Raw genomic sequence first — 123,584 nt, forward strand, 5'->3', positions numbered from 1 at the left:
TTATAAAATCGAGGCCGCTTAATTCTCGCCTTTTCTCCGTATACTTTGTGAAGAACTGAGTGCAGATCACCACTCCCTACTTCTTCATACAAAGATTCCCTGGCTTTCATGTGGTAAGGTACTATCAATAATTTTCGAATTGAGGAACGAGGTACGACAGTTTTTGATTTTAAAAATCGAAATGCAGTACGCCAGTTTGCTGCAAGAAAAATGTTGACTGGGAAAACTAGCGTACATGGCTGACATTTTTGAACACCTTAACAAATTGAATCGGAAAATGCAAGGACAAGGAGATAATTTGGGTTACATGTATGGACAAGCTAAACGGGTTCAAATCGAAAATTCAGCTCTGGGGAGAAGTAGACGGTGGCTCATTGGACATGTTCAAACGGACCGTCAACATGGTATGTGAAGGAAATGGCATGGAAGAAAAGCTGCTGAATGTGGTGGCAGAGCATTTAGCCATACTTCAGGAAAAGTTTAACCACTATTTCAAGAATACTGACATAGAACAATATGACTGGATTCGCGATCCATTCTCTTAATCTGCGGATGCATCAGTTAAATACCTTTCTTTGAAGGCGCGAGTAGAATTTACGGACCTCAAGAGCGACCGTACTCTTAAACTTGGGTTGAGCGAAGTGTCTCTGGACGAATTTTGGTTGCTGGTTAAGAATGAGTATCCTACCATCTTTTGTCTTGCTATTGATGAGCTGCTACCATTTTCAACTATATAGCTTTTCGAACTCAGCTTCTCAGCTCTCACACTTATAAAAAAACAGCAAGAGATCATCTCTAAAGAGCCTGGATCAGAACTTCGTGTAGCTTTTTCCAGCATAGAGCCGATCATCCGTCTTTGCTCCTCAAGTTAGGCTCAAGTGTCTCATTAGTGTCAAACGAAAGTTAGGTGCTTGGTTTAATTTCTTGCTTGCTTCTTTCTTGAAACATTATTTGATAAGTCGTTTAACTGCACTGTGAAATTTAATGACATGTGTGACAGAAATGCTTTGAAACATATGAAGCATAATTTTCTGTTAAGTCTGCTATAGGTACTTTTGTTGTTCATTATCAACCTCAATACATTCGAAATATTTCTACTTTCCAAATAAATTTAAATACACTACGTTAGTTATAATTGTTTTATCCATATAAAAAAAGGTCCCCCCCCCCTCCCGTCTTTTTACCTGTGAATGATAAAAACATTTCTTTATTACCATTGCGAAATTAAGTTCAGTGTGCCCCGTTGATTCGAAATTTTGTAAGTGTGCCGAAAAGTAAAAAAGATTGAGAAGCACTGCAATAAACCACCCTTACTTGAGCTGTTTCAAAGTTCGAGTTAATTGCAAATGAAGTAATTTCGAATATATTGGCTAGATATCACAATTGCAACAGAGCTAAAGATAATTGTCTTAGTTCGTTTATTCAATCATTCAAATTATGTTCTGTATTAGCACTTATATAACACAAAATTTATAATTAGGTAATATGTAGATTTATCGTCAAAGAAAAATATATGAGTTGTTGATATGGAATAAGAAAAAAATATTGAGAAGAAGCTGTTTTATGATTATGGTAGAATCTTACAAAAGATAGTGAATGTTGAATAATAAAATGCAAATAAAACTACTACAAATCTAGGATCCATGGCTATTTACTACTACGAGCTTTTTTTTTTTTTTCATAGTGTCTTCTTAATTTTCAGATGTCTCCAAAAATGGTTTTGAGTCCTTACTTTATGTATACATAGTTGCATGAATTTACAAGGGTGACAATATATTTCCTGGTTTGACGCCGAGGGCTGAAAGCATTTGGGAGAGTGATTGTGTGATGATTCAATATTAAACTTCGTAAAACATCAGGGTCCAATTAAAAAGCATTCTTTTGAAATTACGGGGACCAACTTGAAAAACTAGAAGTAGGCCCTGCAAACAACACCATTAATAAACGATGATTATAGTAATTCTCACCCATAGTTTCTCACCAATCGGAGGCATAGTTGCATTAATCAAGAACTGTCATACATTCTTTCATGTGGCACGTCTATCGACGGGTACCCATTACCACTCACCTGATAGAGGCAACAGGGCTATCTTCGATTGAAACTGCACAAGTAATTTAATTGTGCCAATGGTAATCATGTCCGAAAGATATTGAATATTTTTATGTCACATTCTCATAAGACATCGTCGCTAACTATTTTATGCACCTAAAAATACACCGGAGTTTAAAGCCGAAAATAAGCGGCCAAAATTTAACCACTACATCACTCTGCAGGAATACCTTAATATTTGTTCCTCCTTTTTTAGATGTAACAATATTGTGCCTCACAAACAATATCGCAAAATATGAGCTGAAAAAGAAATTACAGTTTTAAGCTCTTTCCTTTCATAGAGACCATAGGTTGGTGTACTTTTACCTGCAATACAAGCATGAGTTAAATTTTTAAATAGCATTTTTCAGCTCGTACCGATAATGTAATTTTCACTTTTTGTGCATGTACTATACTTAATAAAAAATAATAAAGTTCTTTCAAATGTACTAAAAAACATTTTAGTTTTGAACACGTTAGTTGTTGGGACAGGGAAGATAAAACTTAAAAACTCTAAAAAAGGTTCAGAAAAACAGTTAATTCATACGGCAGGGATGAAACTTTGCTTCAATATTGGTTTAATGAAAAAAATCTCTTGTTTTTAAGGTAATTGATTTCGTATTATTTCATCCTTGGTATGAATTAAAAAAAAAAAAAAGGTATCTTAGCGACACTGAAGTTCACCGTTAGCGGTTCTTAATCGAAATTTATACAGTAACTGCTACAATTTCAATAATCTTATCGAAAATTTTAAAAACTCACACAAGCAATTTACTAACTACAGAAAATTCGAGCACGTATCTTCTGAAAATACTCAATTCTTTAAATACTTAATCAGTCATTGGTCAAGTCATTTAACACTTCGTCAAAAATAGTTTGTTAACAGATAAAAATTACCTGTAATAACGAAACTATATTTTCAAAAATTCATTGACAATTGGATCATTTCAGAAAGGCATCAGAACTCATAATTAAATTTTTCGCTTGACTGAAAATCTAAATCACTTGGACACCAAATATTTAACGAGATTGGGATACATTAAAGAAAAAACAGCGTTACAATGAGTTTCCTTTTTCAATTAATGCCTCTGTAATGAAATTTTCTGCACCAGCGCTCCTTTCTGGTTAATATCTGAAGCAGTGATTTTACACGAGCGTTAACATTGCTGACTCAACAAATTTTCTATTTTACTCTAAGAAGAAGGAAAATTTTCTAATCAAAAAGCAATTTCATGCCTTGTACATCGCGTTATCTGCAAATTAATAACTAGACAGCATAAATTATGCCCTGAGTAAAATTGATTATTTCGGGTGTGTTTATACCTTCAGGATGAAAATTCCTGAGAGTGAAAGTTTCTAAAACAGTTTAAAGTTAAGGCAAAAAATTTTAATTCTCGAAACATTCCACAACAAGTCATTTATATGGCTAATTTTATATGTTAAAAATTGACTTTTTTTATTTGAAAATAGAAAAGGAAATTCCAATCTTTAAACGATTCAATGATTTTTTTTCTCTCTGTAGTGCAATATGGTCTGAAATGATAAGTATTTGCAGCTATCTCTAGTTTGTAAACTTTCAAAGAAACAAACATAGCTTATGAAATCAGGTATACACTTAGGAATGCAAAACTTGAGCAACTATTTTCTGCTTTAATCCCAAACGAGATAGAAAATATGCACTTTTGAACATACAGAGAGTTCATTTGTGTTAAAAACATATATAAAGTTAACTAGTTCAAAAAGCATCCAGTACAGAATCAAAGGCTTAATCAAAAGATTAGCGATATTACGAATGCAATTGTGATCTCGGGGATAAAGCAACAAACTAGAATTATTTAGAATGGATATGGCAATTTTTTACTGCATTCGTTCCATTGGTAGCTTGACATCCACCCAGCTTCTTACCAGATGTCGAGGAGGGGACGTTTGCTGCTCAATTGACATGTTTACAAACACTATGCGTTGACTCGGGTTATTGCTGGGAGAAGAGTTTATCGATAGCACTCTTTTACATAACAAATTGCAACTGATCAGCACCCCCTGAGAAATGTATCGTTTCACACTTGGTAACTAGAAAGTTCTATCTGCAACGGTCCGTTTGTTTTCCTCTTTACAGGGAATTTTCTTATTACAATTTTAGAACCTGTAACGAATCGTATTTTAAGTTTCTGAAAGCAGGCTCAATGAGTATTTGTTTTAGCTGGTACGTTATCACCAACGGACTTAAATCAGACGGGAAATAGCCTCCAATTTCTTTTCTTTCCAGCATTCACATTCATCGAACATGTCGCCTTTTGAATGTGTCTGGGATTTCGTCAGTCGGTAACTTGCTCGTGACCCTCGTTAAGCTTTCTGCTGAAATTCGAGTCAGAATAGAAGCAATATGGAATTCCGCAAATGCAGGTTCAAAATACTTTTGATTTCCATGCCAAGATCATATATCCATTTCGAAGTAATATGACGTATTTTAACGGCACAGTAAAAGTACATCTAACATATTTGTTGCCATAATTCTAAATGCTAGAAATAATTATTTTGCTCATTCTAAACACAGCATTACAACTTTAACGTCTTTATTACGGCTTAGTACGAAGCATCACAGTCTTGTATTTATTCCCCTAGAAGGCCTAGCAGCAAGTAAAAGAAACAGAATATGAGCTTTATAAATTTCATGTGTTGCATTGGATGTGGGATTAATTCTGTTCATCGCATAATCTCTGTAAACGAATGCCTACAAACCGACAATTTTAACTATACAGCTACTTGTATCTTCAAAAAATTTTACTTCGAGCACGCGAGGGGGAACAAGTATTTGTTTAGCAGATGAAATACAATGGAACTTTTTAAAGTTATTTTATTGCATTTGTCGATTTTAGACTCATCTTCACACACACGGGGAGAACAAGGATTTTTTTTAAAGAAAGATCTTTTTCCGTTTTTAGTATTATCTTTGCGACTTGACACAGCTTTTATTATACTTTTCTGAGAAAGTAAAAATATGACTCAATCTACCGTCACTTTGAAATTAAAAAAAATAATTTATTAAGTTATTAGAAAATATTAAGTTATTTCTGTGCTTTTCAACTTACTGATTTCACTCCTAAGATTGCTCATTTATAAAATACGAAGCCATAAACTGCTAAACAAATCAATTGCTATTTTACTTCCAAATGAATGAAAAATAGGTAACAATCAGTACAATAAAGGGTCAAATGATAGTTATTCTTTTAAAGAATAGAAAAACCCTACTTTCGCCTTCCATTAACGACCTAAACTTATAAGAAAATTATTATTTTATAGAGCTCAACATTAGTCAACTACTTAAAACTTCAGTCAATTGCTTGAATTTGATATAATTGTTAAACATAAACTATTAGATCTAAGTCAAAAAGATTCATGGTTTTGATCCTAATCGTTCAAACACCGATAAGCATTTTTACTTCTACAATTTTGTAGAAATTTTGCAAATGTCTACAAAAAATAGGTCAAATCTAAAATGTTTAGCAAAACTTCAAAATAATGTTCGAGATGCAAGTTTTAAACCTTTTTCTCTCTTAAAAACGGTTCCACTCCAGTTAAAACTTAAAACCCCTCCCACAAACTCTTTCACTCTGGCTTAAATTAATGTCGCCACAAACGGTTCTACTGTGGTTTATATTAATCTCCATCACAAACGGTTCCGCAGACCAAAAGAGCTTTTCTGGAGCAGTGGATCGAAATAGCCTAATCCCTCTTTGGTAACCTGATAAACTCCATGTATATTCAATGGACTAATTCAATATACTAAAATGCAATGTATGGAAGGTTTCTATATGTGAGGAAGAGCCATTATTAAAATGGATTTTCAGTCAAGAAATGACGGCCATTTAATTGTACACAATACACAAATTGTGTACTTTTCAAAGTTCACAAAATTACTCAAAATACTCCTTTTGCTTTTTTTTTCTTATTCTTGTATGGTTTTCTTTCAGCAAACGATGAGCGTATAGTACATCAAAAACCAAAATTCTTTATTTTTCCAAGAATATTTATACGCACTCCTTTACTTCATCGTCCGAATGAAATCGTTGTCCCCGAAATGCCTTCTTGAGTTCCCCAAAGATGTGGGATCACGTAGGAATAGATCTGGACTATAAGGGGGAGGGGGAGAAGTTAAGACCTCCCACTTAAATTTCCGCAAAAGTTCCTTTTTTACATTGGCTGAAAACTTTTCCGGTAAACTTTCACGTGCTGTCATCCTGTTGCACGACAACGCAAGATCACAAACAGGCAATACAACAGAGGAACTTTTGCGGAAATTTAAGCAGGAAGTCTTAAACTACTCCCCTAGTTTAGATTTATCCCCGTGTAACTTTTACATCTTTGGGGAACTCAAGAAGGCACTTCGGGGACAACGATTTCATTCAGACGATGAATTAAAGGAGTGCGTGTGTAATTGGTTCCTGCAGCAGCCAAAAGGCTTTTATGAGCACATAGATATGCGACTAATTTCCCAGTGATTAAATAATTTCGACCAGTGCTTTTGAAGAATGTCGAAAAAATTCTGGTTTACAGCCTCTGACTCGTTATTTATTGACTGACCCTCATAGTTATTATGCATTTCTCAAAAAATGCTTTTTTTTACATAAAATTGATTTATTAAAAAAAAGTGCAAACTACTTATTTTCATGCGTTCCATCTTCTGTATCAGATTTTGTTTTAAACAGAAAAATGCTTTTAAATTAAAAGATGTGATTGCAAAGATTCAGATTAAGTACGTTTCTTTAACCGTGCGGAGATAAACTAATTTTAAAAAACAAAGCATGCTTGAATAAACCCATACGTATAGAGAAGAGTATAATTACTTAGATTTCAAGAAATTAACATTCAAGTTTATGAAACTACCATAATGAATTCACCAGAATAAGCACAAATGAACTAATAAATGCAAAATTTGGGAGTTTTCGAAAAACATTGTTCTGAAATATTTGAACGCTTTTCATTTATCTCCACACATAGAATTCAAACTCATAATAATAATGAATATTGTCGGTGCATGATGTTTTAAGCTGCATAATTGGAATAATTTTTCTTACAGAATTTTAAACTCCTAGATTTATGTAATCGCTATTGTAAATTCAAAACGAATTGCGTTTCAAATAACATTACGGTTGGTTTAATTCCAATTAACTTTTAAAAATTTCAACGCTGTTTCAATGCTCATAGTTAAAATATTTTTCTCGAAAGGCATAATAAATTAATGTTGTTCGGTGAACTACTGCTTTTGCTGTGTGTTTCGTTAATTTATTTTCGTGTTTTAACTTTTTTACATTCATTTCATGGTAAAGTTATTTTATTACGATACACTTTGCGATAGAATGGGTTTTAAACAATTGGAAATTAAATTTATCATTGAAGCGTTTTCTATCAACAAGCAATGAATTTTCTATCGGGATTTCAGTTGCATGCTCCCATTTTAACGTAAAACTAAGGATTTTGTTATACAAACTACCAATAGTTTAGTTCCAAATCAGGGGTATTTTTGCCTTCAAACACACAAGTGTAGATTTTATAATCTGAAACATACATATTGCTAATATTTTTGCCATTCAAACCATAAGATGTTATTTCAATTTTTTGAATTTTTATTTTATTAGCGGACAAATCCATTTCGAACCAAAATTTGAAGTTAATATAATCATCATCATATATACGAATCTATTATTTCTCAAAGGTTTCATTTTTTTTTTTTAAGAGTCCCCAAACTTCCTTAACAATTAATTCACCAAATGTTTATTTTAGCATGGTAAAACGCCGTATCATAAATCATCTCTTAATGGTACTCGTGTGTGTGTCAATTAGTGTTCATAAAATTATAAAAGCAAAGCATTTTAGAGTTTTTTTTACCGCCATCCCCCCCCCCCCCCCGGCGAAAAATAAATAAACAATTCCCATTTTGACTGTTTTTTGAAAAAATAACCTGAAAAAAAATCGAACTTTGGTTACCGATGTCTGGCTAATGCTTCGCCCGGATCAGCTAGTATTTTCAATAAAATTCCGTTAAAACGAATTTCAAGGGACTCAAGTTTTATTCATTTTAACGGGAGCGAACTTTGTAACGCTGTAAATTGAGACGAAGAATTTATTCACTGAAGCAGATATTTTGTTGTATTGGTATCCGTTGTAACGGGAGTTTACCGGATTATTTTTGATAGGTGTTTTTTGTAGGAACGCCATAACTTCTTGAATACGTAATCAAGTTACCTAAGTGAAGCGATTATTTCAGAAAGGGCGTAAGTCCAACTAATGCAACTTTTCAGGAATCAATAAAAATTGATTATTTCATTCCGAAATGAGCTAAATTCTATGAAAAATTTTATGACTCATCTAGCCACAAGTAGGTTCATTACTTCACCTTAAATTACGTCTCATTTCGTCACTGAAATTAATTATTTTTTTTTTTCTATTTTGGACTTATGCCCTTTCTGCAATAAATATCCTGAAAGACTAGTTTAGAGTAATGAAAGTGTAAATCAAGTGAAACAGATTTATTTCAAACTGATTTATGATAAAAAAATAATATTACAAAGTGACAAAAATAATTAGTGAAGTCCGTATTCATAAATTCATTATCTTAAGAAAATACATCGTGTATTTTCCTCTTTCTCTCGTCTTGTTTTAGTGAAATAATAAAGTCTGGCTCAAAAAAAAAAAAAAAAAAAAACTAACAAAGATAAAAAGCAAAAGTTTTACATGTGTATATGAAACTACATTCATATTTATCAAATAGATCATCCATGGAAATCTTTTTTTCTATCCTTCTCTTGCCTAGTTTTGTGTACCAAGTTCGATGTAAGTATTAGTATGACTATGTTCAAAATTGCACTGAATAATAGGACTTAGCGATATCAGAATTTTAATACCGCGATATATCGCTCGCCAAATATCGATATTTTTGATATATCGATATATTCTTGGAGGAGGAAGGGGTGCAAAGGATCGAAAAACTGCAAAAAACATTTCCAAATTTTTATATTATTTCTCTAATTCAAAACTTTCCTGGAGAGGGGAGAGTGTGGTCGAGTCGTAAAAAAAAAACTCAATATTCATTCGGGGGTGAGTAAAATAGAAATTAAGGTCGATTTTTTTCGTGAAAATTTTTTCGCGAATACAATATTTCCTTTTCTGTAAAAGGAAGTAAAAAAAGGCGACAAAGAAAAATGCATGGAGGCAATGCTCCGTAAATATCATATATAAGTAATCTGATCAAATATGATTCTAGCAATACTTTTTCAAATTAGTATGAATCTAAATCATAGTCAAATTATAAGTTCTTACTTTAGGCTATTAATCAATAAGAATTATTTCGAAGCACTTGATTTGTTTGAAAAAGTTGTAAGGTTCTTACCATCTACGCAGCGTATTGGCAGTTACCTCCCAAGACTTGTTGCGTTCAATGCCGTCTTTGAAATTTCGTCTTCTCACATCATTCAGTCAAGGGCATATTTTCCTCCCCCAAACAAAGATTCGTTAAACATATTGCTTATGTCATTGTAAATAAAATTTAAACCACCAAGAAAAGGAAAACCCGGACACAAACACAAGTCACGCACAACAATCAAAATGACACTCGACTAAGCTCTGGTTAGCTGCTTTTAACTGGACGCAAGACAGATACCTAGCTTCTCGAATACTAGATAGGTTTCGTTCAAAGCGGTGAGCTGCCAAGGTAACAGCGACGGAAAACAGGCTTCGGGTGCACAAGTAACATACGGTAAGCTAAATTTAATTCAAGTAACTGAGAGTAACTAAATTTAATAATTACTGGTGATAATATGTAATGGATACGTAGCTAAACGCTATTTTGAGCAATATGTTCTTTCTGCTTAGTTATTCCACTGAACGGATGAAGTTTAGTCCTTTTCGACCCTCTTACACAGTTTTTAAGATAAAATATTATGATTTTTATTTTTAAAACTGTTTAGTAGATTGTTTTCTCACGTGTTGAATATTGCTTATTCAATCTGTCAATCAAGAATTAATTTTTCTGTCGGAATTTAAAATAAGGCTGGCTGACAACAATTTTCACAATAAAATCATATTTTGTTTGTGAAAATTACTTTTTGAAACGTGTAAGAAACTTCATTTTTTAAATACATACTTCAGTGTCGTCGTTAAACTTAAGCAGCGTTTAAAAATGCATGATACCAACCAAAATCAGTTTTCTCGCATTTTTCTGGTCGTGTTGGCGAGCTTTTTTGCACTGAAACGCACGGCTCTGTTGTGATTTTGCACGGCTTTATTGTAGCCTTGCAATAGCTATATGCTGTATTTCCTTCAGAATTTGTGCTTTATTTACGTTGGTTTTTCACGTTAATCATATTGTAGCACAAAGCTTTTTTGATAATTTTTCAAAATTAAAACCATTTGCTACACATTTTGTAAGCAAGAATGCGTAATTTCAGCCTCTTTCTCTGATGTTCAAATTTGTATTGAATATTCTGAGCCATTCATATTGTACCAAGAAGGTATGTAAAAATTTGTCAGTTTCAAAAGACTGTTTAAGAAATCTTGCTGGCGATAATAGATGTTTAAGCATTTATCTACATTTAAAATGTCGATTATGGTCGTTAATGGTTCACTTCAGTTATTTTTGTATGCTTTTGTCGGTCATATTTTGTGACACTTAACAAAAAAAAAAAGGTTTGAATCGTGCATGAAAACGCCACATGCTCATGTACCAAGAATTGTTCTTTTTTAATTTATACGACCATTAATTTGAAAGTACATTTTTTTGAAATTGTAGGCTAGCAATTCCTATTTCAATGTGAGTTTTACAAAAAGAATCAGCATCATTAAAGAGCTAAACTGGAAGGAAAAAAAAACTAAAACGTGCAACTTGAAAAGAAAACCTTTTTATTGTACAAAGAAATGCTGACTTAAGTTTTTCTGCCCTCATTTTTGGCACAAATTTAAGAAACAAAATTGTTATTTTAAACACAAATTTCTCACCTCCACGTACTTTTAACACTGTTAAATTTATTACCTTTCAACACAATAGCGACCTATTCCTGATGTACTCTTTTCTACAACTAGCGTGTAGAAAGAACGAAATGTAAAGAAGTTCTAAAATGTAACCAGATACTACTTTTTAGGTAGGAACCAACGTTAAACGAATATCTTCATTTAAAATTCAGTGTAAAGGAAATGTTTTATGCATTTTTCGAAAAATAGGTGGTTTTGCCTTATAAAGCAAATACTCTAAGCTTGCTCTAATATTTATTCTTTTCCAGCTTAAAGATTTTCACAACAGGCAGTTTGAGCTTTGAATCGCATTGCTATGACACCTTTACAATGGATTTTGAACAAACTTTACAGATATTGATCCAATAACCATTGCCAAAAACCTAACATATTTTGAAGTAATTAACTAGCATCGCGAAATACTATAGTATTAACAAAATTATTTCCTGTCTGTAATCATTGAAGATTTATTTTGACAAAAAATTAACAGAGGCATTAAGAAGAAAAGGGTTCTAAGTGACACTCGGAAACAACTAGTGAAGCATCAATGTGTTTGTATGCATGTAAAAGAGACATTTGGAGGTTTCACTGACAGCTGTTGATATCCATCGCGGTTTAAAAGACTAGAACTAAAAGAAGCGCTTGTACGACTCTAGCTTCTTACTCTTTTATTTTATTTATTTATTTTTATTTATTTATTTATTTATTTGTTCTTTCTTTTGTGGCTTATAACCCTTTCATCTTGATGCAATCAATAATTATGAACGAGTAGCATCATTTGCGTTCATTAACATAGTAGGGAAAATGGGGTAAGACGACGGTATTAAGCTTCAAAATATATTTATCGCTTTAGGATGTGAATTAAAATTTGGAAATCATACCCACGACTTCTTTCAGCTGTTAAGTTTTAAAAAAAAATAATAAAACCATGAATATTTTCTTTTGAAATATGAAAAAAAAGTCGTAAAAAAACAAGCGTTTTTCGTCATCTTACCCCTCTCCCCCCCATGAGGTGCGATGACGAAGGGAGGTGGATAGGATGACGAACAGCTAAAAGTAAACATTAAGAGAGAGAAAATGATGTCTGTTTAAAAAATATGTACAAACAGATTAAGTGGTGGGATCATGTTCTCCCCATCCCAAGCCCTGAACAGCATATTCGAAGCATGCTGTCCAACTATCTCCCTCGCAATCAGTTCATCAGTTTGAAACCGCTCGGATGGATGGTTTCGAAGGAATAATTCCTACTGCTTAATTTCGAATGATAGACTCCATGTGGCTAACAGATGGAATAACTTCCTAAATATTCTATGATGCTGTTCCCCGTCAGTGAAAATCACGGGATGCGGGAGCGTCCCGCCCCGCCAAGGAAACCAAACGTCAGCAGCCAACAGAAGCAAATCCACCGCCAAAGACGAAAGGAAATAAAAGCGACCAAGACCAAGATTACACGACAGAACAAGTTGGGGTTTTTTGGGTTTTTCACCCCTCTGTATCTCAGCCCCATGAAGACCCCCGGAGTTGATTTTCGGTACACTCAATCTCTAATGGCCCCTGACGCCGTAAATCAAAATACAATCCCCTGGACCATCAGGGGGAGGAGGTATTAAAGTTATAAAATCACTGCTCAAAAAAGTTTTCGCTTTCTTTGACAGGGCTACAGCCCAGACGAAAAAAGGAATCAAGCTGAAATTTCGCACACACATTCCTTGTACCCTACTGATGTGCCTTTTGTGCCATTTGACCCCCCCTCCCCTTCCCGGGGTTCTATCACAGCCCCCCGGGGGGCTACGGTAATGATTTTTTGTATACATATTCTTGGGGGGCCTTTGAGTACATATACGAAAATTCAACCCTCAGGGACATCATGGGCCGGAGTAATTGGTAGTTTGAAAATCACTAATTTTCCCTAAATTATTATGTACTTACTCTCAGCTCATAGGGTTTGTTTATCTCGGACTGCAATTGCAAGGTTAGAACAGATCTAACAGTTATTCCAAAGTTGTCTTAGAAAATGAAATTCAATCAAGACTAAAACATATCCCACAGTTGCAACTAGACGTTAAATCGCGGATATCACAAATTTGCCACAGCGACTGCGCATGCGCGCAGACTTCGCTCATTGGGCTTCCTGTTTTCAGATTTTATGTTTGTTTATACTTAAGCAGAGAAACAAAATAATGAATGAGATTAGAATGCTGTCCTCCTCCCCCCCCCCCCCAAAGTTTTGCCGATACGAAATTTCCTTCCCCCTTTTTTCAGTTTTTATATATTTATGGAGGGAGGAAATTTTAAATGTCGGCGCGAAACTGGGGTTAAACCATTACAATATTTTACGTGACAAATTATATGAAACTGTACGCATATGAATACGGCACATATAACAGTTTAATTGAAAGCGAAAATAGCACTTTTTTATTGGTTTGCTTATTTTCTAAATTAATGGATTTTTCACAAACAACACATAATGAATTGAAAATATATGAAATACGTGTGTGGATATCCGTGCTTTGCAGTAATTTGTTAGCTGAAAAAATTTTTGCAATTAATTTAAGCAAGACTTTTAATGAGCTTAGTCCGCGCGCAACATGCGCATTCGCTATGGCAAATTTGGGATATCCGCGATTTGACATCGAGTAAAGTTGTATAGATCTTCTGACACATTCAAATTTAAAATATTTAATGGCTTAGTTTTTTTTTTTTTTTTTTTTTTTTTTGCTTGGTGATAACATGCGTTATTTCGTTTTTGAAATGAACTTTTAAACAAAACTAGGTATTAAACAAGACAAAGACTTCTAGCAAGAAAAAGATAAATCACAAAACAATTAAAATTATCCCATAAAACGTAAAATAATCCACGATTTAAGAAAAAATGTAATTAAACAAGAAAGTGAAAAGCGAGATTAAAATAGCCCTCAAGCTGTAAAACATTTAAAGAAACCTTCATGAAAATGTTGAATAATCTGTCAAATAAAGAAACTGTAGTAGAATTTATTGCGAAGTTGTAAAATACTCGAAAACAATATAATTTAAAATATAGTATTTTATTATCCAAGAAGTTTTCTTTGCAACAGAGAGGATACAAGAATTGCAATAAAATTTAAACCGTCCAATTCTCGCAAAATGAACATAGAATCTTAATAGTCAGAAAATAACTTGACGTAAAATTAGGCTAGCCATTATTGTTCCTTAAAAACACAAAACAGCGTTGTTTCAATTGAAAATTTTCTGACTTGAAGTTCTCAATTCTAAAAATACAGACAAAGTAATAACATCAATGCAAAAAGATGTCATATCTCATCAAAAACAACCCTGTTGTAAAAATTTCCCCGCTAAGAAAACCTTTAACTTTTCCGCACAAAAAAGAAAACCTGCATCCTAAACCCAAAAACCCTCAGCCATAAAAAGTTATGATATCTAGTTTGCCCGCCAAGTATCTGCCAAACTTTCATCACAGCTACTTCCATTAGAACCTCCTCCCACCTTCAAATCCTCAGAAATATGGATAGATCTTTTAAATTGTTTATCTTGTTTGGCGGGAAGCTAATTGCTCACCAAGCAACCACTTGACTTTGAAAAGCTTCAATTTTGAGGATTTTGTGTTTTCCAGGGAGGAGGTTTTATTTCATTTGAAAAAGATTAAAGCAACTATAACTCCAGGACCAGACAATATAAATCCAAAAAATTTAGTTGAATGAGCAGAGGAATAAGTGTATGTTATTTTAAATATTTTCAATGCTACTTTTAACTCGAGGACAGTGCCAGAGGACTGGAAGTTGGCTAACATAACGCCGATCTTCAAGAAAGGGTCTAAAAGTAATGCAGGGAATTATAGACCTGTAAGTTTGACTTCAGTGATTTGTAAGATTTTCGAAACTTTGTTCAAAATTAAGATCATAAACTTTTTAGAGATTAATAGTCTGTTGACTAGTTTGCAGTATGGTTTCAGGAAAGGTAAATCGTATGCTACTAATTTATTGCATTTCTATGACAAGGTTACCTCAGCTTTAGATAACAAAAAGTGTGTGGATGTTGTTTATATTGATTTTCAAATAGTTTTTTACAAGGTACCGCATGTTGCTCTTCTCAGCAAACTAGCTGATATAGGAATAGGAGGAAAAACTTTACTTTGAGTTAGAAATTGGCTCACTGGAAGGAAGTAAAGAGTAGTTGTGAGGGAAAATCATTCTAAATAGAGTGATGTTTTAAGCTGGGTTCCTCAGGAATCAGTTTCAGGGCCTCTTTTGTTTATTATTTTTATGAATGACATAGATGAAAATATTTCTGGAAGCATGAATTATTTTGATGATGAGTAAAAGTTATGGGGATTGTCGAAAATGAAGTAAATCAGCTACAAAAGGATTTAGATCATATTACTAAGTGGGCAGATAAGTGGGGTATGGCAGTTAATGTAGGGAAATGTCAAGTACTACACTTAGATCATGGAAATAAGCGTACGAGATATCGTTTAGAGTTCAGTCATTAATCAGGCAGAAAATGTTATGGATCTGGGTATCTTAATAAATCAGGACTTCCAAGTTTAGTCAACAGTGCAGCATTGCAAGTAGCAAAGCCAACAGATTGCTTGGGTTTATCAAGAGATCTATTTCAAACAAATCTAAGAAGGTTCTTCTGCCTTTATATAGGAGTTCAGTAGAATGCTTGTGTTTATCAAGAGATCTATTTCAAACAAATCTAAGAAGGTTCTCCTGCCTTTATATAGGAGTTTAGTAAGACCTCATTTGTAGTATGCTGTTCAATTTTGGTCGCCTTATCTGAAGAAAGATATTTCTGTATTGGAAAGGGTTGAAAGAAGGGTAACTAGACTAGCAAGGTGACTTTCAGATTTAGATTATGACACCAGACTTAATAGGCTTAATATGTATAGCCTGGAGCAAAGGATAGTTAGAGGGGACATAATTCAGTTATTTAAATTTATCAAAATGAAAAATGTTAATGGATTAAATTTTTGCACCGAAAGCAGGACGAGGGGTCATTCTTTTAAGCTATTCAAATCTCAGGCTAACTTGAAAATCAGGAAAAACTAATACTTTAGTAGGGTGGTGGGCACTTGGAACAGCTTACGGGAAGATGCGGTAATGAGCAGGGGGGTGGATAGCTTTAAGAGGGCCATTGATCTTCATTGGGGACTGGTAATTTGATTAGGACCAGCCTAGCTGGGCCCAGAGTCTGTTGCTGGTCGTCACTTTTTGTATTTGTATAGTTGAAAATACTTCCACTCGGCCAAGATCGCCAGTAGTGTATGGATCAATTGCTTTGACCTTTGACTGATTTTTTGATAACTTTTTAAAATAATTTTTGACTTTCTTTCAGGGGAAATCAAACATTTTTCTTGACATCAAAAAAAAAAAAAAAAAGAATTTCAGTTTACTCCCACAGTGTCCCCTTTCCATTATTCTCAATTTTAAAAAGATTTCAATAAATTGCTCTCGTATTCATTTACAAGTCCAACTTTGTTTGTCCCAAATTTTCATTGAAAGTTACGTAGGGTAAATGACTAATTATGGGCATGATTAATTAAAACCCTTAACCATGCCTGGACTAGTCATTCTAGTTATGGCACGGCGAGCAAAGCTAGTCCATTTTTTAAATTGTTGTTGAATTATGGTATTGCAGTTCAAGTTAATGGAAAAAATAGATTATCTGGTTTGAATACACGGGCAGGACCAGTTATGGTCACACTATTCAGAACAGCAATATCAGGTCCTTAAGAAGGAAACCCTTCGAAAACTTAAATGCTAAGAAAATTCAATAATGGGGACTGAGAAGCATTAATATAATAAATCACACTGTAGATAAAAAATTATGTTTGGAAAAAATGTGGTGTGGTTTTCTTGAAAGATGCTATTTATTATTAAATATGGACACAGGGTGAACTAAAACTAGTAATAGTCATGCTATCTGAATTCAATTATTTTCAGGAAATGCACAAAAAGGGATTCAATAATATTAAAACCCTTATTTTTCTTACAATATGATCAAAAGGAAAATATCCTTACTTACCAATTTGAGAAACATTAAAGTTAAAAAATAGATAATTGACCAATCTCTTTTGAAATATTCCTCTGCACAACAATAAAAAAATAAAGAATAAATAAAGTGGTTTATATTCTACTACTGCATTTTTTATTTATCGATTGCCAAATTTAGCTTATGTTTTATCATCAATCCTAAATAATAATCTTGAGAAAGAATGGTCAAACAATTAACTACGGTCATATGTGCCCATAACTACAATAATTACTTTTAATTGACTAGTTATGGGCACACTAGCGTGAAAATACAGTTAAATATCTAAATTAATGTGAAAAATATACTTATATGATAGAAAAAAAACTAAGGAATGAGTACGTACCAATAAAACTGCGATCTGCTTAAAAAAAACAGCAATGTCAGGTCCTTAAGAATGAAACCCTTCGAAAACTTAAATGCTGAGAAAATTCAATATTGGTGACTGAGAAGCATTAATATAATAAATCACACTGTTGATAACACTGTACTGTATTCGCGAAAAAAAAAATCACTCAAATATTGTCCTAAATTTCCCTTTTGCTCACTCCAAAATGAATTTCAAGCTATTTTTTCGGTCCGACTGCACGTGCATTAGTACCTAAGAACATATGAACGCCCGAAATAGCCATTTTGACGATCCCCGAGTTAATTACCTTGTGTTTTCCCGCTACGTCTTTATATAGGTATAGGAAAAAACTAGTCTAGGAAAATATATATATACTATTATAACGAAATTTCATGTGCAACCTACTAGTTTATTTTTGTACTATCAATTTGAAAAGCATATAAAGAAACTATTACTTGATCATTTAATATATCTGGATAATTTAAACCATCTAATAGTTAACTTGAAGTATAAGTCTACTTACAATTAAAAATGAGTACCCGTTCATGAAAGTCAGATGAAAGCTTAATTTTTTCTTATGTGTAACCTTTCAAGCAATTTATCTCTAAGAATACAGAAAATTCTGGTGTAACCTTACGCAGAAATTAGTGAGATGTTACGCTATAGTTACATTACAATGGTGTAACCTTACACAAGCGATGTGTAATTTTACACCAGTAATATCAGTTAAGCTACTCCAGAGCAGTGGAGGCAGCGAAGCTGCCACCAATTTTATGGAGTAAAGTTAAACAAATTTGTTTACAGTGAACTTTTTGAATTTGTTACAGTGAAACACAAATTTGTTTACATCCACTGAACCAATCGAGCCAAAGTTTTGGATATGGTCATCTGAAAGTATGCGCTCAAGATCGTGATAATTTTAAACAACGCTTTGATCACGATTAAGGTTAAAGTGAACGAGCTTGGAGATTTTCGAATGGAAATACCCATTTTTTTTCTTGTTCATATTGATCTATGTGGCCGTACTTATGTTAATTTTTACGAAATGAAAACTGCTCTGGAACCTTCTGAAGCAGATTATCTTCAATCTGTATTAAGAACGCATGCTACAAATTTGAAGCCAAATTGTCGTCAGATTTTGATTTACAAAAACAGTTGACAACTGCCTATTAATAAGAGAAGCATTTAGCAATGATAACAACACATTTCCTGATTTTTGCAGTTTTCTCCTCGTTTCTGGGTTTCATGGTATCCAAAAAAAGGTAAATAAATTAAAAATGTCTGTGCTCCTGCCAGCGAGCTTCATCTTAATTAAGGGCGACCCTCGTGTAAAAAAGATTGGCATTACTGGATTAGAGTGTTGAAAAAAATAAACGAGGTTGGAACGATTGGTCTTGACAAAAACTGCGAGTTGGCCTATTCGTACACCTGACTGAAAAAACATTCTTTCCATACTACATTATGAAAGGGGGGGGGGTTCCACTAACAATGCTTTGTCCTTTGAGTTTTGTGATTGGTGCATTAACTACTGTCAAACGATGTGAGTTATTCAAAATGCGTCAAAAATCATCCTCTTTCATGCTGCCATTATTAGGTCTACATTTTCTCATCTTTGCTAATTCTTTAAGCCCACACTTTTCATCACACACTGTAAAAAATATCCGTACTAGTTTGAACCAATTTATGGTCCACTTGTACAAATATCGCGAAAAAGAGGTTCAACTAAAATTTTTCAGAAGCGATGATGGCTCGAAATCACGGTGCAACCTTCTCCTCACCTTCTTTTCACCGTATTTCAGTTCAACTAACGAAGTGAAGTGAAGTTAATAACGGCCGCCATGTTCACAGTTTCACTATGTGCTTGATGTTTTTGCTCGTTTACTTTTGATAAAGATTGAGGGTTTTTGGTTTGAAAATAGGTTTAAGTTATGTTTTTGATAATTAACGTACGTAAATGAAATACAACTTCTTCTGTATTCCTAACTTTGGATGAAGGTTGAGGGTTTTGGAAGAACTTTTTTTGGAGTTGAAAAACAAGCCGATTACAAGTAAGTGAAATTATTTGATACACATATTTTTAAATCTTGGTAAGAATTACTTAGCCAGACAGAAGCAAGTTGTTTAAAGAGACATTGAAAAATCTCCCGCTTCATTCAAAGCATTTAAATGAAAAAATGGTTTTAGTAAAATAATTTTGAAAGTATGAAATAAGTGATATCATAATTATAATTCAAATGTACAATTGTCGTATTGTTTAAGTAAACATCATTGACCATGTTAGTGAGACAAGTTATAAAAGTGAAACACACCTTCTATTTTTAACCAATGTCCATTTTAAGGTAAACTTATTACGTACCAGTAAGTGTAGGTACTAATAAAAATAGCAGGAATGTATATAAGAATAATCTGGGGATGGAGGCTCCAGCCAAATTTTATGATAATTTTCTGAATTTAAGTTTGGAAATATGGAAATCCTCTTTCGCAATGAATATAGTAGAACCAGTTAAACCGCATCCTACTTTTAAAAAAAGTTTTCTACTTGCATAAAAAAATTTAAACTAAGAATTCCTAATTTTTATGCCTAACATTCGCTTTATATTTTGATTAAATTGGCCACTTCTGCCTGGGCAAAATAATCTATCATGGCAGTCCAACAGTGTTTGGTCCACGATTTTTCCAAGCCTGCTAAAATCTTAAAAATGCTGTACTAACCCATCTTCCGCCAAGTGAGTTCCAGTGGGAAAAAACAGAAATGTGTTGATTTGCAGCCCCTCAGACGTTGCCGGTCAGAGCAAGAGCCCCAGCTTATTTCCCCTTAGATCCGGTAGTTGCCCGTTACCGCGATACCAATGACGCTGAACTCTCAATGATGAAAGAGTTTGTATGAAACATTTCTAAGAAATTACGTTACTAAGAGTTATTTTTTGCTCTAAAAAAAGGTATCTCTGCTTATATAAGAATTTGTTATGCTTATTATCTGGATTTTAGTTCAGATTAAGGAGGTTGTATACTTTTAATTTATTTTGGGGCAGACCGCTTTATCTCTGCCTTTAACTCTGCCCTTAAAAAAAAGTAAAAATTTACATGTAAATTATAGACGTACCGAGCACTCCGTAAATACTCGGTACTCAGCCACTTTGCCAAGTTACTAAGTAGTTGTTAAAAATTTAATAGAGATTTTTCAATTAATAAAAAGGTGCAAGTGTATATTAACGACAAGGCTCTCCTCTGATATGCCCCCCTCTTGGCGAGATTTTAATTTTTCGCTCGATACGAAAATCGCCAATAAGGCGATAACTTGGCAACCCTGGTTTTGCAACTTGAACGCTGGAAAGTAGTTTCTCGAAGTCTGTCTTTTTGCACGTGTCTGTGTGGTAGGAGGTAGGTGCTCATATGTTCCGCTCTTAGGGAGATTTTAAGTTGAATACTCTAAAATGAAGTTTCAATTCAAACTTTATTTTAGAGTATTCTTTTTCTTGTTGTTTTTTAATGTTAATTTAGTTGAATTTTCTATTTTAATTATGAGTTCGGTTTGTGATGTTGTCCAAATGTATCAATTGAAATTTTTGAATGAATCTTCTTTTTCTTTTTCGTCAGGTCGTCCAACGTTTGGACGTACCGGAGTCCTAAATAGATTTTTTATATTTAAACTAATTGAAAATAAAGAGGTTTTTTTAGAATTTTTAAGGGAAATTGGTTTACTTAAGAATGAAATGTTATGTTCTAGATGTAATTCTGTTATGAAAATTAAAAAAACTAAAAAATGTTCAGATGGGTTAATTTTTTTTTTGTAGAAAGGTTATTGGGGGTGTTGTTTGTGGAAAAGAAGCAACGATCAGGAGTGGGTCATGGTTTAGTTCTAGCAAGTTGAAAATAGCGGAGATTTTTTTGATAACATATGAGATTTTAATTGGGACCAAAACTGCTGATATTGAAAGTCAATATTTTTTTTCATCACAAACTTTAGCCGATTGGCGAAATTATATTAATGAAGAAATATTAAATTACATTGAATTAAAATCCGAACAAATAGGGGGGGTTGGGAAAGTTATTGAAGTTGATGAATCTAAATTTGGGAAAAGAAAATATAATCGGGGACATGCAGTTGAGGGACAATGGGTTTTTGGGGGGGTTGAACGGGGTTCGGGGAAAACTTTTTTGGTTGCTGTTGGGGATAGGGGTAGGGAAACTCTATTTTTGGCAATTAAGCAGTGGATACTACCAGGCACGACGGTGCACTCCGATTGTTGGAGGGCATATGATACATTGGGGGAGGAGGGGTATGAGCATTTAACAGTCAACCATAAACTTAATTTTGTAGATCCAGAAACTAAATGTCACACTAACACAATTGAATCCACATGGAGACACGTTAAAAGTACTCTACCAACATATAATAGATTAGGGGATTTTAAATTTTATTTAGCTTATTATTTATACAAAAAAAATTGTGAATACAAAAATGAGGATATGTTTGTAAAGTTTTTGGAAATAATTCGCGAAATTAATTGGGTGGAGTACAAAATACAAGTAAAATAAGGTTGTTTTTTTTTTGGAATTTTTTTTGTCAAAACAAACATAATTTAAATATTTTTGTAAAGTAATGATAATAAAAAATGGGATAATTTCCCTAAGAGCGGAACATATGTGCACTGCCTCACGTGAGGAAGTAAAAGAAAAGTAAAAAAGGTAAGTGAACATATTTTGAATTATTGTGTTTTTAGTGTGTTTCTGGTAGTTTGTATTTTGGTCTGGTTGGCATTTTTGTAGCACAAAAATGGTGTTAATTTCACATAAAATCTGTGACTTTATTGTATACTGAACGGAGGAGATCTGTGACTTATATCCGACTGTGATGTATATTAAAAGTCGGAGGGATAACGGACCGAGCGGCAGCGAGGTCCTGGCGAGCCCGAGGTCTCATAGTACTTTCGTAATGAGACCGAGGCAGGGCCGGCGAGCCGAGGTCTCATTACGAAAGTACTATGAGACCGAGGTCTCATTACGAAAGTACTATGAGACCGAGGGCTCGTATCCCGGAGAAACAACGGAAAAAAATTAATGCATTAATTTCATATAATAATTAATGACATAATTTGAATTTTTCCTGTTGGCGCTAAAAAAGCATCGCTAAGAACGATGTATGACATATGACGTCATACATAGTTTTCTTGGCGACGCTTTTTTGGCGCCAACAGGAAAAAGTCGCCAAGAGGGGGGTATATCAGATTTGTTCCAACGACAAAATAATCTGACTTTTGTCCGATGTCTTTACATAAGCGCACATTTTGCGCATCGGAAAAGACGTCCCTTGTAACGCCAAAACACCTGTCTGCAATGTTCTTGCACTTTTTCTGTAAATGTTGTTTTATTTACTTTTAAAAAATATTTATGTTTGGCATACTAGAACTATAATAGGTTGATGTAATTCATTGCAATTTCAACTTGATTAATTCTATCCTTTATTTATTTGTTTTTTTTTTTAATTTTAAAAATACCAGTTTTTTATTAAAATATTTTACATAAACAAAATTTTTAAAATAATATTCAATTGAATTTCAGCTGGAATTTCATTTTGAAAACTAATTATCTCTATATTAGTCTATACTGCTATTCCAATGAGGTTAAAATTCATCACGTGTATGTCTTCACTTTAAAACATAACTATTACTCAATAGTCGGTACTTGGTCAAAGTGCCACTCGGTACGTCTCTAATGTAGATAAAAGTTTTGGAAAAAATTTTTGGGCATAATGCTTTGTTTTCTAGAAATTATTTTTTAAAAGGAAAGATTTTGTGTATAACTAATTTATATCTCATGTTCAAATATTCAGACTAAACATACTTTTAATTCTAGGTTATTTTTGGAGTGTAAAGCAGAACACTACAATACCTAGGCATTATTGCCAAATCCATCGATGGCATGAGGCAAGGAACTTTTACGAGGAGTATGATGTAATAAAACATTTGAGCTATTTTATTATCTTTTAAAAACATAAAAATCTGTTCAATTACTTATTTGATCACTTCTTTTTTAACTATTAGAAGATCGATAATTGCAGGGTTGATCATTTTGTTAACAAAATGGTCTTTTGGTAGGGCACTGATAAAAACCAGCCTTCATGTAGAAGACTAGGAAACTTATCTTTATATAATTAAATTAAAAAATGATAATTTTGTAACTAATACATTTAGAATCTAAATCAAAACAATCACTAGATTTGATTAAAATATTTGAAAATAATTGTCGAACAAAATGAAACTGCTTCAGAATAATGTTTCAAAACTTGTTATTGCTTTTTTTAGTGTTGAAAAAAAAAACAGAAAATGTGTTCTGATGTTACAAAGTCAACTGAATTTGATGAGATTTAACTGTTTTCACTATTTGAGGAGTAGTTCAATACAGGGCACGCTAATATATATTAGGATTGTGTTTGGCTCCTCCCCCTGCTCGTTTCATTCGCCAACCCCTGTTCACCACTCACGAGGCCTCAATGCCGCCTGTGGTGGATGATAATTGATGATTTTATTGCTTTTAACCCTCAATGACCTCAGGACACCCTTTATGTCCAGCACCTTATCTCTAGCCAATTAAAGTTTAAAGGGGTGAGACAGCGCAGAATGGATGGTCTGGCAAAATGTGTTCAATCTAAAGACTTCAGGGTTGACCCCCCAAAACCTCCCTTTGCTGAGCCCCTGGTTATAAGTGTTGTTTAGTAGTTAAAAACTTTAATCCAAGTCAGTGAGTTATTTTATTGTTATTTAGACTCTCCTTTGTTCTGCATGTGTAGCATTAACTACAAAAGCATTTTACTAAAAGAGTACTAACTTAACATTAAGATTTCTGTTTCAATGATGCATTGAATATTCCAACTGAAAAAACAAAGGAATTAAAGTTATGTATTATTAAATTAGGGTGACTGTACACTGTTAAAAATGGGTATTCAAAAATAATGAAAATTTACTCATTTTTGAATACTTTCATTACTCAATATAGCTCCGAATCAATAAGGTTCAATTTTGAGAAACACATGTACTCATTTTTTTGAGTACATTCTGGTAATCAAATATGAGTACACATTTGTTTCAATTATAAACACATTCATTAATTAATAATGAGTTTTTAGCTCAGTTATATGTACTCATTTTTGAGTACATTTTTGAATCAAATATGAACACATTCATTAATTAATAATTAGTTTTTAGCTCAGTTGTATGTATTCATTTTTGAGTACATTTTAAAATCAAATATAAATACATTAATTAATTAATAATGAGTTTTTAGCTCAGTTATATGTACTCATTTTTGAGTACATATAGAAATCAAATATAAACTCATTCATTAATCAATAATGAGATTTTAGCTCAGTTATATGTACTCATTTTTGAATACATTTAGAAATCAAGTATAATGGCTTATTTCAAATATATGAATTGGGTCAGCTCACTTTTGAAAACATTTTGAATTCACATTCTAAGTATTGCCATGCACTTTAGTGCAATTATCATTTCAGTCATTTAAAAGTCCATAAAAATTTTTGAGTAAAGTAGTGTGAAAATAAGTGAATTTTGGGTTCCATTTTTTTAAATGCATAATGTAAAAAAAATTCCGTAAAAATTACGGTTTTTTACCGGCAGCTGGGTTGGTTGTGCAAAACTAAAATTTGCGGAGAATACCCCTCAATAGAATGGTGTTTTACTATACAAGGCCAAATTTTTCCCATAAAATTTACAGAGGGGCCGTGGTAGCCCGATCGGTAGAGTGTCGGATTCGGAGCCGGAGGGCCTCGGGTTCGAACAACGCCCCCTATATCTGGAAGGCCTGCTCACGGGCGAGTCACGTGGTCAAAATGAGGCCAGTTTCTCTCGCGCCGTGACTTGACGGAAATCGGTCGGGAAAGCGCCGTGCGTACAATGTAACACGAATTTAAATATTAAATAAAAAAAAAGTGACGCATATCTTTTTTCAATTAAATCACCAATCTAATAGAATAGACAGCTTATTTCTACTTCACCTCACAAAATCACTTATTTTACTAATTTTATAAGTGAAACTTGTGCGTTTTCCAGGGCAGAAAATTAATCTTCAAATTTTACTTTCACACGTTTTCAAAATTTCAAATAGACATCGGGGGGTTGGGGAAACTTGTACCGTAAATAATTATAAAATTATTTAGAGCGTACATTTTTTTCATGTAGGGTTATTAATAAATGAGAAATATTTTATTGAGTCTTGTTTAATTTGAAGTTTCCAAGTTTCTTTTTTCTTTTTTTTTTTTTGAAGAAATAATTATCTCTGATTTTTCAACTTAATCTGCTTTGGTAAAATGTTCTTTTGCTATAAATATCAAAATAGGCAATTAGTTGAAGACTTTTGGGTGGAACTATACAGCTTTGGCAAATTAGTATAACTACTTCAAAAGGAAAATAAATAAGTTGAGCCTACACATAAGTAAATAAATATTCCTAATATATTTTAAACAAAATATCTGTGAACAAATAAATGACTTAATTGTTTAAAGAGATTTTGCTTTTTTTCATATTGATGTAATTTTGTACTTTCACACAAGTAATCCTTTCTTGTAGAAAAAGTTCTGAAAAAAATTGAAAAAAAAAAAAAAAGGAATGCTTAGCATATGTTATGCGTTCAACTACCTTATGAATGTGATACTCAAATAAAGACAATATTTTAAGCACAGTAACTTTTATTTGCACATGATAACACATACATCACATAAAAACACCTATTACCATTTATGTTACACATGAGGTCAAACAAGAGCTAACACTCAAATTATTTAGCTATTAGGAACTCACAATCAAAAACATGAAAAATTAAGAATCAAGTACTAACAGTTCACACTACATATGCAGAGGTGGTGGTCTACTATTTTACACTTATAAATTCTCATAAAGCACGGTTTAATTTAATTGACTCTTTTCTTTTTTATATACAGCATCAATAATGATTAATAATAATTAAATTTTAATTGATAAAACTTAAAATTATTAAATAAAATAGAAAAATTCAGTTTTTTTTAAAGGGTTTAAGAAGATGTTCATTTCTCTTTGTACAATACATTAAGAAACTTCATTGTCCATAACTAATTAGAAATTAAAATTCTGCACACTTTCACAATCAGGGTTGCTTATCAATTTTGCAAGAAAAATTCCCTATGATTTCCCTGCATGAAAATGAAACATTATAAACGAGCGGACACTGATATTTGAAAAAGAACATAAATATCTTGATAATTTCACCACAGGTTTTTAAAAAAAAAATCTAAATAAGTAAGGGAAAATAAATAAGAATTCATAATAACTGAAATAATAGCATGGTGATTGAATATATTCAACTTTTTACTCAAAAAAAAAAATTCTTTTGACCATTCATTACATGGACCTAAAAGTGTGTAAGTGATCCAGAATAATGATTATTGACGACTAATTTCATACACTCAAAATTATCATGAAATTCAAGAATCTATTTTTATGATGAATATTTTAATATTTAACTTGAAAATAAAAACTTAAGCAAAATTGCCATTTTTTATTTTACTTTATTAATATTATCATTATAATTATTACTAGTAATTTATTTGTTTTTTGGTGGTTTATATATTAGGAAATTGATTTTCGCAACTTCAATTTAAGAAGAAAAAAATTCCCTGTATTTTCCAGGTTTTTGAGGAAATTTTTGAAATTCGCTGGATGGTCAGTTCTTTTTATATATATATACATATATTTGAATTCCCTATGTTTTCCCTGTTTCTTCAGGTTTCCCTGTGGCGTGGCAACCCTGACAATAATCTGCAATGTACATCACAGTGTTTCCACATATTCCCTAGGTTGTAATTTAAAAATAGTTTAGGATAATTCAGTCAAACTTTTACATTTTAAAAGATAACTCATAGAAACAATATAAAATTGCTTATTTATTTAGTGTGGACAATTTACGTGCATCTTTCTTAAATTTTTTCAGTGTATTTTTTTCTTTTTGATCTTTTTTCATTTTTTGAAGAGAATCATTTTGTTTTTTGCAAAAGTTGTTCAAAAATATATTAATGAAAACCCATACAATTTGTTTTACAAGAAACAGAGAATCATGACTCTCACATTCATCGATACCTAGAGAAATATCATTTTCATCCAGTACATCAAGAGTTAAATATTTTACAACCTTTCTGTGATTTTGACAGCTGATAAAATTTGATTCAAAATGTGTTGACAACAATTTGTTTACAACTGCATATGTGAATTGAGAAACACAAACAACTTCGGGATGTGGGTATTTCAACCCCCCTCTGTCTAATTTTGATATCCAATCATTGTTTACATCTGTGTCAATGGGCTTATCAATGCATAAAGTTGATCGACATTGTTCACACTTTAGTTTCAATAGAACTTTATGAGCTGCAGAACCACTAATGTATGTTAAAATTGGCAAACTCGATTGAGTACTTACCATTTCTTCCGGAGTGATTAGAAAACCATTAAAAAAAGGATATGAATCTGAGCTATCTTCATCTTCATCCCAATGTTTGTCCTGAAAAAAAACTTAGTAACAATTCTCCACAACTTTTCGATTTTAACACAAAGGGTGAAATTGTTTGCATTCTCAATTTTGTTTCAGTGTCATAAATTTGACGTATACTGACATTGTAATTTGACCCTGCCAATGTACGGTAAGACCCAAATCTGTCTTCTAATGAGTCTGTTTGTATTTTCCCTGGTAAAAAATAATCGAAATTTAAAGTTTTAAAACAGTACTCGGCAAGAGCAAGCATAGCTTTTGTAGTATGGCTTATGGCTAGATGGGTTTGCTTTGTTAATCCACCAGTTGTACAATTCATTTCCTCCCATTTGTCTAACCAATTAATAAAGTTAGTTAAGAACTTATACTGAGCTGTGTCAGTATTTGGTGTGAGAGGCGTTTGGAACTCATCCCTTTTATGCTCACCCTTATACAAAGTTTTCACATTCATTATTGACCACCACTTGCAAAGAATCTGAATGTAGTCTGCTGTTTGAATATGATGGTTTATATCATTTTCCTCACCAACCAGTTTAAGACCTTCAGCCACTACATTATTAAAAATTTGTAAGACCAGTTTCACATTTTGTTTCTCAAAGCTGGTTGGAGCCAATGCTTTTTCTGACAGCCCATAACCATACTTTAACAACTTTTCAGATTCAATTTCATGCAATTTTTTTAATGCATGAAAAGAAGCTGTACAAAAAGGTAGAAGGGTGTCAAAATTGGGATAGTACATGCAAGTGCCTAGATTTTTTTGATTGATCCAATTATTTCTAAGGCACTTGAGGATATGAACGGAATCAAAAGAAAAATAGAAATATTTTCCTGGACTTCCAGGATAATCATACCTAACCCGCAACTCAGGGGGAGAGGCAAACATACTAACGGCCTTTTTATTAATAGCATTATTGTCAGTGGCTACTGATATGACATTAAACCCTATGGCAGCTAAACCAATCAAGATTTTTTTTATATATGAATGGAAATCGTCAGCATCTATGCTACGGACTGGCAAAATATGTGCCACATCTTTGTACGGAGACAATAAACTTTGGATCATAAATGTGAAAGCACTGGATGCAGCATTTGAGTCATTGTGGGACATACCAAATATTCCCCCCCCCCCCCCCCCGACATAATCAAAATTAGGCTTTAAATGTATTTCATCAATCATCAAACTGATAATTTTCTCTTTCTCCTCTAAAAAGTATATTTTTGTTTTACATAACTTAAAAAATTCTCATCATCTTGTTCACTGCAAGGATTCACATTAAATTCTGCACATATTCTTCTCAAAGTACTTACATGAGGTAAAATAAAAACATTTGAACTTCGTAAAAATTTGTAACAATGAGGAGAAATAGACTTTAAGAGACAACAAAATACGAGAAAACTGGGAGAATACCTACGTTGCTGTTTTGTTACATTAAAGTTAGCAAACTGTTCAATTACAAAATTTAAAAACTTGATCTGTGAATCATCATTGCAACTATCTTTAAGTTTTAGGAGAAGCTGAACAACAACATCACAAATTACTTTTGATTCATCAGAATTATTCACATCTGACTTACTTAACATTTTCAAAGAAGACAAAATTTTAAACAATATATTTGAATCATCCACTTTCATTGGAAAATCAAAAGTATCTAGTTTTTTAACGAAAAATTTTTATGGAATACATATACATTTAAATCATTCTTTACAAGCATGCTGCACAATACCTCATGAGTTTCTGACAGATGCAACAAGAGCACGGAATCTTCTTTAGGAATGTAAGTCCAAAATTCATCAAGTTTTTGCTCTTGAAAACATTGCTTCAGTTCTTTTAAGGTAGAAAACAGAGTTTTGTTTTTATACTCATTGTCAGCAATAATACTTGCCTCTTGAGCTTTTTTAAAGAGAGATTCCTCTAATCTCTTACGTTTTTTAGAAGGAGATTCTCGTGCAGGTGTGACTGATGGCTGGAGGTAAGATGGACAGTTACCCGGCAAAAATACAGGAATCGCTCCGTCTCTTAAACGAGGATGTTTTAGTTCACTCTTTAGAAGTCTCATCGACTTTTCATCGAAGAATTCTGCTTCATGAAGAATGTCTTCTTTGCGAAAATGTAATTCACATACCTAAGGAATAGAAAACTCATCAATAAAAAAACATATGCAGAAAAAAATATTGAATATTAAGAAAAGCGTTTAACTGAAAATGATAAAACTCAACGATATTGAACTGTATTTTTCTACTTAAAATCGGGCAGATAGGTGCAGAAAAGGATTTTAAAAAATCTTTTTGCAATAATAATTATCTGTCATCTTATAGATATGCGACAGGCGTCTCAGCATTGCATTGTTTACCTGATATCGGATGTTGCATAATTTTTAAAATTGCAACATTGTTTAACAAAATTATTACTTAGCAAAAAATAATTATGTTTCACTTTCAAATATATTTTGTTGATATGATCAACTATATTTGTTAGAACACCAGTGACATAGCCACGGGGGTCCAGACCTTTCTCCTAAAATGAGTAAGAAAATTCAAAAATAAAAGTGTCCACTCTTTTAATATTTTCCTATCGCATGCATAAGATATGGAAATCAAATATGAGCGCATACATTCCCCAACTCTTAAATTTTGTTATAAAAAACAAGTTTCACAAAAAAAAAAAAGAAGAAGAAGAAGACGTAATTGGGTTGTGCTTTTTCTATGAAAAAATGCCAAATGTCTTCGAAGAAGAGCATCGATTTGGATTAAAGATGCATCAAGTTTAAAATAGAAAATTTTTGAACTATTTTATGAAGTGTAAATGCATTTCCATTTAACATAGTAAATTTATCTATATATTAAGTATAATTATCAATTTAATTTAAAATAAATAATAAACCATTTCAAAAAAAGCAAAAAAATAAATAAATAAAATAATATAGTAAATGGGTAATTTGCTTTATGTTTGTCTGCAAGTAAAAACTGATGTTTATTATTATTAGTTGCATTCTGTTATTTACTTTATTACTTTTCATTCTTTCATATTTTATTTTCATATTGGTATGTAGGTTATATAGACCGCTGAGCAAACTCTTGTATTTAGATATCATAGCTACTTTATCATTATTAGCTGCATTCTGTTCATTACTTTATTATTTTTCATTCTTTCATATTTTATTTTCATATTGGTCCCCCGACACGACGACGCTTGGATATATTACTGCTATTATTTATAAGGCAATTTATCAGAAATCTCAAAAGCCGATAAATATATTATTTTAAACATTTTTTAGTCTGGTATTTTTAGTTCTTTATTTTAGTTTTATTTAAGGTTTTTTTTAGTCGGGGGTTTTTTAAATTTTTAATTTTAGTTTCATTTAAAGTTTTTTTCAGTAGGCGATTTTTAAAATTTTTAATTTAATTTTTATTTCATGCTTTTTAAAGGCCAGAATTCAAACTTTCCCGGACGTGAAATTGTAACACGAGATTCTGTGCCACTGAATCTGCGTATTCTGACAATAGTTGCAATTCAAGTTATTGCTAACCGTAGTATGCAAGTTATTGCTCACCGTGATATGTAACTTATTGCTCACCGTATGCAACATAGTGTTGGAAAAAGGTTTTGTTCACCGTGCAATTCGTAATTATGTTGCACAAAGTTATTGTAAATACGCGATCGTAATATACAGTCGGACCTCCATATATCGAAGTAGCAAATTGCCGGGGAAAAATTCGATATATAGAAACGATCTTATTTTAACATAAAAAACTTCTAAACCATTAAAACGTGCATGAAACCCAATTTATAATTTAATTGAGCATTAAATGAAAGATAACAATAAAAATATTAATTTTGCAGAAATTACATTTTTGCGCCTTCATACACCTTCATTCTTCGGCAAATCAACTTGATCTGTAACATTAGGGGATTTTCGTTTTGACAATGGAATCGAGTGAAAAGCAAAAAATCAATCTACTTAACTTGAATGATTTTTACTGAAGCTAAAAAGACTAGGAATGATACTCAACAGACAAAAGGGATAGCTTGAAACTGATTTTACAGTGATACAAAAAAAACTCGTGTTCCTGCGTGGCGCGGTTGTTTAAGCACGCGCGTTGTACTACTGGTTACAACTAAGATTTGAAATAAACTTGAGGGAATGTAAGAACTCCAAAACGGAACAACGACCGAACTACACACTCCTAAACCCCAGATTCCTCAAGTTTTGTAGCAACCTTTAGTGAACATAATTTTCTCAGCTAAGCTTCATTTTTCATGATACGAACAGTCTAAAGCAGAGAAAAACCTACGAGTATCTCGAAAAAAATTTCGATATATAGAGATTTTTTCGATATATAGAAACAACTTTTCTACGTAATGAACATAGAAATTTGCTGGGATTTCGGTACATAGAAAATTTCGATATGTGGAAGTTCGATATATGGAGGTCCGACTGTAGTTATTGCTCACCGTATGTAATATAGAATTGAAAAAATGTTTTTCCCCGTACATTTTGTAATTAGAGTTGTAATATTCTGTTGTAAAAAAGTTTTTGCTCACTGTGCACTTCAAAATTATGAAACACAAAGATAATATAAATATGTGATTGTAAAATAGTTATTGCTCACCGTAGAATGACTGTTATGGCTCACCGTATGTGATGCAGTACTATTTATAAATTATTGCTTACTGTGTATTTCATAACTTATAGACGCAGTGAAAGGTATTTTTGTAAATTGCATAATGCATCATTCAAAAAATGAAGATCTTTTTCACAGGAGGTGAAAAACATCTCGGCTCTTTTATGTAAATGCAACTTCTATCCAAAACCAATGTATGTATGACGTTTTTTATATCTCACCATGCATTTATCAATTTTTTAGAAGTATTTAACAGTTTATTTGTAAATTGCACAATGCAGCATTGATGTCTCTCAAGTTTCTGTAAAAATGTAAAATTTTCTTTAAAAACGAAGTTCTATTTTCACAAAGAGTATGAAGCTTCTCAATGGCGGGAAGCACCATGGTCTTACATGTAAAAACTAGCATTATCCCTAAGTAATCCTTCTATATTGTTTATTATTGTTCACCATGCATTTCATAATTTATACAAGTAACTCATGATGTATTTGTTAATGATACAATGCATGATTAATAATCAAAAATTATTGTAAAAATGTGAAGTTTACTTTAAAACTGTTAGAGAAAAGCATTTCTCTCTCAGCTCTTACATGTAAATGCAATTCCTATCCATAATAATTGAGTATATAATGTTTTTAATTGTTAACTATGTATTGATTAATTTATAGGAGTAACTTAATAGTTTGCTTGTCAATTTAACATTACGGTATTAATTTTTCATATTGTAAGCAAATATAGTCTCGTTATGGAGAACTTATTATCAAGTGGAATGAATAAATATCCTACTACTGCTGCTATAGTTGTAGTTATTTTTGCCCCTAATTCCTTCGTTTTGTATTTAAACTTTTAAATATTTTTTAAGAGGGTTATTTGATATTTAAATTGTTTAGTTTAATATTTTTTTAGAGTTTGTTTTCCATTTTGATACATTTTGTATTCTTGTTACACAGAATGTTTTGAATAAAAATTAAGAATTAAATTTTAAATTTCATCACCACTAATTTCAGCAAAATTTGACAAGCAGATACGCGTTTTATTTATTTACGCGAGGGAGCAAAGCTTAGGATTGCGGGGGGGGGGGGGCATTCCCTCGACCCGATTGAACATCACTAAAATCTAGCAAGCCTGTGCATGGCCGAGTGAATCATACTAAAGATTTGGAAATCTTATCAATAGTTATGTAACGATAAATGATTAATATGTTCACTGAAATATGTTGAATTCAAATCCGTATTTCTTGTTACTTTTCGGCAAAAAGGTTTTTATATTAGTGGTATTTCGAAAGAAAAAATATTTTTGCAGTGAAGCACACAAGTGTTCCAAAAATGTATTCATGCAACGATTTATGCTTGATGAGAACCTAATTTCTTCCATAGCTGTTTGTGCAAGATGTTACTTTCGCTTTTTTTTTTTTTTTTTTTTTTTTTTTTTTTCAAATTTGAAGAGTAAAATATAAATAATAAAATTTACGAAACTCGTTATGAACTTTCCTTTCACAGATTGAAAACATATCCACATAAAATATAACGTTTAAAAAATGTTCCGAGAACAGTCGGTTGTTGAATGTTCTATCGAGCAATTTAGGCAAGTAATTTTTGGGTAATTTAGATACAACCCTTCATTTATTATCCTTACTATGATAATAAAAGTAAAACTTACTTTCAAAGTTCGATGAAAACTCTTCCAATTTCCAATCTTCTAGTTTTTTCTTGACGAACAGATCAGCCATCTCGATCGCTCCGCAAGACAGCACGAAAAACGCGCCGAAAGCGTATGAACATTGTCGACACTTGTTCACGCTCTTGAGCGACGCGTAGCATGCGCAATAAGAAAAGAGTTCGAAGCTCGCGAGTTTTATTCTTGGAAGTCACGCTTATTATATTTCCTATTTATACATGAATATTTATTAAACCATGTTCTTGAAACGTTAGCTGCAGTATTAAATGATTGTATGCATCTTTATTCATGAATTAGTGTTTGATAATGTGTTGTATTCTTATATGATGACTTGGGTATGTTCGTATATGATGACTCGTATTTCTCGTATGTTTGTATTTGATGCCACATTTACTCATTTTTGAATCAATTGTATTCAAAAAAAAATGAATACATTCAGAGTTTCATTTTTGAATACATTTTTTTTAACAGTGTAAGTAAAAATTTAGTTATATCCCAGTTGATGATACTCTGTATTTTTTCCACCTTCGGTAAAGATTTGCTAGCCCTAATTAATTGTATTGCATATGATGCTTGAACATAGCAATGTGTTCCGAAATACTCCCGCAGTAAAAAATTTTTAGCGATCTACAACTTTACTGCAGTAACATATGAATTAAAAAATGCTAACATGATGAACATAACATGGTATAACAGCATTCAATTTGTCAAGATATATAATACGAATCAAAATTAAGTAAATGTTAAGATACAAATCGTTATATCTAAAAACTACAAGTAAAACATACTACATACAAGTAAAACATACATGTTTTAAAATGTAGTGGGAAACTTAAGAATGTTTCTATTTAGATAATGGTAAAGAGTAAATGGCATGAATTTCGATTAAAAGCTTAGGATGTTCGTATTTTTTTCCTCTTACATAGATTTTAAAATGATATAGAATTTAAAATTGCTGTGAAATATGAAATGGCTTATTTTGAATTAAACTGTGCAGAATTTGTGCGTGGCAGGAATACTGACAACAAGGAATTTTTTTTCTCCCTTTGTTTTACTTCATTAAATATTTTGTATGACGTTTGATGCTTAGAATAAATAAAAATGTTCTTTAGTTGAAAATGTTTTGGTTACTAAAATTTTTAAGATAAATAGGTGGTGCGAGAAATTTACTCCCATGACTTCCCAGATCACTCATTTTGACGTGAGTTCTAGATGGTTAAATTGTTCTTTAAAGAAACTTTGAGATTCCCCCATCCTCCTCAACATAAGCTATATACTTATGGGGATCATTTGTTTGTTTTTTTCTCTCAAAACAGGACATTTAACAATTTTAAGAAACTGCATGTGTATTAAAAAGATAAAAAACAGATTTTTTTTTCTTACATTATACGAAACACTAAAACGGATTTGCATACTTAGAAATAATTGATAAAAAATTACTTATATTTTTAATGTAAATTTGCTTGAGTACATTCGTGGAGTGATTGAGTATTTTAAAAAAGAGAAAAATGCTTGGCAGAATTTCATACATACAATTTATTTTTTTAATCCACCTTAAAATAAGGTACGTGATTGGCAATTTGGGCTTTTTTACCAATCAACAAATACGTTTTCCACAGGTGTATGAGGACCGAGGAACCTTAACATAAATTCAATTATCATTCATGATTAAATTATCACCTTGAAAAGGCTTAAATTGCTGTACGAATGACCTTCAGTTGAAGAATTATGATTTCCGTTTTGTCACCTCGGAGAACGATACATTTGAGCATGTCCAGGGACCACAGGAGTCATGTTTAACTAGAACATATGGTCACCTTAGTCATACCTGTTGCTTTCGAACTTAGCCCTTTTTTGCATTAATATTTCTTTTTTTTTTCATTAACTTTATCTGAGTTAAGTGATTTAATTAGCTACTCCATTTTAAGATACATTTTATGTCCAAATGCTGCGCTAAATATGTTGTACACTTTTATGCTTTTCACAGAACCTTACTCAAAGTGTCCCTCGACAGGATCCCTGACTTTGTGGTCTGCTGTCTCAAAAAGATAGCATTCTGGTGCAGGAGATGTACTTATTTATCATTATTTATTTATTTTATATTGTTTACTTATTGTACATTCATCTTTGTTTTTTTTTTTAAATTCATCTTTATTTACTAAATCATTATTGTTACTATTTTCATGGCTTTATGAAGATAAAATATCTATTAAACCATGAATGATGAGTGTGGTACCACCATTTCTATTCTGTTCAGACTTCCAATATTTACACAAAGCAGATAATGTAACAAGACTGAAGTTCTTTTCTTTTCTTTTCTTTTTTTCTTTTTCTTTTTTGACATTAAACATCACCTATCTGCTCACTAATCTAAGGAAAGAATTATTTTTTTTTTTTTATTGCGATCAGTTTTCTTAAACATTCAATAAAAAATACATACTGGTACTTAAAATACTCACAACGAGCAATAAAAATATTTATCACTCTCATTTTGTGTTTAAAATTTGTTTTAAAAAATGAAATGCAGGTAAAATGTCATTTCTGTACCTTGTCCACAACATGCATTCTATCGATTTTCCAGCAAGTTTACTGTATAATGAAGCTGTGTTAAAAATGTATACATACAAGTATTATACGTAAAATAGCATAAGACTAATTAAATGTGTCAAATCGATACTCCTAAAATCATTCCACATTTTGTAAATGTGTCCATAGATACTGCCATTAGTACAAAAGAAAAGAAAAATAGATCTTAATATACATATTACAGTGTTAGTTAGCCACTTGAATTCCCCCCTTTTTTTAATCTTAAGTAAGCCATGTATAATTTTGTTTTGAATGTAAATCAAAATGTAAATTCTGAATGTGAACTATAGTTAAATTTTGATAAAAATAAACATTTAGCGGTTAATTCGGTCTATTGAGATCCCTGGTAATTCCTATTGTTAATTAAATTTTAAATGTCCTGTTTAAATGTTGTTTAATTAGTTCAGAATATTTTGTCTTATAAAAATAGTTTTAATTTTTAGAATATGTAGAATAAAACAGATGTTAAAAAAAATGTTTTTTTAAAAGTAAACTTTTTTTTTTGGTCCCTCTTAGCAATTTAATTGAAGTTTGCTATTCTCACTTTATCCTTCGTAAAATTTGAATACTATCAAGCATTTGCATAATTGTTTTTTAACTGAGTAGTGCATTCATATTACATTAGTACAATAAACTGTTTTCTAATTAGTTTTTATTTTCAAATATTTTCAGTATACACTTGCATATTTTTTGTTTTAACTTCTAATAAATAGAAATTTGGATACCAACTGCAAAAAAGCATTTTTTATGTAGCCTGATCCAAAGTTTCAGTTTACTACTTATTTCAGTTTCTTAACTCAAGATATGCTACATAAATGAGAGAAAGTCAATGGGGGAAAATAGCAGTGTAAATAAATGTAGTATTTGTGAGGCCAAAAGCATAAAATTAAGGGAACATTCCTGAAAGCGAGATTATGTGTAGCAACATAATAAATGGGCCATCGTGCCCAATTTCTTTCTTCTTCTGTACAACAGACAAATAAATGAAATAAGCAAAATATGTTCTGAAATGTTAGGGAATGATCTTATTTATAAAAAATATTACATAAAAAAAGGTCTTGAAACAAAGCAAAATTATGTTAAAAATAAAGTTATTGTAATTTCTGACCCATCCTTGCTGCTCCTTGAAACAAAAGTCGCAATTTAAATCAGCAACTTTTTCATTTAAAATTAAAAATATGTTTTTATTTACAAAATTTGATCCCCTTAAATGCACTTAGGTAATTTTATTGCTTATGCGTTTAATTACTTGGAATACATTTTTCTTCACACAGAAACGAAATAAAAGTTCAAGCACATTTGAAACAATGCATAATATTTATATCATGAAATTAATTCTTCCCCATTTAAAAGAGGTTCCTTTTAACCCCCGAAACACGTGTGCAGTGTCCTGCAAATTTGGACATTAACGTTGTATTATTTATGTTTTGTTCTACTTTTCATCACAAAGGCAAAAGCACAAATTTAGCTTTTACTTTTAAATCTGCTCATATTTTTCCTCAAAGGAAAAAAAAAGAATAATAATAACAAAAATAAATAAATAAAAAATCTCTGAAATTCTGTATTAGTTAAATGAAATATTAAAATTATAAGAATTGTATAATTTTAATATTTCATTTTAATATTTCAATTATTGAAAAAATATCTTTATGCCTAAAAAGTAAAAAAAAAAAGTTCTTGTTTTACATTATAATTCTTACTGGATTCAATAGTAATAAAATTAATAATGAAATCGAAAATCGGCTTAGTTGATTAAATGAAAGAATACAATAGAACCAGAATTTTTTTTTTTTATTTAGATTTTAATAACATTGATTTTTTATTTTATTTTCGATTTCTTAGAAATACTTAAAAAACAAAATAATAGTACGTTAAACTACGCACTGCTTCTACTATTAAAGTTGGGCCTAAGTACAGTTCGATCACGCTCTAAACCTTCGCATTAAATAAAACCATTTCATTGTTTTACCATATGCTATCCATCCGCGCTCAACCGATCAATATTTTGGTTCAACCTCGCACTAGTCTTTTGCGCGAGCGAGACTCATTCTAGGTTTCAGCTTTCACCATTCGTGCGGGAAGAAAACGACGCCGCTTTATGGTTCATTCTTTCCCCAAACAGAAGAGCCAGCAAATGTTCTCCTGATTTTGGTTCGATGTTTCACCGATATTTTTTACAGTGCATGCCAAGCATTCCTAAGCCGCTAGAGGTTTTTCAATGCACTGATTAATTCGCGCGAAGAAAGAAATGGGTGTTGCCATTCGAAAATATCCACGTTCGCTCACTTTAACCTTAATCATGATCACTGCGTTGTTTAAAATTATCACAACGTTGAGCGCATACCTTCAGATAACCATATTTAAAATTTCGGTTCGATTGATTTATCGGATATACCGCTAGAGGTTCGTATGTAGGGAAAGTACGTTAGGTCCACCTTGTACTAAGAAACATTAAACAGTTTTTAGGAAAAGTATTGAACTCGAAAATATTACTTTAAAGTAACGTCTAAAAGCAACAGAAAAGTATTAAAACAATCAATAAATTTCAGCTAGCTCTTACACTTGCCTAATTTTAACATCATACGAATAGCAGCTGAAGGATTCTGCTCAGATGTATATGTTATACATTTTTTTTTTTTTTTTTTTCAAATATGTAATTGTGCTATGGATATCCATCTTTGAAACTTCATATTATGTGAGAAGCTAATTTCATCAAATTAAGAAATTAAATTAACCTGTAACGTTAACCAAAACTCCTAGTTGCGGTCCCCCCCCCCCCTTTTTAAAGACTATTTTTGAGTTAAATTACTGCCACGTCAAAGTTTCAACCCAAGTTTTTTAAAGAAACAACAATTTCATAAAATCCGCAAAATGATGCTCCTTCTACTTACATCCCACTATGAATTTAGCTTTTCGCACAAAGCATCTGAAGCTTGATATCATAAGTTAATTAAATTCTTTCTTCTTTAATTTTTTTTCCCTCCAAAGAACGCTTAACAAAAAATAAAGAAGTTGAAATGCGTCACTTTTCTACCGCTCCCATAAATTCATCCCACTTTATATCTCATCTGAAAGAGGCTTCAAATACTTTTCATTTTTTATGAACTAAAAAAAATATGCTATTTTCTGAATTAAACTCGTCTTTAAGCGTAAATGGGGGGCCTTTTTTTCCTAACGAAAAATTTCTTTTTTCCATGAATAAAAGAAAAATTCTCTTAATACAATAACTTTGGCAGCATAATTAATTATTCTGATTTATGAAGATATGAAGTATACTAGCAGGAATTGTTTTATATGAAGAATTCAAAAAATATTAATGGTTTTCAGAAGTAGACGTGTTTATAAAGTGTTTTCTGAGGTACTCAGGGCAAAGTCTTTTTATTGTTAAAAAAAATGTTATGCCATTTAAAAAAGCAAATAACCAGCTGTTTTTTCAAATTATCAGAGAAAATAGGTTATTTTATAATAGGAAAGGAGAGAAAATAGGAATTTCGGTATTAAATGATTACCCAAGAAATACTGTGCGCCAAATATAATCAAAGAGGATCCATTGGTGTACTATTCTTTGACCTTAGGTTTTTTTAAATAACAAGAATCAAATCTGTCGTCTTGTTGCGCTCTGAAATGAGTACAATATAAGACTCAAATGTTTGTCTTATCATTTTAGTTGAATATTTTGTGAGAGTATTGCAATTCCTTTCAAGTGATGGACATAAATTAGTTTAGCGCAATAGCATTATAATAAATGAATAAAGAATAATGCATGTGCATCAGTTTAACGAAACAGCAGAACCTCAAACATTTGCCTTTCACAGGAAGATTCGAAAAAAGCGATGGTATGAGAGAAAAGACAAATCAAGGAAGAATTTATTTATTTATTTTTCTTTTTTTGGGTTACATGGTTACATTTTATTTTCACCTGACATGAGCGGGTGGATACTTTTGCAAATACATTAAAAAAAAAAAAAAGTCGGCTTCATCTAAGCATTTATGGTGCATAAATGGCTCAAAAAAATCAAGCATGAAGTATGATTAAAATCTCGTTATATTTTTAGCAAGCATAAAACTTCGATTAAGCGCAGACGATATCATTTTAAGCAGCAATGTCTTTTGCTTATATTTTCGAATTGATGTGTTGCATTGGTAACTCGTGCAACGCTATAGGTTCATCACTAATAAAGTAAAAGTAGGATGGATTGCACACAAAGAGGGGTGGAGAGGCAGAGTACATCACCAGTAATTGAGTTTGTACGCAAAAGAGCACGATTTTTCTTCCAAGCGTTTACTATAAAATACGTTCAAATTAAATAAGATCAAATAAGCTTTGTGCTACAATAAGAGTAAAATGAAAATGCAACTTAAGTAAAGCACGAATTCTCAAGAAAATACAGCTTAATTTCAAATCTACAACGGTTCAAATTGTACCGTTTGTGGACATGGATGAATTTGAGAACCCTTTAGATGTGGATCGAACAACATACATTGCACACATTGAACTCCAGTAATGAAAGATATTGCTTTAATTAATGAAAGATTATTGTTTAATTTAACAGAATGATTAAAAACCTCACATGACGTTTGTTTTTCTTATTTTGACGATACAGTGATTGCTTTAATGTACTCTTTTTTTTTTTTTTTTTTTACAATACCATAATAAAAAAGTATTAAATTTGTGAAGTACTATGGCGCAAACCGCATATTCATACGACAAATTGATGCTTTTCATAGATTTTTAAAATGTGGTTAGGACTTTTCGGATAATCTATAAAATTTGAAGAGTGAAAATGTGAACCAAAAATATATACACTGGTTTGCAAAAATTAAGGACGAAGTCGAAAAATTAGCATATCAGCTGAACGAAGAGGCAGAGTGGACAGAAAGACCAATCAGGAGATTAAGTAAGGCGATGTACGGTAGCACATGCGCAGATATGCAAGCAGACGTAACGGGGGAGTGTCTGAGTAGTATAAAGCATGTTGTCGGTGTAAGATCAGTATTTCTGGCAAAGAGATTGCACGCCGTATAGCAGTTAAAATCACACCGAGTTGCTGCCTCAGCGAGAAATGGCGAATAATCAATCTGTTAGACGACATCTGGATGCTTTTACCCGAGGTCGAATCATTGGAAAGTTGGAGGAAGGCCGCAGCGTGACAATTGTGACTGCAGAGTTCGGAGTTGCTCACAGCATCGTTTCACGACTTTGGAGACAATTTCAAACTACAGGAACAGCTATCCGGGGGTTCAGTAGTGGTCTTCCACGAGGAACCACACCCGCAGATGACCGGTATATTGTCTTACAGGACAGAAGAAACAGGCGGCAGACAACGGGAGAAATCGCTAGACACACGACACAGGCGACTGGACGACCGATATCACGTTTTACCGTGTCCAGAAGACTGCACGGTGGTGGTCTGTTTGCACGACGCCCTATACAGTGTGTACCTCTAACGCCTGCCCATCGGAGAAGGCGTTCTCTGTGGTGCCGGGAACACCGGAATTGGAGAGACAATGAATGGGGACGAGTACTCTTTACAGATGAGTGCAGATTCAGTCTGAGTAGCGATTCTCATCGCATACTCATCTGGAGAGAGTGGGGAAGTCGCAATCATCCCTCGAACATCATTGAAAGGGACAGGTATGGAATTCGCGGTGTTCTCCTTTGGGGAGGCATCATGCTTGGTAGTCGTACAGACCTTCACATCTTCGACGCAGGTTCAGTCAACGGGACCCGTTATTGTAACGAGATTCTTCTTGCATATGTGCTTCTTTTTAGAGGCGCTATGGGTCCGCAGTTCCTTTTCATGGACGACAATGCACCTTGTCATCGCACAGTAGCTGCCGAACAGCTCTTAGAGAGTGAGGATATTGAACGTATGGATTGGCCGGCACGATCTCCGGATCTCAATCCCATCGAGCATGTATGGGATTTTCTAGGCAGACGCTTGGCAGCTCGTATCTTACCACCAGTAACGATTCGGGAGCTTCGATTGGCGCTGCAAGACGAATGGGCAGCAATGCCTCAACAACTCATTTACACCCTCATTCTCAGCATGGGCAGACGCTGTGAAACCTGCCTAGCAGTCGGGGGAGATCATATCCCCTACTAAAGACCGGATGTTTCTTGCTGGACACCCATCACAGGGATGTTTCGGTCTTCAGTCGCATTGCGCTCCATGCTACTTTTTCAATAAAGCTTCTTTTTATCCCTCTGATTTCTCTTTTAGTAAGTGTTGCTTACATTACACATGTCCTTACGTATTGGGGATCTTACGGTATTAAATGTGTTGATTTGGAAAGCTTTTGTACAAAGTTATATTGAAAAAACCGTCTCGTCCTTAATTTTTGCACACCAATGTAAATAACTTCTTAGTAATAAAGTAATATTTAGTAACTTCTGCTAACTTGTCAGAAAAAGTCACTTATGCCAAATTTGCTTTTCAAAAGAAGATTGATTTGGTTTACTCACTTCATTTCATTTTTCCAGAAAAGTTTCGATTTAAGACTTTTTATGGCTTCAAAATATTTTAAAGAGTTGGTTGGGCTTAGTTGGGGGTCGCAGTGCGAATCCCTTTTGTCCGAAGATGGAGAATAGTAAAAATAGCTTCATTAAACAGCTTTTTATGCTGAAGAAAGTTATAGTAATAAAATTATTTCCAAAATGTAGTTTGGGAAAATAGTTTAGAGAAATCTGATAATGCATATCGACACAGTTAATGACCATATCATTTTGATCATTAGAATTTAATACGAAAGTTTCAATAAAAAATGCATAGAGATTATTTCAAGCTATGGTTTTCTGAAATGCTACTTTATCATTTCCATACAGTAAACAATAAATAAAATATTTTAAGCAATCAAGTTATGCTAAAATCATTGATTTATACAGAGCGAATAACAGTTAACCTGTTCTGGCTAAAAGCATTTTTTAACAGACGAAAAAACGGAGGAGGTTCTCAATTCGACACGTATATTTTTTTTTAATGTATGACCACGCATAACTTTTTACAGAACAGTCTGATTTTGATAATTATTTTTTTTATTGGAAAGGGTATACCCCGAAGGTGGTCCCATAAAAATTTTGAAAAAAAATTCCTACCCTAAGTGAGGGGGTTGATTTGTTGTTCACTCACAGATTTTTAATGTATGACCACACATAACTTTTTACAAAATAGTCCGATTTTGATAATTCTTTTTTTATTGGAAAGGTTATACCCTGAAGTTGGTCTCATATAAATTTGGAGAAAAAATTCCTACCCTAAGGGTGGGAAAAAGGGGAGATTTGTTGTTCACTCACAGATTTTTTTTATATATGACCACACATAACTTTTTACATAATAGTCCGATTTAGAATATTCTTTTTTTTTTATTGGAAAGGGTATAGCCTGAAGTTGTTCCTATATAAATTTGAGGGAAAAAATCCTACCCTAAGGGTGGGGAAAGGGGGGTGATTAGTAGTTCACTCTAAGATTTTTTGATGCTGAATTGGGTATAACAAAAAAAAAACCTCACGATGAATGAGATGCAGACTTGTATGTCTCTCGTGTGTACTGTCTTGAGCAGGTAAACGACAGTATCTGCAGAAATGAGTTTTCGAGATATTTGAAGAATTGTGCGCTGGATTCAGTACTATCAACTGGGAAATGTTGGAATTATATTTTTTTTAGCGGAAACCAAATAAGTTAGTTTGTACAACAAAGCTAACGTACAAACAATGATGACAAAATGCAAAAAAAAAAAAAAAGATAAAATTGCAGTTATAGCCCTTTACCTGCACACGGCAGTGTAGACCTCTCAATCTCTGGTACTTGTGATTAGGGTTAGTTTTCAGTGCCAGTCGTCAAACATTTTTTATATTCAGGATTTGTATGAAAAAATAGGGCGAAGTTTAGTGATGGTGACATACTATTTTTAACCGACGAAAAAACGGAGGAGGTTCTCAAGTCGACACGTATATATATATATTTTTTTTTAATGTATGACCACACATAACTTTTTACAGAATAGTCCGATTTTGAATATTCTTTTTTTATTAGAAAGGGTATAGCCTGAAGTAATTCCCCTATAAATTTGAGGGAAAAATTCCAACCCTAAGGGGGGGGGAGAGGGGGTGATTAGTTGTTCACTCCAAGATTTTTTGATTCTGAATTGGGTATTAAAAAAAAAAAAAAAGCTCACAATGAATGAGCTTCAGACCTGTATGTCTCTTGTGTGTACTGCCGTGGGCAGGTAAGCGGCAGTATCTGCAGAAATGAGTTTTCGAGATATTTGAAGAAATGTGTGTTGGATTCAGTAGTACCAACAATAAGAAAATGTTGGAGTTATATATTTTTTTCAGCGGAAACCAAATAAGTTAGTTTGTACAACAAAGCTAACGTACAATAGATGACAAAATGCAAATTCGTCAGCAATTTGTGTTATCGTAGAAATATCGGTCACAGTAGGAAAATGCACACGAACATCTTTATACAGTGCATTATTCTTTAGGAGCCACTGCAATGCCACTTGAAGTTTACTTATATCAATTTGAAACTCCCTAGAATGTTCTAAATTTTCACGACTTTCTACTACGAGCACTAATCCAGTTTGATTAGGTTCAAGCGGAAGTTGTTCCGCCAGCTCGACCACATCCTGAACAAAAAGGATTGCCTGCCCTTTGCACCAGTTTGGCTCAAACGATTTTGAACTTTTATTATTTTAAGAAATGGCACTACTCTGCAAATAAAACGTTTCTCAATTTCCGATAACTCATCAATTTCTGTAGGTATTGCAGCTACCGACATTTTGTTCCAATAGGCCTGGGGTGGAGTTTTATGTTTTTTAATATTGTTTGAGCATCGTGAACAAGTAATTATATTACCTAAAGCTACCAGTTCGTTAGGCAAAATAGAGCCTAAATTTTTAGTTTGCAATTTCCTACGTTGCTGAGGATACAATTTTTTTTTTTTTTTTTTTTTTTTTTTTGCATATTGAACACGACAAGTCAGCATAAACATTAATTGATTTCTTAAAGTTTTCTGCGTTACACTGGTTTCTTCGCTCGCGAGCTGCTTGTCGCATGGCGCTCAGACGATTAGTTCTCTCCTCGGAAGATTCGTGAAGTACCACCATTGCTGAACGGTTACGAGCAGCATCCAAACGCAGCATACGTTCGTCCTCAATTTCATTTGAAACTCGCTTTCTTATCAGATCTAAACGATGAGCGCGTTGCTCTTCACTCTCATTTGAAAGTCGCTCTCTTATCAGATCTAAACGATGAGCGCGTTGCTCTTCACTCTCATTTGAAAGTCGCTCTCTTATCATATCTAAACGACAAGCGCGCTGCTTATCACCTTCTTGCAATAACCTATCGTTATTGTAGCTTCTCATTCTGGACAGTCTTTCCTTGCGCTGACCTAAACTCTCCTGAGAACGTGTTAATGTAATTCTCTTTCTGTTTGCTTCCAACCTTTTTTCTTTCTCATTAATAGATTCTTCTAAACATCTTTTCCTCATCCGAGCAGCATTTTTTGTAGGCCTACCTATGTTAGTATATAAAGCCTGCTTTTTTAAAATTATTTATGTAACACAACAGATAATTGTTAAAATACGATTATATATATATATATATATATATATATATATATATATATATATATATATATATATATATATATATATATATATGTTAATAGCTAAAGTAAGGTAGGTAGCTATTTTAAAAGTAATCAAAAATATAAGCATACAGATTATAGCCACATTAGTAGCTTATAGCCACAAAAAATTATAAAATAAAAACTTTTTAACAAAAAAATTGAACCGCCGAAAAAACTGAAAAGCAAAAAATAATAAACCATTTTAATTAAACCTTAATAACTAAGTTCTTAAACTGATGTAAGTATACCTAAGTATATATTTTTGTAATAATTTAGAGTTTTTAATTAACCTTAATAACTCAGTTCTTAAATTAATGTAAGTATACCTAAGTAGTTTTGAGTCGGTGCCAAACAATAAATAAACAAAGATCCCTAAATTACCTAAATTTAAAGAAATAACCAAATAAAATTAGCAATGTAATGTGAAATGTCCGGCGATAAATATAAATGTTTCAAAAAATGCTCCCTCCACACGCCATCATTAAATCATGAATACTAGTAGATCGCATACAACAAAAAGTACCTCTCGTTGGAGCTTTGAAACCTTTGGGACCTCGCACGTGAGAGGCAAACAACCAGAGAGAAAAATCTTCAGGATCATGTATGCAATTAACGGCTACAGTTGTTATGCCATACTTACGCTGAATAATACTATGACCCACAAAACCATTTATTTGAGCTTTTAACAAGATGAGAAATCCTTCTTCAGTATGATGAACAATGATATAAACATTTTGACTGTTGTATATGAGGCAAAAGCTCAGTAGCAGCCAAATACTCGACACGTTCTTCTTCGAGACCACTCGACGACGTTCGGGTTTAACTTCGTGAACGCTCGGCATTTTCCGGCGAAGGGGCCTGTCGCCATACGCCACCGCTGCGCCTCACGCTTTACAAAAATAATTAATTTGCTTGTTTGGCACCGACTCAAAACTACTTAGGTATACTTACATTAATTTAAGAACTGAGTTATTAAGGTTAATTAAAAACTCTAAATTATTACAAAAATATGTACTTAGGTATACTTACATCAGTTTAAGAACTTAGTTATTAAGGTTTAATTAAAATGGTTTATTATTTTTTGCTTTTCAGTTTTTTCGGCGGTTCAATTTTTTTGTTAAAAAGTTTTTATTGGTAAAAATATAGTTTGTGGATATAAGCATTTTCCAATTTGTAAATACAGGTACCTTGAAATGGGAATTGTCTTGAACTCCGGGGCCCTACTCCGATTCCGAATCAGAATCAAATTACTGGCAACGAAAGCAAAAGTTATTGTTTTCAAAATACTTTCATGGTTATTATTTTTTTTTCCTTGAAAGCTTCGCGAACTTCAATGTCCTACTTCAGAACTTAAAGTCCTCAAAAGGATAGGAGGATGTTTATGAAAATATTGCATCCATGTCATAAGCAATGTTGCTGCAATATGCCTCTTGAGTGAACGAATGTAGCGAAGTAGAGCTCCGTTTTGCAGATGCCAATTGTCACATCAAGGATAAAATGAGGCAGTGAGAATCAAAGGGATGTAAGTGAGAAAATTAAAAATTTGGAGATAACCAGTACAACTGATGGGAGAACATTTCCTCTGTCTTGGGGCAAGAGATGGTACCAGTAGGCCTGGTAGGTGTTGCTGTACAGCATGATTTAGAAAAAAAATTCAGCATGATTTAGGAAAAAAATAAACATGTTTTAGAAATAAAATTTCACATGATTTAGAAAAAAAAAAAAAAAACAAGATTTAGAAAAAAAAAATCAATGAAAGCCAACCTAGAACGTTCAAAATATTTTACTTCTGGAAGAGCATAGTTAAAAACTTATGTTGCAGAACTTTCTGACCGAATTTGAGTAGATTTTTGTTTAAAAGCGAAACGATGCGCAGTCACTGATGCGTTTCCTACGCACTGAGCCACAAGCGACAATATTGCCGTTAGTAGTAGGAATCTTGCTTACCTGCGAATGCAGCAAAAGATTTTGATTATATTTTCAGTCTAAAACTTGTATTCATCTTCTCAGCAAAAAAAATTTATTCAAGCTTTTGGTGTAGAGCAATTCGAAAGTTGTATATTTTTAGAGCACTGTATGATGTATTTTTTTCTTAGTAATATGTCTATAAAATATTTCAAATTTTTTTCATTCTTAATTCACATTTACTCTTACTCATTGGCCTTTTAGTTTTTAAAACAAGAAAGTGTTCAAAACTAACGCAGTTCTCGACCATTTGAAATAATTTGAATTTGTCAGTGGATCGAACTAACTCTGTACAACTGATATAAAATTAGGATTTCAAGCCAAAAAATTTCAAAAGACCATGCTACTACTACATTTACTTAAACTGTTGAAAATCCATTTCTGTTAAGCATTACATTGTTTCCTCCCGAGTTCTGAAATTTCACTAAATAGAAACTACAGTTAAACCATGGCTCTCTGCGCAGATGTATTGCGTAGTATCTCTAGTGTACTCGCCTCTCGCGTCAATTCACATTTGACAGTTTTGAGTCCACAGTGGGTGCTTAAGCATGCTTCAAACAATAAAATTTCCCGCGAAATATGAATTTCATGCTTTTACTCAATTTCTGCTAGTTAAGGGATACAAGGAAGCAGAAATTGATCGACAAATAAGTAATGTGTAAGGGAAAACTTTCGTCACTGACAGCAACGTGCAGCAATGAGTGGAAACTTTGAAGAGGACATAGAGATGCTCGTGACGCGTGCTGTCGGAATCCCATCTGAGCATGGCTCCTTATGATTTCCATCTTTTTGCTCAACTGAAAGTCTAGCTCGGAGCACAACTGTTACTAAGAGTTGCAGATTAGTGAACAGAATCGGCTAGAAGACCAGGTGAGTGTCTTCTATGAGGAGGGTATTGAAAAGCTAGTTCCACGATATGACAAATGTCTCCGTTATAATGGCAATTGTGTATAAAAATAGCTGGGAGGTGTATTTAGATTATCCAAATGAAACCGTTCATATTTTCACCGTTGTTTTCATTTTGCGACCGATCGGACCTTGAAAGAAAAATAGTTTCCGTAGTTTAAACTTTCCGTGAGATCGCCACTTTCTCAGTAAATTCCTTAAATTTTCGTTTTGCATTCTTTTTATCTGTGCCCTCCAAAATCTTCAAAACACAAACTATTCAAAAGACTTTCATATCTTTTTTATTTTTTAAATTAGTTTCAAAATAGAAATTCCAGCTTGAATGTATTTTACATAAATGCATCATTGCATCAAACATATTTTTCAGAATAGTTCATACATCTTTTTCAGTAGAAGTGTACATTTACTCTATTAAACTACATTTATGAAATAGGGTGGATTAGAAACAAATGGAATCTTGAGTAAAAGCTCTTTGTCGCCTCTGGTAAACTACTTCAAGCAAACAATGAAAGAATATAGATTGTTTTCCCTGTATATGGAAGCGAGTAAATTCCTCATTTTGCCTCTGTCAGGATTGTCTAGACCAGTGGTTCCCAAACCTTTTAGACCACGGAACCCTTAGCAATTTGCTTTTACTTCAAGGAACACCATTTTTGTATCACTAAAAGAAAAAATGTTAACGATGTAGGAGTTAAAATTTACCCCAGACCGAATTTTAAGAGCCGAAATTTTGAAGATTTTAAATACTTTTTTTTGCGAATTTAAAAATGCATTGTAATTAAAAAATGCATATATTTTTATGGTGGCGTATTAATGTTGGTTTTGGGGGTAGGGAGCTAAAAGAACTATAGTCTCTTCTCCCAATTCACCAAAACTTACAACAGATTACAATGTGAATTGCAATGGAATGGAAAAGCTTGGAGGAATAGCTTTATTCCTGCTGTCGAAGTTTAAGGGGAGTCAGTACCCCCTATACCGTCAATGTTAATTTGCACAGGTTCATGTACCTTTTTCTTAAAATATATTAAAGATACAATTATGAAATTTTTTCTGTACCTCAAAGAGACTCTTTTCTCTATACTGAATTAAAATTTTACAGAAAAAAGCTTAGTTTTTTTTTTTTTTTTTTTTTAATTCTAATGTGTATTTGTTTCATAAAATGCCATTTTGCAACACAAAATCAGCTCTATAAAAAAATATTTTTTGAATATGAAAAAAAAATTACTTAAGTATATGCAGTTAGATGTGTGGAATAGGTGGTAAAAATATCAAAGCCTAACACAATTTAGTTTCTGAGAAAAAGGAACATTTAATTTTAAGAACACCATTTCAAGATATTGCAATTTAAAGGGGAAAATCATACGTCATCAAAATAGGTTTTACATTTTTTAAAGCTTATTTTAACTGACTTCTAATATAAGCACGATCAAGAAGTTTGTAGCATTAAAAAGGTATTGAAATGGAGTTTCAAAATATATAAAAATCAAAAAATCGAATTTTTGAAAGTATTTATGGTACTGACTCCCCTTAATCTATTTTTAATCTATTACTTTCAAATTAACACAGTCATATATTTTACTTCGTTCAAAGGATAAGGGGGCAATAGCCCCTCCCCTAAGATTAAAACTTACTAGATAAAACCGAATTACCCGAAATTTTACAACCTGCAATACTTTTACAAAGAGAACTTAAAACTGTTTTTAGGCCTCTCATTTCAGAAAATTTTAAGGGAGAGCACCCGATTCCCCCTATTGTCATCAAAAATTACTTAAAATTGCATTTTTAGCGCTCTAAATTTTATTATTTCTGGAGGAGTTTTTTTACTTTTTTTCCAAATTACTCAAACCTTCCTCCTTAGTTCGGACAAACATAGAATAAAATGGTATTTCGGCGCTTCAATTTCATACTTCTGGTGTGGTACTTCTCTTCCCTGTAAATTTATATCGTCCCCTAAGTGAGATTTCGAATATGCTTTTAGGGGGGAGAAGATCTCATTAATCTCCAACTCCTTCGTCTATGTACCATAAAAATGCTCAGTATTGTTTTTCTCGCCTTAACTCCCGAAACATTCTCCGTTCCTTTAACGTGACTAAAAAAAATGTTCATTTTTTGGGCTCTTAAGGTTAAAATTTTCTTTGCCCAGTAACCCTTTCCATCAAAATGTAAGTTAAAATTTTGTTTTCAGAACCTCAATATCAAAAAATTTCAGAAGACAGTAACCGAACCCTTACACCTCTTCTAGCTGTTCAAGATAAATTAAAATACGTTTTAAAGACTTCAATTTTGAAAAATTCCCCGAACCCTCACTCTTTTCCCAACATTACTATAAAATGTAGTATATAAAACGTCTTTTAAGATTTCAATTTCCAAATCTAGTCCAAGAAGATATCTAAATTCTTCTCTACACATTTGACGTCGCAAAAGGGAGCCGCAAATTGCGCTTCTGGGACTTGCACTTTCCGGGGGTTTCCCCAAGCAACTCCCAGCACAGATAGCTTTAAATTTCGTTTTGGAAAATTGCACGAGAGAACACCCGAACCCTTCCTTTTCACATGCTACAACATTTTTCGAACTTTTAGGTCAAAAAGTTCCTGAGAGAGAGAGAGTCCCTGAACTTTTCTTATTTCCGGAACGCCATCAAGAACTGCCATTTTAAAACTAAGTTGTCGATACATTTTCGTACAACTTATCTTCAATTTCGCAACATTTTCAAGGAAAAACCCATAAATACCCAACAACATCGAAAATTGCTCAAAATTACATTTTTGGAGCTTAAATTCCGAAAAAATATTGGCCCGAATATTACAAAATATGGTTTACAATCGCGTTCTTAAGACTTAAATTTCATAAAATACGGAGCAAGGGCGCTCGAACAACTTGCTTCTAATTAAAAAAAATTTTTAAAAAAAAGTTTTTTTTTAAACTGGACTTATACAAAAACATTAAATGGAATAGGCCTTGAATATAAAATATTGCATTAGTTTGTAGGACCGAAGTTTTGAAAAATTTTCCCTGCCAGCGCTCCGGAACCTCCTTTCCGTCAAATCTTCAAAAATTTGTCTACAATTGCGTTTTTGAAATTTCAATTTCGAAAATTTGTAGGAGGAGGAGGAATTGAATTCGAACTATTCAAAAAGAAAAAAATAGCAATCGGGGACCGTCCCTTTGCCTATCTCCCTCTCCCTCTCCCTCTCCTCCTTTCCCTATCCAATCCAATTTTTTCAATTTGCCCCTCCCCCACCGCTAAAATAATTTTCTGGTTGCGTCACTTGCCCTCTAACAGCGATGTCTATATCCTCTCAAGAATGAGAGTCCCCGCAAAAACGAAGAAAAAGAAATTCTAAAACAGTGACTCCCCACTTAGACTTAAGTTAGTCCAGTAGCGTACATAGACTTCGGTACACCTCCGCCCCTCAAGCCCTCAAGATTTATAAGTGCGCCCCCTCCCCCTATAAGAAAATATATATTTTAAATTTATACTTAGTTTTTTTTTTTTTTTTTTTTTTCCAGAGCGTGTGCCCTCATACCTCTTGTACGCATACGCCGCTGGGCTAGCCTCCCCCCCCCCCCTTCGAGTTCTAGATCCGCCACTGAATTAGCGTATTTGTTTCGGTTCAGGTTAAGTTTAATAGGTTTAGCGAGCGAGATGTTTTAAATGCAAAACTATGGTACCCTTCACCTTCTTAAGTTACTCAAATTCTCCCGCATAGATATATTTAAAGCAGTAAACATATACTCACAGGCATAACTATTCTTTTCAAGCGACGGTATGTATGAAACTTTAAACAAATGGTTTTTGGTTTCTCAAGTAGCTAAAATAAAATATTCGGATGTTTAGTTCTGGTGGGTTGTAAATTAGTATATTGATTACCATATGTGTTAAAATTTGTTTATTGTGAAATTTAAACGGTAAAGATAACGCACATTTCCTTTTTTGTTGCGAAATTTATTGTAAGAACTCAAAAGTTCTGAAAAACGAATGGAATAACTTTTACACTTGTCGGTACTGCTAGCTCTTTTTTTCCTCTTTAACAACGAACCCTCCTTCCTCTCCTGCAGGCTTGAGGCTTAATGGACTCGTTTCACGTGTCGTCATAGGTCACATGATCTCGGTGTCACGTGATCTCGCTCCGCTCCGCAAGAGTGTGAAAACGTGCTATGATTTAGCAGAAGATTTTTTGTTTACATCACTTTCTGCGAAAAAAACATTCTGTTCGGTGGTTAATTTGTTTTGATGAGTGTAGTTAAAATGTATAAAAGTCAAACAAAGTTGTTTTCCATGGATTTCCAGAGAAAAAAAAAGGTTTTGAACAGCTTGTCAACACAGTGGCGGATCATGGGATTGTGAGGCCCTAGGCGCATCCTGATCCCGAGGCCCTCACAACAAAAAAATTGAGTCTTACTAATATCAACAATACAGGAAATCATAACTTTTTTTATTTTTTGGATAAACGAACAAGCTTTTTTCTTGGGGGGGGGGATAGTTACATTCTTATTTAAAATTTAAAAAAAAACATTTCTAACAACAACAACAAAAAAAAACACATTACAGTAAAAAATTTTGCCTCCTATATTTGTTCGTAATGTAGTCAGTACAGGGGTAGAGATCCTCCGAGCCCCGCTTTCTGGCATTTACAGGGGCCGGAGTGGTGGTTTCAAAAATTTTAGCAATTTTTAGGACAATAAATATCAACTTTTTTTTTTTTTAACTTAAACGTAATTTATAAGCTTGATTTTCGCATTGGATGATAAAACGTTTCAAATTCAATCTTGAAAATTACAATACAATGCATTCAATCTTTTATTCTTTAACACAGTGACCAGTGTGAAGTAAAAATAAATGTACAAATGTCCAATTGCTTCTTTACTTGCTATGTTGTTGTTGTTGAAAAAATGTCCTTAATAAGGAGGGATTAAAAGTAGAGTGCAAGGTGCAAGTCCAAAATTTATTGCATACTTTTCTTTTTATCAGATAATCTAATACTTTTTAGTATCTCAGAATCATCAAAAATATCCCTGTAAATTCCAGATAAATCATTTAAAGATGCAAATGAAAAATTGTTTTTTATGACAACTAAAACTATAAGAAACCTCCGCTTACGAAATCTTATCTTGAAGTGAATTCGAAATAAAAACTTTGGATCGCTTCATCATAACCAATTTATTTTCAGTAGAAGACAAAGAACATGGAATTTAAAATAGAGTTTGATTTTTCAAGCTACTTGTCAACCTCTTATGTCTCGCCGCATCAGCATGAGACAATACCTGTGAAAATAAAATGCTTTAAATTCATCCCTTTCTGCATGGCACCATGTGCTAATTTTGCATCTATTTCTGCATGCTTTTTCAACCACAAGGAAGAGAATTTCGTTTCCCATGGCATTTTAATAAAACAAATTACTATTCACATGTTGAAAACAAAAAGTCAGTGACTAAATTTAAAAATTATATGTGCAAGAAATTATCCAACTTCACTGAACAGAAACACAAAGCAAACTGACTCTTTGTATTCAAAGAGCAAGTAATGCTCATACTACAACCCAAGATAAGCAATATAAAAATAAATATTACTTCCCAGTACACCTGGGGACAAACCATTTAACTATTGTTTTAAATATACTTTTTGAACCAAGTGCTTACATTTGAGTTCTTATTTTATTTTATAGGTTTTTTGTAGAAGAGGAATGATTCCAAGATTTAGAAAGCATAGATAAAACAGTTTTATATTGAACATTTGTTTTTGTTAACTGCATTCCCCCCCCCCCCTCCGCCTTTCTTTAGGAAAAAAAAAAGTAGCAGCAGCAAATGTTTTTCTCTCTTTCTTTAAAAAAAATTTTTCTTAAGGTCTACGAAGTTTCATTTTTCTGCACAAGTTGGGAATATAGTGTGAACATTATAGACATTTTAGGACAAAACTCGAAATTTTAGGAATTTTAAAACAATTCTGGACATTTAGCAAAATCGCAGCTTTCCCCAGTTTTCCAAAATGCAAGTATAATTCAGTGGCGCCATCAGAAAAAAGTCCAAGGAGAGTGAGGCACGTAGCAAAAGAAAAAAAAAGAGAGAGAGAGAAAACTTCAGATATGACAAGGAAAGGGGGGTCAGGGGGTTCTCCCCCGGAAAAAATTTGAAACTTGATGGTTTAAAAACGCCATTTTTGACTTTCTTTGCTGATGTTTGGAGACAAAAAGATGCAGTTGTCTCAACGGAAAGTAGTAGAAATTAAAGCCTTAAAAACGCGATTATATGCCATTTAACGTTAGGGGTATGGGATGGAGCCCAGGGAGTGTCCCCAATCATTTTTTTTAAAAAAATAGATCGAAATCAATTCTCTGCCCCTCCTCCCTTCCCAATTTCGAAATTGAAGTTTCAAAAACGCAATTGCAGACAAAATTTACATGATAAAAAATTTTACGGGAAAGAGGTGCTGGGCTCTTCCGTGAATTTTTTTTTTCAAAATTATGGTCCTAAAAACTTTAGTAATATTTTATATTCAGGGGCTATACCAATTAAATATTTTCTAAGTGTAGTTTAAAAACTTAATTTGTTTATGATATTAAAGAAAAAGTTTGTTCGGGGACCCTTGCTTCAGGCACGTAGCTAGAACTTTGTTAAGGGGGGGGGGTTCAAGGTTGCACGAAGTTCAAAAGAGGAGGCATGCTAAAGCAAAATTAGTAGCTAATATTTGCTTTAAAAAATAAATCCAATTAAAACTAATTATTAAAGTATGATAATTAACTAAAATTAATTAAATAATTGAAATTGATAGAACATTTATACAAAAAATTAGTTAACAAAAATTTTACATTAAGTGGCAAAGAAATTATTGTCAGTTTATAAAATTAACATTAAACTAAAAGTTATCCCATACTAAGTTTTCATACATGGATAGAAAAATTCCATCACATAAGCTTCCTCTGTTCTGATGCTTTGAAAATGAGTGATATAATTCCTATTAATAAAAAGTTCACAATAAAAGAAAATCGGAAAACGAAAACTGTTTTATGGATTACTTGGAAAATGCAGGTTAATGGGAATATTTAAGGGGAAAATACCGGGTTTTCTTAAAATTTCGCTCTTTGGAAAATTTTTGTTGACGTGAGGTGCAACAACCGAGAAAAAGCAGACAGTGGTCTTTCGGGAAGGGGGGGGGGGGTCCAGACCCCGTGGATCCCCCCCCCCCCCTTGGCTACGTCCTTGCTTGCTCGAGCATTTCCTGAAATTCAAAGAGATCATCGGCCTTCGGAGCCCCCCGGATGGTAATTCTAAGGCGTACGCTAAGAAATGGGTGATGAGGAGAAAACTATAATGAGTTCGCAACTATGATGAATCCAAGTGAAATTCTTACTCTCATATTTTTACTTTTCCCGAAATATTTATATACTTCTGAAATTCAAAATTCGTAATTTATTTTCCTTTAATGTTTGAAAATCCTGATTCTTCAGAAGTGTTCAAGCAAATCTTAAAGCCTATGTTTTTTTTCTTTTATCATTAGCATCATTTTTTTTTCTTTTTGAAGCAGTGAAACATGCTCTTTAGTACATGGCAAGTGTTAATGTACACTCCTGAAAATAAAACTGAAACACTTCAATAGTTGGGGAGGACCTAACCTGGCAGCATTAAGAAAGCTACGCAGATCTTAATTATTGCATTACGACGCTATCAGGTTTAGTTTGCCCTAACAACAATTTTAATATAAAACGTTTGTCTTTAATAAGTAAATCAGTCTTAATGAAGTTGAAATTGTAAAATATATTACAAACAAACGGCACCAGTGAAAGAAGGAGAACACTCAAAATCAACTACTTTCGCTGCAGAGGCATTTAAAATTTTTATAGTAATTTTATAAAGCGTATTTGTAATGAATTGACAAATAGTTCTTTTCTCCGTAATGGAAATATAATTTAAAGAAGAATTAACAGTATATTATTTTTTTCAAAAGCAATACCTTTGTGCCACTTTAATTGTAGCATATTATATTTCAAAATTTATCATTCAACACCAAGATTGCAGCATAATTCAAAAAATTAAATAGTTATTAAAACATATTAAACTTATCTCAAAAGGATTGGTCTTGTCGTTGATTGAAGACACAGAGCAAAAGCACGTTCACGAGGACAAGTGAATCAAAACAACGAATAACATAGGTTCTTCGTTCTTCCTCAAAAAAAAAAAAAAAAAAAGAAAGAAAGAACGAAAGAAAGAAAAGAAAGAAAAGAAAAAATTCCCGCCCTTTTCAAAAGACTTATTTAGTTAAATACGTCATAAAACTATCTTGTTACGGGACGGGTTGGTCACTGGTGAGAAAGTGGGAAACTTAGCAAAAAGTAAAGAAAGAAATCACAGCTGTGCCCGGAGTGTGAAAACGACTTCGATCTGGACCCCTCACAGATCTGTCTCTTCTCCCTTCAGCATTCTAGATAAGGAAAGGCAATATAATTGTTCGTCAAGAAAAGTGACCATTCCAAGAGGTCGAGTTTTATTACACTCCATGTTGTAAATCCTGCTGCCGGCTCCCCTTATTTAGATAAACACCGACTCGGGCATAATCGCACAAATGACGGCTGGTATATTTTGAGGACTGATATAATACTGAAACAAAAATGACGACTGGTTATCATTTTTTTGGGAAGGGGGGGGGGACTCACCGCTCTCTACCAACTCTCGACCCTTCGTAGCTATATGACTATTCAAAGCAGATATCTTCATGTGTATATCAATAGTGCTTTTTTAAAACAAGATGCATACTCCTTACTCAGACGAAGCCGACTGGTAGGTGGTCAAAGAACTACTTGGAACCGGAAAAGTTCTTCTAGGAAGCAGGCCAGGATCTATAAAATTTGGGGCCCCCTGCAAAAACTCTGTAGGGACACTCCCCAGAGGCCAGCAGTGTACATTCGTACAATTAATAAGAACTTAGTGCTAGTTTTTTGGGGTTTTTTCTCAATTTCTTGGGACATTGGGCCCTTTCAGGTCGTGTCCCCCCCCCCCTGCACTGCGGGGTTTGCGGGTACGCAGATCTGGGCCTGCTAGCAAAACAAACTGTGCATTTTATCAGAATAATTTTGTCGAGCATTTACAAACACAATTTTATGCTGAAATTATGGGAAGAAAGAGGAAAATCCAAACAAAGGCACCTGAAGCCAGGGGCCCCCTAAGCCTCAAATCAGCCCGCACCTAAAATTCATGATTAAATATCAATTTTCATGAGTTTTGAGCATTTTCCACTCAAAATTGTAGCTTTCAGCGGCAAATCCTCAAAATAAAAAATTTTGGTTTTGAGGATAGGCCACTTCGCAGCTCCGAGGCCCCCTGCTTTCTGGAGGCCCCAGCTATCGCCTCATGCGCCTATGCGGTGATCCGCCACTGTGTCAACACGAAATGACACTTCGCCAGGAACGAATGCACTAGTTCTATGAGTTCCAATATTTGAGAAATGGCACTTCTCGCATCGGTATTTCCTAGCTATTATTTTTTAATATTAAATGGACATTAATTCTGACAGTGTTTTCTGAAAAATTCGTATAACTCATAGTAAAACTTCGAAAATTTTCTGTTGAATTTTTGGAGCATCGAATACAAGATCACATACATGACTTCAATCTTCTATTTGAAGAAAAACAAATATCGAAGCATTACTACTGGATGGTTACGACAGGGAGGTTCGGTGTCATATTTGTAATCAAATCCTCTGTAGTAGCTTTTCAGTTTTCCTAACCAATACTTTGCAGCTGAGAATTATTTCGATATTTATACAAATACAAAAGTGACAACCAGCAACAGGCTTGTTTGATGCATGATATTTTGTTTCAGCTCTGACAGATTAGGTATGTGATAACTTTCTAAATGTATATTTTTAACTACTTCAACTTTATTCTACAAACCAATAGATAAATTCAATTCCAAAGTTTGTTTTGAATTTCCTAAAATGCAATTCTGTTTTTTTTTTTAATTATCAATGGTACATACCCTTTGTTGTGTTATCTTGAAGCGAAACAATAGACAGTTACATCTTGAATTGAGATAGACCGTGCATATCTCATGGTGCGGTTTGGGGAGGGGAGACACCACTAAGGGACCCCCCCCCCGCCCTAGATACCAAACTTTTTTTTTTTTTTGTGACAGGTATACAAATAAAGTTGCAAATATTTTTGGCAAGTTTGGTAAAAGTTGTTTTAGTAAGAAGCTGCGGAAAAATAGAAATTCAACGAATATTATTTAAAAAAATCAACAAATGCTTAGTAATAAAAAAGAAGAATCTAAAATGCTCATTTCAAAAAAACAACGAAAAATTGAAACAATAAAAAATGTTTGATATCCTACCGCAACAGTGGCGCAACGAAGGGGGGGAGGGTTGGGGTGAAAACACCCCCCAAAGGTATTGCTGTTAACATAAAAATGCAAATTCTAATACAGTAGTTTATGCATATGAAAGGGCTGTTTTGATCAAAAAAAAAAAACCCTTCAGAAGGTATTTCTGGCTGCGCTAGTGTACGGCAACATTAAGAATTTTCAAAATTTTGAAATATCGTAATGAAAAGTCATTCCAGTTTGAAAAATTTAAAGCTGAGAACAAAAACATAAGCTGACCAAACCATCAAAGTTCAGGAATGGTCACTTTTTTTCACTTAGAACATTTTCAAAAGCAAAATTTGAAATTTCTGCAGCCAAAATTATTAACTGTTTTGTTTCTACAAAAATTTCGGGAAATAATATGAACATTTTACTCACATTAGAAATAGCAGAATCTCTACCAGTAATTTTGTACTTTGTTATTATTATTTTTGGAAAGTGCCACGATTTTGCTAGCATCACCCCCCCCCCCCCTTCTAGCAGCCGCCCAACCTGAAAGTGTCACGAGGTGCTCTGATGATGCTATAGGCAAACAATTGTTTGTGTAACCCACTATTCGACTATTTCCTGAAACTTATTTTTAACCTATACATTTCGATATTTTAGACAGGCAGATTAGACAATCATTTGGACAAAAATGAAGGTTTTAACTTTGATTAATGTGCAATTTTTTAAGGAGTGTGTGTGAGTATTTTAAGGAATTGCTATGAATGTTCCACTTGAAAATGAAACAAATCAAAATTGAATTTGTCAGGTGTTTCATCAACGACGCCATTACAACTCAAAAGACTTAATTTTATTCCCCTCTTATAATAAGAACGAAAAAAAAAGGGGGAGGGACGGCCTTTGACATTCACACATTAAATTAATTTTTGTTTTCATTCCTGCTATAAATTAAAATACAAATTATTGCAATTTTGCAAGTCAAAACAACTTAATTTAAAGTACAATGTATTGAAGAACAAGAAATATCTCACAGCCGAGAGCGGATCCTGTTTCTGGTTTTGGAGGGGTTCATTACACAAAGGCATGCCGGTCCCAAGTGTCAGTTTAGGGATTAGTAGGAGATCTGGAGTGAATTATTCAAATTATAATTTGCAAAAGCATGTGTCAAAAGTATTAACAAAAACAAAAGTGGAATTATTAATTAAATAAATACTACCATATATAGAATTTGGAAATTTTACGAGAGAAGTTTTAGATATTTTTAAAAACCTGGATTGAAATTCAAAAATTGGATGAAATTTGAACAATGCTGAGCAATGCGAAACTTGTTTACTTGGTGCTTATAAGCATAACTTATCAAATAAAATGTGTTTCCAGAAATCAGGATTGAAAGAATCCGCATTGCGCTCTTGAAAATACTTAGACTAGTAGTAAAAAGCTTTTAATTATATCATAATAATAAATTCAAACATTAAAACAAATGAATTCGAAAATGTATGTAGAAATATTGAAGATGCAAAGTAAACATACTGATTTAAAATTAAATTTTTTGGGGGAGCAGAGGAGACCTAGTTGACAGTTAGGGGGCCTCAAGGATCTTTTTGCAGGATTGCTCAAAATTTATAGATCCAGGTCTGCTTACATTATTAAATTTGCTTAAAAACAACTCTTGTGAATAACTGTTGTACGATAACATTATATTTAGTTAATACCCGTCGACCCTGTTCTCCTTCCTTAGAAAAATTTAAAATGACAGAGTTGTCAATATGATATCTGCGAAAATAATACATAGTTTCGGCTTTCTCAAGTCTCACCGCATATACATTCTACTGTGCTTATGTTCTTATCTGTAACATCGGTACAATCTTGCAGGGGTGAGAAGGGCGCAAGTTTGCGAACTTTCTTGTGTAATAATAAAACTTAAAAAACTTGTCTTAATTATAACTGTCTTCATAAAAACAGGGCCGACGAGGCTGTATGACATGTCAGGTTGTCGGAACCTAGGGGCCCTTCCCTTCAGGGTGCCTGGCTCAGAATCGGAGTAGCATGAATTTGATAAGTTTTATGGCAAGGCGCGCCTTGGCTCTCAGCGGCCCAGCACACAATTTGATATCTAAGGTGTGATGGAAGGAGGAGGCAATATTACATTATAAAACGTTGGAAGGAGATAGATGCCCCTTCATTTTCAAAAACAAAGGGGCCTTTCCCCTCATTTCTTTAGTTCAAAAACAATGATTGATAAAAAAAATTGATGAAATTAATCGATTCCCGTGTTAGAAAAACGAAGAATTAACTTGATAAGTGTAAGTCGGCTGGGTGGTGTGGTGGTCAGGTTATGTCTTGGTACCGTGTTCTCACTCCCCCTCCCCGCCCCGGTGGCCTGTTGGTACGTTTTCCAGATGCAGAAAATCATCAGGGCCCTTGTGGTATGATTATGCGGCAGTAAAAGATCCCTTGAGTTGTTCAGCTTTGAACACTTTCGGCAAAATTGGAAAAAAATCCTATTGTGGTTTATAATCATTGAGGTGCCGCTATCTCGTGGAAACTGGGTATCAAAACCATCTGTGCATTGACATCCGCGTCTTAATGGTGGCACCAGCCGCCTTTGGTACCTGATATAATTTTTGTTTCTCATGTGAGCTATGCTGGCCTAAAACTTAAAATAGCAGTTCCTCATTTTGACCTCACTTCAGATGCAGATATGACTTGAGTTTAGCACGGCAGCATAAGGATTTTATCTAAAATGTATGTTAAGTTTTGCAAGTTAAGTGAAAAACACTAAATAATGGTTAAGGATTCACAAGTTTGGATTACAATTTTAGGAAAAATATAACGTTGAATCAGTGCCGGATCTACATTTTTCTCAGAGCTAGTGCAAAAACTTGAAACTATTGCTTTTACTTAAAAAGTAAAAAATAGGATGCATTTGCCGCTCAGGGCAAGGGACCAGGCTTGACTCTCCTTAATCTGGCACTGCATTGAATGAAAACTTTTAGAAAATGGGAATAGGCGATAAGTTTAAATAATCGAATAACATTACTTTTTCGCATTCCCCCCAAAAAAAATTTGGGCACCCTAGGTTCACATATATGAATTGCTATTGGCACCTGATCTAGTTTAGTATCTTAATGTGGGGCTTTAACCCCCCCCCCCCTTCTTGCAGTTGCTTTAGTTATTCTTGATCTTGGGCTTTAACAATTCCTCAATCAAAAAACTAAATTTTAAGTTCCATTTACTTGTTTGTTTTGAAGTGTAAAGTTGAAATAGCTAAAAAAAATGCATCGAAAAAAAACGCTTGTAATAAACTATTTAGAAAAGTTTCTACATAAAATTTTAGAGGGAAAAAACATATATAACTCATCAAACAAGAAAATAGAAGCAATTCTAAGCTGCAAAGCATTGGTTAGGTAAACTGAAAAGCTACTACAGAGGATTTGATTTTAAATATGACACCAAACCTCCCTGTTGTAACCACCCAGTCATGCAGAAGAACCAAATTCTTCGATTTTGTTTAGCTTGAAATTATGAATATGATTTTGTATTTGAATGCTCCGAAAATTTTCCTAGCAAGCAAATACGTGTAACGAAAAAAACCCAGCAAATATCCGAAACGATTATTCGAATCTATCAAATATGCAATTTAATGTAACATGTATTCGATGACAGCAAAATATGTCGTACTTACTGTGAGATATGTGGTACGATAAGATTTTGTTTATAACACATTTATTCAATAAAAATGCTGCAAGAAGTGCATGTTTCTGTAAAAAAAAATAATCTTTAGTGAATGGCTGGCATCGAACACAATATTAATCAAGTATTTGAACTCATAACAACAAATAATTCGTTCCTGGCATAGCTTGTCATTTCGTGTTGACAAGCTCTGTTCAAAAAACTTTTTTTTCAACGGAAATCCATGGAAAACAACCTTGTTTGACTTTTATATCTCTTAAATACACTCATGAGAACAAGTAACCATGAAACAGAATGGTTTTTTCCCCCAAAATTAACGTAAACAAAAATCTTCTGCTTAATCACGACACGAATTCAGTCTTTCGGCGCGAACCGGAAGTCATGTGACACCGAGATCACGTGATCGAGCAGACGACGCTGAAACAACAGAGGACAGGAGACGAGACGATTAATTCGCATCGTAAATGCAGTGCCATCCGTATTGGCGATTTACTGCTTTTGCAATTACTCAAGCATAATTTTCGCCAAAATTGCCTCGCCAAGCTATACCTAGATGATGTGTTCTAATATTGCTGATATTACTATGTACCGAATGAAAACTTAAAAAAATATATATAAGACAGTATGAGTAAAAAATTCTACCTTAAATTTGAAATAGACCTATTTAGGGAAACATAATTTTCCCATGAAGTTTTTACAACAGTTACTATTATAACTGTCATTGCAATAGATTACATTAATATGAAGAATGAAATTCATTCATAGTACAACAGATAATAGCTATAAAATTTTGCTTCATGTCGGAAGATTGAGTACATACAGCAGGAGTAGAAGACAAGAACTAATTTTTTTTTCTTTTTTTTCTCTTTTTTTTTTTTTTTTGGTGGAGAGGGGGGGGGGGGTATGTTTTGTCTGGAAAGCTTGCTTTGCATTGATAAGTTGTTACAAGTGGAAGAAGTTTTAATATACAGCATTATTACACAATTACGAGTATTCCTTTTCAACACCAAAACAAAATTTGTTGAGTGAAACTGAATCAGAAAATTGGTTTCAAGCAAATGAACTCTAAAGTGCAATTATGATTGATTCTCGATCATGGACAGTGTGATAGGTTTCTCAAATGAACAGTAATGATTTTAATATCATGAAATAGTTGTACTGCGTTTTCTTTATAGTGATTGTTTCTGGCAGAAATTCCCTTCAAAAGAGTAAAACTTTCTGTTACGTTCAAAACTTCTTTTTAGGCAAAGAATACCAAAATTCAGCTTTCTTTTTAATGCTATTATTTTGTTTCTCCCAACAAATGTTGTTACTGTTTCCATTTGAGGGAAAATAGCCACTTCGTCTAGTTCACCAAAAATGTCGACAAATGTCTGCCGTCGTTCCTCATGTAAAACATTGAAAAGTGAAAACAGCTTAAAATATTGATGCCTCTTGCTCCAGTTGAAAAAACCCTCATTTCATCTGGAAGTTCATACAACCTTTTAAAAACTTATGTTTCGGATAACCAGCATATTTCATATAGAAAAATAGTGATTTGTGTTGCCTACCCATGTCTTCATGAACCTTGCTAAATATTCCTGACGGTAGAAAACGAGATTTGAAAAAATAAACTATTTCTGAAGCTTCATTAAGTACGTACTTTCCTCGAGTCAGATGGTAGTTACTTGATTGTGCTGGCATGGCGATGCAAAACACTGTGACGACTACTACTTCAATCCGGAGCGACATTTTAGATAAATGATATTGGTCATTTCATTTTTCTTGAAACTAGTGGGAAATAAATTTATGCAACTGTTAACTCGCGGTGGAACCCTTCTTATACTTCGGCTTTGGGAAACGCTGGTCTAGACGATCCTTTCACTGAATAATTAGACATCACTTTTCCCAATGACTTCTAATGTCCTTTTTGAAATAATGGCCGTTCTTGAGTTCTTTGAATGAAACTATCCTAAAGAAACACTGGTGGAAGGCTTATGTTCGTAAAATTTCTTTTTGATGGTCTAATGTAGAAATCTAGTACGTCAGCGTGCTTCAGTTCTTTCCGAAAAATCAAGCTCATTGTTTAAAAACAAGTGAAAAAATGTGTTAGTGTTGCATTTCAAGCATCACTATTGCCGCTTTGAGGTTTAGGTTATTCATACAACGGCAAAAGTTGTTTCAGTTTAAGAAACAAAATTTTTGATTCAGAGCCACATTCTATTGTTGTGACAATACTCTTTACCTAGCTGATGATATCAGCAATGTACTTTTCGTACAGGCTGTATCATTATTTTGATAACAAAAAGTAAGATGTATGTTTTTTTTCACTCGGCCATCGTTGTATTTTAATTGATTCAGTTTTTAAATGTTGAATCATCACTAGAGCAACTGGTCAGTGAAACTTCCCCTCCCCCTTTTTTTTGCAACACTATTTGGACAACTTAAACACGTTATTTATTTATTTATTTATTTAACTTCACTCGAAACCATTTTTTTCTGAATTGTATTTGTACTCAAAACTAATGAGTAAATTATATATTTAAAAAAACTAATTGCTGTTTGTAGTGCAAAAATAATCTAGCATGAAACTAATGTGATTGATTTTGAAATAAAACAAAATTTTGTTAAACTAATGAAAATGCAAATTTTTTATGTAAAAGAGGTTATTATGAAAGTTGTTTAATTTAATGCTCCTAAACAGCTGGTTAATACGTAAAATCAAATAAAGCTTTCTTGTTTAAACTGATTTTTTTCAAAATTAAAAGAAAAAAATTGTGGCCATTATTTCATGCCTAAATGTTTTCAGTTAAAATTATTAAGGTTTTCGCTTTTTTTCTTACTTTTAAAAAAAAAAAAAAAATGGTGAATAGTTCGGCAATAAAATCAGAGATAAACATTCTTTTTGAAAATATTCTGCATAGGAGCTCAATAACCGAAATTATTATTTAGAATGGCGAAAAGAAAATTTTTAATTAACTTCTACTCTTTCACGGCCACTGCAGCACAAATATATTTTCTTTCCCAGAAACTACAGAGCAAATATCTTCTCTAAGTCGAGTGAAATAAATCAACTCTTTGTGTGATCCTGACATACATTACATATTAATTTATTAGCGAATACTAAACAGTCCTCTCATTAGTTTAAATGCACTCTAGTCTGGAGAAGGAGACAACTTTCTTTTAGATAATACCTTACCAGAGATACATCCATAAAGATACGCCCTCAGTATTAATTTTGTTATCATTCACAGTAAATTATACATCAATATAGGAAATGACCACGCCCTCCAACGACAACCGACTTATAAGTTGCGTTTCATTCAAAGGGGGACAGTTGCTGCTTCAACGACAGACTGCAATTATGTTTACTATTGAGAAGTCCAGAGAAATACTTGCTGGCGGGGCTCGAAGAAGACAAGTGTTTACAGGTTCGTTTGAAGAAGGACTTATAAAGCAAGATTCATACGAAAAAGATAAAATTTTGTTTGACAGAGAGAAATCTTTTGGTGACACAGATGACAGTTTGAAAGCTGTAGCGAAGGACCTTTTAACGAAATCGTCAATCTATGCAGTATCTCAGTTAGTAACTTCAACTGGATTTGTTCGGAAAGCTCTCTGGTTTATTGTGTTATGTATAGGTTTAATTGGGTGCTTTTATGAAAGTTACCGTTTCTTATCATTGTACTTTCAGTACCCAGTGGTTACTACGTTAGGTGTGGAAAATAATTTCAAAATCGATTTTCCAGCAGTAACTGTATGCAACTTGAACAGGTACGATCTTTTAGCACATTTTATAACGATAAATGTATTTAAAAGCATTTTCTAGCGTTCTATATTACTCTGAATCAGTTACGACATTGAATGTTAAAGTTATAATGATGCTTATGACTCTGAATAGCATATTTGCATAGTATTGGTTGGTTAAAATGATTAGTTGAATGGGAAATACTTAATGTCTCGAATACTAAATTACTGAAATCAGTATTTGTTTGTTTTCCAAATACTATATATTTGTTTTACGTATTACTTCAAAATAGTAGGAAATATTTCAATATTTTTTTTAAATGCTCGGATATTTTTTAGGTTACCAGTAAGGAATTACATGTGCTTATTCACAAATAAGACTTCTCGTTGTGGATTTTCCAGAAAATATAATATTCCTATTTCGGTAAGCTATCTTATTAAATATAGATATATATATTGTATGATTGTAGCTCACACTCTGCTCAAGTTTTTCATTTCCTTTAAAAGACTTCTTTCTCATAAGAAAAAAAAGAAAAAACGCACTTGAAATTCCATTTTCAACATATGCCTTATAACAGAGTATTCATTTAAAGTAGCAACTTCTAAATATTCTCCTCAAAAACAAGGAAGTCGTTTTCAAATTCTTTCATTTGATTTATAAAAGTTAACTACTATAGTGTAAAACTACATAATTATGCAACTTATTTTATGTCATAAACGGAGAACCAATAAGAAAAATCGAATGCTTAATCATTCATTCACTCCAAAAACGTAAAAGGGAGAATGTCTAAACCTTATCTGTGCTGCCAGTCTGTCTCCTACGTTTTATCACAATCAAACACAGTAGAACAAGGGATGTTTTCTAAACCATAGGAATAATTAATTTAAAACTACTAAAACCAGAAGCTTCCAGCACTGACTGAGCACAAAATGGGTCGTTTATAATTAAGTTTAAATCTTGCACTATTTTTTTTAACCTTGATTGTAATCTCAACCAAGCCAGAACCTGGGCTAGAACCCAGGACTTTTGGATAGTCTCACTTTCCAGCTAAGCCATGAACTCTTTACAACTGTTATTTAGACTTTTATTCTTCTTTTAAAAAGTTAGTTTGCAAGTTAAATATGATAGAAACGGAAAAATATATTGCTCTTTCTGTCATATCTGTCTGTTTTCTGAACAAGATAATATTTTTCTATTCCTATCATTTCAATTAGGAGATGGTCGGGTAGAAACGATTTGAAAAATCAGGTCAGTTGACGTGGAATTACTCGTATATGTTTTGAAATCATGAAGAATATCATCGTTAAGTTGTTAGTTTAAAAAGAGTTTTGTGAGAATACAAATAATTTTTATATGCTTTTTTTTTCTAAGGAACGTTGGCGATACGCATCATGTTCAAATGATATTCTGAGTGAAGAGCGCAACGAATCTCGAATTTTCTTAAGAGGTTACCTGCAGTCTCCTAGAAATAAACGCAAATTATTGGGTTATAGATTTAAAGATCTTATCAAAGAGTGCACATTTGATGGAGAACCTTGCTCAGATAAGTAAGCTCTTATTTTTTGTTTTGTTGTTTGCCTAATCTTAAACGTTCGCTCGATGCACGTAAATCATTTTGAGATGAATTTATTACAGAAAGTTGCTTAAAAATATCAGCATTCTAATTCATCTGAAGAAAAATATTCACTCAAACAAAAGTGAAAATGGGAAAATTTCGTCATTTTCTCAGACACAAAATAGCTAGTTTCTGTTTTCGGCAAACAAAACTGCTACTTTGCAATTTATATTTTATTTATTGGCTTTCTTTCTCTTCCCAGCAAACAAATTCGTAACAGCAAAAAAATTTGTTTCGAGGTCAAAGTTTAATGCATGTTGTCTTTCGTTTCTCCAAATCGACCATCTGTCTTTTCTTTGTAGCAAAATTTCATAGAACTGTTTTGGTGGTGTTTTAATTGATTTTTTGCACTATATATTTATTTTCTTTTTGTAAACATTTTCTTTTACAAGCTACTTCTTTCTTCTTGAACATATTTGCATACAAGCAGAAATAACGGCAAAACACATCAAATAAACATTAGATAGCAATTCTAGAGAAAATAAGTACAGCGTTTTTAAACTTGGGGGAAACTAGGGAGGTTTGACCCGCTTGTTACAACAATAATATTCTTTTTTTTTTTTTCAAACGTTTGAAAATTTCCAAATTGACATTACGCGTCATCCCATAATGTCTGGCAAACTTTTTACATTATTTTCTTTATTCAAATTATGTATTGATCTTTAGACTGACGATTTGTTAACAGTCACCAAACTGGGTCAAACCTGCTCGCTTGTGAGGTTTGGTCCTTATAGATTAAAATTTATAAAAACATGATGATTGCTCCTTTTCTTTTATTATTGTTCCAATATGCATCTGTGCCCCCACGCCCTTCCATACAGGCACATATGAGCAATTGATGACATTTGGAAAAATACCATATAATAATGAAATATTTTTTTAACATCTCAAAAAATTCCATGTCGCAAAGAAAATACTATTCAATCATGGGGACACTTTTGCTCTGAAAAATTTATATATTTTTTTTTTTTTTTTTTGCAAAAATACAGAAATTTAAAAAAAAAATGTTCGCAGGTGCCCCCCGTTTAGCCTACCTTGCATGCATGAAAATTTCGCTCTTATTATCAATTTTTCTGATTTGCATTTTGTTTCATTTCCCAACCTATTGGTAGTGTGGTAAATTATTGCCTTCCAAGATCATTATAATTTTTTACATTTTTATATGCCATCCAGTAGTTTCACAGATTTTTCAAGTCTCCAATTCGGAAACTGTTTCACATTCAACAGAAAAAAGGATAAGGATAGTAGTTTCTTAGAAACAGCGCACATTGGGTCAAATAGCGGTAAGTGAAAAAAATTATTATTAATTAATAACGCAAATTTAATTCAGTTCTAAGAGATCTATATAAATGCATTTTAAGGCTAAGCAACCAACAAAAACTAACATGTGAAAATAATGTAAAGCTAAATCTAAGTTGTTAACGACATTTCAGGCACATTTAAGGATTGTTTCAACTTCATTAATAGTGGAAATGAACTTTTTTGGCCAAAATTTTACCATTTATCTTTGTCACAGAACCCTTTCAAATGTTTCGCACAATTGTTGCATCTCAAAAAGAATACAGGTTCTCTTTACTGAAAAAAAAAGAATAATTTACTAAAACTTAATCCTAAAATCAAATTTTCTTTATTGTTAAAAAAAATAGGAGTTTCTTTCCATCAATGTGCAATTCCCGGAATCGTTACAGTTAAAACTAAAACCGTTGTTCTTTATACCGTAAACGTGGGCTACCTTGGTCCTAGGGTCCTTCTTTGTCCCAAATGGAGAAAAAGATACAACGTTCTCTGTCAACCTTCGGGGTGCAATTTTTTCAATATAGTTTGCCAGAGTCCACCAGAGAGCACCCCCCAAGCACTCAACTGTGTATACCAACCAGTTCTATAGCTCTGCTCAAGAAGCAACACTATTGGTTCTGCATTCCTTGTGCTAACATATTCCTTCATAACATCTCAAACGTTTCCATGAAGAAGCATATCTACATCAGCTAAGAGCTTTTTAAGTACCTATTTATAAGCACTATTTAATACTCTATGCAGTAGTATAGTTGTACTTCTCATTTCTGTTTAGGCTTTTTTTTTTCCTTCAAAAATCGACAATGACAACCTATCTCCTAACATAAAAATTACGACATAGCATAAAAGCTTGAAAAAATCCGCCAGAGAGATTTGAAAAAGTAAAGAGTAGCTAAAAGAGTCTAAACACGAAAAACACAAGAAAAAACCTGGAATTCTCGGCGACGGATAAAGAGAGAGAATGCAGACTTAATTCATCACACAGGGCTCAGTTACGTGGCTTTCATTATGGAGGATGAAGAGGAATTAAAAGCTCAAGGAGTTTTAGAAAAAGGTTTACCCAGTTGCAACTGTTTCTTACATATATTGTTAAATTTGTTGGTAAGTTTACGGAATTTTGTTATAGTAGAACAGAATGAGCTCAGGTTTCCAAATATAGCTGTTCATGAGAGTTAAGAAAGAGCGAATGTTGAGGGCATGGAAAGCACCAAAAAGTTTTGGAAGTGACCGAAAATTAAGGATCCTTTGTTTTACGAATGGTGTTATCTTAATAAAATATTTCAACCTTCAAAACTGATGAAAAGATGACTGTTCTTCGTCGGTAATTTCTGAGACAATAAATAGGTATGCACACACATTTTTAAAAAAATAATAATTTTCCTAAAAACAAATATATGTGACTCAAACTTCTTAACTTCTTGTAAAATTTATTTTTCCTTCAAATAAATATTTTCCCCTATGAGCACACGTTTTTTTTTTCTTCGTTTTTTGGTGGCTACAATGATTTTAAATAGGGGAAACCATTTGGAGCAAAGGAACCCAAACGCAAGGGTAACATTTGCCTAAATATAAAACAATAATAAAGGGTAAAAAATACTTGGAGATAAACTGATCACTGTTCAAAAATTAAATTAAGAGATCTATAGATGTGTAAAACAAGTTTCCACAACTTGGAAATATGAATAGTTATAAAATTTTTTGTGAGAGAAAAGAATGAGAAAAGTTCCAAAATCTGGGCCAAAGTAGCCCGCGTTTATGGTAATTAAAAGGGCAGCAAAATAATTTTTTGAGGTGTTTTAGATTTTAAAAATTGGCATTCTACAGCTTTGCGCTAAAAAATATAAATGCATCAGCAAAATTCTATTATTCAGTTTCAAGTTTTATTCATTTGAATGCATGGCAAATATAGCAAGGGGAGGAAACTAATTATGTTCGGTTTAATCATAGCTGTTTTGCGGTAAATATTCACGATTAATCTCTTCCACGCGCATTTCTAATTTCCCAGGTTTGGAGCTTACTTTAAATCTGGATGTTTTCAACTATTCTCCCATCTCGTACAGCATTGGTGCTCGAGTTGAGCTTCATGGACCAGATGTGGAACCAAATCCGGAGTACTACGGAATCAACATCAGCCCTGGATTTGAAACATCGTTAGCAGTCAAGCAGGTGGTTTTCGAAATGGCACTCGATTTTACTCTCTGAAATGTATTTTACGCTTTTACGGAAAGTAATCGTTTTGCGCATGTTTAATCATTCAGCTTAGTATTCAATCATTTACAACCATTATGTTTGAGCGTTAAATACATTTTAGTATTTTAGGGCAATTTTACTGTGTTGAGCTTGTATTCCCTATTTTAATAGCGGAAAATACTTTAACTCATAATAAGAACTAAGATAGTTTTTAATGAAAGAAATCGACTATATTTTTAACAGATGACAGTACCAGTCCTACCTCTGTGCTAAACTTTCAGAGCGATAAGCCTAAAGTTTTTTTGTAGTGACATTTTTTTGTTTCAACAGCTGTTCTATTTACTATTATCTTCTTCTTCAAGAGAAAGTAGTATCAAAAACCAGATCAATCCATGATTTTTCCCAAGAGTGGTTTGTTTCATAATTTGGTGGATGCTAATACACTTCAAAGCGATTTGGAAGACATCCTGCTCAATCAGGTTGAAACCTCCCGTCGAAAATCAGTTTACTTTGAAAAAAAAGTTAACTGTGAACGTGTTTTTCGTCTCTCCTGTAAATTTTCAAAAAATAGATTGAGCAGTATTTCATACTAAACGCTTTAAGTCTTATTTGAACTAACTGATTAGCAAAATATAATTTATATCAGAACATTACATGAACGTTTGATTAAATGTATGACAATTTTTAACTATAACCCAACAAATAATTCTTTATTTTTGCAAGTGATACCTAAAAAAGATGATGGAGCATTGCGACCAAAACTTCTAAGACAGATGTAAAAAGTTCACAGTTGCCCATCAACACTATTAGTGCAATGTCTGTCTGGAAAGCAACGTCAGTGAGTGGGTGAGAAGACATTATCTAACCGTTAAAATACCATTTAACGGTTTCAAAATATTTCTCCTAAGTTGGTATACGTCTTCCAGCGAGACATCCGGGCCTTTTCTGGAATTTCTTCCAGAGCCTTAGTCTTTATCTTTGTCAAATGTCTGAATAAAAAGATCAGAGTGATTACCTTCCATGTTTTCAAGTAGGGGAAAAGAATGAAATGAAGGGAGTCACTTCAGGGCTGGAGGGCTGCAAGGGAATTGTTGACACCTTTGAATATCTGCCAAGAGACATTACCAGCTTCGCATACTTTTCACACCAGTAGATAGTTTATTATAATTCAGGGGCGGACTGGTCCGGTCGGCAGATCGGGGATCCCGACTGGGCCAACTGTTTAAGGGGGAGGGGGGCAACTCAAATAGGTGACTCTTTTTTGTCAAACAAATTTTCCTAAAAAAAATTCTGAAGTTCTTGCCTTTCAAATTCAAGTCGAAATTGTGTATAAAGTGAAATGGGAAATTTCTATAGATCTGAGATAGATGCTATCATACATCAGTGGTGAAGAGCCTTTTTTATTTTTATCTCTGGCTACACCTCATATTAAGAGGGATATCGCGGGCAATATTATTTTGCCGACTGGGCAAAAGTCAGCCAGTCCGCCCCTGTTACAATATCTTCAAAGGTACTTTTTGGAATCTATACAAATAATATAAAGCAGTCGAGTTTGTTTGAACGCGCTAATCTCAGGAACTACTGGTTCGAATTGAAAAATTCTTTTTTGTGCTGAATAGTCCATTCATTGAGGAAGGCTATAGGCTATATAACATCACTTTATGACTGATAGGAGGGGAGCAGCTAAAAAAATGTTATGAAAACTGGAAAATTTAATTATAATATAGAATGCTTGGAACACAGAATATGCGTAGCCACGGTGACTTGACCTGAAGATGCGGGCGTCGCGATCCAGTGGGCGTAGGTTCGAGTCAGCCATGAGGGAAATCTCGAGGATCCTTTGCAGAGAAAATCCTAAACGATGATAAAATGATTTGCAAAAAAATATAGACAAAAGTATCATTGTCTTATTTTTCTTATTAATTAAACTAATAATATAAAGCTGAAGAGTTTGTTTGTTTGAACACCCTAATCTCAGGAACTAATGGTTCGAATTGAAAAATTATTTTTGTTTTCAATAGTCTATTTATTGAGGAAGGCTATAGGCTATATAACATCACGCTATGACTAATAAAAGTGCAGCAGCAATAAAAAATGTTATCAAAACGTGAAAATTAACATCTATACTAATATTATAAAGCTGAAGAGTTTATTTGTTTAAACGCGCTAATCTCAGGAGCTACTGGTTCTAATTGAAAAATTCTTTTTGTGTTGAATAGTCCATTTATTGAGGAAGGCTATAGGCTATTTTTTTTCAATAAAATTAACCGAAATATTTGTAATTTTCAAATTAAATGTTTAATTAATTGTTTAGTTACATGATTTCCTAATAGATGGCGGGATAAATTTAGTTCTATAAATTCCTAATAGCTGGCGAGACAAGTTAACTCTTCGATAGGGTCGACAGTTTCGATAGCTGCAAGGAACCATGCCATGCTACACTGTTGTGATCAGCGAACAGATTTTTTAATGCTTTTTTTTCCGATGTTCAGGTACATAATTTGATTTTGTAGGATTTTTCTATTGGGTTTTGTTTTCCTTATATCTTCAACGTTTGTTTTTGCTCTTACAGTTAAAGATATTACTTATCTAAGTAAATAATTTGTGATTTGTCGTATTATTCAATTGTGATTGTTCTTTAAAGCGTTTATATTATAGCATTGTTTATTCGGCGAAACACTTTAAATTGCAGGGGGGGGAAACGCTTCACTCGCTAAAGGGCAGGGTAACGGTAGCGTGGTTGCTTGGCGCGTTAAGCGATGAACTATGTTGTTGAAGGATTATTTTGAGTTTTAAAGCTACTGTTAATATTTTTATGTGTTTTGGCGAATAGTTTTAAATTCCAAAGAGACGTTAATAGGTCTTTGGAAAAGGTGTATACGCATTTTAGTTGAAGAAAAATGATCATTTCACATCAGAAGGGGGGGGGGGGGCGGGGGACGTGGATTTTTTTTTTCTTTTTCTTTTTCTTTTTTTTTTTTTTCAACGGACTTTCTCTAACTTAGCACGAGTATCGCCGTGCGGGTACTGCTAGTGTTTAATGTATGCTTAATTCAAAGAATACTCAACAAACACTTTGAGTTCATGATTTCAGAGACACATTTTCGTCCGCAGTGGTCCTTGATGGCCTTCCAAAGCGGGATTCATCGCTGACCTCTTCACGGCCTGAAAATATCAATTGTGTCCTTCAAAATTCCTTGTAGTAGAACGGAAGACTTGCCGTTATAAAAAAAGACCGTTACCAAACGCTCTCTTTATCATCGGAAAATTTCAACTGAGGATAAGTCAAACTTCATACAAATCATGATGGCAAGCTTTTGCAAAATTGAACTCTGCTTGCAAGGGAGATAAAAAAAGGTTCTCGAAAATGCTTGCCCTTTCTCTCAAATAGTCGAATTTTCGCTGCAAGCTATATATTGACTTAGGAGGAGCTTATTTTGAAATATTTATGTGTGTTTAAATGGTTTAATAAATGAATGTCCTCTAATTAACTCACTGGCAACACTTTCCGGATAGACCGAGTATTATTATCTACATGATATTATAATTTTGAAAAATGTGTATACCTAGAACTATTTCCTTATTATCTAAAATTAATATGTAAATTGTTTAAATTGTTAATTCTTTTTTTTCCCTTTGAAACAAATGTTTTTACGAAGTCTACAATTTTGAGTAATATATTTCGTTACAAGAACTCAAGGGAAACAAAGTATTTTGTTTTACCAAAAAACTAAGGTAAAATATTTTAAATATATTATTATATGCTCCGTATTAGACTTGTTCCTCAACAGCAATATATACAAAAATAATCTTCATTGAAACAAAATTTGCTCGGATCGAAATCTTAGAATCGAACGAAGTATATGTGCTATATGTATAAAAAAACAAGCGAATGATACCTTCGTTTTTCCTTGAAAATGATGATGACTTAATAATACAAAAAAATCATATTTTATGAAATTACCCTAACTATTTACATTTGAGAGTAGAGTGCCCTCATAGTTCCTTTCTGTTATATTAGATCCCTTTTAAGTGCATTCAGTTTTTATTGAAATACGTTTAAGTGAACAGTAAATCAGAATATGCAACTAAAACTTTTACGTATTCTCTGAGCATATATATGTGCATGTATATATAGGATGTTCCTTAAATATGGCGACAAACGTTAAGAGGGAATAGGGATTACTGAAATGATATAGAATTCCGAACCAACCTATTGTCGCAAACATCATTCAAGGTATCCGAGGTAAAACAAAAGGACCACAAGACAGGAAATTACCATAAATATTTATTGCACACTGTAAAAAAAATGTGTAATGTTACCAGTATTAATTGGTGTAACGTTACACGAATTCTGAAGTGTGTAGTATCATTAGTTTAAAAACACAAATTGTTGGAGGAACTTTGCACTACGGTTTCAGTAGAATTCAAAGCGCATGCGTAAAGATCAGAATCGGCGCAGAGCAGGTAAGCTCTTATTAGCGAAACGAAAACTGGCCTTTGTGTCCGAGCGGTAAATGCCCTTACTTTGCTGCCTGTCTGCGAGATTCGCATCGTGGGTTCGGAAACCACTCAGATTAATTCCTCTCTTAGTCCAATAAAAATTTGTTTGTGTATTAAAATAAGTAAATAATTCGTGTATACTGCTTTTGAAAAAGCATGAACTTGATAAATATTGAATAAATGAATAATTAAAAGCAAGAGCTGTAAAAAAGGTGATTCTAGGATGATTTTTTTTTAAATACAGTTGTAACGAAATTTCAAGTATTGTTGTTGTAATTTATTTTTGTACTTTCAACTTAAAACGTATCGAAATTATTACTTGATCATTTAATATATATGAGTAGCTTAAACCATTGAATAGTTAACTTGAAGTGTAAATCTACTCACCATTAAAAATTAGTACCCGTTCAAGAAAGTCAGATGAAAGTTCAATTTCTGCTTATGTGTAAACTTTCTTGCAATTTTTCTATAAGCATACGGAAAGTTCTGGTGTAACCTTACGCAGAAATTAGTTAGACGTTACGCTAGTTACAATGCCATGTAACCTTCCACAAGCGATGTGTAACTTTACTGCAATTATATCATTTAAATTACTTCAGAGCAGTAGAGGCAGCTAAGCTGCCACTGATTTTATGGCGTAAGTTTACACAAAATTTTTTACAGTGCTCACATTTATTTCAAATGCTGTGATCGATCATACGTAAGCATTACATTTTGAATGTTACAACCTTCCTTAACGTAACATCATCAAAGTTTACAACTCTATAAGAGATGCAGAGCGGACCAAAAAGTAGCTGAAGCGTACTAAAACAGCTGAATTTTTTTGGTATTTGCATCAACGCAGACGATCATCGTAAACCAGACTGCATAAATCAGGAGTTTGCTGCTTAAATCCTTTAGTCGAGAAATTTCCCCTGGAGCACCACCAAGGGGCGTACGATAGCTTTTGTGGTTTCTTCAACGTGTCATACATTTCCTAAAAGTTCGTCCCCACATATGTACATTTTATTTGGAAAAAATATTTTCCAACTCCTGTTTTCAGATTTATGTTTGTATGTGCCTCTCTCTTCAAAAAGACACATAAAAGAAATATTTTATCGAAACCGACATTTTTTCTTTAGAAATTGCGATATTTTTCTGAAAAAATTAAGAAGTAGAAATTTTTAACATCCGTCTCCCTTCTCTCTCTCCCTCTATATATACACACACACACACACACACACATATATATATATATATATATATATTTACGAGGTTTTTTTTTTTTTTTCAAGGTCCCGATCGATCGCGAAATGAAAATCACAAAAACAATAAAAGCTCTTTTATTTGGAATATGTACTACACCTAACAACTACTTCTCGACTTAGTCGCCGCTCCGATTAAGACATTTGTCGCCCATTTTTTCGATACCCTCGTCATAGAAGGCAGCCGCCTGTGCTTTAGCCAATTTCTGTACGCTGGTCTGCAGCTCGACGTCGGAGCCAAACGTCTGTCTTCCTAGCCAGCGTTACATGTGACCAAAGAGATGGTAATCTGATTGCGCCAAGTCTGGGCTGTAAAGAACTGATGCAGGAGGTTTTTGGTTAAAGCAGCAGTGTGTGGGCGCTCATTGTCGTGCTGAAGGACAATGCCTGATGACAACAATCATCTTTGTTTGTTCTGAATTGCCCTTCCTTCAGCATTGAGAAATCGAATTACAGCACGATTTATCACTTAGCGGGAGACGAAATTGTTCGAAGCATGTTTCATCGTTCACTGCGTGCTCCGAAATAACCAGAGCGACCTGATGCACTGCATAATCTTACTTGAGAGACTGCGCAACAAATCTACGCACAGCGTCATCGGCTTGACTTTCTGGTTTTCACTTCGCGATCGATCGGACCAAACAGAAAGGGCCTTGTGAACTTTGAGACCTCTCCTCCCCTTGAGAAAGTATCGGTTCTTGGTTAACTTTTTTCATTTTGGTGTTGTTTTCGTGTTCTTGCATTTTGGTGTTTCGTTGTTCTTGCTTATTGCATTTTCCAATATATATTGATTGTTTATTCATGAATATGTTTCTACCGTTTTCGATTTTAGCAGCTTTGCGCTGGCATTACAGTACGCTTTTGTGTTTATTCTTTCATTTTTCTTTCAATTTTTTTGAATTTATATTTAAAATGTTCTTAAAATGTATCTCATGTTTTACATGTATATATGTATATAATTCATAATTTAAAACAGTAGAGAATTAAAAAAAAAAAAGAAAAGAAACACAGTTGCTGTTTTTAACTTTGTTTATTTTTGAGCTTAGTTAAAACAAAACCAAAAGATATTTCATTTTCAGACTGCTTACTTTCGTCTGGAAAATCCGTACCGAGACAAATGCAAAAACTATGACAGTTGGCACTTCCAAAATCAAGAAGTGAGTATTGGCTCTACTATAGTTTTGTTAATTGCATTTAATATGTCTGCTCACGATTCAGTATGAAAATGTTATGCAAAGTAGTTACCTCTCAAATATATGATTTTAAAAACACTACTACTGGGTAATGATTCAGATTTTTAAATCATATTTTTTATGCTCAGAGCACCAGGCAATAAAATTGCACGTGTCTTTATATTTCAGTTCAAAACCGTTTTGTTTATGAAATACTAAAGCCGACAGAAAAAACCTGCTAAATTAACATTAAAATTTCTTCGAAATTATCTATGTTTCAAAGTAGTTGGTAAAAAAAACCTTAAACGTAAATAAGCACGCATTGATAAGTCTTAGGCTCATTCAATTGTTATTTCTTGAATAACTAAATAAAATGCTGCGACCCCATTTTGAATTTTTAGAACGAGACTATAAAAAAAGTACTTCTCTGCCTAATGATGTTTATGGGCAGTTTCACTTCATATTTTATTTCAAAAAATAATTCAACTTTCCAAAATTAGTGATGAAATAGATACTACTTTTGGGTGATTCTCTAAAAACCTGATATTTTTTCAATCACAGATTTTTCAAAAGTAAATATTCTTTTTTAAAAAAATTAAAAGAATTCAAACTTACTCTTTGTAAGAAACTTATTAAGAGAAAAATAGAAAAACTCAGTTTCCCACTAGTGTTCTCCTGGGCTTTCATAATGCTAAATTGCACGTACTAGGAAGTTCATGTGGCCAAGAGTGCATGAGCCAAATATAGGCACTCATGGGATCTTTAGCTTGCGACATGAGCGCTGACGATTTTCTACATCTCTTAAATTCACCAATTGAACACTTACACCCCAGAAGCGAAAAAATCAAAATCTGCTAAAGTCTAATAGCGCGGAAAAGTTGCCTTTCGTGCAGATATTCTTCCATGTCAAAGAATTCAAACAGTAAATCAGGCAATTTATAAATCTTAAAATATAAACGCCTAAATCGTTACGTTCTTCCTTCCTGAAAAAGTTTCTGCAACGCGCTTTTTAAGAGGAAAAATGTAAATAAAATTTTTCTAACATTTTTATTATCATACAAGTTACCAAATAAATTGGTGTTCTTTTCGTTTAGGAGTGTTTAAAATTCCGTTTGCAGGACCAAACTTACAACCACTGTGGTTGCATCGATCCTTTTCTTTCAACAAACTACTCAGCACCTCCATGTGACATAGAAAACCAAACTTCAGGTGAGAAAAATTGTTTCTCCTCCCCTGGTTATGTTTTAAATATTTTCAACTAACATGAAGTGCATAAAAATTAAATGTTACGAAAGAAAGAGTTACGTATTCTTCATAGAGTAGCGTACTTTGTTATTATTTATTGCTCTGTTTTTTAAAGTATTGGTAGCAGTAAATGTGCAAGTCCGACTGGGGATCCGAAAACCTTACGTTTATGCACATGCTCGAGCAAGCCAATGCATTGTAAAAATCTGACGAGAATATCCGCTCAATAAAACAGCTGCTGTCATTCAATGAGTGATGTTCCCATCAATTTTTCTGAGGGTATACTCCCAGTAATCAGTTATGCATAATATATGTATACAATCATATACATAATAATGTCATAATATGAAATTTTTCGAAGCTTGGTGGTATACGCTATATGTCTAAAAAATGTTTGAGAATATACGGCGTATATGGAGTACAACCTGTGGGAACAAAACCACTGCATTCAATGGTACTGCTGCACGATAACTGCTCGGTCTTTTGGGCGAAGTGTCAGGCAGAAAGGTTTAATGTATGACATGTTAAAGTACAGCCCAAAAGTATAGTTCCTAAAATTCTGCTTTATGTGGACTGAAAAGTGCCAGAGTAAGTGAACATGACGGGTAATTGTGAATGCGCTCTCAACTGGTCTTTCGCGCGAGGTTTTTTTTCGTCCTGCCAAGGTGCGGTCGAGATTTTTGTACCAATTGTCAAGCTTTTGAGATAGAGTTGAGTCGAGATAGAGTTGAGATAGAGTTGATTTGAGTCGAGTGCATAAAATTTTATTCCCATTTTAGTTATTTGTTTCTTACGGCTCAAGCATTTGTTTTAAAAAATCATTTTTTTAAAAAAATCATTAACATATAAGTATTAACTATTAAAAACAGATTTCATGTTTCATGTGGAAAGGCTGAAGAGTTTGGTGGATTTCTCAAGCAAAAACATCTCAAGATAAATTATTTTCTAATTATAGGGGAAGGTGGTTGCCGTCAATGAACCGGTTTCATGACTAGACCGCGAAGATTTTTCCCGAACCAGAGTTTGTGCAGAAGCGTAATCTGTTTTAGTACCTTCCTTTGTCTGAAAATAGTCTAGTGCAGAGTCGTCAAGTGGCTAAAATTATTTTATGATATTGTTAATCGGTTAGATAAGATTTCTACCATTCTCTTACTAATTATTGAGATTTTCATTTAGTTATAACATGCTTTGAATATCACTGATCAATTGAACGTGAACATCGACTTAAAAGAGTGCCTTTTCAAGTACAATTCTCCATACTTCATGTTTCATCGTGATTCGTCACGGCAATAACACCTATAAGAATATTCAAAACGACGCAGTTGCTATCATTGGATCACTAAGTGTTTCCACGAATGGACCACCTGACAAAGCGGTTCATTCAAGGAAAATCTCAAATATTGTTGTAACTTCAGCTCAATTACCTTTGAAAATTGCTCAATTGTTTTAAAATAAACATGACAATGAAAAAAATACTCACAGTAATTCATGAAAACTTATACTTTATTAAAATTTCATGGCAAATTTTTTTATAAAATTGATTAAAACTTAAAACATAATAATACAGTTTCACATACTTTTGTTGTTCCCAAAAAATGCAAAAATTAGTGAAATATGGCCAGTGGACAAGTGAGAGCATGTAACGTGCTAGAGTAGCTTATCGAAAGAGTCATGATAGTAGCTTTAAACAGCCGCATGGAAGATAAAAACCAGTTTGTTGTTACCTTAGTCACTTATAAAAAATTTAGGAGATTCGCCCTCCGAAATATGATTATGATTAGTGTATCATATTTTGAAACTAGAGAAGAATTTTATGGAATTAATTCCGAAAAATTGGGGAAATTGGCATTTCAAGAGGCTGAGAAACATAACATGTTCCACAGATTTAATTACGACAAAAAGGCTGTTAGTACTATATTCTCTGGTAGTTTGAGACTTAATCTTCTGGTTTCAGTAATAAAATGGTCAAAAATATTCTCTGACATTTTAGAGAGCAAGTACAATCTTGTGTCGAACGAAAATTTTCAAAATCGATTTTACAAAACTCCCAACAGTTCAAAAGAGGTTGAAAAGATATTAGCTAAGAACGGTGTTGCACAGGTTGAGAAAATATCACGTGGGGTGAACGTGGTGTGATGACAACAACTGTGTAAGTGTTGGGTTTTTTTTATGTTCATCTTATCTGAAAATAAAACATATTAGAAAATAAATCCATTTTTCTATAACTTATTGTTATTTGTAGTAATTATTGATCGCATGTTACAAATATTTGTAAGTTACGCATTGATTTCTTAATTTGAGAATGTGCTAAAATATTTATTTTTATTTTTCATTCTTTATTGTGTATATTTATCATGAAAGTGAATATTATTATTAAAAGAGAAATATACTGAGAAATTGTTCCTATAATTAACGTGAAATTTGAGTTGTATTTCCTTTTTTAAAAAATCGAAAACTGTTATGTGGTTCATTGACGGCAACCTTCCCCTATAGAGGAGAGAACGATACTGAAAAGTACTGAATAATAATTTTTAATAACTGAGGGATTGCGCAAAAATTAATTAGAAGGTTTCAAAAAATGATAAATTTAAATTTCACGGCAAATTATACTTCAGTACCAAAAAAATACAAAATTTTACATGGTTAAGTTTACCTCTCTCTGATCACAAAAAGATCACGTAATATTAGCAATTGCTATAACATTTTAAAATGTTTGTTAAATGTTTAAATATTAACCATGGGCAAGAGTTCGGGGGAATGGATTGCGGGAGGAATAGAACAGCTGCATTTATGCGAAAATAAAACAAGAAAATTTTTTTCTAGCTTGACCAGTAGATGCGGCAGATTAGAACCGATCAAAGAGTCAAAAGCTGCTACATCAACGGAACAAGTTAGAAATAAGTTATCATAATATTTCGGCATAATTGCCTCTATTCCATTTTTCCCGTCCTGGCTCTCTCTTACTATCCCTTTTGATCATTATCTCCTAAATTGCTTTCCGTTTTCTTACTTATGATTTTTAATTTGTATAATGTAACATATAACAAACATAATAAATATAAGATTATGTTTATGCCTTCAAACTAATTTCCACTGAAAAATGCGTTTTAAATTCTACTTCAAACGATCATAAACGACTAATGGTCATGTTCAAAGCTGTTAAAGGACTTTTTTCCAGATGCTTGCTATGCGTGCACAGAAGGGCAATGTTTATGCACGACTATATTTCAAAGATTTTGAAGAATACGATGTTATATTCATGACGGAAATCTTTCACATAACTGTTATATTCCAGACATTAGAAAGCGTGATATCAACATCATGTCAATAACATTCAGCTGGAAATCAGTTCAAGTGCACTAGTGAAGGTGAAATAATGAGCTGATTAGCAGCTTACTCGAGTATTAATGACATTCATCTTAAAAATTGAATCAATTTGCATTAAATGAACTTATTATTTCAATTAATATGTGCATGTGTGCGTGTGAGTTTGTATTTTTAACACGCATTTTTTAGCTTCACTTGTATGCTTGTGAGTAATTCTTCTTTGGATTAAGAGCTAGTGGCTTATTACTGTTAGTACATTCCACCACTTTAAGATCGTTCGTAGCCGAGCGGTCTAAGGCGCGGGTCTTCGCTGACTTCCACCTCCGGGAATCATTGGGCGTGCGTTCTAATCCCGTCTACACCGAAATTAAATTTATAATCTTGCAACTCAATTTTTGCCCACTTTTTGTGATCGGATTCTTTTAAAATTTGGAATGCAACCTCAGACCCGATGACAATGCAATATTCTATAATCAAATTAATTTATTAACGATAAGTTATTAGTTTATTCTAATTAACATGCTTTTATTAGCTTAACTTGTATGTTTGTGGGTATGTTTGTGAGTCCAACTTTCCTTTGAACAAATAGCCAGTGGTTTATTAGAATTACTTACAACTTACAAATCAGAGCTGCGGAGTGTAACAATGTTTGCACATGAATTTACCAGAAAGCATTCAAAATATCTAATGAAAATAACGCAATAGAATACTAAGATACATTCCATTACAAAATAATAGTTTAAAAAACTAAAAAAATACGCTTTTATAGCAAAATGAACTAAAAAGTAAAAAAAATAATAATAGTTTAAAAAACTTAAAAAAAACGCTTTAGTAGCAAAATGAACTAAAAAGTTAAAAATAATCTTTGGATGACAAGTATATAAAGTAATTGACCAAACACTTAATTTTACAGTAATAGAAAAAAAAGCGTGGGGGGGGGGGGCTTCTTATCAGTTGTCTTAAATTTCTCCCACTTGTTATCCATGCAAAAATATAAATAGGGACCCCCCTCCCACGCTTTTTTTCTATTACAGTAAAATTAAGTGTTTGGTCAATTACTTTATATACTTGTCATCCAAAGATGACTTTTAACTTTTTAGTTCATTTTGCTACTAAAGCGTGTTTTTTTTTTTTTTTAGTTTTTTTAAACTATTATTTTTATTTCTTTATTTATTTATAGTTTTTAGCTTTTAGTTTTTGAAAATTCAGAGAGTGAATTGCTCCTGTTTGACCTTCATTGCTGACGAACCTGGAACCATTATAGAAAAAGAATATCACTGTCTGTTACAAAATAAAATGATACTTTTATTCTTATAAAAAAATTCAGTCATAAGCAGTCAGTTTTTAATGTTTTTTGACGAAATCTTTCTATATTTGCTTTCTAATAGCATAAAGTAAAATAGGACATGTTTAAGGAAATGTTAAACGGACGAAGTTTTAAAGTGCTATCCCCGCTTCTAAAAAATATCCAAGAAACTGCTAAAGCTACAACCTTCGGTTCTTAATGTTCCATACGGTTATAAACCTCGAAAAAATGTGCCCTAATTGATGCTTCACGTGTATTCGATCACTATCTTTGAGCACTAGAGCAACTTCTCTCGTTTGACTAAAAGGATTGCAAAAAATATTCTCTTTTAGTTTGTTGTATGGATGAAGTCAAGAAGCTATGGAGTCATGATTACTTTCAATGCCCACTTCCGTGCAAGTAAGTGGATAATTTTTGAAAAAAAATTTTGAACTTTGGAACTTTTTGTTGGTGTTTGCACATAAATGACTTTTCTTACCAATGTCGAGGATATAAGATTTTTCTTCAGAAAAATTGGAATTCTTCTATCCATATGCATAAATTATTAATGATCTTAGCGTAAAACAAGTGCAACATATTCCCAATAGCTTAAAACATCGGTTTTATATTAAAATGTTTGCTTTATGAAACCTTTTGATGGAGTCATTTATGTGATGATTTATTTCATTTCGATACGAATAATAAATGACTTCAGTCTTGGTACTTTAAATGTATTTAAAGTACCAATACTGAGGGGGGGGGGGGCAATCTGAAGTAATAGCTTCGGGAGACAAGCTAAGATCATTAAAATCGTCTCTCAAAACAACACTTTGAAATTTATTTGCGTAGAAACGTACATCATGTTCCAGTGGCAATGATGATTTTCAGCTAGCTGGAATCGATTTAGCCAGTGCATTCTCGTATTAAGGAAACAACTTATTAATTTGTAGAAATGGCATAAGAAATACGCAAATCATATCTGTTTAATCTATTTTTAGCACTTTCTGTCGACCTTTTAAAAGTCAACAGTTTGTATAGTTAAAATTGACGAAATCCAGATCTGGATCATACGCGCAGACCCCACGGTGTGGAGGGTCCACCATTCTGAGGGACACAGGGCTCAAGAAAGCAAAAAAAAAAAAAAATACAAAATAAAAGTTTAAAGTTTTACAGTTTTTTATATTTTTGTAATGTTTTGGGGAAAATTCGAGAAAAAATTTGGAACTCAACACTTACTACTAAAGCACATAAGTGAGTTGGGAGAACAATGTAAAGTTACTTTAGACTTGTTTTCTTGCAGGTATAGGGGAGGGTGGTCCACAACGGGTAGGTTTTCGAAGAACGCTCGAAAATTGTAGTTTTTGGATTTTTATCGCAACAATTTCGGTTTTGTTCCCTAGCAGGGTTCTTGAACTTCAAAATAAAAAGTGATTTTTCTATTGTTTCAAACCCAATATTTATTCATTATCAAATTTTACAAATATTAGAAAAGCCCGCTTTGTCCTACAAAGGAGCCCAAAGCGGGTAAGCTTAACTAATTGTAATTTGGTACATTTGCCAATCAAATATGAAGTTATAAATGATTAAAATAATTGATTAACTACCTGATATTATAAAAACCTCGAATGAGAATATGAATTCATTCTCAGAAAAATATATGAGACAAAGTTTTTTTTTTTTTGCTCTTCTTGCAGATTTCTCTTCTGCATAGAAGGAAGATTCAAACTTCAGATGATGCTTGTCAAAATAGTAGTTTAATGAACGGCAAAAACTGGAAAACGCTTGAATGGAAGGGAAAAAAAAAATGCGGGATTGGGATTCCCGCGGGATTGAGAGCAAAATCCCGTGGAATCAATCCCGCTAAATATCCCGCGGGATTCGGGATCGAGATTTTGGGATTGGGAACCCTAGTCATGACCCAGGGTGAAAATATGGTGAACTTTGTCAGCAGATCTTTGCTGGATTTGTAAAACATTAAAATTTGTACGCAGATGTACATTTTGGATTCTGAAGCATAAACTTACATGATTATATTAATGATTAGGTGCGAAAGAAAAGTATGTACCTAAATTATCGGCATAGCGCCTGACATGAATTCGACCATCATGTTGCCACATATTGAAGCAGGTTTCGAAAAGTCGACCTGCTGCCAATCAGCACGCCAGTTCCTATGCACATTGGCCCATTGTAGCCACAGGCGGTGATGGTTTTGCGTGACAGGAATCCTGTATAAATGAATCCTTGCGCGCAGCCCACGCCACAGCAGACGTCTCCGAATTGATGAAGCACACAATGAAACACCTGTAGCTGTTGACCACTGTGCTGCCAATTTTCTAGAAGAAGCTGTGCGGTCCGTCAGCGCCATACACACCAGGTGTCTGTCATCGCGAGCTGATGTCACATTTCGGGGTCCACTCCCGGATTTCCAAGCTGTCCGACCCTTGTCCTTCCACTCTTTCCAAATACGCATGATTGTGCTGCTGCTACGCTGCACACGAGCGGCTACTGCACGATAAGACAATCCAGCTTTACGAACGCCAACGATTCTGCCCCGTTCAAACTCCGAAATTTGCTTAAATTTCGCTTTCTTTCTTCGAAGAGGCATAGTAAAGATTCAGTTAACGTTTATTCTAGCATAAAACAACCGATAATCATACACGCCTCGCTACAGCCGTCTATTTATATTCGATTCGATCCGCCGTTCAGAGGGAGCTACTCAGCATACGCATGCGCTACCGGTCTGCAACTCTAATCATTTGTATATCATGCCCTACTTTACATATCTTGCAATTTTCCGCTCACTCGCGTACATCTTTCGTAGTGTTGCAATTTTCACAAACAGGAGTGTAATTAGTGATTAGCATCAGAAGGCTGAAAATGTTTCTGCACTAAAGAAAGGAATTTGTTTAGTGCAAACAAGCTCACAACCGTTCACAACGTTAACAATCTAAACTGGAATCCGTTGTGAAGTACTCAATGTTAGAATTGAAACTCTTGGGACTTGCCATTCAAAGAACTTGAACTTGAAGCATACACTTGGGAAAAAGTTCAGATCAAACGGTTAGCTCGGTTTAGATTGTTATCTAAACAATTATCAAAATTCAATTCTAAATTGTAAATGAATTGATGAATAAAACTTGCCACAAGTTTTAAATTTAACTCTCAACAATTAAAATTCAATTTAATTAAACTAATAATTTAAATTTCTTAATCTGTGCTGTACAACGTCGGTTTTCCATAAACTGTTTACCTAGAAGCGGTCAACTTTTACTAATGCGTTTTACTTGGTTTTGTAAAAGAACGTAATAACCTTTTCTTTTTCCCTTTGCAGGTCCATTGAGTACGAGTTTACAATATCACTAGCAGAATGGCCTTCAGAATGGTACTACAAAAAGGTAATACGTAAAAACAACTTATTCACAACCATCCTGTTTTATTGCTATCAAACATTCCCTAGATTTTACAACATATTTATTTTTAAAGCTCAGGTTTTAATTGACAAAATCCAATTTCATTATGAATTCAAGAAAAATTGTATGTAGTAATTAATTTTTAAAAACTATTATAAGTTTGCTGAACGTTATAACAGAGAATAACAACTAAGATGTGAAAGAAAGTAGAGCTTTTTAGAAATATCAGTCATGTTTTCTTCCCTTGAAAAGAATTTTGAATGATACGGGAGAGAAATGGGTATTAGGATAAAAGAAACTTATTTGTTAATTCGCATTTTCTGTAAGGTAAATCTCAGTCACCGTGTTGTTTTCTTTTTTTTTTTTTTTTTTTTTTTGAATGACAGTCAAGTAATGAAAAACTTGTACAATTGTTTCATTAAATGTAATGTTGGGAGTTAGTGTGAAAGTTTTACCCGCTTTTTGGATAGGCAAATTTGCAATGGATATTGGGTTTACCCACGACATCGTAATGACGCAGATTTCAGTCAAACGTGGGGATGCCCCACATATAACTGCATCGTGTTTTACAAAGTTAAAAAATTACCTCAAAAAAAATAATAAAAATCTCAGAAGCTGTATTGTCCTTCCCATCACTTGCTTCACTTGTCCGTTGTTATTTTAGTTATTCTTACATTTTAAAAACCGCTGCTTTTACAACAAAATGCTATGATATGAATATACCTTTTGCCGAAAACAGTGAAATAGAATCATCGGATACCACGTGACGAAGGAGGAGTCAAGTGGCTACTTGTAGAAAAAGAACAATACCATAGAAAGCTAAAATAAGTGTGTAAGGCATTGATTGTTAAACCAGTTACTCATGCCATGATGGCCTGATCGGCACGGGACTTCGGACGGCTGGTAAGGGACATCGGACTCGTAAACGAAGGATCCGATGCCAGCCGGATCGAACATCCTCCGTGTTCATTACTGGTGACTGAGGTTCGTTAAATATTCCGTGGTCACAAAGTTTTCGAAGTGAATCAATATCTTTGGGGTGCTGGACAAAGGGATGCTCAGTTTCTGGTCTGGATCAAAAAAGCAGAGCTGTCTTCAGGGCCACATCCAACCGGTTATACCACAAATAGTGGTAGGCAGGGGGAACTCGTAGTAGGGTGCAACAGTTCGATAAAAAGAGTACGGCAGTCGCAGCGTATCGCAAAATTTGTCAAGATTATGTGGGGTAGATTCAATAGACGAAAGCACATGTCGATGGCTTGATAAATTCAGGGAAGGAGGTTGCCGAGATCATCACACGTTGGAGAAGACGATATTGACCAAGCAGTAAGGAACAAGCCGATCTGTGCAAGAATTAGCGGAGACCTTCACGTAAACCGGACAATGGTCGAAAGACGGCTGGTTCTACTAGAATCTTTGGGCTTCACATAACCTGACAGCAAATTAACGGTATTATCGACCCGCACCCGTGTTTCCCTGTTTTCCCGGTACAAAAATGACATATTCTTGAAACGAATTGTGATTATGTCTTATGTTCTCGAAAGCTAAACTTCATTCCCAGAGGATACTACTGTCTGCATTTAGACAGGCTGCTTTCGAATTCGATAGTAAAGTAGCCAGATTTCCTCAATCGCGACGGTGGTATTCTTCATCGTCATAACGACAGACCACATGCTGCTGTTATCACCCACCGGAAGTTATTGGTCAACAGTGGAGTAGGAAAGGGGGTGATCCCCGAGTTCGTACCCCTACCTTGAAGCTCAAAATTAAGCAGCAGTTATTAAATTCCATTCCATTTAGGAAAAAAAAATTATCTAATCAATTTAACGTTTGTATCTAACGCACGTTGAATAAAAATAAAATTATCTCTGCTTTAACTAAGTTTTCCAAGTATCAGAATGAGCAGCTGCGCCACTGCTAGTCTGCATTTGGGAAGTTTTATCTTACCCTCCCTATTATCACCAATTTCGTCCGTTGAGCAATTCTTACAGTCGGAAAATCTTTGATGGGACGAAATTTTACCGCCGTGGGATTTATTACCAGAAAGATGACTAGAGGTCATAGATAGCAATAGGGGATTATGCACAACAATAGATACTGTTTATTTTGTGTTTCTTCGCTCTTTTTTGTACATAATAAAAACAGGTATAAGCTTTGCACTCGCGTAAATCGCTAATTTTATCGCCGAAGGAACAAAACGTAACTTCATGCTTGATAAACAATGTAAGAATCCAAAGCTTACGAAGCAGACAAAAAATTACAAATACAAATGTGACGACCAGCAACAGGCTCTGGGCCTAACTAGGCTGAGTCAGTTTATTAGTCCCTAAGGTAGATCAATGGCCCTCTTAAAACTATGCATAAAAACATGTAATGTATGATAACGCATATTGGCTGCTCTATAGGAGTAACTAATATCATTATGCTAATCACATCTTTAAAATAAATCACTTATTCCATCACATATTAAAGGTTTTTTTAAACGATGGTTTTGATCAAAGTTAGAGAGAACATTTTTTTTTAACTGTAAGAAAAAAGTTTTAATCGAAAACATCAAATTTTTATTCCTTTCCTAACAAAATGCGATAGTTACGTACAAAAGCATTTTAAAAAGAAGGAGTCAACAGTGAAATTTCGAAAAGTTGCGTGATACAATGATTTTGCACAAAGGTGTATTTTCAATTTTGTCTCTAATAAACATTTTAGTTCTAAACTAAAAGGAATTCAGAGCAAAAAGTGAGTGATAATAGTAGCTAAACGCGCTGTATTTCGTTAAAAGAGATTTCTGACGTACTGAATACGAGACATTTTCTTTTTGAATATTTTAAATGGAAAGAAAAATATTTCATTCCGGGGGAAGGGGGGGGGGGGGTTCGCTTGAGTTTATATTCAAATTACCATGGAACAAGTACGGACATCTTAAACATAGTTTTCACCAAATTATGTGTATTTTTACGTTCTTTCTTAATTACCATGACCATTATTCTTCATTTAACTCGGCATAAAGTTAGATCAACTTCAATTATTTATGTTGACAGAGAACATAAAAAAACAAAAGTTTTTTTTCTATCCATTTCCTAGAAAAAAGTGTTTGCCCAATGTATTCGTATTCAAAACGTGTATCATGAATCACATTTTTCAAAATTTCACCGTTGGAGAATTATCTGTCCTCTCAGCAGTGGCGTAGCTGCAGTGTTTGCCGCCCGGGGCGGTTCCTCAATTTGCCGCCCTTTCGTTGTGAAATAGCTAATACATAAAACTGTCAAAGTTTTAAATTAAAACTACAAATTTGATTGAAGAAAAAATAAGACTTAATTATTTTTTACATACTTTCAAATGAAAAAAAAGGGGGGAGGAATTAGAGCCCACACTTGGAGAAAATTGCTAAATTTAAGTCAAAAACCGTAATTTGAGCGAAGGTGTTAGAAAGGGCGCGTTAGGCTTGCTCTCGATTTTTTACAAAATTAGTCTCTTTTAGGGTTTCTTTGTTGACGTTAGGGGATCGGTGGGTAATGAAAGAAAATTTTACAATTTTAAAATGCAGCTTAAGAGAAGTAATGGAAATCGGGATTGGTCAGATACTCAATGCGAAAATTTTAAGCTCGCGGAGACAGGGGTGCTGAGGTTTCTTAGTGAAATGTTTTTAAAATTGAAATCAATTTTAAGGGAATCTTCGGTGGTTTGGTTGAAAGGGAAAGGTTCGAGTTCTTTCCTTGGAAATTTTTTGTCACTGAAGTCTCAAAAAACGCAATTCTAGGCTGTCTTTGGTGACGTTGAGGGGTTACCTAATGGCATAAAAAATGTTTTGAAGCCAGGCTTTTTTCTCCTGAAAAATTTCCGTAATTGACGTCCGGCTTTGGGTTTTGTTTCATAATGTTAGGAGGAAGAGGGAACAGAGGGAGGTTTCCCTATAAAAATCATTTATAAAACTGAAGTTCATTTTAGACTATCTGTCAGAAGGAAGGGTTAGAGAGCTCTCCTACTCACGCAAAGTTCTGAGAAAGAAAAGTTTGGGCTATCTTTGCGGACGTTAGGAAAAGGGGAAAAGAGTTCTATCCTCGGAAATTTTTCAAAATTGAAGTTTTCAAAACTCAATTTTAATCTTTGGAGACGTTAGGTGAAAGAAGGAGAGCGGTTAAGGTGTCTCTGTCGGAAAATTCCAAAATTGAAGGCCTAAAAACGTATTTCAGGTTATATTTGATCACGTTAGAAGATCAAGGACAGTCAAGGTTGAAATGCTGTTTTCACAAATTGATATTGTATCGAGGCTTTGAAAAAGTAATTTTAAGCTAGACTAATTTTAAGCTTTTAAGCTGATACTTTAGAAGAGAGGGTGGGAGTTTTCACCAAGAAAGTTTTCAGAATTAAAGGCCTAAATATATATTTTTTGGCTGTGTTTGCTACGTTAGGAGAAACGGCTGGGTAAGGGGCTCTGTCCAGAAATTTTTCAACATTGAGGTCTAAAAACGTATTTCTGAACTATCTTCGGTGATGTCAGAAACAGGGATGAGATATTAAAGCGCTCTCCCGCCTAAAAACGTTTTCGCACTGTTAGACTACAGAGTGGGGGTGGGACAGGTTTCCAACTGAAATTATTTGAAAATGAATACTTTAAAACGCATTTTATGCTATGTTTGGATAAGTTGAGGATCTAAACCAATGGTTGAAAAATGAAATTCGCTTACCTTTCATAAGGAATAGACTAAATTGTGATCCAAAATTGTCGGATAGCTTTTCTACTCTCAAAGCGAGAAAACGGGAATCCCTTATACTTCGTTTGAAGAAGAGAACTCTTGTAAAGAGTGGGAAATCAAAGCAAACTCTGAAATATAAAAAGGGTGATGAGCAATAAAATGTTTCGTGTAACATTTTATACCTCCCTCTCTTTTTCTTACTCTTGTCACCATTTTCCTGATGTAAAAAAAGGAGAAGTTTCTGTTTCACAAGCAGGCTTTCAAGAAACTCTCTTAAAACCATATATTAGCTTTTTCTAATAACAAAAATTGGAAAAGGTGATTGTTTTCGCCTTTCTGAAGTTATCCTCTACAGTATAAATAACAAATTAAAAAAAAAAATACTATGCACTTTTCATAATGCACTCGAAAAGACAAAATAACTTTTCTGGGTCAGAATGGAATATTTAAGTATTACTTTAGTTTTTAATTATTCCAACAAAATGACACCACAAACAAAGAAAAGTGCGGCTCAAGTCAGGTAGAGAATTTTTATTATTATCGAGCTTTCAATCATAAATTTGAGTGTTGAAACATGCATATTTTTCTGGGAAAGTTTGACTTGAGCCGCACTTTTCTTCGTTTGTGGTGTCACTTTCTTGGAATAGCTGAAAACTACGGGAATACTTAATTTGTTCATTATGTCCCAGAAAAATTATTTTGAACTTTTGAGTGTTTCAAGAAAAGGTTTTCTTTTTGCCTACAGTAACAGATTAAAACCATAATTTCCTTATTTGGAAAATGCATTTTTTTCCACATCAAAAGGGTCAATTAGCCGCCCCTAGAAAAGTGCCGCTCCGGGGCGGACCGCCCCCTCCACCCCCCCACCCCCCACTTAGTTACGCCACTGCCTCTCAGTGACATTTAATTAGTATTTTAAGAACTAAAAATAAGTTTTCTCACGTAACATTTCCCAACTCAAAAGTATTACCTTTTGAACCTAACTCAAATAAGTGATAATTTTGGTGTTTTTATACGAAATTTCGAACTTTTGAAGCAATATTTCTCTCAGAAGATATTAACTTATTTGCAAAAAAAAAATTGTAATGTTATGTAGACTGGCCTTTTTGCAGTGTTACAGTTTGCTCCGAAAAAATTGAAAAACGAGACACACTGAAACTATAAAACGAACTCGAGTGTCATTCAATTTCATATAAACAGTCGGACTCACCATCGAAAAAGTCCTTTCCCCCTCTCCTTCTTCTAAGTTAAAATTGATAATGCTAAGCGAAGGAACGCGAAAAATGTTGCGATTACGTATCTACGTACTATGTGTAAAGTGTATTAAATTGATATTTTAACTCAACTAATACTTATTCCAAAGTAACACATTTATCAAAGAGAAGCTATGTATCCCATAACATGTATAATAATAAGACTTTTTTTCTTTTAGTTCATGATGGATAAAAATGAAAATGTTCTTATAAAGAGTTCATATGAAACAAAAAAGTAAAGTATTTCATTTTATTGAATTTTTCATACAAAGTAAAAATTAATGCTAATTTTATTTTCGAACTTTTAACTCAAATACTCGCCTCTGACCAGGGAATCACGCGAAAAGTGTAATAAAGAAACATATTTGAATAGGTAGCAATCGAAAGAGCCTATTGAGACGTCTTGTAATTCAGAAATTGCTTGCCCTCGTGCCCCCGTTGTCAAGATATAATGTCTCAAAGTTGGCCGAAACCTTTAGAAAAGTATCAAATCTAAAGATTTGGCGAGAATTGAAATTACCGTTCGATTTTACCGTCTGCGTGTGGCACGACCACGGGCTGCAGATTCGAAAGAAAAATGGCCTCAATGGCCGATTGAGCTCAGGATTCCAGGGATAGCGATAGCTGTTTATGCGAGAGAAGGGGGAGCTAATGTGAAGAGCATGAAGCGAACCAAAAAGTTTTGGAAGTGACCGAAAATTTAAGATCCTTTGTTTTACGAATGGTATTATCTCAATGAAATTATTAAACCTCCAAAACTGATTAAAAGAGGACTGTTCTCCGTCGTAATTTCTGAAACAATAACTGTGTATGCACACACATTTTTAAAAAACTTTAATTTCCTATAAAACAAATATGGGTCATTATACAAAAAACGTAGGTTTTTGAAGTTGGAATTCATGAAAAAAAAAAATCTCCAATTTTTTTAAAAGTTAATTTACATTGTTTCTTTCAGGCACCTTTTTACTATCACATAGTTAGTCACATTCTTTATTGGTTATTTTGTAACTTTCTTTTGTAGTTAAAATTTTGGATGTGAACGGAGGGTAATAGATAGTAAATATATATTTTAAATGTTATTTTTAAACTTTTCATTTAAATAAACATTGCATCTTGTATGAGGAACACGATTTGAACTGATTAAAATGTACACATCTTTCTTAAAATGGATTTTTAAAGAAAGTTGTATGCTCCATTTCTGATTGTATATCTTCCATTACATCTATACGGAAATGAAGGATACAAATACTTATGTTTTTCTATGCACATTGTGTTGATTTAGGGTTAACGCAACATGTTATTTAGAATTTAATTTAAAAAAGTGATTCAATTTTAACTATAAATATTTTGTACACAAACAATTCTTTCCTTTTTAAATCAAGAATGGAGGATACACAAAGTTAAGGACAGATTTGACTTCAAAGAGAATAATGCTGAAATTCTTTCACACTAAGTTCTTTAGCTTCACTATGAAGACCCAGAGTTGAAAAGGGCTAACGTATGATTCTAAACCTCTGTAATGAGCTGCCAGTACTGCAGTCTATAGGAAATTTTATTACTTAATTAAATCCTGAACGGAGGATATAAGAAATACTGTGACAGTGATTTAAAAGATTATGAATGCTATGTATTTTTTTTTTTTTTTTTATAACATAATTCCTTTAAACTATTGAAAAAACATCAAATGATTCAAATTTCACTATTAAATCTGTTATATTTTTTTTGTATTGAGTAAGTAAATGAAAAAGTACATGGGAAGAAATGTGTTGGGACATGTAACGGAGGCATACAAGTGTCCCTCCTTTCAGTGAAAAAAAACATTTAAACATGTTATAACATTATTAATTTGTATTTATCATTTTCAAAATTTGTTAAACTTTTCTAAATATCATAAAAAGGTGCTTAAAAATAAATAATTTTGAAACTAACCACCCTGGACCTAAAAAAGCGCGTTTTTTGTAAAATGACCCATATGTGTAACTCAAACTTTTTGCAAAATGTATTTTTCTTTCAAATCAATAGTTTTCCCTATGAACACACGTCTTTTTTTGGTTCTAGTTAGTTCTTCAATGGTTTTATGTAGGGAAAACTACTTTCGGCCAAAGTAAGGATAACATCCCTAGTAGCACATAACGTACGACGATATCGTAAAATTTACCAATACTATATCGCTGCGTCATCGGGTCACGATATAAAACGATGTCTAATCCGACAGAGCGTGCGCTATCGTAACAATATCGTATTCGATATTACAACGATAACGGAAGCGTCATTGTGTCGTCATCGTTTTGCCCATAGTTCCGATATCTCCCTATATCGTTTATGCGTCATTGTAACGATAACGTAAGCGTCATTGTGTCGTCGTCGTTTTGCCCATAGTTCCGATATCTCCCTATATCGTTTATGCGTCATTGTAACGATAACGTAAGCGACATCGTGCTGTCATCATTTGGTTGACTATTCTGATATCACCCCTATTTCGCTTTATATGTCGACATCGCTAGCTGTAATTAAGATCATCTTTTTTTACAAAGAAATAATAAAAATCAGGTTTGCTCCCCCCCCCCCCTCATCTCAACTCTCTTTCCTTTTTTTTTTTTTTTTTTTTTCACTTTTTCGTAATTTTATTGATTTTTTTAAATTATTTATTTGATAATTTATTTATTTTAATTATTGTTGCTATTATTATTTTGATAGAAAAGATCTGTGCTATGCCAATGACACACACACAAGCTAAATAAATAAATAAATGGAAGTAAAATAATAATTGAAATTAAAAATAAATCAATAAATTTTAAAAAATGAATGCTGCCTCCCCCCCCCCCTTGCTTTATTTATTTTGTTTTTTTTTGTTTTGTTTTTTGATGCCGCAACTTGCGCCATAATCTTCCCCTGTGGGTACCTTTGATAAAAATTAATTGATAAATAGTTTAATCAAGCTTTGTTTAGTTTTAAATAGGGTTGCGGAGTCGGAGCCGTATTGATTTTGGGGTGAAGGAGAAGGAATCGGAATGTTTGAAATTTCAAGAGTTGGAATGAGTCATTTTCTCCCAAAGTTTGTAATGCTGTCTGTGCTTGCGGAGTCGGAGTTTGAATCAGTCTGATTTTAAAGTAGAGTAATCAGAGAGTTGGTCATTTTTCCTCCCACTTCGCAGCTCTGGTTTTAAAGAACTATTTTTAAAAAATATTTAAACGTTAATTATAAGATTAGAAATTATTCTGATATAATTATACATGCGTAATAAAGACTGCAATGTTAAACAAAGTAGAAAAATACGAATATCAATAACAAATTAACGTAAAAGATTTCAAATAGGTTAGATAATGCAATATTTTTTATTGAGAAGTCACAATTGTTTGTGGTTTTACTTGAACGTTGAAAGACATTCTTTCCTGTTTGAACACCCCCCCCCCCCCCCCAGAATCCACAGACTGGTGCTCCTCCTGGGCTGTGGCATCCATGTCACCTGACCTGGAATAGATTTCATTTATGCCGGACCCACTTGACTTTATACAATCCTTTGTAGACATCCGGAACCCTGCGCACAGCATCTGGCATCCAGTTCCCTGCATTAATTTGAATTTTGACATCTTGAATCCAAATTAAGTTCTTATTAAATTATAATTACAATAGGAGGCATTTGTAAAAACAAGAATCCCAAAGAGTATGATCCTATCATAACTTGTGGCTGCGAAAAACATAATTTGAATTCAAGATGCCGAAACTCACATGTGTGCCAGGGATTGTACTCTAAATGTTGTGAGCTAAACATTAAATCTTTTTTTTTCTTTCCTTTTTTCTAAAAAAAATAAGGTAACTTTTTTAACATGAACTAACAAAAACCTCTGAGGACCAGTCAAATTTTTCTGTGAACCAGTTTTTGGTCCTTGGGACCATTGGTTGAGAATTGCTGATCTGCATAGTAAAATGAACACTTACTTCACAAAATTTCTTTACTTTACCTGATGCACTAGTCAACAGCAATAGCTATTCTTTGGGGTTATTCAATAGCAACCAGCAAGGTCATTAAAATGACAAAATAAAATTTTGCCTATCAAAATCACCCAGCTAGTGTTGAAATTAATTTCCAAAACTGCTGAAAACATACTTTTTTCATTTTAAAAATATTTGACTTGCTCAAAATGCATGTTATTGCATTCAAACAACTACATGCATCATCTCCCCCTACATAGTCAAACTTTGGCTAAGAGCTGAGTATTAAGGGACGGATACAAGGAGAGGATCATGGAGTCACTACCCAACTAAACATCCACAATCGCATGCAATAGTCATTTCAACCAATGCCTTTCGATTTTTTTTTCCACAAATTTTACAGCTAACATAACTCATTTATGGTTGGTAAATTTCAAAAATGCAAACAGGATAATTTGAAAGACTGAGATTTCTACAGATTAATCATACACCAGTCACCATTAGCAAACATGGATAAACTTACACCGACAGGAATTGAAACCATGGCCATCCAGCCGGCACGGATCTGTAAATTATAAGCAGCCCTCTTCAAAAATTTTGCAGTGTCCCAGCGGCTCACTGGATTGCCCCCCCCCCCCAAACGATGAATTTTTAACCAAGTGATAGTTGCTTGTTTCTAACTGTTTCAATATTTCTTCTCAAATTTTGGATTTATTTGTTCAAGTGTTTTTATTTCATTTTATTCTTATATTATAGTTTATTGCTTTTTAACTTACCTGTTTAAGCATATCGAGGTAGTTACGTGGGTTTTTTAATGTTGATTTTGTTAAACTCATTTCGTTTATAAGTTATGTCAGCAAAGAAACAAGTTTCCCATAATTTTACAGCTCTCCGAGATTTAACCAATCTTTTAATTTCAATCCAAGTTTAAGAACCTCAAAACTGTTTCGGTTTTTAAAGAATTTTTACATTAAACGGAATCAGCTTAACGTAGTACAGGGTAGGGCTTTCATTCTATAAATCTTTCAAGTTAGGCTTACATTTTTGCCCGCTTTATAGGTTTTCTCCCAATTCGTGAATTTAATCATGAGTCAAACTGAACAATGCTTCATACACTCAATGGTGAGATAAATTTACTTTACCTTTCGTTAGTTGGCATTATCAGCTTCAATGCCATTACATCTGCCTCCAGCTTGGTTATTCACTATTTTAGACTGATGAGTTCTAATAAGAGCGGAACTGCAGTCCCTGGATGTGATAACCGCAGGCTCCGATCTGCATACCCCTGGAGTGGGGGGGGAGGGGGCACGTCCTTAAGAGGTTTTAAAAAAAACATGAGCACTACAACTTATTAACGTTGCAAATTTACTGTTGGCCTTTGAGGGGCGGGCATACAGATTTTGTTGTAGGAGGGCCCAAAATTTATAGTTACCAGCCCCGATAACCGTGCTGTATTTCATGTATTTCTGTCTTAGCCCTAGCTTAGGAGTGGTAACTTACTGCTAAATCACTCTATATTTGTTATTGTAGCCCTGATTAAGATCACTTAAGGAATTTCGCAAAACAGTTTTAACTCAGGAGTGCCCAGCCCCCTTAAAAATCACGAAGACCCCCCAAAAGCCAAGAACCTCCCTAAAAAGGCAAAAAAATACCCCCTAAAAACTTTTTGGACGCAGTCCGGCACCATGATCCCCCCCCCCTCAGGTGGTCATCCCTATTTAACTAAAGTAAAATCTGTTTTAACCCTAATTTTAGTTTACGGCAAAATTTAACCAAGAGCCAAAAAATTGAAATATGATAGCCTTCCTCTATTTCAAGAGCAAAAAAATCAGAATACTATACTACAGTCGACTCTCGATAACTCGAAGGCTTATAACTTAAACATTCGTTCATTTCGAAGTTTCCATTTGGTCCCAAAATAATTAAGTTTTTCTTAATACCAAGTTGTTTCTATGTCTCAAATGTACCCCTACGACTGCACTATAGTCTTTTCTTGTAATGGCAGCAAGAAAAAACAATAAGAATAGACGAAATGTTTTGATGGAAAATTCAAGTTTTTTCTCGCCCGTTGAGGGCGGAAAATATTGTTTTACATTTTTACGTCAATAATTGTTCTTACTAATTTCAAATTTATTTAAAAAATTTCTCAACAAAAATATTTGAAAGCTGATCACTATTATTCAATTACCCAGGAAAATTATTCGATTAAGCTGGAGTCTTTAATCAGGCCGGATTACACAATAGGCCACCCTAAGCCCTGGGCTAAAAGTGCAAGCCGAAAAGGGCACACGTCACGGGAAAAAAAATTAATAGCTTGTTTAAAAAAAAACTGGCATGCTATTATGAAGAAGCAAAATTCAACTTTATAGATATGCAACCAGATCTTTAGACAGAAAAAAAGCTATTTGAGGAGAGCTGAGGGGGTGTATGCTTGAGTCGAGGTCCTTTTCCAGTAAAAGCAGATAATTTTCAATATCTTTGATTTGAACAATAATTTCTTCAAAGTATAGCTTTGCTCAGGGTTAGACTGGGTCCTCTCGAAGAGCTCACCGATTCAAAGGCACAAAGAAAAAGAAAAAAAAAATGTTGCACAGGTTCAAGAGAGAAAAAGTTTGGGGATGTCCCATGACACCTCCATTGGGGCGCCTCTGCAAGACATATCACCTATTTTGCACAAAATATTTGCCATAGACTGCTTAAATTCTCTACACACACATTAATTGCGTGAAAGTTTCAAATTGATAGCAAATTATATCCACAGTTTTATATATTTTGTTCATAATTATATCGGTTATCGGAGTTTGCTGCCAACATATTATTTTTTGGAGCATTTTTATTCAAAATTTCATCACGAAGACCCCAACAAAGTGGATAAAAATACATGGGATGCCCCAAAATATGTTTTAAATAGAAAAAATAAATAAATAAATAAAATAAATAAAATGAAGAAAGTAATTTAGAATATGGTAAGGAAGAGATACTAGCAGTTATAAATGGTCCTAAGGTAAAAAATGAATGGTGAACAAAAGTGTATCAGGAAATTCAAGAGACATATTTAAATTTAAGTAAATAAAAAAAAAAAAAAATACATAAGATACCCACCTCAGCCCAAAGTATCAATATTTCCTTTTTCAGGGGGAACAAAAATTTGAGATTGAAATTTGAAAATTCCTTTATGGGAAAACTAAAAGTTAAATATTTTTGGAAAAGAAAAAGTATGGCAGGATGCTTTACAAAATATTTTTAAAAATAAAAAATACAGTAGGCTCTCTGTTTAACGACTTTCAAGGGACCATAAAAAATCATCCTTAAGTAGAAAGCGTCCTTAAATAGAATGCTTTAAACATTATAGTGGACTATCTGGGACCGTGAAAAGCCGTCGTTAAACAGAGAGCCAACTGTATATATTACGGACAAAGCAAAATACGAGGAAGGAGGCCTTTTCTGAGCCTAACCCCATTGGGGTGGGGGGGCTGATTTCGATATAGTTCGGATGTGAGGTGGGGCGTCATTTCAAAGTTTGGCCTAGGGTGTATATGGAACTTAATCCAGCCCTGTCTTTAAAACTGCATCTATGGGGAAAATTTTGGTTTCAGGAGGTTTTATTCATACAATCGGTGTAGTCATTTATCTGTTACCCCATTAAGTGAGTTTCTTAAAAAATTTATTCTGTTCTCTGTAAAGTTATTTTTATTTAATACATATTAATATTTAATTTATCCAAACTATGCATGTTATAATAGTTTATGTATCGGGCACTATTCTTGAGAAACAAAATAAAAATTATACTTGAGAATGATAGGAAAGGAAATTACGGTAACTTGAACTGCTGATTATTGGAAGGTTTTAACCACGTTCTTGGGACTTTGAGTTACCGAGAGTTCACTGTATATATTGGAATTCTATTTCACTAGCTTTCTTGTCTGTTGTTGCAACCATAATGTAGAATTTCAGCCCATCATTTAAAATTTTTTCACGGGGAGCGAGGCAATGGACATATACACATTGCAAATGTTAGGAAAAAACAGTACAGTAACGCTCAATGCAATAGCTTTGGGACAAATATATTTTGATAACAATAATCGAAAAGAATCCAGAAAAAAACAACATTTTTTTCAATTAAGCATGCAATATGCTGTAAATTAAAATTGCAATCAGTCAACTAAACTGTTTTAAATTACTAAATTAGCAGAAAAGAAAAGCAGTTTTTTCCATCAATTAAACCATTCCACCGGTGCTTTTTGGCCTATTTTTAAAACAAGATCTTCTGTGTTTTTTTCCCGCAAGGACAGTGTACTGAGAAATACTAAAAAGAGGGCACAGGGTCTTCTTAAAATGCCAGGGGAGGGGGGGGGACATAATAAGAAAATCAAAATTTATTGGGGAAAAAATGTCAAACTATAATTCATCTTGCTGTAGAATATTCAAAATTGCAGCATTTCTAGTAATGAGATGGATAATCCAGGAGCAGGCAAGCATATCTGCCATTTTTATTGTACCGTTTAAAAAAATACTAAACCTAGTTATATACAATGCAAGTGTTTGTTTTAATGGAATTTCATCTGAAATAAATTTACTGAAGCAGCTCTGCATAAGGAATTAAATTTGTGATTTAGTTTCAATTAGCAACAAAAAAATCATGTTTCAGCCATAACAGCGTTCCATTACCTTGCATTCAAACTATAGTGCCTAGAAAGAGTAGTGTGCCGAACGGCGCTTTTTTCCCCACGATTCTTGAAGACAAATTGTATGAAATCCGCTAGATGGCAGTGCGATCGAGATGTACGTTCAATTTCGCGGTGTTTACATTAGTAGACGCGGGATTTTGTTACAATTTAGTTCCGCGTTTCTGTTTTTTACCTTTATTTCGTGAATATTTAATGAAACAGCGTTTAAGGCTTTAAATGGAGGCATCAAAGTTGAACATTGGAAGAAATAAAGCTTCATCTTGTTTCGTACCAGGGCGCAAAAGTGAGTACAAAACATGCAAGGAAAAAGTTACGCTTTTTAAAGCTCCAGCAGATGAAGAAAAACTAAAGTGGAACTCGTTAATTCCCAGGTTAGATAAAGTTTTTGATAAATATTGCTCAATTTGTGCTCTGCATTTCGAAAAGCATTTTATTGAAACGCATTTTAAGCATATTATAAATGGTGAGGAAGTTTTGATTCCTCGGGGAAAAACTTTTTTGAAAGATGAGGCAATTTCGACAATTTTCCCAAGTCTGCCAACATACTTTACTAAAAAAATTACCAAAGAAAAGGTCCATCAGGAATTATGCAGTTAAGAAAAATGTTCCCTGTTTGAAAAAAAAATAAAACTTGATCTTTCTCGGCAGATGAAACTGAAATAACCACGTATAAATCTATTATAAATGAAATTGTTCATAATCTCCAAATATTGTAGTTTTTGTATATAAGAAAATTATGTGGAAAATAATATTGACGATAAAAAGATCATTATTGAAGTAGACACAAAGACAAGGATGTTTTCAAAACAAAATTTTACACAATTGACTGAAAATTTGATACTTATATTTTAAGGCAAATGTATTATCAATCGAGATGGCTTAGGGCGCAGTTTGTTGTTTTTTTTAATGCCACTTGGGAGACTCAAGCCCCATTTATGTAGCCAGCATGAGTTTAAAGCAGAATGGAGCGACTCCTGAGTCAATGAGGCCCCTAAATGAGAAAGAGCCCGACTTGGGCACGGTATATGGTAGCACCACCTCTACAGTTTATAGGTTGGAAATCTTCAGCAACGCTACGCCTGGTAACTGTTAGCGACCGACCATTCGACTTTCGGACAAACGGAATCAACAAGCACGTAAGTTATATTTAAAAAAATTTTTTTTTTAATTTTAGCCTTTTAAAATCCTGTACGAAATTGATAATTAGTTTTGTTATCGTCCCCCGTTATCGAGACAAAAGGTATTTAAGTCTCCCGAAATTTTAAGAAAAGTGGCAAATTTAAACACTTGGCGAGGGATTAAAGGTACCAATTTCTCACAGACGATTTCCTCGTCTGCATGTGGCAGGACATCCATATCTACAGAGCGTGAGAAAGATGTCTGTCCCCATCGAAACTCGCTAAATTTGTAACAACGAGATTCGCTTTTCTAAAAATTCCCATAGGCTTTAAAATCTCATATATCGACAACGGGAAAATATTTTTTGCGTCCAAAAACATGTATCACAATGTTCTTTTGATCGCTACTTATTTAGATTTTTTAATTGTAGCACTGTCATGTTGTTTCCTGATTAAGGGTAGGGAGATTCAGAAGTTGCGCTTATTTTTTTTTAATATAAGGAAAGTCCTTGAAAATTAAAAAAAAAAAAAAAACAGGTTGGAGTCGGTAGATTTTCAAGCGACTCTTCGACTCAGACTGAGAAGCCCTGATAATTTTAATTAGCTTAAGAATTTCGAAGCAGTTTTATTTTGAAAATAGCGGTACCCGCAGGACTTTGCCCGGAGGAGAATATTACAAGGTCATTTGATTAGCTTGTATATTTACAAATTATGGATGATGAATTTCTCGCCAATTCGCTATGTTCATTCGCTCTTCCCACGTCACGGTTCCACGTCATTATAATTTCGTAATTTACTAGTTTTGCTCCGGAAACTGTAATTAAAATTGAAATAAAAAAAGAACAAAATCGAATTTTAAATCGCTTCGAGGTGCACACCCCCATGCTACAAACTAACTTTGTATCAAATTTCATGAAAATCGGCCGAACGGTCTAGGCGCTGTCCGCCTCACAGAGATCCAGACAGAAATCCGGACAGAGAGACTTTCAGCTTTATTATTAGTAGAAAAATAAGAGACGCGCAGTTATTGAATACTTAGGGGCCATTCATTAATTACGTAAGGATGATTTTGGCAATTTTTGATCCCCCTCCCCCCATGTAAGGGTACGTAAGATTTTTCACCCCCCCCCCCCCTATTCTTACGTAAGATTCCATTTCGTTTTTCAAAATGATAAAATAACAAATCTTGGAATCGTTACATCACTGGAATCGTTATTAAATTCACATTATTAAATTTAACTTTTTGCGTAAAGAAATAGTTACTGAAAAGTTAGAATCTAAACTGAATGTTTTTTCGACATTTTTTTTTTGATGTAATATTAATTAAAAATAAAACATGCCATACATAATGCGACTCTTTTATTATATTGTACACTATTCATTCTTTGTAAGGGCCGGATTCAAGTGAAACACACACAATCGCAAAAAAGACAATCGCAATCGCCGAGATTTGCAATCGCTGTTGGCAGTCGAATTCAAGTGAAACAATTTGGACAATCGCAAGTGAGAAGTCGGGGTAGGAGCTACTGGTCGATGATAATCGCATGTACTTGGAGCGATTAACTGATGTCAACCAATGAGAGAATTAGGTTTGTGCTCCCTGGGTTTGAGATGGTTAAAATCGTGATGCAATATTTGTTTTGATGTTGAATTCATGTTCGCTCGCGTAATGGATATGTTCCGTGCTATTTTTTTTTTTTTTCAACTTTCAGTTCTACAGTTAGAAAAGAAAGCAAACTGGATAAAAAATGTTGCCGTTTAAGAAATGCTTTATATGTTCCACATGCATATTGTATTTGTTTTGAATAAAACGCATGATGTTTAAAGGAAAATTACGATTTGATAATCATCCGATGAGAATGAATTTGATGAGGATCAAAGATTTTCAAATAATCTTCTCACAACGACAATTGAATAATACTTAGAGAATTTTGAATTTAAACTGCCTATTGTAATATCTGTTTGATTTGAACATGTTTGTTTCCCTACGTTGAATACATTTGCACAAGTAGTAAGTAAAAATATGTTTACTTATGAAGCAAAATGAGAGTTTTTGTTAATAGTTTGGGTTATGTACAAGTTTAAATTCAAAAGTTGGAGCCAATTTCTAGAATAGTTACAAATAATCACATTGATAAGATACATCGAGTTTTGAAATGCTGATACACATTGTGCAGAGATAAGTTCTTTTTACTTCAACTAAACACATTTTTACTGTATTTTACTTATTTTAGTTCATCTAGATCATAATAGGTCTCTTTGATTTCGTTTAAACAGGTGTGATTGCAGTATATCTTCTTTGTTATTAAGGGAAGTCAGTTGTTTTTCCATCAGTAAAATGTAAACTAATTTCTTGTTACCCTGAAATAAGTGTAGCTTCAAAAAAGAAATTTTATTCAAATACAAAATTATAAAACTAATTACACCTACATGTACTGTAATACGAACAATGAAAGAACACAGTATGACCAAGGCCGGGCCCGAATCTATCAATTTTGAGGCCCCCTGTCAAAAATCAGCACGGCGGCTAACTGCCTACTAAATTTCTATGCAACTAAGGGCCGGGGGGGGCACTTTCAGTGGCATGCCCCCCTCCCCACACACACTGCAGGGTCTGCGAGTATGTAGATCCGGGGCTGACCAAGGCCGCACAGAGGGTAGGAAAGCAGGGGCAGGGCCGTCCAAAGAGACTGACCATGTTATCTTTCCTTTTATTAAAAAAGACAGGAATGTGTTAGTATTTTAAATTAAATCTGTACTAATAATAAAGCTGAAAGTCTCTCTGTCTGGATCTCTATGACTCGCATAGCACCTAGACCATTTGACCAATTTTCATGAAATTTAGCAAAGTTTGTAGCATGAGGGTGTGCACCTCGAAGCGATTTTTAAAAAATTCAATTTTGTTCTTTTTCTATTCCAATTTTCAGAAAATTTCTCCGAACAAATTATCACAATGTGGAATAGTAAATTACGAAATCATCATAACGCGGAACTGTAACATGGGCAAGCGAATTGGAGAGAAATTCACCATACATTATTTAAATATAAAGGCGAACCAAATGATCTTTTAATTTTCTACTATAGGCAAAGCCGTGTGGGTACCACTAGTACTGAATAAAAGTAAAAAGAATACATTTTAATGCAGCTAAAGCTCAGTTTAGAGCTCGCTGTCATGTCTTCACTCCCACCCGGCGGGGGATGCCCTGCTCATCCTTCTCTTTGGACAGCCATGTGCCAGGCAAAAACTTTGAAGCTGGCTCACAAGGGGCCTGCTAGCCCTGGAAATGGACACAAAGGGGTGTTTTTGGGCATTGTAGCATAACGAGAAATTTTTTATATGGAGGTGAAGGTTTACTTATAACCGGGCTTGCAGTGTCAGGACGATTTTAGGTTAGGAGATACAAGTTGGAAGCTTTGAAATTCTAGGAATTTGGAATCTTTTTCCCTCTAGACTATAGCTGTTTCAGGGATACGGAGTAATAGTGGAAATTGGTTTGCTTTTGGGGTAAAAGCAGGGCAGCTGAGAACCAAGGCGAACCTGTTGTTAGTTTGGTCCCCAGCCCCCACTCTCCTCATAAAACTCTGAGCTGTGACCCCTAGTTTTCAACTAGGCTGCAATGGTCTCTCGTTGGCCCTGCGTAAACAAGTCTGAGATTTAAAAATTCAAATGCATTGCTGTAATACAATTTTCCCATCACTGCCGCACGTAAAGGCATACATTGGCCTTAAACCAGCCATATGTACTTCATGTAGTATTACAGAGCTACATGCTGTATAACCCACCACATGTCAACCGCACCATGCTGCGGACACTCACTGGTGAGATAAATTTACTTTGTCTACCAGTTTGTTGGCGTTCTCAGCTCCAATGAGTTGATATCTGCCTCCAGCTCGGTTGTTCACACTATTCCAGACTGATGAGTTCTAACAAGAACCAAACTGCAGTCTTTGGATGTGATAAACAGACTGTCTGGTACAATTGCAGGTTATTCTCTTGTACATCAAGTGCCGGATCCAGGGCGAAGGAAGCATGTTGTAATATAACTAGATGCAAAACTCAGCTGCAGCCACCGACTGTGCAAATTTTGAAGTAAATGGGCAAAAACATAGCCATCGAGGATACAATGCTGTTTCCATCCTATCAGAGGTTACGGCAGAAGTTGTTTCTGCACATCTTGTCAGGGGCGGATCCAGACTATGGATTTGGGAGGGGAACTTTTCTAGCAAGTATGTTTATGGGGGTGGGGGAGTTATATGAAATTACTCATTGAAAAATAACCATAAATATTGAGTTTTACAACGTATCTACTGCTTCTTAATGCCTCTTATGAAAAAAATGTATTCATTACAAATTCTAAAAGTACAATTCTTAAATAATTAGTTTAAAAAGTTTGTTCATTTTTCTATTTGTATGTGCTTAAAGGAAATAATATTTGCACCAGTGGTTCAACCACAAAAGTTTTATAGAGGGTGCACTTTTAAAATTTTCACCATCTGATAGGGCGGTTGTTGAAAAAAAATGTTGAAATTTTAGTCTTAAGGACGCAGTTTTAGACAGCCTCTGGTGATGTTACGAAAAAGAAAGGTTTGGGGGCCACCTGCGGAAATTAAAGTTTTAAAAACGCAATTATAGGCGATATTTATTGACGGTAGGGTCAGAAATGAGATTTTTTTGGGGGGCTGCCTCCGTTTTTTTGTAAAATAGATTTAAATCGAAAATCCCTCCGCTAAATTTTCTGAAATTGAATTTCCAAAAACGCAGTTACAGACTAACTTTGACAATACATCGAGCAGTACGGTTCTGGGGCTTTTCCCAAAAAATGTTTCGAAATTGAAGTCCTAGAAAACGAAGTTTTTGAGCGATATTCGGTAATAAAGGATTTAAACGCTTTCCCCATTAAATTTTTCAAAACCTTAATTTTTTAATGTTCAGAATTTCTACAGGAGCATTCGGACCCTTGTCCGGAAATTTTTCGTTATCGACATCTTAAAAAAATGACTGTAGACCATATTTGGTAACGTCAGGGGTTTGGCAATTTTTCAAAATTGAAGCTCCAAAAAAGCAATTTTAAACGATTCTCGATGTTATTAGAATGCGAGGTGTTAGGTAGTTCTCCCCTTTAAAATTTTCAAAATTGAAGTCCTGAAAACAAGATTTGAGACGCGCTTTAAAGGTATTGGCAGAGGAAGCGGACTTCCGACATTATGAAGACTTTCTTATTTTTAGACCGACTAAAAAAGGCGACTGTTTCCAAGGTACGTTCTATTGTTCTCTTCAATTATAGGAAATGTTTTACAAAAACATTCTACTCGGCCTTCTGGGGGGATCACGGATCCTGTCGCCCTGTGTCCCCCCCCCCCTCCAGCCTCCACCTCTAATTGCGCCACTGAATTGCAGTAGCTTTAAATATAATGATCAATCCTTCACCAAATAAATGCAAAAAACAGTTTAAACAGGTTTGTCTTTATTTATTTATTTATTTTTATGCAGGGAAGAGGGGAACATTCCCCAGTTCTCCTCTTTAGATCCGCTTTTGCAATTATCTCCTATCTTTTTCTTGCGCCTTTCTTATAGTTCAAGTTTTGAAAAATGGAATTATTTTCCCGTACTCTCTTTTGAAAATTTTTAGGTACACTTGGGATTTTGGAGGGGGAACGTTCCCCCAGTTCCCCTCCCGTGGATCCGCGCCTGAATCTTGTTCGAGCACTTGCCTATTTCCTAAAAGGTCTAAATTACCTACGGAACCATTTCTTGTAGTGTATCTGGTTAATACAGTCGAATTTGCTTATAACGAGCCCTGTTTTAACGAGAACTTGGATTTAGCGAGGGAATCAAAAAGCTTTGGCTGGCCTATAAGAGCGTAACTCACCTTATCGAGCAAACCCCGCTTTAAGCGAGCAATATTTTTGTCAGTCATAAAATTTCTGTCAATTTCCACTGCAGAAAACATTATTCTATTTCTCGAAAAATTTCATTAACATTTTAAATTAAAAAAAAAAGACATAAATCCTGAGAAAAAGTGACACAGCCTTTTTAAAAAAAATTTGTGGAGTTTAGGAGGATTTAGAAATTGTTGAAGCGAATGTTAAATCATTTCCGAGATATACTTCCAAGGATATTGTAGCTCTAAGCCTTAAGCCTTGGACATACTGTCAGACCGGCTTAATCGAATATCGTCGGTTCCAAGAAATATTATTTGATTAAGCGGGGAAATTTTATTTATCTTTTTAAATTTACAACTTGTCTTAAAACATAATAATAAAAAACAAGTTTTTAAGGGAAATAATTAGTGTTATTTCTTAAGTTTTAGAAATAAGCTAAATAAACAACAAAATAATTTCTTATATAAACAAGTATATTACAAGCACGTATGAAAATTATGAAAAGTAGCTTACAACTTCAGTAATGAAATCTTTATTTTTGGCACTTTTTTTTTCAGAACAACATTGTTTTTTGAAAAATTCCATAATAGGCGATTGCTCGCTCAAGATCTTCTGGGAACACTTTCTGACACCCTTTTCCCCCTCCTTGTCTACCGTATCTTACTTTAAATATTTGTCAATTTATCATCGTCTAAATTGTGTACAATATTTATTTGTGTTATCTAATCAGGTTATCGACTGCACTATTTTTCTTAATGTAAAGATAGTTGGCAATAAATATTACTTTAAAGTTTAACTCGATGCTTTCTTGCAACCGACTCAACCAGTTAACCGATCATGTGCTTTAATCAACCAATCATCAGCTTAAAATGGTAACCGAAAGATGATAGAACGTTACGGTTAGTAACCCGTTACTCACCGGTCGACCGGTGAGGTTCGTCGAATGCAAACAATAAGTGTTCATACTTAATTTTTTTTCTAATGAATTCAAAACGTTTCTCATCAAAATTGTTTGTGAAAGCTGATTAATATTTTTCGATTATCCAGGGAAATTATTCGACTAAGCGGGGATCTTTAGTATTGCATCTATGGGGAAATATTCGGTTCCAGGAGGTTTTATTCGTATAAACGGGTTATTCGTTTATCCGTTACCCGATTAAGCGGGGCTTACAGTATTCAATAGTTTCTAAAGTGCAGAAAAAAGTTAAACTATTTTAAGCCGCAGATGCCATTGGCGATGTTCTTCATATCATGAAATCCTTGAAAAAATAACAAGAAAGAGAGAAATAAGACAGTTCAAAGAAAATAGCTAACTTTGGTGTTATATTGAAATATAAAAATAACTCAGTATGTATAAATTTTTATGATTTTTTCCACAAACCCTTTTTTTTACGAGCACTCTGGTATATATAACAAGCAAATGCTGCAGTCTCTTTGCGCTTGTTTTTAGTGAGTTGGACTGTACTACATATATGGGAGCAAGCCCTTGCTACAGGTGGCAACTTCTGAAAGGCGGCAAAATTCACCATAATTATTTTCTTCAAATTTGTTCAAACTTGATATAAAACCTTGAAGGTAGACGGGTAAGGACTAGTGATGGGCATAATCGAATCACTTGAGAACTCTTATTGTCACGAATTCTTGGTTATTGATTGACTCAGCTGGAGTTCTCGATTTCAAAAGATCTGGTTTATCAATCGCTCAAGTACTCGATTTGGAAAGATATTGATTATCAAAAGGTCTCGATAATGCCCATCACTAGTGAGGGCATCAGTTTCAACATTTGCCACAGACATATAAAAATTACAGAAAAATTAAACATCTGGCACTGCTCGCTTTTCACTATCACCCCCTCCCAAACCAGTATTGAACGACTGAATTCGAAATTTGCCCCCCTTGTCTGACTACGTTTTGCATATGCACCTTTGTGAAGTATTGCCATTATTTTTTTCCTCATTGGAAAAAAAAAAACAACAGGATTTGAATCTTCATTTATTTACAGCGAAATGTTTCTGCCAATTACTTTTTTTTTTTTTCATGGATATGCAGTACATATATGTTACTGCAAAACACCAAAATTAAAGAATGTCGACTTTTACCGACGATTCACCAGAAATATTAAGTATATCACCGATGCCTTTGGTATGTGTATGTTGATATGCACCGACTAGTGTCGACATTTACCAGTTTTCAGACTTTCACAATTTACCTTTTGATGGGAGTACAATACATGTGATAGTAGGAACTTATGCCGGGGCCATGTAGCTAAGTTTGATGCATTTTGTTATTGTACCATAATGCGCAAGTAAATGCAATTTTAGCAAATAATTGAAAAATACTAGCCTAGAATTGAGATTTTATATTAGTAAGATAGTGAACATTAAACAAATTTACTCACTTTCAACAATCCCTTTTCTTTTCCTTTCTCAACTAGTATAGTACTAACTAGTAAAATTACAACAATGAAGAGAATTTAATTATAATTCCTCATCACAGTCGTAATTCAACTTGTATTGTTGTTCAGCCGGAAAAAAATTCCGTTGATTTCTTCGAAACGACGAAGTAGTATAATGACTATGCAGAATATTATGCCATCAAGTATTAAGTCATAATTAAAATAAGTACTGCATTTGTGGATGAAAACAATGTTAAATTGAAGAAGTATCGCATATTTTAAGTAAATAAAACCAATTTTACTTCCAATGTAAAATGAAGGCTACTGCAAAAATGCTATGGTAAACAAAAAAACGAGTCTTGCATTGAGTTGCCAATTTAGAATTGAAAATTTTCAACAATAACATTCCATTAATTCTAAAATCAACTTTGCATTCAAAACAGACGCCATTGATGTTTTTCTGCACTTGCGAGAGATTTTCCAGACTTACAAGAGCTCGAGAGCAATTGCAAATTTTGCGAGGGAATCGGGACTGAAGACAATCGCAATGTTACACTTGAATTCAAATTGGGGAAATAGCGATCGCATCGGTGCATTGCGATCGGCCGTGTTTCACTTGAATCCCTGTGTAAAACAAATAAAAACACATCTTATCCTAATACGTTTCTTACCTTCCATACGCAAATGGAACATAATCTCTGCCAAATCACTTGTTGACCGCGCAATTTCTAATGTGAAATACCGACTTGGAAAATATTACGTAAGAATGAGTTTGACCCCCCCCCCCCCCCCAAAGGTACGTAGAGGCTTTTCGAAAAAACCCCTCCCCCTCGGGACCCTTACATATTTAATGAATGGCCCCTTATAGTCTACTATTTTCATTGAAGATAAATTAGCATAAGGTAATTTAATATTCTTCAAAAAATAAATGAACACCCTTGTAACAATTAACACTTATTACAGAATTTGTCTTTTGCGCAGAAATAAGTTCAATCTGAAAAACGGGGCTTTTAAACTGAGAAATCAGCATGCAATCGCTGATTTAAAACAGGTCTGATTGAGGAGCATAACGTACGCCTCGAGCGCAGCGCCATCTGGATTTTCCTCAGATCTGACCTCACTTTTTCCCCATCGATCGGCACACTACTCTTTCTAGGCACTATAATTCAAACTCACTGTCGCTAAAACAATGTTTAAATTTTAAACACAAATTCATTATTTTAGAGTTTGACTTTGAATTTTAGGGCTTGTTGACACAAAACAGTCAAATGTCATAATGTAGATCCCGAAAATTAATTAAGAAATTTTCCACGTTCGCTCGAAGCAAATGTTTGTTTACACTTGAAATTTGAATTAGAAAACAGCACGAACGCCCTCTGGCTTCTGGAAGAAGCGAAAAATATCGTTGTCATTCCTAAAAAAAAATGAAAAAATATGAAACCTATTTTCGAACGTAGAATAAGTTATTTTTCGAAATTTCTTGTTTAGAGAGGAGTGACTATCCAATATAAATGGGTACAAGTAAAAAAAAAAAGAAATTACAATGACGTACGACGATATCGTGAAAATAACCAATCCTATATCGCTGCGTCATCGGGTCACGATATAAAATGATGTCTAATCCGACAGAGCGTGCGCCATTGACAAAATCGTCAGCGTCATTGTAACGATAACGCAAGCGTCATTGTGCAGTCATCGTTTGCGATATCTGCCTATATCGTTTACGCGTCATTGTAAAGATAACGTAAGCGTCATCGCGTCGCGATTAGAGAAGTGCGTGAAATTTCAAATATTTGAATTTTTTTTATTAAAACTGAATTATTTTTGATTTATTCCATTTTATTCATAAAATAACTGTACAGTTTTGAAATTTGACTATTATAAGCAATTTTGTAAAATGCCGTTTCGTGTGATATCGTGCCGATGACGAGCTATACAGTAGAAACGATATACGATATCGGGTAGATGAAACGATATACGGCAATGACGTACAGATGACGCTAAGATATCGGGTGCTACTAGGGATTGGCCCAAACAAAATATATATGTATAACTGGTAATAATACTTTGAAACAAAGTTATAAGTATTCAAAAATTAAATTAAAAGAACACTAGATGTGTAAAAAAGGTTTCCACAGCTTGGAAATATGAATAGTTATAAAATTATCGTGTGAGGAAAAATGGGAATAGTTCCAAAATCTAGGCCGAAGTTTAGGGTGCTTCTTTTCCCCTTCAAAATTTTTATCAAAAACAGTGATCTTCATAGCAGCGCGTTTTTGAAGGGCCGTAACAACTTCTCTCCTTACCTTAACTTCAACATACACTCCTGTTTGTGAAAATTGCAGCACCGCGAAGGACTTACGCGAGTGAGCTGAAAATTGCAGGAAATGTAAAGTAGGGCATGATATGCAAATGATTAGAATTGCAGACCGGTAGCGCAATCGAACCGAATATAAATAAACATCTGTAGCGAGGCGCGTATGATTATCGGTGGTTATATGCTAGAGTAAATGCTAACTGAATCTTTACTATGCCTCTTCGATGAAAGAAAGTGAAATTTGAGCAAATTTCGGAGTTTGAACGGGGCAGAATCGTCGGCCTTCGTGAAGCTGAATTGTCTTATCGTGCAGTAGCCGCTCGTGTGCAGCGTAACAGCAGCACAATCACGCGTGTTTGGAAGCAGTGGACGGACGAGGGTCGGACAGCTCGGAAATCCGGGAGTGGACCCCGAAATGTGACATCAGCTCGCGATGACAGACACCTGGTGCGTATGGCGCTGACGGACCGCACAGCTTCTTCTAGACAGTTGGCAGCACAGTGGTCAACAGCTACAGGTGTTTCATTGTGTGCTTCATAAATTCGGAGACGGCTCCCTAATAGCAAAATTTCGTGAATCAATCTTGACAGATCTTGACATTATACTGACGGCGCCAATATTGACGTGTTTCATACTGCATAAAGCTTGCATAAAGATTAAAAAGCAATATTACAATAACAACACGTATGCAACATTGCATTCATTTTAAAATATCAATATTGATATTACCTTACAATAACAACATTGCATACATATTGACGCCGTCAAGATGTATTGATTTCATGCTGTCGCCGTCAAGGTAATTAGTACACAATAGAACAGGTGGACCTTCGTTGACACTTGCGCATGCGCACAGTTCTTTCTACCCAGCGTCCCTCGACGATTTCAGTCGGTTCAGAGGAGCTGCACGTGGCGTTGTCGTTGCGTTCTTTAGGCTTCGTTAAGTTGGTTGCTTAGTTATTTGTGTGGAATAGTATTGTTTTAGGAATAACTTATGAATGATTGATAACTGCATTTGTTTATTAATATAGTACTAAACAGGTCATATCGCAGACGATGTGCGATCAATGTTAGAAATGGCCGAAAATAACTTTTTTCGTCCCTAGACTTTGAAACGAAGGACATGAAGCCCAGAATTTCGTATTATCACTTCAATCTCATGAGTAAGATTAATTTTATTCAATGGTTATTTATTGTTATTCTTTAAGATAAATTCATGTGTTTTGTCCATGGGATATTTTCAATGCTGACATCCATTTGGAAATGTACTTTATTGTATTTATTTACTTATTTATTATTTTGCTTTCTTTACTCTTAAACGTGTTATAAAAACTTCCGCAATTATTCCTAACTAGGCATTTTATGTCTTTATAATACAATTAGAAGCATGAATTTAAAAAATAAGTCAAGTATTACGCAAAACTAAGAAACTTTCATTTTTTAAATTAAATTGCGAGTATGATTAATACCTTTATATGAATTTCCGATCAGATGTCAGCTTTAAGGAAATATTCTTAAGCTAGAAAACTATCTTGAAGAATAACAGAAATAATTACAGAATGAAATTTAATTCTCGAGTTTCAAGTGAAAATAATACAAATAAATAAATAGATAAAACACCTTGCAAACGTGCTGATTTCATACTGTCATGTCAATGTATCCTGACATTTTCCTGTCATATCAATACGTATGCAATATTACAAAAGCAAGATCATCTTGCCTAGACCTTGATTTCATGCTGTCATGACAACATCTTGATATTATCCTGTCATATCAATACGTATGCAAGATTACAAAAGCAAGATCATCTTGCCTAGACCTTGATTTCATGCTGTCATGACAACATCTTGATATTATCCTGTCATATCAATATGTATGCAATATTACAAAAGCAGCCTACCTTGATATTTTCCTGATATTATGTTGCATACACCTTGTCAGCCAATATTGTGGCAGCCTGCTGACAGCATAAAGGGAGTAACATAACAACATTGAGGCAGCATTAATGCAAGATGATTTTTCTTGCATGTCAACCTTTATGCAATACTGAGGCAAGATATTTTGCTTACTGGGCTGCTGCGACGTGGGCTGCGCGCAAGGATTCCTTTATACAGGATTCCTCTCACGCAAAACCATCGCCGCCTGCGGCTAGAATGGGCCAATGTGCGTAAGAGTTGGCGTGCTGATTGGCAGTAGGTCGTCTTTTCTGACGAATCCCGCTTCAATTTATGGCGCCGTGATGGCCGAATTCGTGTCAGGCGCTATGCCGGTGAACGGCACATTCCGGAGTGCATCATCGAACGCCACAGTGGACGAACATCCGGAGTTATGGTCTGGGGAGCCATAGCATATCATGGACGATCACAATTGCTACAAATTGTGGGCAATTTGAACAGTACCAAGGACATAAACGAAGTTTCACAGCCGCAAGCTATTCCTTTCCTGCAAGGATTGCCAGGGGCTGTATTCTAGCAGGATAATGCCCGTCCACATGCCGCCAGGACAGTCAAATCCTACTTTGATTCGCAGCAGGTACAGCTTCTTCCTTGGACTGCATATTCCCGGATATGTCACCGATTGAACATGTGTGGGATTTCGTTGGGCGGCGTCTCGCTCGTGATCCTCGTCCTGTTGCTTCGACAGACGAACTTTGGTTGCACATACAAACAATATGGAATACTTTTCCGCAGGCAGATATTCAAACTTTGTTTCACTCCATGCCGAGTCGTGTAGCAGCTCTTATTGCGGCGCGTGGTGGCCACACAAAATAATAATTTCTATTTCTTTTTATTGTCTGTTCAGTTTGAAAATGTAATCATTTATTTGTACCATTACCACTCAGCTGTGTATTAAATTTCATTCAACTTCCTTCATGGCGGTGCAATTTTCACAAACAGGAGTGTATATTGGAAATGTACCTTTCAGGCATTGGGAAACCATAACAACTTTCATGAAGTTCTTCACTATTCCCAACAGAATAAGCGTGGGTGGAAACAGAAATCAGTGGATCTACTAGAGGCTCATTTTGGGCATTTCTTTTACCAGAATTTTCATTTCTGAAAGTCCATTTGGGTTTTATGTAGTGAGATTTCTATCTCAACCACAGGTCAATGTTCAGAAGACAGCCAGTCCCATGGGGGGTGGGGTCTTCTGCCAGGAAAAAATAGCTTTAGTGAGATTTCACTACCCCAGTTGGCTTTGTATCTTTGAAACTAGAGCTAACTTTTTATTGTGATTTTCGTGTTCGGCGAAAAAAATACTATGGAAATAGATATTTTTGAGCCGGATGCATTTTTGGTGTTGGGTAGTGTTATTGAATAGGTATAATGTACATCTGTAAATCAGTAAACATTTTTAAATAAGCAAACGAGTGACTTCGAAATTTTCATTTTTAAGGCAGGAAATGGCGAAGCTGAAAGTTTATTACAAAACACTGGAAATGACCTATTACAAACAGGAACCTATGTTCCAAGTAAGTAATTAAATGCCCATTAATTTTACTAACATTCATTTAAACTTATGTACTGATATATGCTCATATAATTGAACAGCTTAGTGGAGCACTATACTGTGTGACAAATAAGTGAATGGAGAAAAATCAGCTTCCAAACTTTTGTTTGCTCTTTTTATTTCAAGCAGCGACCGTTACATTAGTACTGCATTAAAGTATTGATACTATAAGGAAATTGTTATTGAACATTTTGAATTTCCAACTGTTACTTTTGTCAGTATTTAAAAGTATTTCTTAAATTAGGTTGGATCATACTTGATCATTAAAAATAGCTTTAATTCGAAGGCTATATATATATAAAGTTGTAGTAAAAAAACATGTTGCTTAAAGAAAGCAGCATGTTTCCCAACAAAAAAATTTATTTCTGTAGAAATGCCAGTTAATTCCTTCCCTTTAATCTTAAAAAAATAAGAATATATCTTTAAAAGTAGATGGATATAAACCATTTATATTTGAAGATTGAACCAGTGAGGTAAAAAAATGTAATGAGTGAGCGGTAATGAAAGTTACTTCTATTTACAATCATGTAAAGAGTCAGAAAATATATCTAAACATTTTAGTTTCGGATTAGGTTACAATCTAACGTTTATAAAAAAAAATAATCATAAAACAAATTCAAGAAGAATCATTTCAAGAGCAAGCATAAATCCAGATATGTTGCTCCCTTTTAGCCATCTTTCAACTTGAGTACTTAATAATGATGTTCAAAGACAATAATGGGAAAAGAAAAAAAGAAAATGAGTTGAGAGATGTTCAGCTGTTAAAATGATTAAATGCCCTTTCTTTTAATGAATTAAATGAGGATGTCAAACATGTGAAAGACCTTTAAACATAATTCAAGTATGTTCTATCTGGCATGCTATGGCTTATGTAAAATTGAAAAGGTGTAAATAAATATTAGTTTTTTAGTGAAAACAAAACTGCACTTACTTAACTTTATCTAATTGTGGTTTCAAACCTTATTTTTACATAGGATTCAGAGTTATTCAGTCAACTAGGAGGACAACTTGGACTATGGCTTGGTGTTTCTCTGGTAGCTTTGTTTGAATGCATAGAAAATATTTCTCACTTATTACATCATTGTATCAAGAAAACTGAATGGAAAGTTAAGAATGTTCACTGCACAAATTACCAGAAAGAAGCATTTGAAAGAATAACCAGTGTCTAAAGAAACAAACTGCAACACTTGTTTCTTGTCTTCTTTCCAACATTCCGAGTTATCAACTTACAATGTAACGTATTTATTTTTGATTCATTGTCATCAATATAGAACTACTTTTATGCATAAAATTAAAGAAAAAGCAATATTCTTCTCTAATTTATTTCAAAATGTTTGATCAGTTCAACAAATTTGATTCAATATATTTTTAAGCCATTAAATACCCAGTAAGCAAAATATCTTGCCTCAGTATTGCATAAAGGTTGACATGCAAGAAAAATCATCTTGCATTAATACTGCCTCAATGTTGTTATGTTACTCCCTTTATGCTGTCAGCAGGCTGCCACAATATTGACTGACAAGGTGTATGCAGCATAATATCAGGAAAATATCAAGGTAGGCTGCTTTTGTAACATTGCATACGTATTGATATGACAGGATAATATCAAGATGTTGTCATGACAGCATGAAATCAAGGTCTAGGCAAGATGATCTTGCTTTTGTAATCTTGCATACGTATTGATATGACAGGATAATATCAAGATGTTGTCATGACAGCATGAAATCAAGGTCTAGGCAAGATGATCTTGCTTTTGTAATATTGCATACGTATTGGTATGACAGGAAAATATCAGGATACATTGACATGACAGTATGAAATCAGCACGTTTGCAAGGTGTTTTATCCATTTATTTATTTGTATTATTTTCACTTCAAACTCGAGAATTAAATTTCATTCTTTAATTATTTCTGTTATTCTTCAAGATAGTTTTCTAGTCTGAGAATATTTTCTTAAAGCTGACATCTGATCGGAAATTCATATAAAAATATTAATAGTACTCGCAATTTAATTTAAAAAAATGAAAGTTTCTTCCTTTTTGCGTAATACTTGACTTATTTTTTAAATTCTTGCTTCTAATTGTATTATAAAGACATAAAATGCCTATTTAGAAATAACTGCGGAAGTTTTTGTAGCACATTTAAGAGTAAAGGTAGCAAAATAATAAATAAATACAATAAAGTACATTTTCAAATGGATGTCAGCATTGAAAATATCCCATGGACAAAACATATGAATTTATCTCAAAGAATAACATAAATAACCATTGAATAAAATTAATCTTACTTGTGAGATTGAAGTGATAATACGAAATTCTGGACTTCATGTCCTTTGTTATTTTCGGCCATTTCTAACATTGATCGCACATCGTCTGCGATATGACTTGTTTAGTACTATATTAATAAACAAATGCAAATATCAGTTATTCATAAGTTATTCCTAAAACAATACTATTCCACACTAATAACTAAGCAACCAACTTAACGAAGCCTAAAAAATGCAAAGCCACGTGCAACTCCTCTGAACCGACTGAATCAATGTGCCAGCAATGCGAGGGACGCTGGGTAGAAAGAACTGTGCGCATGCGCAAGTATCAACGAAGGTCCACCTGCTCTATTGTGTACTAATTACCTTGACGGCGACAGCATGAAATCAATATCATCTTGACGGCATCAACATGTATGCAATGTTGTTATTTTAAGGTAATATCAATATTGATATTTTAAGATGAATGCAATGTTGCATACGTGTTGTTATAGTAATATTGCTTTTTAATCTTTATGCAAGCTTTATGCAGTATGAAACACGTCAATATTGACGCCGTCAGTATAATATCAAGATCTGTCAAGGTTGATGCAAGAAATTTTGCTAGTAGGGTATAATACAGATTTTACCCAAAATTTTGATGAAATTAATGACTTGCCAGGAGAAGGAAATTCAAGCATTGTCAATGTAAGCACGAATGACCAACATGCAAGTACGAAAGCAAAATTATACTTAGAGCCTCAGCGCAAAGCATTGAGGGCCTTCATGAACATAAAACTGAAATTGAATTGACTGCCAAAAATTATTAAAACCAATTTAGAGGCAATTAATCTACATTTCATAATGTATTTGCTAGAGTGAAAATAGATCTCATAAATTAAAATAAATGAGGAACAAAACTTTTTGGAACATAATTAGAGGAAAAAAGGCATTTGAATAATACCATTCCTCCTATGCAATAAAAGTAATAAATTCATGTGTCATGAATTCAGTTTATAAATGTGCATGGGAGAGTAAAAAAAGAAAAAAAAGTAATAATCAAAATAACAATTTATTTCTCACAGCAAATTCATGATATGGCACAGCCACCAGCATTCTTAAGCACAAATAAAACAAACTTCTGCATATGAATAAAAAAATATGAACATGAAACACTTATCATAATGAACAATACATCAATAACACTGGAACATATCTTGGGGGTTGGGCTGCAAACATTTTTGAAGAGGAGAAACTTTCATGAAAAACAGTAATTTACATGCAACATACAAGTTAGTTGTTCCTTAAATAAAAAAATCACTAAGATAAATATAACTACTATACTTCGTATCTATACTGGGCACTTTTATACATTACCACACAGTTCTTTTTAAGCAATCGTATGTAATATTTAACACTAAAAAGCATGATGATTAAAACACAAGACTACTAAAGTATATGAGCAACTTGCTTTGATTTATCATATACATGTTCTGATTAACCCGAACAATACTTAGATTTTTTTTTTTTAGTTTACCATTAGTCCTAGATGCATACTTCCAATTGCAAAAATATTCAAAATAAGATGCAATCTTAAGATTTGAAAAGTCTGAAGCGAAAAGAAAAATTTAGTGAAACCATACAAAATGTAACTACTTATAAGGTTCCCAAATCCCCTGCATTGCATTCAGGGAAATCAAAAGCATGAAAAACAACACTAAGACAAAAAAGTTAACATTAGTACAACCAATATTCACTGAAATATAAAATGCGGTGTTTTGTGACTTACACCATTTTACACTCACAGTCAATAACACCTTTTGGGGGGAAATGTAGCAGTTAACAAGAGTGTAAAATTATTTTTACATAGAGTGTGTTTTTTTCAAATTGTATGAGCTTTTGTGGTGAGTTTTTACGTATCATAGCATAGAATTCACATTTATTTTTCAATAGCAATGAAAATACAAAAATGAAATGCAGTAGACCCTCATTTTATGCAGGGTTTTTTTTTAGGCGGATTTGATTATACGCGGTTTAAGATTCAACATCTTTCTTTTATTTTATGCGGCTGCTGCGTTACAAACAGATAAAATTTTTATTCCTGAGATTGCAGTTAACATGCAATAAACTACATTTTGGAATGCAATTGATTGAGCTTGGGTGAAAGGAGACAAAAATTTGCGATTGATTAACAAGCTCTTTCCAGAATTAAAGTTATTAATCTCTCACAATTCAGAGCTCACTGAAGAAAAGCTTTATGAAGTGACAAAAGAGGACAGAATCAACGAAGAAACCAAAATTGATGACACACAACCAAACACATTCACATTGAAAATTTTGAGTCATTCCTTGACAAGGGCAAATGTTCTGAATTCTTAGTGAAGTAAGGTTCCTTTATGAAAGTAATGCGAGTGATCATGGCTGCGTTAATTCCCTATGAAGAATTACAGAGAAAAATGATTAATGACTGCCAAAAAGACTAACATAACCAGCTCTTTTTTATAAACTTTAAGTTAAATCATATTTTTTTTTAATGCACGCTGTGCATGTGTATTGAATTAAGTACACGTCAAGCTTATTATCTATTTTTCTATCACTAGAATGAAGTTGTTTTTTTAACTTCTGGAACTTAACCCCTATTTAACACAACTATCAAGTCTTAATTAACGTGGTTTGAATTATGCAATATTTTTACATTTAACGTAACCCCCTCGTTAAACAAGGGTCTACTGTATTTCGTTTTTTTACTTCAATAGCTTGTCATTTTTTTGAAAGGGTGATAAATTCCAGTCTCATTTTCAGCATGGTCTCATAAAATTTTGAACTTGAATATCTTCTTGAGTTTTGGTAGGAAATGTTCCAAACTGTTTGTGTTGGAAGTATGTTTTTTTCATAGTGTTTACTTCTGTAAATATAAGTTAGGGGACCTAGGGTCCAAAAATAAAGTTAGAATTCATATTTTTTTACTAGTGCACTTTTTTGCTTCAAATTTTTAATATCTTAACTTTGTACCTTATTTTAATCTCATTTACAATTAGAAGTATGCATCTAGGAAAAAAGGGTTGGGAAATTGCAAGTCTCAAAGGACAAATAGAGACATGCTATGTATGGAAAATTTTGAAACAATACAATTTTGGGGAAATTAAAAGTGA

At 33.7% G+C, this 123,584-nt stretch overlaps 1 protein-coding gene across 1 annotated transcript; it reads left to right on the forward strand.

Moving 5' to 3' along the window:
* Positions 1 to 66,728: 66,728 nt before the first annotated feature.
* Positions 66,729 to 119,388, forward strand: LOC129218866 (acid-sensing ion channel 5-like). Its single transcript, XM_054853187.1, has 12 exons — positions 66,729 to 67,138; positions 67,451 to 67,535; positions 68,484 to 68,659; positions 69,901 to 70,010; positions 72,026 to 72,186; positions 79,037 to 79,114; positions 80,224 to 80,338; positions 85,340 to 85,406; positions 88,318 to 88,381; positions 94,523 to 94,578; positions 118,075 to 118,150; positions 119,163 to 119,388. The coding sequence occupies exons 1-12, from the start codon at positions 66,729 to 66,731 to the stop codon at positions 119,355 to 119,357; spliced, it is 1,593 nt and encodes a 530-aa protein (XP_054709162.1). The 3' UTR covers positions 119,358 to 119,388.
* Positions 119,389 to 123,584: the final 4,196 nt, after the last annotated feature.

The sequence above is a fragment of the Uloborus diversus genome, chromosome 3 (genome assembly GCF_026930045.1).
Source record: "Uloborus diversus isolate 005 chromosome 3, Udiv.v.3.1, whole genome shotgun sequence".
In the NCBI taxonomy this organism is placed as follows: domain Eukaryota; kingdom Metazoa; phylum Arthropoda; class Arachnida; order Araneae; family Uloboridae; genus Uloborus; species Uloborus diversus.

Coding starts and splice junctions, on each gene's coding strand:
- LOC129218866 (XM_054853187.1), top strand. CDS start 66,729: ATGTTTACTATTGAGAAGTCCAGAGAAATACTTGCTGGCGGGGCTCGA. Junction 70,011..72,025: donor GCACATTGGGTCAAATAGCG/GTAAGTGAAAAA, acceptor CTAATTTCCCAG/GTTTGGAGCTTACTTTAAAT. Junction 94,579..118,074: donor AGTTCATATGAAACAAAAAA/GTAAAGTATTTC, acceptor TTCATTTTTAAG/GCAGGAAATGGCGAAGCTGA.